The following is a 144179-nucleotide window of genomic DNA, read 5'->3' on the forward strand; positions in this document are numbered from 1 at the left end:
GAGTTTGAGGTTGCTGTGAGCTAGGCTGACGCCATGGCACTCACTCTAGCCTGGGCAACAAGTGAGACTCTTGTCTCAAAAAAATAAATAAATAAATAAAAAGATCAATGAAATGAAAAATTAGTTCTTTGAGAAGATAAACAAAATGAATATCTTACTAACTAGTTTAACCAAGAAAAATGAGAGAGGATTCAAATAAGCTCACTCAGAAATGAGATAGGAGACATGGCATCTGATACCACAGCAATATAAAAGATATTCTGACACTAGTATGAACACCTCTACACCCCCGGACTAGAAAATCTACAAGAAATGGATAAAATCCTAGAAGCACACAAACTCTGGCAGATCAATAATGAGTACCAAATTGAATCAGTAATTTTTAAACATCCAAACTAAAAAGACACAAGGACTAGATGGATTCACAGCTCAATTCTACCTGAACTTCAAAGAACTGTTATCAATCCTACTGAAATTGTTCCAAATTATCAAGAAGGAGGGAAGCCTCCTCAACTCATTATACAATGCCAGTATCATACTGAAACCAAAGCCAGGAAAGCACACAACAAAAAAAGAAAACTATAGGTCAATATCACTAATAAACATCGAAACAAAACTTCTCAACAATGTATTAGCACAATGAATTTAAAAAAACACATCAAATATTATTCATCATAATGAAATGGGTTTCATCCCAGCGATGCAAGAATGGTTCAACATTCACAAACCAACAAATGTGATTCACCACACAAAGAGATTTATAGAACAAAATCCATATGATCATCTCAATAGATGCAGAAAAAACATTTGAAAAATAGAACATCCCTTCATGATAAAACCTTCAATGAACTAGGCATAGAGGAAACGTACCTAAAATTTTTTAAAAGGCCATATGTAATGAACACACATCTAACAACATGTTGCATAAGGAAAAAAATAGAAAGCATTCCCCCTAAGAACTGGAATAAGATAAGGAGGCCCACTTTCACCACTTCTATTCAACATGGTACTGGAAGTTCTAGCCAGAGCAATCAGTCAAGAGAAACAAATAAATGACACCCAAATTGGGAAAGAGAAACTCAAATTATATGTTTTTCAATGATAAAATTTTATACCTAAAAAACCCTAAAGACTACTTCAAAAGAGTCCTTGAATAGATAAGTGAATTCAGTAAAGTCAGGCTACAACATTAATGTACACAAATTAGTAGCATTTTTATAAATTTACAGCAACCAAGTTAAGAATGAAATCAAGAACTCATTCCCATTGACAATAGCTGCAAAAAAATAAATACCTTGAAATATACTTAACCAAGGAGGTGAAAGATCTTTACTAGGTGAACTACAAAGCACTGATGAGAAAAACTGTACATGACACAAATAAACGGAAGTGCATCCCATGCTCATGAACTAGAAAAGTCGATATTGTTAAAATATCCATACTGCCCAAAGTAATCAACTGATTCAATGCCATTACTATAAAAAAAATACCTATGTCATTTTTCACAGAACTAGAAAAATTTATCTTAAATTTTAAATAACTGATTTTTAAAAAATGAGAAAATGATGTAGACAGAAATATTTTCTAGAGAAACCATTCATAATTACCATAGAAATGCAAATTGAAACCACAATGAGTTATCACCTCACACATGCCTCACACACATGTCAGGGTAAAGTTTATCAAAATTTCAAAAGAAAACAAGAATTAGCAAGAATGTAGAGAAAGGGAAACCCTCATACACTGTTAATGGCAATGTAAATTGATAAAGCCATTATGGAAAATAAACTGAAGGATAATCAAAAAATCAAAAAAGAACTAACGTGATTCAGCAATCTTACATCTGGGTACATGTCCAATAAAATCACTATCTTGAAGTGATATCTGCACTCCCAAGTTCATTGCAGCATTATTCACAATAGACAAGAAAGGAGAACAATCTAAATGTCCATCAACACATGAGTCAATTAATAAAATGTGATATATATGTATCTATATATATTTATAATACATAATATGATATATATCATACACGTTATATTATGGGAATTATGGGAATTATGAATAATTATGGGAAGTGATGGTTGTGTTACTTAACTTGATTGTGGTAATAATTTCACAACGCACACATATATCAAAACATCACATTATGCTCCTTAATATATATATATATATATATATATATATATATATATTTACTTGTCAGTCATACACAAATAAAGTCAAGAAAATATTAATTGGAACCAAAATAATATCTATCCACATGTGAATTGCATTTAAAATTCTTTTAAATGAGTTCTAGATATGTAAAATCCAAATTAATAAAAGTTTTTGCAGTCAGGAAAGTTCTAATGAGCAAGCATGGTGTAAATACTAGAATTGGATATATGGCTAAAATATCTTAATAAATAAGAGCCAATTAAAATATCTTCAGAGGTAAAAATATTGAGAGACTCAATTATAAATAGGAGATTATTAAGATTATACCTTGAGAAGAGAGAAACATTTCCTGGTATGAAGATAAAATGAAAATGAATGTGTAAGAGACTTAATATGAGAATATCAACTCTGCTTGACATTGAACTAAAGAAATTACATAGTCTTTGGATGCATCAGTTTCAAAAGTATTTAAAGATTTAAAAAGTGTAATTCCATGCATTCTATTTAAGTTAGATTTTAAAAATCTGGGCTGCTTGAACAATTTAACTGTAGGAAATAAAAACTATATTTCAGAAAATGTTTTTCTTCACTAACTTGCTCAAAATTGGTTGCACTGCCTGGTTGCATATTTTGGAAAATATCCATCATTCTTTTATCAGAGCATATCTGTACCAAAGGAGCAACAGTGGCATGGGTATTACTGACAAGAATCTGGACACTCAGGATGAAAGTGCTGTACATCTGTCTATGGTATGAAGAGGTTGAGATGATAAGGTCTACCAAGTATGTGACTACAAAGAAGCTCACCTGCAGCAGGATGGTCTGGGTGGCCCTTTTCTCTGGGGAAGCTCTTGGAGAGAGGCTGGTGGCGTGAAGGTTCTGGGATTCTCTTTGATGCCTGGACAAAAAGATCACCATGTATGTACTTGAGATGAGCATGATTCCTACAAAAAAGACATCTCTGGATAATGATAGGGCTAAAAATACTCCTCTCATAACAGCAGTCATGGGAAAGACTGAGCAGTATTTACTGGCCTTAAGTAGATTGGTCTGGGTCACATTGAAAGCAGCCACAGTGAAAAATATCATGTTACCACTGAAAGACAAATTGACGGACCAGAGAAATAAATAAACAACGATAATATTATTTCTGAATTTATGTTTAAACTTTGCCAGCCAGGAGGTGCTGGGGCTGATGGTGATGGCCTGAAACACACTCAGGTGGCAGGTGGTGCAGATAGAGAGGCCCCTCACCACTCTGTTTATGAAGAACAAAGTTTTACATTTGAAGTCATTCAGAAAAGGCAGTGATCCAAATGTATCTTGAGACGAATACCACGGTGAGAAGCATCACTACATGAATGAAGGCCAAGTGACACCTGATGAGGTCATGAGGTTTAGGCCTGTGATCCTGAAGGAATATGAAAATATGGAAGAAAAGGAAAAAGATATTGGCTGAAAATCCAATGGCAGTTTGGACAAAAAACGCATTTTCAATAATACAATGAGTGGAAAGTATGTCCATCCTAATGGTGTAGAGGAAACATATTTCTTATATCTGGAGGAAAAAAAATAATAAATCTGACATCATTAATGTTTGTTCTTCAGTGTTTGAAATGATCACCATTATTATTATTTTAATTTGACCCACTGATTTTTGGTTAATTCTAACTATTTCATGTAAATTCTGGATAGTACTGTCTCTGCAGTATTTTCTACATCAAATAACATAGATGTAGAAATTAACATATCTGCAATAATGCCTGTATAGAGTGCACACTTTCTCAACTCTTAATATGCCTGAGCCTCCCTTTTAGAAATTATATTGTTGTTATTCTGTATTTCCTCATTTTACATTCAGCACCCAGAATAACAATGAACATATGAAATTACTCAATGTAAACTTATCCTTACACCAAAAAAAAAAAAAAATTACTCAGTGATATTTGTGTAGTTGAATTAAAGGAAAGTTTTTGTGCATGTAGAAAGAATTTAAAATTCAGTTAACTCATTCTCACAAACCTTCACCTTAAGACATTCTATTCTTCATCACCCTTTCACAGTTTTGAACCGTGGTGATTCTACTGGACCGACTGTAATAATTAATGATAATGTCCATATGCTTTAATCAACAGATTACCCTCTTGACTACATAAGAAATCTTATATTTCCTTTGCATAATTTGTAATGTATTCCAATTATCTGAAAATTAATCTGTACATCTTTGGGGTGGGGGCCATTACCGTGCTTACCAAAAACCTGCTAACTGTATTATCTAAAATTTGTCCAGGCTCTCTCCAAGTTTCTTTTCCTCAGAGATCCTTTATTTATTTTTTTTACTTATTTTTATTTTTATCTTTAAATTGTATTATTCTTTCTTTTTTAATACAAATTCTTCAGTGGTACATAGATCCTTTATGATACTTTTTAAATCTAAGTACAAGACTACTAATGTCCACTTCTCAGTTATCTCGAGAAAAAGCACACTTTTAATCAATTTAATACAACAATGAGGTTGCATCAATGTGATCACATGTTTATTCCTTTCCTGAGACTTCACTTACTCCAAGGATATTCTGAAGTGTCTAGTAAAATACTGTCTTCAATAGTAAAGATAATTCCACTAAAGTTTTGTTAGAATATTTCCAAAACCAGAACATCTTGTAAAATTTCACAGAATAAATTTGCACTTATTCTGTCAGATTACTTAGCTTGGACTCAGGCATCATTATTTTATCAATTGAATTTAATCCAGGGATTAGAACAATTTTTATTATGGCATTGAAGAATAAAAAAAATTCGCACTCTGAGAAAAAAGTATGTCAACTATATATTCAAGGTTACTTATCACTCTACTGTTATATAAATATGAATATATTAGAAAATGTAGAAATGTTCACAATCAACATTCTTTGATAATAAAAAGGAATTAATGGCTGAGGTAGAAAATTGCTCTAAAAAAATTTGACCTATACACTTTTACAAAGGATACATTTTATAGTTGACTAAATGGTTCTTTCTCTTTCTCCAAAATCTTAATCTAGTAAGGGAATATATTTATCTTAGCTGAAAGAACGAAACAAGTAATTTCTACGCATATGTAGTGGCATTCTTGGCACTGTTGCATTCTGCAATCCATTGAGAACAAAGAGGCTTATTGCCATAAGGTTAAATAAATGGTTTAATGTTCCCCACATATTAATATACTCCAGTACTAGTAAAAGAATATTTGAGCATGGACTAAAATATATATGGAAAATGATTTCATTAGTAGTGTAGATAATAATTTTAGTGTTTTAGTCTCTATCAACAGATAATCAGCTCACCCCCTCTAATTCATGCCCTTCACTTTATATATGTAAATGTATATGTAAAATGTATGTATATGTAAATTTACATATTGAAAAAGACTTGATCTTCTGGATCATCAAATGGTGTATTTCTCCATGAGATTCTTGAGGACATTGCCACTGAGCCTGCACAGAAAAGAATCATGGTCCCCATGGAATAGGGTGTACAAATAATTAATTTTAGTAATCAATATGCTGTATTATATTTTTGAAATTTATCTCCACTGCCAGAATTAAATAGATAGTTACCTTGAAAATACAAATTTTAAACTGTTTGTCCTTTATATTATTTTGATAATTATGACAACTCCATTATGGCAGAACAATATGATTTGTAATACGTTGATAAATTGGGAGTAATGAAATAGAAGAAAAATCTACAAACATTATTTATATTTTGGTTAAAGTGCAACAAAGAATTAGGTTCTAACTGTTACATTAAAAAAATTGGAATGCACATCTTAGTTCTCATTATTGGAAGTGACAACCAGAGGCTGCTGGGGCTTAGAGTGAAGCTCTTGAACACTCATGGTAGAAAGATAACGCAGTTTACATTCACTGACTGACTTTCACCTTAGACTAGTCTCAATATTGTAAGTCCCAAAGTGGATACATAATTATGACTAATGGTGAGGAAAATAACATCATTAAATGCACCAAGAAAAAAACTCATCATACAGGGTATGAATCAGACACTTGAAGTAAAGATAAAATGTACAATCAAAAGAGGGAATAATTTATAAGAAACCAACAGCTATTTTAGCTAGAATGAATAAGAAATTTTAAAGACAAAGTAGTTTGGGAAAATCTAAATTCTTATCTTTATCACAATATTTAATTTTTATAGTAGTGTTATTTTATTAGTTTTATGACAAATTCATAAATTTTACTTATAAACATTATGAATTTTATTTATCAATGATGGCACTCGAAAATAATATTTGTACTCTGCCTATTTAAAATTAAAAATATGATATAGCTGTTCCTCCAAGCAAACGCCACCTACTGACAGGGACGGCATCTTGCACGGCCTTTCCACGGCACCCACTGACTCAATATACAGGGAGTGGTCCAATTTCACCCACAGGCACCTCCTAACGCCTCAGAAACTAAACAAGGTGTGTGAATACCCAAACAATAACCTAAGGAAAGAAACAACAACTGATTGACATGGGAAGAAATCAGCGAAAGAACTCAGGAAATATGAAGAACCAAACGGAAAACACACCCCCAAAGAGGAGCACCAGCCCCCTAGAAACGGACACCGACCAAAATCAGGCAACCAATATGACAGAAGAGGAATTTCGTATGTGGAACATAAGAACACTCACCCAGCTGCAACAACAACTCAATAACCAACATAAAGAAACCACAAAAAGTCTCCAGGATATGAGAAAAGAAATAGACACATTGAAGAAAAGTGTAACCGAACTCCTGGAAATGAAGAATCAATTCAAGGAACTACAAAATACAGTGGAAAGTCTCAAGAACAGGGTAGATAAAACAGAAGAAAGAATCTCAGAGCTTGAAGATAACACCCTCCAATTAAATAAATCAGTCACAGAAATAGAGCAGAAAAACAAGAGAAAAGAGCAAAGCCTACAAGAGCTGTGGGATTATGTGAAGAAACATAATGTGAGGGTCATAGGGTTGCAGGAAGGGGAAGAAGACAACACTCAAAGGTTGGACAAGCTGTTTGAAGATATAATAGAGGAAAATTTCCCAGGCCTTGCTCAAAATCTTGATATACAAGTTCAAGAAGCTCAGAGGACCCCTGGGAGATTCAACGCAAACAGGAAGACGTCACGACATGCAGTCATCAGACTAACCAAAGTATCAACTAAAGAGACCCTTCTAAGAGCTGTAAGACAAAAGAAGCAAGTAACATACAAGGGAAAGCCAATTCGAATAACATCAGACTTCTCTAATGAGACTTTACAAGCAAGGAGAGACTGGGGCCCCATTCTCACTCTTTTGAAACAAAACAATGCCCAGCCTAGAATCTTATTCCCTGCAAAACTTAGCTTCGTATATGAAGGAGAAATAAAAACATTCTCCGACAAGAAAAGGCTCAGAGAATTCACCAAGACAAGACCAGCCCTACAAGAAGTGCTTAAAAGAGCGTTATGCACGGAACATCATAATAATAACACACGGACATAAAAACAACCAAAACCCAAAGATATTAAAGGCCAGATATTACAATGGCTCAAGACAGAAATCATAGCAACAACATCCAACCCAACAGAATGATCAGTAATCTACCTTACCTATCAGTTCTCTCAATAAATGTGAATGGCTTAAACTCTCCACTCAAGAGACATAGGCTGGCTGAATGGATAAGAAAATACAGGCCAAGTCTATGCTGTCTTCAGGAAACACATCTAACCTGCAAGGATGCATATAGACTAAAAGTAAAAGGGTGGAGATCAGTATTCCAGGCAAGTGGAAGCCAAAAGAAGGCTGGTGTGGCAGTTCTAATCTCAAATGATTTAGTTTTTAAACCAACAAAGGTAGTGAAAGAAAAAGAGGGTCATTACATAATGGTGAAGGGCACACTTCAACAAGAAGAGATAACAATTTTAAATATATATGCACCCAATTTAGGTGCACCCAGTTTCATAAAGCAAACCTTATTGGATCTAAGCAAATGGATTAATAGCAACTCCATAATCACCGGAGATTTCAACACCCCACTGACGGCTCAAGACAGATCCTCCAAACAGAAAATTAATAAAGAAATAATGGACTTAAACAAAACTCTAGAACAATTGGGTCTGACTGACATCTACAAGACATTCTACCCCAAAGCCACTGAATATACGTTCTTCTCATCAGCTCATGGGACATTCTCTAAGATTGACCATATCCTAGGATACAAAGTAAACCTCAAGAAATTTAAAAAAACAGAAATCATACCATGTACCTTCTCAGATCACAGTGGAATAAAACTAGAAATCAACCCTAACAGAAACTCACATTTCTACACAAAAACGTGGAAATTAAACAACCTCCTACTAAATGATTACTTCGTAAATGAAGAAATCAAGATGGAAATAAAAAACTTCTATGAAGAAAACGACAATGGAGAGACAAGTTATCAACTCCTCTGGGACACAGCTAAAGCAGTTCTGAGAGGAAAGTTTATCTCCATAAATGCCTATAACCAAAAGACAAGAAGATCACAAATAGACAATCTAATGAAACGACTCAAAGAGCTGGAAAAAGAAGAACAGACCAACCCCAAACCCAGCAGAAGAAGTGAAATCAACAAGATCAAATCACAACTAAACAAAATTGAAAACAGGAAAGCTATTCAGGAGATTAATAAAACAAAAAGTTGGTTCTTTCAAAAAATAAACAAAATTGACACACCATTGGCTAAGCTAACGAAAAGCAGAAAAGAGAAATCTCTAATAAGCTCCATCAGGAATAAAAAAGGAGATATCACAACTGATCCCAAAGAGATACAAGATACAATTTATGAATACTACAAAAATCTTTATGCACACAAACTGGAAAATGTGGAGGAAATGGACCAATTTCTAGAAACACACAGCCTCCCTAGGCTCAACCAGGAAGAAATAGATTCCCTGAACAGACCAATCTCAACAGCTGAAATAGAAACAGCAATTAAAAATCTTCCTAAAAAGAAAAGTCCCGGTCCAGATGGCTTCACACCTGAATTTTACCATACTTACAATGAAGAACTAGTACCTATCTTGCAGAAACTATTCCACAACATCGAGAAGAACGGAAACCTCCCCGACACCTTTTATGAAGCGAATATTACTCTGATACCAAAACCAGGAAAGAATCCAACAAAAAAAGAAAACTACAGACCAATATCCCTAATGAATATAGATGAAAAAATTTTCAACAAAATCTTAGCTAACCGAATCCAGACGCTTATCAAAAAAATAATCCACCACGACCAAGTGGGCTTCATCCCAGGGATGCAGGGATGGTTCAACATACGTAAATCTATAAATGCAATTCACCACATAAACAGAAGCAAAAACAAAGACCACATGATTCTTTCAATAGATGCACAAAAAGCTTTTGACAAACTAAACACCCTTTTATGATACGAACACTTAAGAGAATAGGCATAGAAGGGACATACCTAAAAATGATACAAGCCATATATGACAGACCCATAGCCAACATCATATTGAATGGGGAAAGATTGAAATCATTCCCACTTAGAACTGGAACCAGACAAGGCTGCCCACTGTCTCCACTTCTGTTCAACATAGTGCTGGAAGTCTTGGCTACAGCAATCAGAGAGGAAAATGGAATCAAAGGTATCCAAATAGGGGCAGAAGAGATCAAACTTTCACTGTTTGCTGATGATATGATATTGTATCTAGAAAACCCCAAGGATTCAACCAAGAAACTCCTGGTACTGATCAATGAATTTAGTAAAGTCTCAGGATACAAATCAATACACAGAAATCAGAGGTATTCATATACGCCAACAACAATCTAATTGAGAACCAAATAAAGACTCAATTCCCTTCACAATAGCAACAAAGACATTAAAGTACCTAGGAATATATTTAACCTAAGAGGTAAAAGGCCTCTACAGGGAGAACTATGAAACACTGAGGAAGGAAATAGCAGAGGATGTAAACAGATGGAAATCCATACCATGCTCGTGGATCGGCAGACTCAATATCATCAAGATGTCTATACTACCCAAACTGATCTACAGATTCAATGCGATACCTATTAAAATCCCATCAGCATTCTTCACAGATATAGAAAAAATAATTTTACGCTTCGTATGGAACCAAAGAAGACCCCGAATATCAAGAGCAATTCTAGGCAACAAAAACAAAATGGGAGGCATTAATATGCCAGATATCAAACTATACTACAAAGCTGTAGTAATTAAAACAATATGGTATTGGCACAAAAACAGGAATATTGACCAGTGGAACAGATGTGAGAATCCTGATATAAAACCATCCTCATATAGCCATCTCATCTTTGACAAAGCAGACAAAAACATACACTGGGAAAAAGAATCTCTCTTCAATAAATGGTGCTGGGAAAACTGGATAGCCACCTGTAGAAGGCTAAAACAGGACCCACACCTTTCACCTCTCACAAAAACCAACTCACGCTGGATAACAGACTTAAACCTAAGATATGAAACTATTAGAACTCTAGAGAAAAAAGTTGGAAACACTCTCCTAGACATCGGCCTGGGCAAAGAGTTTATGAAGAAGTCCCCAAAGGCAATCACAGCAGCAACAAAAATAAATAAATGGGACATGATCAAACTACAAAGCTTCTGCACAGCCAAAGAAATAGTCATGAAAGTAAACAGACAACCTACAGAATGGGAGAAAATTTTTGCATCCTATGCATCCGATAAGGGACTGATAACTAGAATATACTTAGAACTCACGAAAATTAGGAAGAAAAAATCAAATAACCCCATTAAAAAGTGGGCAAAGGACTTGAACAGAAATTTTTCTATAGAAGACAGAAGAATGGCCAACAAACATATGAAGAAATGCTCAACATCTCTAATCATCAGGGAAATGCAAATCAAAACCACAATGAGATATCACTTAACCCCAGTGAGGATGGCCTTTATCAAAAAATCTCCAAACAATAAATGCTGGCGTGGTTGCGGAGAGAGAGGAACACTCCTACACTGCTGGTGGGACTGCAAACTAGTTCAACCTCTGTGGAAAGCAATATGGAGATACCTTAAAGCGATACAAGTGAATCTACCATTTGATCCAGCAATCCCATTGCTGGGCATCTACCCAAATGATCCCGTGACACTCTACAAAAAAGACACCTGCACTCGAATGTTTATAGCAGCACAATTCATAATTGCAAGGCTGTGGAAACAGCCCAAGTGCCCATCCATCCAAGAATGGATTAATAAAATGTGGTATATGTATACCAGGGAGTACTATTCAGCTCTAAGAAACAATGGTGATATAGCACATCTTATATTTTCCTGGTTAGAGCTGGAACCCATACTACTAAGTGAAGTATCCCAAGAATGGAAAAACAAGCACCAGATATATTCTCCAGCAAACTGGTATTAACTGAGTAGCACCTAAGTGGACACATAGGTACTGCAGTAATAGGGTATTGGGCAGGTGGGAGGGGGGCGGGTATATACATACATAATGAGTGAGATGTGCACCATCTGGGGGATGGTCATGATGGAGACTCAGACTTTTGGGGGGAGGGGGGAAATGGGCATTTATTGAAACCTTAAAATCTGTACCCCCATAATATGCCAAAATAAAAAAAAATATGATATATTTAATAAAAATCAGATGTTCATTACTATATTAATTCAAAGTGCCATTTTTATTATAAATTTCCCCATATTCATTGAACAGTCCTATAAAACCTATCATTGATCATTGACAGGAAAAACTGATTAAGAGGATTTTAAGTTCCAAGTCATGGGTTTTGATTGACTAGTGGCAATAGGTTGCATCATAAGAAAGATAGCAGGCAGGCCGGGCGTGGTGGCTCATGCCTGTAATCCTAGCCCTCTGGGAGGCGGAGGCGGGCGGATTGCTCCAAGTAAGGAGATTGAAATCAGCCTGAGCAAGAGTGAGACCCCATCTCTACTATAAATAGAAAGAAATTATTTGGCTAATATATATATTCTATATATATATTATATATATAGAAATATGTATATAGAAATATATATAGAAAAATATATAAATATATATATAGAAATATATATATTTCTATATATATATTTATTTTTGTTGCTGCTGTGATTGCCTTTGGGGACTTCTTCATAAACTCTTTGCCCAGGCCGATGTCTAGGAGAGTGTTTCCAACTTTTTCCTCTAGAGTTCTAATAGTTTCATATCTTAGGTTTAAGTCTGTTATCCAGCGTGAGTTGGTTTTTGTGAGAGGTGAAAGGTGTGGGTCCTGTTTTAGCCTTCTACAGGTGGCTATCCAGTTTTCCCAGCACCATTTATTGAAGAGGGATTCTTTTCCCCAGCGTATGTTTTTGTCTGCTTTGTCAAAGATGAGATGGCTATATGAGGATGGTTTTATATCAGGATTCTCACATCTGTTCCACTGGTCAATATTCCTGTTTTTGTGCCAATACCATATTGTTTTAATTACTACAGCTTTGTAGTATAGTTTGATATCTGGCATATTAATGCCTCCCATTTTGTTTTTGTTGCCTAGAATTGCTCTTGATATTCGGGGTCTTCTTTGGTTCCATACGAAGCGTAAAATTATTTTTTCTATATCTGTGAAGAATGCTGATGGGATTTTAATAGGTATTGCATTGAATCTGTAGATCAGTTTGGGTAGTATAGACATTTTGATGATATTGAGTCTGCCGATCCACGAGCATGGTATGGATTTCCATCTGTTTACATCCTCTGCTATTTCCTTCCTCAGTGTTTCATAGTTCTCCCTGTAGAGGTCTTTTACCTCTTAGGTTAAATATATTCCTAGGTACTTTAATTTCTTTGTTGCTATTGTGAAGGGAATTGAGTCTTTGATTTGGTTCTCAATTAGATTGTTGTCAGCGTATATGAATGCCTCTGATGAAACAGCCCAAGTGCCCATCAATCAAAGAATGGATTAATAAAATGTGGTATATGTACACCATGGAGTACTATTCAGCTCTAAGAAACAATGGTGATATAGCACACCTTATATTTTCCTGGTTAGAGCTGGAACCCATACTACTAAGTGAAGTATCCCAAGAATGGAAAAACAAGCACCAGATATATTCTCCAGCAAACTGGTATTAACTGAGTAGCACCTAAGTGGACACATAGGTGCTACAGTAATAGGGTATTGGGCAGGTGGGAGGGGGGAGGGGGGCGGGTATATACATACATAGTGAGTGAGATGTGCACCATCTGGGGGATGGTCATGATGGAGACTCAGACTTTTGGGGGGAGGGGGGAAATGGGCATTTATTGAAACCTTAAAATCTGTACCCCTATAATATGCCAAAATAAAAAAATAATTAAAAAAAAAATAAAAAAAAGAAATATATATATTTCTATATATATATATATAAAACTAATATATATAGAAAACTAATATATATATAGAAAAAAATTAGCCGGGCATGTGGCACATGCCTGTAGTCCCAACTACTTGGGAGGCTGAGGCAGTAGGATTGCTTGAGCCAAGGAGTTTGAAGTTGCTGTCCGCTAGGGTGATGCCATGGCACTCACTCTAGCCTGGGCAACAAAGTGAGACTTTGTCTCAAAAAAAAAAAAAAAGGAAACATAGCAGGCAAACTCAGAAAAGCAGAATACATACCCACCAAGGTTAATTCCATGAAAATATCTTATGAGATACATACATGTCAGAGGAATAAATATGATAAGCATTAGATATCATTTTATGATTGCAATACATGAATTAACAATTCTTTAGAAATTGAACTTAATTTACGGTACAGTTGGAAGCACAACTTTTGCTGACAAGTATATTGATAATTACAAAATATTTAATTATCAGCTGTCCTGTGGGAGAGATTAGGCAGGGAAAGTGTCACTGCAGAAGTCAGAGACAGAGAACCACTGGAGGGACTTGATCAAAAATTCTGTGCTACCAATTTTGGAAAACCTTAAACATGTTGGAAGTTTTCTTGGTTTCTATTTTGTTTGTTTGCTTTCTGATTATCCCACCCAAAAAGATGCCAGTGAATGTAAAACTCTTTTTTTTCTAAAGGCTTGAACGTTCTTGTACCATCATGTCCCTGTGCCTTACAGTAGAGAGATGATGAGAGTCATAATAACTGTGTCCAACACTAAATTTAGAGACATAATTTTTAGTTAGAAATTGAAATTTGCTGGATTGCATTCTTTTCTTTTCATGTACATTGATTAAAGATACTTGAGGTTATTTTCCCCTGACATTATTCTTCTTAAATGAATAAAATCAAGACATTTACAGCATTTAAAAATACTTTCATTCCTTTGTCTCATGTTCAAAGACAAAAGTATTTTGTACTGTTAAATTTTTTTGAGGCTTTGCTGCCATCATTGGTCACAAATGTGCAATCATTATTATTACTACTTTTTATTTCTGTTTCATTACCTTTACCTCATTCTCTCTGCCTTCCATTTTAAAAATCACACAATAGAATGGAAATATCCCTCCTGAAATCAGTCATTAATTTGTGTATTTCAAGAATGAGTTGAAATATCACACTTGTGAATATATGTTTTAATAAGCAAATTCCAAATTTGAAACTTTCAGAGGAGACTGTAAATATAGAAAATTTACAATTTTTTTAAAGTAAGGAATTTTTCTCTCAAATTGTACAAAGTATTATTCTTTCATTACTATAAAATTACCTATATTAATACACAAAACATTTTATAAGTTCTAGTTTAATAAAAAATATAAAATAATAAAACTGAATTCATATAAGTATTTGTAAACATGCTTAATATTACAATCTCTCATATCTGTCATGTAGTAATTAACACTACATACATTTGATAAATGGCAAAAGGAGGTATTTTTAATTTCATAACAACCAGGAATAAATCCTGTATGAGCAGTTTTTATAACAGAGTAAAACAAAATGATATTTACGATCATTTGCTAAGAGATAATTAATATAATATGTTGAAAAAATTATTTCATATGATATCTTAATTTTAAATTGTTGTAAACAGTATAAAGGCACTATAGTTTTTCTAAATTAAAAAAATTTAAAAGAACAATGAAGAATGACTAAATCCTTTTGAAGTGGTTCAGATTTCTTTTCTTATACAATGTAAAATTTTACCGATGTACATGCCATAAGTCAAACTAAAAAAAAAGTAAAATACAATCTCAATTAAAATGCAAATTATAAAATTTTAATTTTAATGGCAAGTAAAAAATTACAAAAACCTTTCAAATTTATAAATGTATAGCCTCATAAAATGTACAAAATTATCTTTGATTTTGGAAACATCTAGTATATTTAGTTATTATTCACTGAACTATAATACTGAGATTATGAGAAGACAATTCTTTTAGCAATTTGTTAAGAAAATTCTGACACCCAACCACCCAGCTGAATATTGAGCTCTCTCTGTTAGTAATGCTGACAAATAGATGCTCACCCAGCTGTGTCTTGAAGTACATCCATGTGTGAGAGATGAAGTCCTCAAAATATGATTTAAAAGAAGTCATGACATCAGCTCATCTCTCCCCAGGCCAATAATTTTTTAAGGCAGCTACAGAAGGGAGACAAGGACTAGCTTTGTGGTTGTTACAAAGGGAGCCACCAAAGGGAAAATGGAATTTACCTAATTACCAGAAAACAAAATAGGAATAGCAGGGTTCCCAACTTTTCCCCATGTGAGCTCATTTTCTAGATAACTTAGGCCCAGTGAATTGTATGATCTCAGTCCTTGTCAACAAAACAGATATGTCCCAATAATACAATCTTCAAAATGAGTTGAAGAGCTTGTCAGATTTCCCAGTGCATCCCCGCTGGTTCAAACGTTTCATCATGTCTTTCATATATGTTCCTCATTGGTCTCTAATTTTCAGGGTAAGAACCAGAGCAAAAGTACCTTTGGGGGAATCAGAAAAATAACACCTCTATTAGCTCTACATAGGCAAAGTGCTCTGTTCCCCAGAGGACACAGCTCTGAACCAGAGCACCAGATATGAATAAAAAAGTAGGCTGTTTTTCACTTTTCCTTTACACTAACTTGTCCAGGTGCACTTATTAAGAACAGGAGAATACCTCAATTCCAAGTACCATGAGTTTTGAGTTGTGAACTGTATCCTTTCAGAGACACTCTAGTGATATGTGAGGTATTAAGCTATCCTGATGATGTGTTCCACAACCTCAACCCACACTCTTACCTGGTGCTTCTACTCATAGGAATGTTTTATTGAAAACACTCAGCAGTAGAGCACCCACAATCTAGCAATAGCTATTTTTTCTTTTGTGATGCTCATATAGGAAACACTTCTGTTATTTTTAAACCTAACTTCAACTTAATCATAATTATGATTCATGATTCACTTAATCAAACATTATCTAATTTTAAACTTATGAATGTTTTTGCTATCAACCTATGGACATTATCACAGGGTAGAGCTCAGGCTGCTGGTGCTCAGCATGATGTGCTGTCATGTGCCACCTATGATCGTCTAAAAAATAAGTTTTCCATCTGGTCTCAGTCAGAACCACTAGCTTCACAGACTTGTATTGTACAAAAAGTTTAATTCTTTCTGCCATCTCCAACCCAGTCCATTATATCATCTGTTATCATCAATATGACTTCATTTCTCAATGCAGTTGGCTTTCTTAGGTCTTGATTTGTTTGCTGTCTTGTAAGATTTCAACTCCACTTTAAACTCTTTTGTCAACTCCCCACATATAAAAACTGTTGGTCTGGAAGAATGGCTCACACCTGTAATCCTAGCACTCTGGGAGGACAAGGAAGGAGGATCACTGGAGGTCAGGAGTTTGAGACCAGCAAGAGTGAGATCCTTTCTGTATTAAAAATACAAAAAAAATTAGCTGGACAACTAAAAATATCTAGAGAAAATTAGCTGGGTAAGGCAATGAATGCTTGTAGTCCCAGCTACTCAAGAGCCTGAGGCAGAAGGATTGCTTGAGCCCAGGGGTCTGAGGTCACTGTGAGGTAGGCTGACACCAGGGCTCTCTAGCCTGGGAAACAGAGTAAGATCTTGACTCAAAAAAAAAAAAAAAAAAAAAAAAAAAAAAAAAAAAAAAGGAAAATTAAAGAAAAAACTGTTGACCAAGAGTCTTATATCAAGGCAAGCTATCTATCAATAATAAAGGCAAGGCCGGGCGCTGTGGCTCACGCCTGTAATCCTAGCTCTTGGGAGGCCGAGGCGGGCAGATTGCTCAAGGTCAGGAGTTCAAAACCAGCCTGAGCAAGAGCGAGACCCCGTCTCTACTATAAACAGAAAGAAATTAATTGGCCAACTGATATATATATATAAAAAATTAGCCGGGCATAGTGGCACATGCCTGTAGTCCCAGCTACTCGGGAGGCTGAGGCAGAAGGATCACTCGAGCCCAGGAGTTTGAGGTTGCTGTGAGCTAGGCTGACGCCACGGCACTCACTCTAGCCTGGACAACAAAGTGAGACTCTGTCTCAAAAAAAAAAAATAATAATAATAATAATAAAGGCAAAATAAACATATTTTGGGCAAGCAAAACCAGAAAATTTAGTGCTAGCAGACCCACTTTGCAGACAATATTAAAGTAAAGTTTTTATAGGCTGAAAGCAATTTATCACAGATACTTATTTGAATTTACATAAAATAAGAAAGAGCAACAGGCAAAAGTAATTATGTCATTATAAAATATAGTATAAAAGCCCATTTCTTTTCATTTCCTATCTTAACTCATCTAAGAAATTATATAAAAATATGAGTATAATTTTATTGTTGAACCTATTACAAATTTAAATTTAATATATTTTTCAATAACAACACAAAAAAGGCAAATAAGAACAAAGCTTTTTTTTTTTTTTTTTTTTGAGACAGAGTCTCACTTTGTTGCCCAGGCTATAGTGAGTGCCATGGCATCAGCCTAGCTCACAGCAACCTCAGATTCCTGGGCTGAAGCAATCCTCCTGTCTCAGCCTCCTTATGTAGCTGGGACTACAGGATGCACCACCATGCCTTGCTAATTTTTTTCCTATATATATTAGTTGGCCAATTAATTTCTTTCTATTTATAGTAGAGACAAGGTCTCACTCTTGCTCAAGCTGGTTTCGAACTCCTGACCTTGAGCAATCCGCCTGCCTCGGCCTCCCAGAATGCTAGGATTACAGGCATGAGCCACCGTGCCCGGCCTCGATTTTTTTGATAGAGGCCAATCTCACTAGGTTTAAGTGATATCTCATTGTGGTTTTGATTTGCATTTCTCTAATGATTAGAGATGTTCAGCATTTTTTTATATGTTTGCTGGCCATTATTCTGTCTTCTTTGGAAAAATTTTTGTTCATTTCCATTGCCCATTACTTGATGGGGTTGTTTAATTTGTTCTTGTTAATTTTTTTGTGTTCTACATAGATTCTTGTTATTTGACCTTTATCAGAAGTGTAGAGGTAAAATAATTTCTCCTATTCTGTAGGTTGTCTAATGATAGTTTCCTTGGCTGTGCAGAAGCTTTTTCATGTGATCAGATCCCATTTGTTTATGTTTGTTGCTGTGGAGATTTCTTTGGGGGTCTTCTTCAAGAATTCTTACCCTAGGCCAATGTCTGAAAGGGTCTTCCCAGCATCTTTGTCTAGGATTCTAAAGGTTTCATGCCTTAGGTTTAAGTCTGTTATCCATCTTAAGTGGATTTTTGTGAGAGGGAAAAGGTAGTGATCCAGATTCATTTTTCTGCATGTAGATATCCAGTTTTCTCAGCATCATTTATTCAAAAGAGAATGACCAGGTGGGCTTTATTTCAGGAATGCAAGGCTGGTTCAACATATGCAAATCCATAAATGCCATTTGCTTCATAAATAAATACAAGAACAAAGACCATATGATTATCTCAATAGATACAGAAAAAGCATTTGGCAAAGTCCAACACACCTTTATGATAAAAACTCTTAACAAAATAGGCATAGGAGGCTCATATCTTAAAATTATCAAGTCCGTTTATGACAAACCCATACTGAATGTGGAAAAATTGAAACCATTCCCACTTCCAACTGGAACTAGACAAAGATGCCCACTATCTCCTCTTCTATTCAGTATAGTGTTCAAAGTCCTAGCTATAACAATCAGGCAAGAGAGGGGTTTTAAGGGCATACAAGTGGGGACAGATGAGATCAAACTATCATTCTTCACTGGTGATATCATATTATATCTAGAAAATCCCATGGATTCATCAAAGAGACTCCTAGATTTGATAAATGAATACGGTAAAGTCTCAGGTTACAAAATCAATATACACAAATCAGAGGCATTCATATATGCTTATAACAGTCAAGCCAAAATTTAAATAAAAAATGCAATACTTTTTACTATAGCCCCAAAGAAAATTAAATATCTAGGAATATATTTCATGAACGATATGAAAGATTTAATACAAGGAGAATTGCAAAATGCTAAAAAAAGAAATTGTAGAAGATGGAAACAGATGGAAAAATCTATTTTATTCATGGATGGGTAGAATCAATATCATTAAAATGTCAATGGTACCTAAAGTGATCTACAGAATAAATGCAATCCGTATCAAAGTCCCATCATCATTCTTTACAGATTTAGAAAAAAAATAATCATTCATTTGGTATGGAACCAGAAAAGACCTTGTATAGCCAAAGCACTCTTAAGAAAAAAGAACAAACTGGGAGGTGTCAGTCTTGCAGACTTCAAGCTGTACTATAAAGCAATAATAACTAAATCAGCCTGGCACTGGCACAAGAACAGAGCCATTGATCTTGGGAACAAATAGAGAATTTTCATAAGGTGGAAATTTTTAAAAATGAGCCAAAATTATTTATGAATCTTAAAAGTACAATAAGTAAAATAAAAATGACTTAAGAGAGTTATTAAATAGAAGATTTGAGCATACAGAGAAAAGAAACAGCACATTTGAATATAGTTTAATTTTAATTATTCAGTCTGACTAACAAAGAGGGAAAAAAGGAAGAAAAATGAACATATCCTAAGAGACAGGCAGTTGAACCTCAAATGTACCTACACAGGCATTATAGAATTCAAAGATGGAAAGAAGAGAGAAAAAGGGGCAAGATTATTTTTAAAGAATAATCACTTAAATCATTATGGAAAGGTATAAATTGCACAACTCCAAGAATCCTTATGAACTCCAAATAGCATAATCTAAGAAAGATTCACCCTTTATAATTCAGCTGTCAAAGGCCAAAGATAAAAAAATGTTGAAGGCAGTAAGAGAGATTTGACTTTTCATTTGCAAAGCATACTCGCTAAGTTAAAAGCTGATTTCTCATCAAGTCAGGTGACAGCAGGATTACATATGCAAGTAATGAGTATTGGTGGAATTTATCAACCTAGAATTCTATCTTCAGAAAAAAGTTCTCATAGCACCTGTTCAGCAGGTAAATGTCCACTCACTCTGAGGCACAATGGTGACTCAGTTGTCTACCAGCTGTGTCCTTAGGATATCACTGCTGTTCCTCTGACAGGTAGTGTGGTCAGAAGATGAACCTCATAGGGTTCCTGTAGGGCCTGAATAGCCTACAGCATGGCAAGCAGACCCCTACATCTGGCTCTGTGGAAAAGCTGTGGGGTATGTTGTAGTTGTTCATATTTATTATTTTTCCTCTCCTCCTTCACTGAAGAAGCTTTCTGCCTCATGCTTCAATGGCCCATATTTCTCTAGATAATAGAAAAGAACATAAAAGCAAACATGGTTTCCCATTATTAAAGAATATTTGGGTGTCCTTTTAGCTAGTCTTTACTCTTGATAGACAGAACAGTGGTCCCAGGGTACCACAAGAGTGTCTCCAGGCTTAGATAGATATTTGGGAAGGTTCTGGTTTGGGTTCATTCATTAGCCAGGTGTTTTGTACAAGTACTTTTATAGATACTTGGCATAATTTAATGAACAAAACAGATGACAGTCCCTGAGTCTCAGTTCTATTCAGAAAGCAGACACAGTAGACATCAGATGAAGTTCATGGCCTCCTCTGTGTAAGGAGGCATCTCTCTGATTCTTATCAGGATGACAAACACCAGGAACAACTAAAAAAATAATGAATTTGGGGTCTGAAAAAAGAAACTCCTGCCCCACCCAAAATATGGGAGATTCTGAGGACTGTAGCTAGAGATGACTGACAGATCCCTGGGTCTCACACATCTTATAATTCTCATGAGGGGCCTGAGGTCTAGGGTTTCCTTTACAGGAGGAAAAGAGTCTAGGGTTGTTGTGGGTGGGGTCCCATGTCACTGAAAATGAGAGGACCATCTCCATATTATACTAGCAACATCTCCATATTGCTGTTCTCCATGCCCACAGCCAGCCACTCTCTAATGGGACAGTGTCCCAGGGAGAAGATCTGGGAGGTGTAGTCATTCTGCTGCAGCTGTCATCCTCACACAAGACCCAGGATCTGACAGTGCTGTCCAAACTGTCCCCCAGAGCTTGGTGCCATCATTAGAAATGTCAATACACCTGACTGTATCTATGTGGCCCTGGAACTGTCTCGCTGGTGTCTGGTTGTGCAGATCTGTGACATTACAGCATGAGAGGCCGACCTTGGAATTCAGGCTGATGGCCAGGGGATAGCAGGTAGCAGCTAAGGATGTCAGTTCTGCTTTGATGCATGAGGTCTTACCTGCCAGGTCTCAAATGGGCAAAGTACTGGCCTCTCCCTCATACCAGAGTGCCACAATCAGGTAGCAATTATAGAAATGGATATAAATATCTTTATTTAGACAGTCAAGCTGAGAAACAGAACTCTTATTGCCAGGGGATTGATGTCCCAGATCTTGATGCAATCCTTTCTACTCATGTACACATGTCTCGTGGGGTTGTGGATGTTCATCGTGGTTGAGGATGTTGATCTGGTGAGCATTCTGAGGGATTCAAGGTTCAATGAGGGCATGAGGGTAAAGGGAACAGGTTGCATCAGAAACATTGCAGTAATGTAAAAGGAATATGTAGGTTTCCACCTAGGGATTCTTACTAAGTTTGGAGGCAGGATAGGTACTCTTATGTGAGGTAGAGGATAAAACCCCACTCATTGGGAAGCATACTTAGGCCATTCTTGCAGCCACCACACTTATCTGGGGAAACATGATGTGCAGCCTTTTGTAAGTGGCACTTGTTCTGGTCAGCTTGCTGTTCTTACTAGTTTTGGGGATCATACCAAATGTAGCAGTGTTCAGAGCTGGTCATTTCCAGGTGTGTTCTCAAACGAGCTGCCATTTGGTTAATGAGCTGGTCCCTAACTGGAGGCATGTTGAGGCCTGGACCAACTCCTGGAGTGGCATTTATGCCCAGCATTGGCACATCGCTTTGAGGTGTTGGTGTGCTGTATTCAAGAACAGGCGTGCTGGCTTTTTCATGCAAGCTCCTTTCTTTGGATTTCGAAGAAGCGGAACTTCTCAAGGTGGCCATGAGGCTGGGCTGCTACAAGCATCTTTCTTTGGCTTACAATTTTTGTTAGTTTGATTTTCCAAATTTGAATGGACAGTGATTGTTTCCTGAGAACAGTCCTCAAAAGACACATCCACACATTAGTTGTCACATTTTTTTGTCACCATCACTGGTTAAAGCTGGAGTCTTTATCATTAACCTTCATTTTCTTGAATTAATCAGAAAACTCATGTACATTTCTGCATTTATCTGTGCCTTTTAGACTGTCTGGGCCCAAGAGGGCATTATTTGCGCTCAACACTCTATCTTTGTGGTGCTCTGCATAGTGGTGCTTCTTGTAATCCTTTAATACCAAGTGAGACCGCCACTCAGAGCACTAGACGGTGCCAGAAGGTGGGGACAGCCCTAGATGGGCAGGTTTTCTGGAGGAAGAGGTCCCTAAGCCTGAGACATTAGGGGTATTGGTGGTCTGTGGTACTGTGACACACACTGACCTTGTGACTGCTGCTGCACAAGGATGACATTCAACTCTGCCATGGTCACTAGTTTGGCAGGCTTGAGGGCCGGGTCACCTGTTGTTGATGTTCCTGAGACAGAGATGGGATGATTTGTGCACATGTCACATTCAATTTCTTGGTGATTTCAGCCTGTTTGTGCATTTCAGTGTTTAATCCATATGACATTTCATAATACATCACAATTTCTGTCTTTTCACTTACCTGTTTCTCACATTCCATTTGAAGGTGGTGATGCTGCACCTGCAGGAACTGGAATGTCTCCTTAATCTGGTCCAGGTATTCCAGGATAGTGAACTTGAAGGGCTGGCCTGCAGCTTGGTTCCTGGTGTCAATGGAAAAGAAGCAAAATTCTGTCAAATAATTTAAAGAGGTTTATTCTGAGCCAAATTTGAGGACTATGACCCAAGCAATGCCCAAGAAGTCTTGAGCAAGTGTACTTGCCATGGTTGGGTTAAAGTTTTGTTTTATACTTTTCAGGGAGACAGGGATTAAAGGTAAATTATAAATCAATATGTAGAAGACATATATTTGTTTGTATGAAAAAGTAAGACATCTCAAAGTGGCAGGTGGTTACAGCTTATAGGTGTGTTTACAGACTCTTTGACTTGTAATTGGTTAAAGAAATGAAGCTTTGTCTAAATCCCTGGAATGTTTTAAGTTAAGTGAAGGAAGTCTGCTAATTAGAGAGAAGCTATCTATTTGTTGTGTAATTTGAGGACCTGCAGGTTTGTCTTACATAGCCTTAGTCCTCATAATGAGTTACAAGAGATATCTCCAAGAAGGGAGAGGACCATGACAAGATACCTCTGATTTCTCTTCTCATGGCTTGTAACTGAGGTGTAGGTTATCCTCTTGGTCAAGAGGGGTCCATTCAGTTAGCCTGTGGGGAGCACCCTTAAGATTTTATTTTAGTTGACACTCCTTATGCCCCCTTGGCTCCTCTCCTGGGCATACAAATCCAGCCAGGTTGCTCTCCTTTGCTCTTCTCCAGCTCCACTTCCTCTCGAGGTTTTTGCTGTGGCAGCCCAGCTTAATGAGATACACAAACTGGGCACTTTCGGGTACTCTCACAGGTAGTGGCTTCACCTTTCACCAAGTGCTGGTGAACTTCCTGGAGGAAGTTATGAGCAAGGTTGAGGCAGACATGGAGGCCCAGGCAGGGAGCCAGGGATGACTGGGGGTGAGGGAAATACACACTGGGAAGGAGTTTGGCAGGCCCCCTATGACCAGTGCTTAGTGTTCCCCATGGTTGCACAAACCCCTCTGACCTGACAGGGCTGCTCCACAGAGGACAGTCCCACAGGCACCCTCTGCTTCTCCGTCCCAGGATACATAGTGGCACTGTGGCCAGCGTACAGACACCCCCCACTGCAGGCCTGGCCATTCAGGACCCCTCCTCCAAGCTACATTCTTTTTCATTCTCTTTTATTTCCTTCCTCTAACTCTCAGCAAAGGGCACTCCGGCACACAGCAGAGTTCTGTCCATACTGTGGCGCCTGTGGGGTTGTGGTCACCAGTGAAAGCAGAGGTCGCTGTAAGTGCCATGGGTCCTGCCCTGCAGTGCCAGCTTGGGGCTGGCACAATGGCTTCCTGGAGGATGTGGGGCATAGGTAACCCACTGCTGGTGTGATTACTGCTCTTGCAGCCCTGCCTCCCACATGCTTCTAGTGCTAGTTGTATTAACATCCAGATGCATACTTTGTTTCCTAGTTAACTAGTGCCCTCCCTCCCCTGCCCTGCAGGGCATGAGGCTGCCAGCAGGAAGCCAGACAATAGCCTGTGTATAATTCACAATCACTCATCAATACAGTGTGGGGGTGCAATGAAAGAGTATAATATAAAATAAATTTTAAAAATCAAAATACAGTTACACTGTAACAAATATAATGGGAAATGTGCAGTCTATATAAACAAAATAATAAAGCATTCCTGAAATATATAAACAGACTTAAAGAAATGGAGAGTCATGTTTTGTTCTTAAATAGAAACAAAATCAATAATATAAAAAGGTCTTTTAACCTTAAGCTATCTTCAACATTGTATTAGATTTCATAATAAATTCTGCCAGTTTTCATAAAGCTAGCAACGATTTTGCAAATTGCACATGGAAGAACAAATGTGTAAGGATAGTCAAAATTCCTGAGGAAAACACACAATGAGGTGTTCTGCTCCAATAAGATATTAAAACACGTTAAAATGTTCTATAGTTAATGTAAGGTTTTTCGGTGGTGGCGAAAAGAAAAGACAGACACAGAGAGAGAAAGAGTGGGAGCCAAACCACGTGGCTTTTTATACACTCTTGGACAAGGTTCTGGGGCCCCAAGAGAGGGGGACCCCAGAAGTTGCCGCCCTTTGAAGGGGCTGAGGCCTTTTATATCCTTTGGGCCTGGCTAGGGACTTTTGGCGGGAAGAGCTTGGGATTTTAGGAGGGGCTGGAGGTATTTGTGGAATCCAAGAGCGGAAAAGTTCTTATCTAGGTGGACATCTGGGTGTGGTTCCTCTCAGCAGGACCTAGCAATTTTGTCCTTGCAGGGTCTGATCTCATGAGCCTTTTCTTTTTTGATCTAGGGAAGGGAGGGGGTCGGCCACCAGCCTTACAGTTATAGCAGTGTGGGGTTAATGAAAGCAGACAAACAGATCAGGACACCACAAAATTCCCAAACCTACCAGAATGTGTAAGAAAAGTTAAAATATAAAAAAATACAACTTTTACTGAATCTTACATTTTAAAATGTTTGTCATCATACAGTTTCCAATTTTGAATATGATATAAATTATTTATAAGTGGATATAATTTTTTTAGAAAAAGTCTTGCTCTGTCACCTGGGGCTAGAGTGCCCCCAGAGCTAGAGTGCCCTGGCATCAGCCTAGCTCACAGCAACCTCAAACTCCTGGACTCAAAGGATCTTCCTGCCTCAGCCTCCTGAGTAGGTGGGACTCCTGGCATGCACCACCATGCAAGGCTGATTTTTTTTTTTTAAAAATTAGAATTTCTTTCTAATTTTTTAGTAAAGATGGGGTCTCCCTCTTGCACACGGTGGTATTGAAGTCCAGAGATGAAGCAATCCCCCCACCTGGCCTCCCAGAGTACTAGGATTATAAGCATCAGCCACCATGCCCAGCTTGGATATAACCTGTATACAAGGTTAAATGCAAATTTCCTTTAGGTGGCGCCAGGTCCCAGTGCAGAGAGAAAGACCTGGTTGCCGCCATTAGTAGGTGGGATCCCATTATATGTCAGTCAGGGCTCTAAGGGGTGTGGCCTAGAGCCTGAGCCAATCAGAAATCCTTGGACTGGAACTGTCCAATCAGGCACGCATTGGGAGGGCGGGACTTCCGGGACCTGGCCGTGCCTTTGTCATATTCTGGTCCTCCTTGATGCACTTGTCTTCAGTGCTCCTTCTTCTTTGCTTTGGGAAACTTAGGTTAACTCAGGTAACCCTCAGCCTTAGTTTGCCTATGACCTGCGGGTTCTGAAACGTCGGCCAGAAGGATCCCAGGGCACCACAGAAGTCACAAAATGGTGAGTGTGCGTGGCCGTCTGTGCTAGGGAGTTTGGAACCCCATGGAACTGGGTGTGGCAGGACCCCGGCTTCCCGCCAGACCGGGAGTCTGCAGACAAAGGACCCTTTAGGCCGGCTCGGCCCTTAGTCCCCTGCGGCTTAGAGCGGGGTTGGGCTGCAGCAGGAACCACGGCGCCCCGTCTCATCCTCTGGGGCATCTGTGGCCCAGTGGGAGTCGTCTGGGTGGTTCCGTAATGCAGCTCTCCGTGTCCCCTGCATTGTGGGGCGACCAGGGCAGGGTCATGAGGGATGAATTTCGACTGGTGTGTGAGGTCCGTGCATGGGAGGAGCTGTAGCCCCTTGGGTCCCCGTCACTCCGCTCTCATATTAAAAATTAAACTAAGGAACTGCTTAAAAACATGATAGAGTTTATTAGAACAAACAGCCATTTATGGATCAGACAGCAATCATCCATGGTTTGTTCTTGGGGTCCACCAGGGGGGCTTGAAGCAAAGACTTTCATAAAGTGCAGGAGACAGCAAACCAAATCCAAGAATTGAGTGGTTATAGCTGTGTACTTTTTATGCCATCGCTTTTCTTGGACTATCCTGATGGATACTTCCCAGGTATGTGATCAGAGGTTAATTGGTGGTTTGTGGTTGGTTAAGCCAAATTTTGTTTCTCACAAAGTTAGTAATATAAAAAAAAAAGTATTTGAATCAAATTTTGGTATTTTTCGGTAGGAACCCAGGACACTACAGTCACTTCCATCTGATTGGCTTCTGATTATTTATTTATTGTTTTTGCACCACAGAGGGCCTTATTTTCCCTTGCATTATCCAAATATATGGCAAGTAGAATCTCACTCTGTCCCTTTGATCGCCTAGCGTAACCCATCTAGGGCTTGTGGTAAAAGCCTAAATTTCTAGTTCCTCCCCAAATTCCCAAATACCAACTTTTCCTCACCAATTACAACATTATCAACTATTTGTTCTTTATTTCACTTTTCCAATAGAATGTTTTAATTTGTTATCATTTTTGCACAGAGCAATGGGTGGCTTTAAAAAGTATTCATTTTGTGTTTCTGAACATTTCAGATGAGAAGAAATCAGAGAATATTCACTTGTCACTACCTTTAAAAATATATCTTGCCTCTCCTCCTTCTATCTTCCCTAGGCACAGACATCTTACCAGGGTTTCTTTGGTTTGAGGTTCTCCTTTGGAAACTTTATGGGATAATGTGTCCTGGGACATCCTCCTGTCTTCTTGTGGACCTAGGCTTCAAAATTGTCTGAGGATGACCCAAGATGCTCATGGTGACCATAACTCTTGGAACGTGTGGTGAATATCAGTCCTGCAGCATGTACTCCCAGAGAACAGCCTGAAGTGTGGTTGTGGATCATGGCTGGAGAACAGCTGGGTGCCCTGGGGTTGAGAGAATTCTCCTATCACACCATTCATGAAAAGGGATAACCCTTTGTGCCATAACACTTTTTCCTCCAATCCCAGTTTCCATTTTTTGGAGACATATTTGTGGTCAGCCAACCATTGGTTGCTGGCATTAAGGGGAAAAGACAGAAATGATTCTTTTTTTTTTTTTTTTTTTTTTTTGAGACAGAGTCTCACTCTGTTGCCCAGGCTATAGTGAGTGCCATGGCATCAGCCTAGCTCACAGCAACCTCAAACTCCTGGGCTCAAGCAATCTTCCTGCCTCAGCCTCCTGAGTAGCTGGGACTACAGGCATGCGCCACCATGCCTGGCTAATTTTTTCTATGTGTATTAGTTGGCCAATTACTTTCTTTCTATTTATAGTAGAGATGGGGTCTCACTCTTGCTCAGGCTGGTTTCAAACTCCTGACTTGGAGCAATCCGCCCACCTTGGCCTCCCATAGTGCTAGGATTACAGGTGTGAGCCACCATGCCCGGTTAGAAATGATTCCTGTTCGCTGGATTTTCTCACACTTTTGAAGGGAGAAAAACTGTCCGTAAGCCAAGAAAAGGCCACTGCAATAAGATGATGCAAGAATCTGCAAAGCAATTTGCACTTTAGGCACACAGGGGGACCGGTGAAGTGGCTCCTGGTGCGTGAGGGTGGTCTTTGAACATTTCAATAAGTAGGAGGAAGGTTTTCTGGAAGGATGTCCCAACTGATAAGATGGCCTATCTTGACACTTGAGTCAGATAAGTCTGTGTTCCTGTCAGCACTTCTACTCCCTGAGTTTGAAACTTTGAAAAGAATTTTTTATTCAACTTTAGCTTTTCATTAACTGTAAACTAAATTTTAGCAGTAGAGCTTGAAAAGATAAGAAAATACTTTTAAAGGAAAAAGTAGATTTCAAAAAAACTCTATATATTGCATTTAAAAAAACTATTGCTTACCTATTTTCTTCCCCAGAGTGAGTGTACTAGAAAAATATATACATTTCCACAAGAAAGTGTGAGAAAAAAAAGTGACTGACAAATATTCACCAAAACACCTATTCCTCCTCCTTTTTTTTTTTTTTTGGTTGTTTGTGTGTGTGTGTGTGTGTAGGATTTGTGAAAGTGGATCACTCTGTTTTGTGTCCTGTTATCTGGATTTTGGGACTTAACTATAAAGCCTATGAGATGGGATTTGACAAGTCTTAGAAGAGTTTATATGCCATTGTTTACCAAATGATTTATTATCATGAAAATAATAACGAAATAGCCTACTTATTGTCTAAAAGAGATAAATACTTTTGTTTTTCCTATAGAAATATGAAATTTAATTTCCTTACAATTTCTGTGATGTTACAATATTTTGTTTTTTATCCATGATTCCTGGCTCTCCAAAAATATTAGAGAAAATATTTTTTAAGTAAACATATTATGAAACATAATTATTATTATAACTTGATTTATAACATTTTATCCATTTATGTCTATTTATCCAGTCTTAACAATTTTGTGTATAAAATCTCATGAACCTTTAGATAAGTCTAGCAATCATCTCAAAGTTAAACTTTTTATTAACCATTTTTATATTCCTGTATGGTAGACAAGTATCATAGAAAAAATAACCTTAACATTATAATAAATACACACATGTTTTGCTGATAAATCAGAAGGCATAGTTGTTTGGGTTAAACTAAAAATATTAGTCACATTGATATAATATATAGTTATTTTCATTTATTTGGTTTTGCTTTTTAGTTTCCTTCTTTAAGTGTGCATGCATAACATTGACTTGGATCAAGTGTTTGACCACCTTGGCTTTTTCATACCACAGTATGTCATGTCTATTGCTCCATAATGGAATACAGAGACCTTTCTCTTTTACCTTCATGACTGCAGAGTGTCTTACTATGAGGATGTCATGGGACTATAAGTCTGTGCAATATTAATGGACATAGCTGTATTTTCCCATATTTTTCTAAATGGATAAATTTTTCTATGATGGATAAAGCCACAAGGGATAACCTTGAAAATATTTTTCATGTTGGTGAAACAGATTGCACAGTACATTTCTGGAATTCGGTTTCCAGAATCCAAGGTTAATGCCATTGTGCATTTCTTTGTACTTTGATTATATAACTTTGGCTTCCCAGCAGAAATGTTCACAAGTGTCTATTTCTTTACAACATCACTGAAAATTGTGGGGCCTTTGACAACTGATGGATGTAAATAGCTATCCCTCTGTAGTTTTAGTGTGCATTTCCAATTTCACTGTGTTTTTATTTATTAGCCACTTTCTTTTATTTGTCAACTTTCTGCCTATTCTGTAAAACTACTGATTGTGTTAGAATCAGTATCTGAGGATGTTTTTGCATTCTGTACAAACAGCTGCAGGTCATTTTTGTGTCTTTTGGAGTCTTAATGTTTTTCTTATATGTTTTGTATCTTTCATTTAAAATTTTTTTCTGGATATATTCCTTGGAGCTCTAGTAGTATTCTCTGTCCTCATGACATTTGGTAAATTTTTCTTGGTTTTATATATAAAAACATTTTTTAAAATATTGCATAATATTCTTTGAATTGTATGTAAATCATCTTCACCTCTAAATATGCCTTTTGTTGATCTTTTTGACTCAGGAATGTCTTTCTCTAGAACCTTTAACCCATTGCTTCAAAATGTAAATAGCAAAGATGATATAGCCCTTTCCCACAGCTTGCATTAGAGAGTAGGAACTTAACATTCACTGGGTACATGGCTCCAAGCTACAAAACTACCTCCTATCATAAAGATGTTGAAAGTTTAATTTTCCTTGGAATATAGCCAAAACACACATAATCGCTCCAATCACCAGATGAATTTAGAATGAATTTTATATAGGACAAATAATATTGTCAGATCTTTAGTACCAGACCAATGTTGGGTCCACTCACCCAGCATGGCTAAGATGAATGCTGATGCAAAGAGTTGCAGTGGGAAAAGGGCATTTTATTGCAAGATGCCATGCAAGGAGAATGGACACCTAACGCTTAAGACTGGAACTCCCCAGTGGCTCACAGGAAAAGGTTTTTAAAGATATGGGCACATTTGAGGAAAGCAGAAGTTGCAGACAAAATTGTAAATCAGTATATGGAGGTTATATATTGATATGTGATATCTTGAAGCAGGGGCTTATTGGTCATTGGTGGATTCCTAGATGACTTTGTTAGCAGAAAGTGATGTTAAGGTGAAGTTCCACTCTCTATCTAGTCCCTTTAGACAGAAATTTAGGGAAGAAAACCTGTGGTCAGAGTTCAATTCATCAGTTCCCTCCTATCTGCTTATTCCATGGGGGAGAGTTCTGAAAAATAACTCTGAAACATATGTTAAGAGGTTATCTTTTAGTTTCTGTAGGAAACTAAAACTCCCCATGACTCTGGCTTGCTTGGAGAACTGTAGTTATTATTGTCTTTTGCTCATCAAATTGCCGTACCTAGTTGCCCAGAATTTTCCTTGTAGGGACTCAAGATGTTTTATCTATTGACATGTTTGGGTGGTTCTGCAGGCCAAATAGAGGGGACCCTCCTCCATCTCAATTTGAGGACAAATGATGATTACCTTTCTTTTTTGTTTTTGTAAGCTCTTAGGAGATTGTGGTGCATATCACATTCTGATAGAATTATGTAATGAAAGAGTTTTCTTTCTGTGCTGCCACTGTGGAGAGATTGTCTGGGATTGAAAATAATTTTGTTTTTAATTGTAATTCTGAAGCATTGTTCAGAATTACCAGACATAATACAAACATATAAGGTACCAGGCTTTACTCTTTTGAGACAGAGTCTCGCACTGTCACCCAGGCTAGAGTACAATGGCATTAACTTAGCTCACAGAAACTTCAAATTCATGGGCTCAAGGAATCCACCCACCTCAGCCTCCTTAGTAGCTGGAACTACAGGCACACACCACCACACCTGGCTAATTGTTTCTATTTTTAGTAGAGATGGGATATTGCTCTTGTTCAGGCTGGTCTCCAACTCCTAACCTCCAGTGACCTCCTGCCTCAGCTTCCCAGAGTGGTAGGTTTATAAGTGCAGGCTTCACTCTTGAGCGGTCTTTTCCTCTTAGGATTCAAGAATAAATAGATAGCTTCAAATATCATTGTCCTAGAAAACCATGAAAAATTTTCTGACATTGCTTGCTATTATGTTATAAAAGAGGGCCCCAAAATGGTGTGAATAGGTTGAAATTATACAAACTCTCGGAGTCAAGTTTCTCTTGGGAAGATGTAGAAAAGCTAGAACTGAATATACTTTAAGTCAATAGAGGTGAGAAGCCTTGGGCCCTCTTCCCACCCCAACCTGCCCAGATCCACCCTCTTCTGAGCCTTGTCTAGGTCTGAACGAATGTTAGATTCTCCCTGCACAAAACTTATTAGAGAAGACAAGAGTTTTGCATGGCTTCTCGTATTGTCTCCTCAGAGCTGATGCTTACAATTCTCTCAATCCCAAAACTAGACAAATAAGGGCTAAGGGCTATTATTTGGGGGACTTAATTTCTTTATTTTTATAAAACCTATGCTCCCAGAGAAACAACCTAGCAACTTGTTTTGTTTTCCTTTACATTTAGTAGTTACTCCACAAGTTACAGGCAGAAAATATAAACACAATAAAAAATCCCTCTGAACTGCAGCCCAACTTTCCTTTCTCTATCTCTTCCATTTGTTTATATTTAGCTTTTGTTCTATAGATTTTTCTTTTAAGATTAATGATAGATAAAAGAAACAGTGTGGGCCCTTCAACTAAATCCTGGAAATTATGGGGTATTTAGTACTCAACTCCCAGGGTATTATGAGAATTAACTCCCAAACTTGGAGTTTGCCAGCACTGTAACACTAGGATCCCCAAGCTATGGTGAGTTGCAGAATTATTTTGTTATATATTACAGTGTAGTAATATAGAAATGAAATTCACAAAAAATTACAATGAGTGTGAATCATCTCCAAACCATCCCCCCACTCCCCAATCTGTAGAAAAATTGTCTTTCTTGAAAAGGGTCCCTGGTGCCTATAATAAGGTTGGGGACCACCGCTACAACATACTTGTGAACACATCGTACATGCTCAGGAAATGTAGCATTCAGGCAAGGCTAATGTTATTTTCCAAATGCAGACTTACTCAGACACTGCTGTCTTCTCTAGCCTCTGTAATCTTTTAATAGAATGCCATGTTTCAGGATGGCAATTGGTGGTCTTCACTTTGGACCAAAAGTATTTTTGCCATAAGAGTGTTGGGTGTAATGCTCTCTATGTGCTGTACCTGCTGCCTGTAGCTGAGTGCTTCTCATAGTGGGTCTAGGAGAAGCACCATCAGCATTCACAGGGGACTTTCTCAAGGAGCCAATTCATGGGCACCTTGGATGAATTCCATGGCTGTAGAATCAAATTACTTAGAGTGGGCTCCAGATTACAAAATGATTTATAGGCACATTCTAAGAGATTTTCCATCCAGGCACAGAGTCTGTCTATTGTTCTAGGTGGGATTGTTCTATTGTTCTAGGTGTGATTATAATGAAGTGCCCCATGTGATGCTAAGTTGCAGCCAGGGGAAAAGTACAAGGGCTCTGAGATATATTCATGAGATTTGAATTCAGACTTTGTTCCAAAGGAAGATCACAGGCCCTGTACCGCTTGTGTTTTTTAGGGACAGGTCAGTGTGGTCCATATCCCCACTGCTGCCACAAAAATTGCCAGTGACTGTGGCAGTTGAGGGTACCTGAGGGTAGGAAAGAAAAACACTGACATTTTGATCTTTATGTAGGACCTCATTGCTCCTGACTCTCTCCTGTGATAATGACAGGGAAGTGTGAATTTCTTTTCTGTACTTCGTGGTCCTTCTGTTGTGAGTATGGTGACAGTAGGGGACAGGGTTGTGCTGACACCTTTAGATGCATATTCCCAAGATACATGTGTGAGTTTTCCAGATAATCTTAACTGAGAAGGAGAGACAGAAAGAAATGGCTGGTTCTCAGGTGAATGTGTCCCAGGTCAGGGGCTGTGTTTACTTTTCCTCTTGGAATGTCATATGTTTAGAATTTGCAAACCATTACTTTTCTTCTTTGTTATTCCTGCCTAATGTGTTGATTTTAACTACTTTTTTTCTTTTTTTTTAATGATAATCAACAGGCTCTGAAATATTATTTTTTCCTACATACCAGAGCCTTCCCTGCATCCACGCTTCTCATACATCATGAACAATTGTCACCATAAATATTAAAAATATTCCCTTTGTGACTGTTGAGCATCTTGGAAGCAGAATCTTGGATGCCCAAGATTACTATTGGAGATGAGTTCGATCCCTAGGATATCAGTGAAGAAGAGGAACATGTACTATTTAGGTTCTGTCTAGATGCTCCATCAGCTCTGTGCAGAACAAGATTAAAATAATACACATTGATTGTTCAGAATAACTCAGAAAGTTCTGAGAAAAAGAATAATTAGAAGACACTTGCTCTCTAGGATACCAAAGAAAGACTATTGAAATACATTATTATAGATTACAGAACACGAGAGATATCTATAGCTTGAACTTTGCATAAAACTGATGTTCATGAGTAGATTCAAATTATAAATTACATTTTCCTTTGGCAAAAAATATCAAAATATCACAGCAGTGATGGTATGTCTGTGTGCATTGACACTTGAGAGTAATTTGTTGTATTACAGTTATATTAATTTTATTCACTTGGTTAATGTGTTCTCTATCATTTTTCTAATAGTTAATTATATTGAGTACTTTGTGAAGCTTTACCTAGTGATGAGCATAAACCATCTCATTTCATTTCATGTGGAAGCTCCCATTTTCGTTTTAGATTCCCTTTGCATATAACTTCCTTTAGAAAATATAGGCTCTCATCTTGATATCCTGGTCAGTTGAAATGAGATGAAGCCATACTCTGCTACTTACTGAATGTTTGAATAATATTCCCTTTTGGCCAGAAGCATTGATGTCACTGATGAGCTTGTTAGAAATTCAGAAACTCAGGATTCACCCTAGATTTTCAGAATCAAAATCTGTATTTTATTAGGATTTCTAGTTCATGTTGTACATATTGAAGACTTTGCAAAATTTAACATGCATTAATACCTTCTAACTCAACATGACTTTTCTATCTGAAAAATATATACAACTTATCCAGTATAATGTAAATATAGTACTCAAAAATATAAATATCTGTGTTGGTGACCTGAATCTTATACCTTATCATTTAGCAAAGTATAATGGCTACATGAATTTTGTGGACCTTATGTCATCCTCTCTCCTCAGAGTCAGCTAACACATTAGAGAATATTTCTGTGTTATAAATTATCTTTTTTGAATAATTCCAGTTATTCATATGAGTCTGAACCAATTCTCTTCATTTCCTTATTTCTCCAGCAGTGAAATTAAGAATTCTCCACATGACCACTTGGTAAATATGTGTTTTGTTTTGTTTTTTCAGGGACTGTTGACATTCAGGGATGTGGCCATAGTATTCTCTCTGGAGGAGTGGGAATGTCTTGATAATGCACAGCAGAATTTGTATAGGGATGTGATGTTTGAGAACTACAGAAATTTGGTGTTCCTGGGTAAAGATCATTTCAATATACAATTTTTATTCCACACTAAGTATTTTATAGTCTACCTTTGTAGAATTTCTCTGGGATTTTCTGCTTTGCATGAGAGAAGCTCTCATCTTTGTTTCCAAGGAAAAAGTGGGATTTGTTAGTATAGAAAACAAAATCTTCAATCTGTTTTATCTTGACATTAATCTTTCCCTTTATTGAGCTGAGCTGTGTCCTTCACTCCTCGTTAGCGATGATTTCAAAAATTTAGTGGCATAAGATGTTGTTGCTCATAGCTTAAAATCCAATTTCTGCCACCCGTATTTGATTCTACAGTACTAGGTAATGGAGCTAAGGACCCTGAAATTCTAATACTATCTAAATATTTTAAAGTGTCTGTCAGGAATTAGTACTTTGGGATTAATATTTTTTAGAAGCTTCTATACTGTGACCATTTGTCTACTGAGCACAGTACTGGGTTGATAATGGAAGATTCCCAAAAATGCCATGCTACTTTCCAAATAAAACAGGTCTTGCTGCCTCTAAGCCAGACCTGATCACCTGTCTGGGGCAAAGAAAAGAGCCCTGGAATGTGAAGACAAGTGAGACAGTAGCCAAACACCCAGGTAGGTGGGAGTAAGTGAAGCAGATGACACAGGTGAGAGCTCCAAAGGTCAATGAGGAAGGCAGACCTTAAAAAGTGCTTGGAAAACTCTGCTTCCATGAAAATGGATTCTGGCAATCCTGGGTTTCTTTCTCTTGATCTTTGATAGAGGCTTTCTTGTTCCTTATTCTTAAATTATCTAAGGACTTTATTTCCCATCAGTGTTGTTGATTAAAGGTTAGAGTGAGAACAAAAGCCCTGCTCAAGGTTTATCAGGGACTGCAGGTACTGACTGCTTTCCATTACATTGCAGGACATGGAAATATGTGTGTATATTTGACAAAATATATGGTAAAGCATTTGTTTTGAGACAGAGTCTCACTCTGGGTAGAGTGCAATGGCATCATGGTAGCTCATTGCAGCCTCAAACTCTTGGGCTCAAGTGATCCTCCTGCCTCAGCCTTCTGATTTAGCTGTGACTACAGGTGTATGCACATTCCCTGGCTAATTTTCCTACTTTTAGTACAGATGGGGTCTTGCTCTTGCTCAGGCTGGTCTCGAACTCCTGAGCTGAAGAAATCCTCCCTTCTTTGCCTCCCAGAGTGCGAGGATTACAGACATGAGCCACCACACCTGTCTGCCAACCATTTTTTTAATTTCTCTGCATTTATTGCATCAGGTCTGACATGTGTGAATGTAGTGGTGTAATTGGTATTTGGTTCAGAAATCCCAGGATCACCACAAGCAGATATTATAATTTTCTGCTTTATGATTTGTTATCTTGTGAAATGATAAAATGTGTTTCTAGAGAAATTCATACTCATTATCAGAACACTATTTCTCTAAATATAAGAAAATATAATGTTATTTTACTTCAAAATTCTGTTTTTACTGTGAAGTCTTACTAATAATTTAACTCTATGTGCCCAAATTTCTCAACTTTAATAGAGTTTAATGTATCTACTCCCTACGTATCTTAAGTATGTTTGGGGCACTTAGAACATTGCCGAGTGTGCATTAAAGTCCCACTTTTTCCTTTTACCAACTCTAATTCCATCATTTTCTCTTCTTTAATATGAAGCTTACTGGGGCTTTGTCATTCACAGGTTTATATGTGTGTGTGTGTGTGTGTGTGCTTGTGTGTGTCATATAAATTTTCTCCACAAATAAAAATAGTATAACTTGTACTTATTATGTACCATGTAATGATTTGTTTGATATGTTTATGTGTTTTGAAATGATTAACCCAACCAAGTTAATGAAAATACATGTCATCTCACAGTTACCTATTCTTCTTCTTATTTTTTTTTTGTAGTGAGAACACTTAAGATCTACAGTTAGAAAATTTTAGGATGCCAAACATTATCTTTAGCTATACCCACCAAGATATACATAGGTCTACAAAACTTATTGGTCTTGTAACTTAACGTTTGTACCCTTGACCAACATCTTTGCATTCTTCCTTACCTCCGGCCCTGGCAACTAGTCTTGTAATCTGTGATTCTATGATTTTAACCTTTTTAGATTCCCCATGTATGTAAGATTATGCAGTATTTATCTTTGTGTGCCTGAATTATTTCAGTTAGTATAATATCTTCCAGGTCCATCTATGTTGTAGAAATGATTGAATAATATTTTTATAACTGAGTGTTATTTTTATTTGCATATGTACCCTATTTCTTTATGCGTTCAACATTTACATATGTTTAGCTTGTTTTCATATCTTGGCAGTTATGAATAATGTTGTAATAAACACGAGGATTCAGATATTTCTCTAAGATACTGATTTTATTTCCTTTGGTTATATATATAGAAGTGGGGTTGTTGCATTGTATGGTAGTCCATTTTTTCATTGATTAAATAATTTCCATACTGCTTTTCATAATTTATCAATTTATATTTACCAACTGGGTACAGGATATCTTTTCTTTTTCTTTTTGTTCATGTCCTTTTTAAAACCTATCTCTTCCTTTTGATGTAAGCCATCCTAACAAGTATACAGTGATATCTCATCATGATTGTGATTTGTAATTCTGTGATGATTTGTGATACTGAGATATTATTGCTGATATCCATATACTTCATAGCCATTTATTTGTATGACTTCACTTGGAAGATATCAATTTCGTCTTCTGCTTAGTTTTCAAATAAGTTATGATTATCATTATTTTTCTTGTTTTTACCTTGGATTTGGATAAGTTTGTTATATAATTTAGATATTAAAATCTTATCAGATATATTATTTGCACATATTTTCTTGCATCAGGAAGTATTCTTTTTTATTGTTTTCTTTGCTCTGCAGAAGTTTCTTAATTTGTTGCTGACTTATTTTATATTTGCTTTTGTTTTTATACCTTTTGTGTCATATGTAAAATATTTATTACTAACATCAATAGCAATAAAGTTTTTAAAATATGTTTTAAGATTTTAAAAGATTCATGTCTTACACAAGACTTTTTATTTTATTCTGAATTCATTTTTGATAATGGTGTAAGAAAAATTGTCTGACTTTGTTTTTTGCTTATGAATATCCAGTTTTCCTAGCACCAATTGAAGAGATTGTACTTTTTGTATTTTGAATTCTTGTTGTGCCTGTCATAGATTAGTTGACCTTGTGTGCATGGGCTTATTACTGAACTCTCTATTTTGTTACATTGGTGGTTGTGTCATTTATAATGCACATACTAATCTGTATTTATTATTATAGTTTTGCAATACAGTTTGAAATCATGAAGCATGATGTACCCTGCTTTTTCCTTCCTCCAGCAAAAAACAAAAGATATACCTTGGAGATCCAAAGTATATTGTAGTTACATACAAAAATAGGAGTGTGTTTTTTATTTTTATGAAAAATGCCATTGGAATTTTGATAGGGAGTTTATTAAATCTATATTTCACTCTGGATTACATGACAATTTAACAGTATTCTTGTAATACTTAAACATGGTATATTTTTACATTTGTATCATTTTCAATTTTTCTCATTGATACATTTTTCAGTGTAAACCTTTTTTTAATTCCTTGGTTAAATTTATTGCTAAGAAGTCTTTATTTTGGGCTATCATAAATGAGATTGTTTGCTTCCTTATTCTATTGGATAGTTTGTTGTTAGTGTATGGAAACACTGATATTTTCATGTTCATTTAATACTCTGTAGATTTGCTGAGTGTATATTTTAGTTTAAATAGGTTTTTGGGATAGTATTTATAGTTTTCTACATATATGAAGACATGTGTTCTACAAACTGACTTTTTAAATTCTTTCTTTTCTATTTGGACCCATTTTTACAAATTCTCTTGCCTAATAGTTCTGCCTAGGATTTCCAATACTATGTTAAATGGAAGCATTGAGTATGGTCATAATATAGGTTTGCATTGATGTCTGTGTATTTAAAGGAGTAAACATGTCTTCCAATTTTATAAGCTAGTTTCAGTAGGTAAAGATTTTCCCTTCTTGGGTTCCCAGGATGGTGGGAATTTTTCTGGGTTTGCAGATAAAAGGGGTTATAACTGGGTCACAAGTCTGCTGCTGGGTATGTAGTGAGGACTGCCTTTGGTATGGGCCTATTATCAGGAGCTTGGGTAGTTGTGAATCCTGTCTTATTCATGGGCAGACTGGATTGCCTTCATGACTTTGGTCTTTAGAGCAGGCTCTTACAGTTGGGTCTGCATAGGCTGGGCCTGATGCCCAGTTTATGGATGAGTGTGGCTCCCACTGAGTATTTGGGATGCTTTCTTCAGGTCACTCTGTGGGTCCTTCAGTTTGCAGCACTGGTCGTGAACTGTGGCTAACACAGGTGGAACTGAGTGACAGAACTGCGTCATAGATCACAGTGAGTGCCGAGGTCTCTGGTCCTGTCTCTATGGCTATGAGTGGGCATAGCCCTCCAGGTCTTTGAATAGGAAGGATCATTTCCAAATCATGGCTCGGACAAGATAAAGATGTTGACATAAAGATGAGATTTGAAGGTTGTTTCTCAAAAACTTTATAACCATTTATTTTAGTTATCATTTTTTATAATAATTAATTGTGATAAAAACACATACAATTTATTATTATAAGTCTCTTTAAGTATATATATTTTAGTAGTATTAATTATATTTATGCTGTTATACACAAATGCTGTATTACCTTTATATCTTGCACAGCTAAAACTCTATACTTATTAAGTAACAACCGCCCATTTTACCCTCTCTCCAGCCCTTGTGGAACTTCATTCTTATTTATGTTCCTATGACTTTGACTGCTTAAGATACATCATATTAAGTGTAATCATACACTGTCTGTCACATTGTTACTGGCTTATTTCAGTTAACATAATAGTTTTTATCATAGAGTGTGATAGGTTTTCTTTTCTTTTTTTCTTTTCTTTTTGAGACAGGAGACAAGGTCCCAATCTGCTGTCTGAGGTAGGGTACAGTGGTATCATCATAGCTCACTGCAACCTCAAACATCTGAGCTCAAGTAGTCCTCCTGCCTCAGCCTTTTGATTAGGTTGGACTACAGATGCACACCATCACACCCAGCTAATTTTTCTATTTTTTTGTGGAAATAGGGTTGCACTCTGTTACTCAGGCTGATCTTGAATTCCAAGCCTCAAGCAATCATCCTGCTTTGGCCTCCCAAATTGATAGTTTATAGCCATGAGCCACCACATGTGGCCTAAGTTTTTTAAGGCCAAATAGTATTGAATTATGTATATATGCTACATTTTTAATCTGTTTATTGGTTCAGGGACATCTGGGTTGCATGTACCTCTTGGCTTTTGTGACTATTGCTGCAACGAACATAGGTGTGCACATATATCTTATAGCTCTTGCACTGCATACCCCAAATAGGGATATTGGAATCATACTCTAATTTTTATTTTTTATGGCCATGCATACATTTTTCATAGCATTCGCATCATTTTTCCAAATCAATGTTTGAAAAGAGTTTCAATTTCTCTACATATTAGACAAACTTTTCTTTATATTTCTTATTCTGAGTGAGAGGTGATATTTATTGTGATTTTGCTTTGTATTCTCTAAAATTTTGTAATTTTCTATGTCCTTTCAAATGTTTGTTGGACATTTGTATATCTTTGAAAAAGTGTCAGTTCAATTCTTTGTCTATTTTATAATTGAGTTATTCACTTTTTTAATATAATTTGTTCCAAATATTAACTCATATATGATTTTGAAATATTTTCACCCATTTTGTAGGTGGGGTGTTCACTAAATGTATCCTTTGATGTGCAGAAATGCTGAAATTTGATATAGTCCCACTGTTCTGTTCTTTTTTGTTGTTGCTTATGCATTTCATGTCATATCCATGGAAACAGCACCAAGGTTAACATCAGTTTATTTTTCACCTATATTCTTCCAAGACTTTTATTGGTTATATGTTTATAAATATTTTATTGTTTTAAAATATTGTTTGTATGTGATGCAGGATTGATCTGATTTCATTATTTTTAATGTATTCAATTTTTAACACCTTTTGTTGAAGAGACTCTCCTTTTCCCATTGTGTGCTCATGACCACCTTGTGAAAGACCATTTGATTATGTACATAAGAATTTATTTCTGTGCTCTGTATTCTGTTCCATGATCTAAATATCTTTCTTTGTGCCATTACCACATTGCGTTGACTTTTTCAGTTCTGTAATACATTTTGAAATCAGGAAGTGCAATGTCATTTTGTCCTGGTTTTTAAAGGGTATTTGGCTAGTCATAGTTTCTAAAAAAATTAAGGATATTTTTGCAAAACAATACCTCTGAGATTTTGACAATGATTAGATTGAATTTGTCCATCACTGTGGGTGGCATTGACATGTTAAGAATATCAAGTCATCTGATCCTTGAGGAAAAATATGTTGAAGAATGTGTTTAATTTTCACATGTTTTTGGATTTTGGATTTGTCAGTTTTTCTTCTGATTTTCATTTCTGGTTTTATTTCATTTTGGTCAAAAATGATACATTGTGTGATATCAGTCGTCTTCTCATTTTTTTTTTTTTTCATTTCCAGGAACTCACAAGGGAATCTTTTATTCTGTTTTAAATTAGAGCTCCATTTAAAAAGGACAAACTTTCCTAAATGTTGCTTTTACATCTCTGGCTCAGAATATTATACTTTTAACTTCATTTTTCCTATTATTTGGAATAGTAGATAATTTTTTCTTTGGAAATATCAAGAGAAAATACAGCATTTCAGGCTAACCTTAGAATCTTTCTTAGGTTGTATATGTGTTATCAACTAAAAGAACTTGTTCCTTATCCAAGAGGTCTCAAACTCTGTAGGGCAATTAATTCCTTTTGCCAGAGGGAGAAGAGGAACAAAATTAGACCATCAGGGGTCCAAGGCAGGGCAAGCCAGAGAGTGAGTCTGGAAGGACTGGCTCGAGAGACTTGACGTCAGAATGGACAGCCATGAGAGGGTGCCGAATCATGGGCGTAACCCATCTCCTGGGCCTCTGAGCCAGGCTTCCAGGCTAAGGGATGGGTTTGTGAAACCCCAGAAATTTACTGCCCAGGTATGAGGTATTTGGTTTCCCTAGGCACTTCTGACCCTCCAGTCCAGATTGCCTTGTTGTGAAGAGGGACAAAAGGTTTCACTGTCAGCATCCCGTAAGGCTCTTCTAGCATATAGGTAGGTTGCTGGGTGTCTGGGCAGTCAGAACTCTGCCAGGCGGGCCTGCATGGGGTCTGATTGCCCTTTTTTTCCTTTACTCTAGTGTGTGCTATCAGAACTCTGTATCTGGAAATATCTGCTTTGAATCTTGGGCATACAATTTTCTTTTCTTTTTTAAAAATATTTTTCAAACTTTTATTTCAGCATATTGTGAGTGTATAAATGTTTAGGTTATATATATACCCTTGCCCCACCCGAGTCAGAGCTCCAAGGTGTCCATCCCACAGATGGTGCACACCTCACCCCTTAGCTGTGTACATACCCATTCCCTCATCCCCCTCCCATCTCCCAGATAGCTGATGAATGTTATTGCTATATATGCACTTATGTGTTTGTTGATCAGCTAAAACCAATTTTATGGTGAGTACATGTGGTGCTTGGTTTTTCATTCTTAGATACTTTACTTAGTAGAATCAGTTTCAGCTCTAGCCAGTATAATACAGCATGTGCTATATCACCATTTATTTTTGTGGCTGAGTAGTACTCCATGGTATACATATACCATGTTTTTTTAATCCACTCATGTATCGATGGGCACTTGACTTTTTTCCACATCTTTGCAATTGGGAATTGAGCTGCTATAAACATTTGAGTGCAGATGTCTTCTTTATAGAATATTTTGTTTCCTTTAGGTAGATGTTCAGTAATGGAATTGCAGGATAAAATGGTAATTCTATTTGTATCTCTTTGAGGTATCTCCATATTGCTTTCCACAGAAGTTGTACTAGTTTGCAGTCCCACCAACAGTGTAGGAGTCTTTCTGTTTCTCTGCATGCAAGCCGGTATTTATTGTTTTGGGACTTTTTTTTTTTTTTTTTTTTTTTTTGAGACAGAGTCTCACTTTGTTGTCCAGGCTAGAGTGAGTGCCGTGGCGTCAGCCTAGCTCACAGCAACCTCACACTCCTGGGCTCGAGTGATCCTTCTGCCTCAGCCTCCCGAGTAGCTGGGACTACAGGCATGCGCCACCATGCCCGGCTAATTTTTTGTATATATATATCAGTTGGCCAATTAATTTCTTTCTATTTATAGTAGAGACGGGGTCTCGCTCTTGCTCAGGCTGGTTTTGAACTCCTGACCTTGAGCAATCCGCCCGCCTCAGCCTCCCAAGAGCTAGGATTACAGGCGTGAGCCACAGCGCCCGGCCTGTTTTGGGACTTTTTGATAAAAGCCATTCTCACTGGAGAGAAGTGATATCTCATTGTAATTTTGATTTGCATTCCCCTGATGATTAGAGATGTTTAGCATTTTTTCATATGTTTGCTGTCCACTAGTCTATCTATCTTCTATTGAAAATTTTTGTTCATGTCATTTGCCCCTTTTTGATAGGGTTGTTTGATTTTTTTTGCTTATTTTCCCTAGTTCTGTATAGATTCTTGTTATCAGCCCTTTATAGTATGTGTAACATGTGAACACTTTTTCTCATTCTGTATCTTGTCTTTTTTCTCTCGTGATAGTTTCCATGGCTGTGCAGAAGCTTTTTAATTTGATCAGGTCACATTTATTTATTTTTATTGTTGCTGTGATTGCCTTTGGGTTCTTCTTCATAAATTTTTTGCCTAGGCCAATGTCTATAAGAGTTGTTCCAACATTTTCTTCTAGAAGTCTTATAGTTTCCCACCTTACGTTTAAGTCTGTTATCCATTGTGAGTTGATTTTTGTCAGAGTTGACAGGTGTGGATCCTGTTTCAGTCTTCTACATGTGGCTATCCAGTTTTCCTGGCACTATTTATTGAATAAGTATTCTTTTCCTCAGTGTATATTTTTGTCTCATTTGTCAAACATTAGACGGCTATGTGAGAATGGTTTTATACCTGGGTTCTTGGCTCTGCTCCATTGATCTATGTCTCTGTTCTTTTGGCAGCACCATGTTGTTTTAGTTACTGTAGCCTTGTAATATAGCTTGAAGTCTGATAAATCTATGTCTCTAAATTTGTTCTTTTTGCATAAGATTGCTTTTGTTATATGGAGTCTTCTCTTTTCCCATACAAAGCATAGAATTATTTTGTCTAGATTTGTGAAAAATTATGTTGGTATTTTAATAGGGATTGAATTGAATCCATAGATCACTTTGGGCAGCATAGACATTTTAACAATGTAGAACCTGCCAACCCATGAGCATGGTATGGTTTTCCACTTATTTACATCCTCTGATATTTCCTTCCTCAGTCTTTTGTAATTCTCACTGTACAGGTCTTTCACTTCCTTCGTTAAATATATTCCTGGGTACTTTATTTTCTTTGTTGCTATCATGAAGGGTGTTGAGTCTTTGATTTGTTGTGAGTTTGACTGTTGTTGATGTCTAGGAATGCTACTCATTACTGTACATTGGTTTTGTAACCTGAGACTTTTCTGAATTTGTTCATCCATTCCAGCAGTCTCATGGCAGAATCTTTGAGGTTTTCCAGATATAAGATCATATCATCAGCAAAGAGAGATAGTTTGTCCTCTTCTGCCCTCATATGAATACCCATGATTTTTCTTGTCTGATTGTTCTAGCTAGGACTTCCAGCTAGCTAGAACATAAGTGAATATAAGTGATGATACATGGCAACCTTGTCTGGTTCCAGTTGTAAGTGGGAGTGTTTTCAGTTTTTCCTCATTCAGTATGATGTTGGCTGTGGGCTTGTCATATATGGCTTATATCATTTTTTAGGTAAGTCTGATCTATGCCTATTTTGTTAAGCCTTCTTATCATAAAATGATGCTTAATTTTGTCAAATGCTTTTTATGCGTTTATTAAGAGGATCATATCATCTTTGTTTTTGCTTCTATGTATGTGGTGGATTACAGTTCTAGATTTGCATATGTTGTACCATCCCTGCATCTCTGGAATTGAGGCCACTTTTTCATGATGGATTATTTTTTTGATAAAGAAGTGAATTCTTTTGGCTAGGATTTTGATGAGAATTTTTGCATCTATATTCATAAGGGATATTGGTCTATAGTTTTCCTTTTTTGTTGCATCTTTTTCTGGTTTCAATATCAGGGTGGTGTTGGCTTTATAAAACGTGTTGGGGAAGATTCCTTCTCAATGTTGTGGAATAATTTCTGCAGCATAGGAATCAGTTCTTTGTACGTCTGGTAAAATTTGTGTGTGAAACCATCTGGTTCAGGACTTTTCTTTCGAGGAAGGCTTTTTGTTGCTGTTTCAATTTTGGTATTTGATATCGGTCTGTTCATGATTTCTATTTCTTCCCGATTGAGCCTAGGAAGGCTGTGTGTTTCTGAGAATTTGTCTATTTCCTCTGCATTTTCCAGTGTACGATCTAGAGGTTTTTATTGTATTTATAGATGATATTTTGTATTTGTGTGGCATCAGTCATAATTTCTCTTTTTTCATTCCTGATGGAGCTTATTAGAGTCTTTCTTTTTTTTCTGCTTCTCATTAATCTATGCAGAAGTGTGTCAGCTTTGTTCTTTTTAAAGGACCATCTTTTGGTTTTATCAATCTTCTCTATAGTTCTTTTGTTATCAATTTCATTTAGTTCTGCCATGATATTATTTCTTTTCTTCTGCTGGGCTTGGGGTCAGTTTACTGAGCCCTTTCCACTTCTTTGTGATGATTCATTGAATTGTTTATTTGTGATCTTTCTGTATATTGGATGTAGACATTTATGGACATAAATTTTCCTCTCAAGACTCCTTTCAGTTTCTTTAGTGATTTTTTTTCCAAGTCTTGGATTTTTCTGTGGTTTCTTTATGTTGGTTATGCATTTTTTCTTGCATATCATTGAGTTTTCTTACAATCAGTTTAGTTGATGTCCTTTGCTAGACAGCTGGTGTTCCCCTTTGTGTGTGTGGTTTTGTTTGATTCTTCATATTCCAAAGTTCTTTCACCGATTCCTTCCCATCTGGATCAGCTGTTGCTTCTTACCTTCAGACTTTATTTAGTCTCTGAGCAAGTAGGTGGTGGTTGTGGATGAGATTCAACCACACCCCTTTATGGTGAGTCAGTAAATGCTGTGAAAGCATGTGTTCAGAGTGACCTGCCTGTCAGTTTGTGGTACTTGCAGGGAGGAGCAGGGTGCACTGTTATTTTGAGGTCCAGTAACTAGCTTTTCTTTCTCTGAAGAGGCACTCTAGTACCTAGATGTTGGGTGGGACCCTGGGACTTCCAAGTATGTCCTTACTCTCAACCTCAATGGTGGTAGGTGGGAGAGTGAGTCTGGGTGTAGCTGGGTTGATGAACCTGCCCTCATGCTCCACAGGTGCTGGTCACAGGAGTCAAAAATCTGTTCTCTGATTCTAGGCAAAGCTGCCAGGGAATGGCAGAAATGGTCCCACTCAGCCAAAAAGTCTGCGTGTGGCCGTGTGGCTGTCTGAGACCTGCAGCCTGTCACTCCTTTCCATCCTCCCCTATTCCAGTTTCTTTCAGGCCTCTGCCAGTAGGCAGGACCTCAAGCCAGTTGGTGTCCCCTGGCCATGAGGCACACCCAGATGTTCCCTGCCCAGGATCACAGCCTGGGCTGGGTGGACAGCTTTTCTATGTTCCTTAAGTACATTGATCTGCCCCTGAAGGCACACACATCTCAGTAAGCTGTTCACAAATATCCCTTCTTTGCCTGGGGTATGCAATCGTGAGGTCTGGGTGTATGTGATCTCATCTGCAGGCCTGTCTCATGGGCCCTGTAGATCAATCCGTGACACTGTCAGGGAGCAGAGTGCTGATCTGAAGTCACCTATGAGGTGTCCATGGTGGATCGATGTCTCTGTTTCTTGGGATATGCCCCACTCTCCTGGAGTCCAGGCAAGTGGTACCTGAGAGGGATGGAAGGTAGGAACTCACAGTGTGAATACCCCTCAGTCCATTGTAGGGACCCAAAAGGAAAGGTCACATCTCCTGTAGATGCCTGAGATTGATGGCTAAATTGTCCCTCTTGGCAGCTGAAAGTGGTTAAGGGGAAGGGGAGAGGGAACCAATAGGGACCCTGCCTATTGGCTCAGGTCTATGGGCTGGGAGGTTCCCCAAGTGAGCTAGGAGCCTGGTGCTCTGTCCACAAGAGGCTCATGACTCACTGGCAGTGGCTATCTCTGGGCTGATGTTGGCAGGTCTCTCCAACTGCTCAGGCGCCACCAGCAGCCCAAGATGCAAGGGAGGTGAAATTTAATTGCTCCGTCTGTCCTTGTTGTGGGTATATAAGCCTCTTGGGAAGCCTTTCTCCTTCCAGTTCTCCTCAACAATTTCTTCCCATGGAGTCTCCTGTAGTTTCAGGCAATCTTCCCTTCGTCCCTTGTCTCATCTGTTTGTGTGCTTGTTTGCTTTTGTTCACTTTCTTCCAAAATTTGTCTTTCTTGCAGAGAAACTCTGGCTGGCATGTTATCTCATTCGGCTTCTTGACCCTCTGTCATCTTAAATTTCATTAGACTTTTTACATGTCCTAACAGAAGGCACCATATGTAATTCAAAATGTATATTTTGCTGCTTTGACTTGAGAGTTCTGTATTTGTCTGGTAATTTTAATTGCTATATATAATGTTCATGTTTTCAACTTTGTTATCGATCTTTTCTCTGATTCTTGTATTGATTATTGATGGTGGGGCCTTAAACACCAACTATGTTTCTCTGTTATCTTGCTTCACTTCTGCTAGTATTTGTTTAATGTATTTGAAATCCCTGATATTATATATACATGTAATTTATATATTATACAACATGTATTTATCATATATATATCATGTTATAATTTTTTTTTTTTTTGAAACAAAGTCTTGCTTTGATGCCCAGGGTAGAGTGAGTGTCATGGCATCAGCCTTGGTCACAGCAACCTCAAACTCCTGGGCTCAAGCAATCCTTCTGCCTCAGCCTCCCGAGTAGCTGGGACTCCAGGCATGCACTACCATGCCCGACTAATTTTTTTTCTATATATATTAGTTGGCCAATTAATTTCTTTTTATTTATAGTAGAGATGGCGTCTCGCTCTTGCTCAGGCTGGTTTCAAACTCCTGACCTCAAGCAATCCACCCGCCTTGGCATCCCAGATTGCTAGGATTACAGGCCTGAGCCAATGTGCCTGGCCAAATGTTAATACACATTTTACGGACATATTTTTTGTGTTGTAGAATTTCTGATAAACGGACACAGTTTATTATTATGTAATATGAATCTTATATTCTCATGACAGTTTTGACCTAAACCATGTTTTAGCTAATGTACTATTGACTATGTATACTGTACCCAATTATAGTTACTATTTGCATGAAATATATTTTTCATATATTTATTTTCAGCCTGTTTGAATCCTTACAGCTAAAATGAATTCTTTGTAGACAAAATGTTGTAGAAACACATGTATTCTTAATCCATTGCGCCATATTATCTTCTTTGCATTAAAGAGTTTAGTCCATTTATATTAAAAGTAATTACTGATAGAAATGAAGTTGCTCTGACTTTGATTCTTCTGGCTATGTTATCACTCATTTCTTCTCTTACTGCCTTAATATATCTATCCTGTATTGATTTTGTAGTTACTTGGTTTCATTCCTTTTAAATTTTCTTTAGTTTAGCTTCTACAGATACTTTCTTTCTGAACACTTTCAGAAATGGAGAGGACAAAAACATCTTAAAGTTATAACAATAACATAAGTAAGAAGGTTCTCTAGTATCATTTCAATGCATAATCCTTAACATTTACTTATCAAAGATTTTTATGTATGATTATAATGGGTTTTATGAAATATTATTGCCCTATCTGTATGCTAATGTTTCAAAATCTGTGCTCTTCATGGATGTCCAATCATCTTTGAAAATTACAGTTATCTAGAATTCTTGTTCAGTCATATCTATGTTTATGCAGAATTTTATAGATTAATTTTTAAATTTTAATTGGTTATTTTATAGTTCCTTCAATTTTTTTCTATACCATTTTTTAACATAAACCACTTCACATCAGACAATTGTGTTTTCAGTTTTTGTCTGTATATTACTTTTTTGCATGATAATATTCTACTCTGTATACTTTTTAAACATTGTGGAGCAAAAGTAAAACATCAATCAGCCATATGTCTTTTGTGAATATAATTTTGTTTGTGTTGCTTTGCTTATATAAATATTCTTCCTATTTTCATTATAAGTAGTACATTTTTTTTTTTGAATTTCAAAAATAGTCATCTGGTTTTAATTTTATTATTATTATTTTTTTAGTTTTTTTTTATTTCAGCATATTATGGGAGTACAGATTTTAAGTTTTCAATAAATGCCCATTTTCCCCCCTCCCCCCACAAGTCTGAGTCTCCAGCATGACCATCCCCCAGATGGTGCACATCTCACTCATTATGTATGTATATACCCATCCCCCTCCCCCCTGCACAATACCCTATTACTGCAGTACCTATGTGACCACTTAGGTGCTGTTCAGTTAATACCAATTTGCTGGTGAGTATATGTGGTGCTTGTTTTTCCATTCTTGGGAAACTTCACTTAATAGTACGGGTTCCAGCTCTAACCAGGAAAATATAAGATGTGCTATATCACCATTGTTTCTTAGAGCTGAATAGTACTCCATGGTATACATATACCACATTTTATTAATCCATTCTTGGATGGATGGGCACTTGGGCTGTTTCCACAGCCTTGCAATTATGAATTGTGCTGCTATAAACATTCGAGTGCAGGTGTCTTTTTTGTAGAGTGTCATTGGATCTTTTGGGTAGATGCCCAGCAATGGGATTGCTGGATCAAATGGTAGATTCACTTGTATCGCTTTAAGGTATCTCCAAATTGCTTTCCACAGAGGTTGAACTAATTTGCAGTCCCACAAGCAGTGTAGGAGTATAGAATTTTTTTATTTCCATCTTTATTTCTTCATTTATGAAGTAATCATTTAGTAGGTGGTTGTTTAATTTCCACGTTTTTGTGTAGAAATGTGTGTTTCTGTTAGGGTTGATTTCTACTTTTATTCCACTGTTATCTGAGAAGGTACATGGTATGATTTCTATTTTTTTAAATTTCTTGAGATTTACTTTGTGTCCTAGGATATGGTCAATCTTAGAGAATGTCCCGTGAGCTAATGAGAAAAACGTATATTCAGTGGATTGTGAGTAGAATGTCCTGTAGATGTCAGTCAGACTCAGTTGTTCCAAGGTTTTGTTTAAGTCCATTATTTCTTTATTAATTTTCTGTTTGGAGGATCTGTCTTGTGCCATCAGTGGGGTGTTGAAATCTCCGGTGATTATGGAGTTGCTATTAATCCATTTGCTTAACTCCGGTAAGGTTTGCTTTTTGAAACTGGGTGCACCTAAGTTGGGTGCATATATATTTAAAATTGTTATCTCTTCTTGTTGAAGTGTGCCCTTCACCATTATATAATGACCCTCTTTGTCTTTCACTACTTTTCTTGGTTTAAAAACTAAATTGTCTGAAATTAGAACTGCCAGGCCAGGCTTATTTGGCTTCCACTTGCCTGGAATACGGATCTCCGCCCTTTTACTTGTAGTCTATATGCATCCTTGCAGGTTAGATGTGTTTCCTGAAGACAGCATATACTTGGCCTGTATTTTCTTATCCATTCAGCCCGCCTATTTCTCTTTAGTGGAGAGTTTAAGCCATTCATATTTATTGAGAGAACTGATAGGTAAGGTAGATTACTGTTCATTCTGTTGGGTTGGATGTTGTTGCCTTGATTTCTCTCTTGAGCCATTTAATCTTTGGGTTTTGTTTGCTTTTATATTCGTGGGTTATTTTATGATGTTCTGTGCGTAACGCTGTTTGAGTACTTCTTGTAGGGCTGGTATTGTCTTGGTGAATTCTCTGAGACTTTGCTTGTCTGAGAATGTCTTTATTTCTCCTTCATATATGAAGCTTAGTTTTGCAGGGAATAAGATTCTAGACTGGCCATTGTTTTGTTTCAGAAGAGTGAGAATGGGGCCCCAGTCTCTCCTTGCTTGTAAAGTCTCATTAGATAAGTCTGGTGTTATTCGAATTGGCTTTCCCTTGTATGTTACTTGCTTCTTTTGTCTTACAGCTCTTAGAAGGGCCTCTTTAGTTGATATTTTGGTCAGTCTGATGACTGCATGTCGTGATGTCTTCCTGTTTGCCTTGAATCTTCCAGGGGTCCTCTGAGCTTCTTGAACCTGTATATCGAGATTTTGAGCAAGGCCTGGGAAATTTTCCTCTATTATGTCTTCAAATAGCTTGTCCATCCCTTGGGTGTTGTCCTCTTCCCCTTCTGGTAAGCCTATGACCCTCACATTAGGTTTCTTCACATAATCCCACAGCTCTTGTAGGCTTTGCTCTTTTCTCATGTTTCACTGCTCTATCTCTGTGATGGTTTTATTTAGTTGGAGGATGTTGTCTTCAATCTCTGAGATTCTTTCTTCTGTTTGATCTACCCTGTTATTGAGGCTTTCCACTGTATTTTGTAGTTCCTTGAATTGATTCTTCATTTCCAGGAGTTCGGTTACACTTTTCTTCATTGTGTCTATTTCTTTTTCCATATCCTGGAGGCTTTTTGTGGTTTCTTTATGTTGGTTATTGAGTTGTTGTTTCAGCTCAGTGAGTGTTCTTATGATCCACCTACGAAATTCCTCTTCTGTCATATTGGTTGCCTGATTTTGGTTGGTGTCCATTTCTAGGGGGCTGGTGCTCCTCTTTGGGGGTGTGTTTTCCATTTGGTTCTTCATATTTCCTGAGTTCTTTTGCGGATTTCTTCCCATGTCGGTCAGTTGTTGTTTCTTTCCTTAAGTTATTGTTTGGGTATTCACACACCTTGTTTAATTTCTGAGGTGTTAGGTGGTGTCCGTGGGTGAAATTGGACCACTCCCTGTATATTGAGTCAGTGGGTGCTGTGGAAAGGCTGTGCAAGATGCCGTCCCTGTCAGTAGGTGGCGTTTGCTTGGAGCAACAGGGTATGCTGTTGATTTTGTGTCCTGTTATCAGCTCTTGTTCTGGGTGAGCTGGGTTGGGTAAGCCTGCCCTCAGGCCGTTAGCAGGGGTCAAAATTCTGTTCTCTGCTTCCAGGGAAAGCTGTCAGGGTGGGGCTGGAATGGTCCTGCTCAGCCAGAAAGTCTGTGTGTGGGGGTGGGGCTGTCTGAGACCCACAGTCTGGAGCGGGCCTGGCTTCTTTCCACCCTCCCCAACTCCGCAGCTACTCCTGGGCCTCTGCCAGCAGGCCATACCACAAGCCACCAGGCCTCCTGGGACTGTGATGTCGCCGGGGAGGTTCCCTGCACAGGAAAGCCACCTGGGTTGGGTGCAAGGCCTCCTCCTGGGAGGAGGGTTGCCCTCTAGGACGCCAATCCACCCCTGGAGGCACACACACCTCAGTAGGCTGTTCACGTATATCCCTTCTGTGCCCTGGGCAATGCTAGCCGTCGGTGCAGGGGATCTGGTCTGCAGGTCCGACCTCTGGGTCCCAGAGTTCAAACTGTATCCCCACCAGGGAGAGGATTTCCAGTCCCAATATACCCACAGGGAGCCCAAGCTGGGTCTATGTATCTCAGCCTCTGAGTCGGCACTGTTCTCCTGGGAACACCATGCCAGCAGCACCTGGGAGGGCGGGCAAGTAGGCAGCTCACTGTCTGAGTTCCCCTGAGTCAGGTGTAGGGTCCCAAACGGGAAGGTCCCGTTCCCTGGAGGTGCCTCCGGCTGGTGGCTGTATTGTCTCTCTGGGCAGCCGCGGGTAGGGTCGGCAGAGGGGAGGAGGAGGCAATATGGCACTTGCCGTGCGGCTCGGGTCTGTGCACACGGAGGTGCCCAGAGGAAGTTGGGAACCTGGTGCCACGTCTGCTACAGGCTCACCGTTGGCAGGCGGCGGCAGTCTCTGGGCTGGTGTCCGCAGGTCTCTCCACCCGCTGGGGAGCCCACCAGCAGTCCCAAATGCAGGGGAGGAGGAAAATCCCCCTACCCTTGCCGCTGGTCTCCGGGCTGCTCCGGTAGTCTCAGCCTCCAGTTCTCCTCCGCAGCCTCCTCCCGTGGAGTCTCCCGGGGTCTCAGGTACCCCTCCTTCCGGCCCTTGTCCGCTGTATGCTCATTTTCTTACTTCTTTCCTCTAATTTCTGCTAGAATCTGTCTTTTCTGCAGAGACACTCAGTCTGGCATTGTTATTCGTCTGCCATCTTGCTCCACCCCCTCAATTGTCTTTTAAAATATAAGTGTTAGTGAGACAGCATTCAAGATGGGCCCTACAAAAACATCACTCCTTCGCTCAATTGGGATGTGCCCCCCTGAGTAGGGGAGAAAGAGTTGAGGAAGAGGCAGCCTGGGAACTTGAGCAGTGCCCTGTGTGCTCCTGGGAGTGAGGAGTGTGTGTCTGACCTGCCAGTGGGGAAGGGACAGCCAAAATTTCAAAATTTAAATGACCTATGTAGTCACCAAGTGATTTAGAATATAACAGGGTTATTCTGTTCATATTATCACATTGGTGATATTGGCCAGAATGTTTTCTCAGCCATGAACCCCCATTTTTGTTTTCATTTTTGCTTTTTGTCGGATAGTCCTAGAGGTTTTTTATTCTATGTATGTACTTAAAAGTGGGAGAGGTTTTAGACCTCTTCAAAATCTTTTTTAGAAAATAGATATCCAAGCTGAGGTCCAATATTATGTCCATTACCTTGTGGGTTTGCCCTCCACAGCAAGCCCTTTCCTGGCAGTATCTATGGGCAGCTCTAGTAACAAGGCAGGTCCTCAGAAGCCAGGATATGTGAGTGGAGCAAGAAGAGAGTGGAGCATGAAATAAGATCCTGAGAGGTGAGAACATGGTGGAATGGATGCAGACAGGAAAATGGGTTGCCTGAGTGAGATCTACCCCAGCAGGGGAGTAGCACAGGAATGCTTTTTTCTCAGGACAGCAGAAGAACCTGGACCAGGCCAACTGCCAGAGAGTACTGAGAGAGCCCTGGACTGGATCAAGCAGTTGCAAGGCCAACATGGCGTACCAGAAGGAGAAGGTGATCTAAGATGATATTCATCAGAACTATATTGATCGCATGTCGGGAGGATGAGAGGATGGAGGAGGGGATGGGTATATACACACCTAATGGTTGCAGTGCTCACTGTCTGGGGGATGGACACACTTGAAGCTCTGACTCATGTGGGGCAAAGGCCATATACATAACCTAAACATTTTTACACTTGTAATATGCTGAGAAAATATTAAAAGATAACTAAATCTTGTGGGACAAGTACCACAAGGAGTTACTTGTGGTTTCTAACCCAGAAAATCTATACTCAGCATTACAGAAATCACCTCCCAAAGTGAGAGATGTGGTGACTGGTACAGTGGGTAAGAGTGGGAGGGCACCCCAGGAAGGAGGCGTCTGGGGCTGAGGGATGGGGTTGCAGGTGCCAGTGAAAGAGAAGACACCTTTTTGCACACCCCAACCTCTTTCATAGACTTCAAAAATAATAAATTTGGAAGTGGCCTCATTCCACATTACATTACACATATTAGCATTATTAAAATTCATCCACAATGTGATTCAATAATATTGTTGTAGGAAAAAAACAGAATGGCTTTGATACTATTTCTTTGCAAATAATTATATTTTGAAAGGTTTTTATGTTTTTGTGTGTGTGTATTTTGGTTTCTTTTTAACAACCTAGAGGTTTTACATCAGGCTTCTGATATTGTTTTAGACCCTTGAAAGTTCACAGGTAGTAACTTTTTGAGGTGCATTGCTCCTCAGATTAAAAAAAAAAAAAACAACTTACCCTCCACTCTTCACTGTGCACACTCATTGGGCAATTTTATCTAGTCCTGTCACTTCAGCTCCCCCTAAATGCTACAAGTGCTAAAATGCAGCTTCAGGTCCACATGCTAAACTACCACCCAAAGGTGGTTGCCTTCCCTGGGCAACCCATACTCACACTTAGCAGGTAGAAAGCTAGGCTCACTCTGTTCCTTCTTTCACAACCCCATGTGGTACTTCAGAACATCTTGTTTCAGGAGAAGACACCACAATCATTCATCCTCTGAATTTGTAAGCCCAAGAGTCATTATGAAACCATACCCTTCACTTGATATTCTTAACCACTTTGGTACTGTGCTTACTGGCCCTTAAACCTTGCCCTCTGCCAACACTCATACTCTGCCTGATAGTTTGTGCTGTACATTGATGACAAATCCGTTTTGCTCTTGTGTGATGAGGAAAGCTTTAAAGCACTGAAAGCTTGCTTTACATTATAGGCAGCTTTAGGAAATTAACTATAATAACTCATACTAAGGACTTGTCAAAAGGTCACAGATTGGTAGTAACTTATTTGCTGAACATACACACTGCAACTGCAGAGATAAAAGCTGTAAAAGTAATAGCTTTTGGCTGTCGCCTAAAGTCTACCTCAGCTGCACACCTTCATATCATGGCTGTTGGCTAAAGTCAATACTCAGCTGTCCGTTTTCATCTGTGGCTGTTGACTATAGTCGATGCTCCTGTAGAAGTGGTAAGTAGGCTTAAGTCTCATTGATTCCTTAATATTTCTCTTACCTGATTCATATGTTCCTACCTCAGTAAAAAATACCATTGTGCACTTATCTCACCTCTAATAGTACCTGAAACTATCTCTCTCCTTCATCAATGCCAAAGCCTCAGCAGAGCCCTAGTCACTGCCACCTTGATTGGTCTGATGGTTTCCCAACTATGCTTTCCCCCTGAAAGTTGGCCCCTGCAATCCCACCCATACACCTCTACTAGCTAGAGGGATGATAAAAGGCCAGTTTTATCACATCAATCCCTCTACAAAATTCTTCAGAGCCCCCACAGTTTCTGAGCTATCAGAATCAGTATATAAAGCTCCTTTGTATTGAACTCTAGTTCCTGATAGTTTCCTTCCATGCTCTCCTTTATCATTCCACCTGTGTTATTTTCTTAAATGTTTAAGTGTCTACTATGCACCAGCCACTGCTGAAGCATCCTACATATGTCCCATGCTCTCTCACCATTTACAAATAAATTGAATTTCTAATTACACCATGCCATTTTCTACCACTTTACCTATGCAAACATTGTTTTTTCTCTTCCTGAACTCCTTCTCCAACTCCTCCTGTGCCTAATTAATTATAGTCCATACATGCCTGAATACAGAGATAAAATGTAGTGTGTTTTCTTTACTTATAACATACCTGGTTTTCTCTAGGAGCCCCCAGTCACAAATTTCAGGAAAAAAATTAAGTCCAATTCCCATTTTACAAATGAGAAAACGGAGAGTCAGTAAGCATAAATAAAGTGCTCAAAGTTATACAGCAAGTAGAGGAGCTTGATTTGCCCAAAAGTGGTACTTATAAGTATGCTATACAGTTTCTTGAAAAATGGCTTGTTTATGGAAATTTTTGCACTACTCACCTGAGCTTTCGTCTGTGAAGCTTTGCTACATGGGACAAAAATTTGGCCCATTCAACCAATTTAATTAATCCCTTCTGGAAACTAAGACTTTATAAGGAATCACAATTGCTCACTTAATGTCCCTTAGGCAAATGATACATTGGGGTAAAATGTCAGAATACTAAAACTTGTATTGATGTTACTTTTATCCTTAAATGTAGTGATGATGCTTTGCTAATATACTGATAATAGTAAATAAAGACTCTCTATATGCATGAATTAGGTGTGCATGCCCCAAAAGCGTTTATTGGTAGGAGTTTGAGATAAACGGTATAGAGACTGTTTATCTCAAACTCCTACCTCTTCTCTACTGACCTCTGCTCATTTCCTTCTACTCTCCACCCAGCTCACCCCATTTGAGCCACAACTCACCAAGTTCACACTCAGGTTCTTCCCACATATCCTCACACAGTGACCTCACTACCTTCATCCAGGCCCCTGCTCAAATGAATCTCCCTATGGGGATATCACCCACACCCCACCCCACCATCAACTCTCCCTCCACCTATCCTGTTTTACTGCTGTCTATCAAAGTTACATTTACGTGACATTATAGATTTGTGTCAATTACCACACAGAGAATGAAAGCTCAGGGAGCCTGGGAGCCTTCTCTGTTTTGTTTCCCGCATTCTCTCCAGTGCAGTAGGAATTATGACCTCAATGGATGAATGTAGATTTTGCTCTTCTGTACACACCTGAGTATAGATAATTCTTTGGCTAAACTGTTTGGCTGCCTTGTGGGTTTGTCTTAGTATTGGCCAGTACTGTCTCTCCCTGTGTCTGGTTTCTGCTAGGCATCCGAGAGAACATTGTGAATACTGAAAATTGTTGGTATCTCTGCTGTAGGATAAGCTGTAGCCTTTAACCATGTGTTGCTATTTAGCTCTTGAAAAGTGTCTAGTGTGACTAAAACACTAAATTTTTATTGTATTTAGTACTTCAGAATGTTTACTGTAATTGTGAGAGGATTTCAATTTCTAGAACTTTAATTAAGGAAAAAAATATTTCAAAAGTACATGTTCAAATGCAACAGTGATTATGCTCTCTCCTCCAATGTGTCAAGTGTCATAATCTAGAACTCTTTTATGATTCCTTAGTAAATCCTGGTGAAATGCAAATGTAATTATTTACTGAAACTAAAAGAAGAAGGGTAGGGCAAAAATGAATTGGAAGTGCTGGAAAGTGCCTTGTGATTTAATTTAGAGTAATTATGTACAGATTGTGAATATATCTCTTTCAATCTGTCTTGAAAGTTAACAAATAAGGAACAAGCAAGGCTGAACAACCAGACATCAAAGGTTGTGTCATTCTTTAGGCCTGTTTCACAGACTCCAGGATCCCTGGCTTCTTTTAGTCCTCACCATGCTGAAATTCCTGGTCTTTTCTGGAAACACCACAGTCATCCTCCTCATTCAGCCCTACCCACCTCTCCACTGCCCTATATATTTTCTGATGAGCAAGCCATCCCTCATGTGCCAGTTCTATATGTCCATGTTTATTCCTCATATGGCCCTCAACTTTCTCTCTAGGGATTATCACATACCTCTCACTTACTGCGGCATTCATCTCTTCCTCCTCATCACCCTGTTGGTAGCAGAGTGTCAGATGCTGGCCGTCCTCACTTAGGACTGCTACCTGGCCATCTGTCCCCCATTGCGCTACCCCATCCACATTCCCCGTGTTCTTTGTGTTCTCCTGGTGCTTCCATCTTGGCTAAGCGCAGTGCTCAATGCCTTCATCCAAGTGCTCTGCCCTCTGACTGTCCATAACTTCACTTCCAGAGAAGGTCATCGTTTTGTTTCTGAGATCCCAGCTGTATTTAAACTAGTCTCTTCTGACACTTCCCTCTATATAAGGTTCTTTTTATCCATGGTGTTATTTTTCTCTTCCCTCCTATCTTAGCTATTACGGTCTCCTATGTATTTATCCTGTCTTCTTGATTGTTGATAGTCTCAAGACTGGGGCACATGGAAACCCTGGCTACTTACTTCTCTCAAATGGCCCTGGAGTCTCTATTCTATATGGCTTCCATTACCAAGTCCCTTCTACAAAAGTCTCATTTCCTTGAGCAGGAGAATTGGTCTCTGTCATCTACACCATCCTAATGCCAATGCTCAACCGTCTCATCTACAATCTGACAAACGGGGATGTGTTTGAAGCCCCCAGGAGAGTTCCCAGGAAATAGGGAATATGACATATTTAACTATCCACTGAAAATCCAAATCTAAAACAAGGAAACATATACATTGAAATGGTGGGATTTACCATATGTAGAGAGACATATTGATATGCATTTAACTATAAAGCCAGATATTTTGAGGAACAGATAATAGACAAAAAGAAATGATCGTGTCTTGAAGGTTGACATGAAAATTCGTCATTTTCTCCTTTTATTCATTTCTGTATTTTTACTTCAATAAATATATTAGAAAAGTGGCTTATTTGTGTACTATATCAAATATCGTTTCTTATTCCCATGCAATCATCTTATTTGGTCATTGTTATTTATTTTCCTATGTTTTTGTTTTTAATTGACAAATAATTGTGTATGTATATGTCGGACACAGTGTGATGATTTTATCTAGGCATACTTTGGGAAAGATATGATTAAACTAATTGACATTTTTCAAAAGAGAGAAATGAATGTTCAACAGATATATGTCAAAATGCTCAACCTATCTAATCATCATGGAAATGAAAGATAAGCCACAGTGAGCTATTACCTCACACCTGTGAGAATGTCTATTCTCAATAAGATGAATGCTAAGTGCTGGTGAGGGTGTGGAGAAGAGGAAACACTTGCATATTGTTGCTGTGAATATAAATTAGGACAGCCAAATTTATTTGTATATCAATGAATTTAGGGAGTACCAGGCATGTTTTTTCTTTGTATGTTCTTTGATTGTATGAATTATATAGTGTTAAATTCAGGACATTTATTGTATCATTCATTCAATGAATATAGGTTTCACACAGTAGATAATATTTGATACCTCAATCCCAATCACCCTCCTCCCTTCTGAGTCATAAAAACCTATTTTCTCAACACAGCCATTGTAGGAAATAGTATAGAGATTCTACAAAAATGAAAATTGAATTACCATATGATCCATCACTACCATTTCTAGAAGCATATTCAGCTGAAGCAAAACCAGTATGTAGAAGATATATCTGTCCTTCCATATTCATTAGAACAATATTCATTGTAGTCTAGGTATAGAAGCAGCTTAAGTGTCCACCAGCACATGAGTGGATAAATAAAATGAGGTGCATTTACACAATGAGCTGTCAAACAAAATGAAATTCTGTCATTTGTGACAACATGGTTTTTTTTTTTTTTTTTTTTTTTTGAGACAGAGTCTCGCTTTGTTGCCCAGGCTAGAGTGAGTGCCGTGGCGTCAGCCTAGCTCACAGCAACCTCAAACTCCTGGGCTCCAGTGATCCTTCTGCCTCAGCCTCCCGGGTAGCTGGGACTACAGGCATGCGCCACCATGCCCGGCTAATTTTTTTTTTTTTTATATATATATAAGTTGGCCAATTAATTTCTTTCTATTTATAGTAGAGACGGGGTCTCGCTCTTGCTCAGGCTGGTTTTGAACTCCTGACCTTGAGCAATCCGCCCGCCTCGGCCTCCCAAGAGCTAGGATTACAGGCGTGAGCCACAGCGCCCGGCCTTGTGACAACATGTTTTGAACTGAAGGACATGATGCTAAGTAAAGTAAGCCAGGCACAGAAAGACAAACACTGTATGATCTCACTTATCTGTGGAATCTAAAGAAAGCTGATTTCATAGTGGGAAGTGTGGTCACCACAAAGAGTGGGGGATGGGGAAAGAGAAAAATCAAAGGGTACAAAGTGTCAGTTTGTTCATTTTTTAAAATTCATAGACCTCTAAATGGAAGAACCCTGGTATCCTTACCTAATTATATCTATTAAATTGTAGTATTCTTCTAATGCTGCCATTATGGACAATATAATAATTTATATTTTTAATGTATAATTTTTCCTAAATTTGAAATTTTCCCTAAAGTCACCCAAACTCTAACTTCCTGGCATGAGATAACTAAATCAAAATTTATTGATATATTTATAATTTTTAAATAATCTTGACATTTTTGCATAATTCACTTTGCAATCATTACATGATTGACCTTTATATTTGCTTCGTGATTCAATATTTGTTATTTTTATAAAGTTTAGGAAAGATGTATGGTTTTAATAATTTTTTTTATTTCAAGAAAATATGAGAATACAAAAAGTAATAGTGACATTTTATATCTTTGCCTCTCCCTAGCGAGTGTTAGAGGTATTCCCTTACCCTCAATGATGATCAAGGCATCCCTCAAATGTGGGTCTTCCCTCAATGCCCTGAATCCCTGGTGAATACCACCACCATTTGAGTACCATAGTGTTAATCAGTCAGTACCAATTTGATGGCAAGTACATGTGGAGCCCATTTTTCTGATCTTATGTCACTTCACTTTGGATAATGGGCTCACTCAATCCAGGAAAATATAAGCAGTGCTAGCTCACTGTCATTTCTTAAAATTGAGTAATATTTCATTGTAAACACATACCAAATATTAATAATCCACTCATAAGTTGACGAGCTCTTGAGTGGTTTTTATTTTGTACTTTAAAATTGTAACATGGTCATTAATTTTATTTCATCAGAATTTGTATCTTCAGAGGTGTAGGTTTTATCAATTAATCAACAGGTGTCGGGAAAATTTCATCAAACTATAGGAGCTCCCTCCAAGAAAGCCCATGAGGAGGGTGAACTGCAATGCAGATTAAAGTGAATGACATACTAATTACACCTAGGATACCCTAGATCACTTTGTAAATCTTTATTATGGCTTGGCAGGGGAAATGCTAGATTGATAAACCATTCCCTCCTTCTTCAGGTGTAGAAGTGGCTCAGGGTAGAATGAAAGGTTGAGCAGCACCAAAATGGAATGGCAGCCTTTTCCATCTCCCTGCTGCAGCAATTGCTGGAAACAGCACCAAAACAGGGCACCATTTTCCTGAGAAGAGACAGAGATCCTAACTATCTGCCTAAGATTTGTAACACATTTGAAAGATTTTTAAAAAGATTTTGTTTTCAGAAATGCTTTTCTGAAACTGAGAAACATATCTTTGAAATGTAATATCAACAAAGATATTTCCCTATCCCACAATTTCCATATGAAGATGAGATCCTAATATCAGTGAGCACCTAGCTTTAAGTTGCAAAATTATCTCCTCCTGCATTGACTTGAGACACTTGTTTTTTATTTGAATTTAACCAATTACCAAAAACAAGTCTCATTAATTACCAAGTAAGTTTATGGTGCACTCTTTATGACAAATAGGGCTGTCTAGTCTTCGTTCTTCTTTCTTCAAAGCTAATTATTATTTATCTTGACAACATGTATGTAAAAGTTAGGATTTGCTTAGTTATGTTCAGTACCGACTTTATGTGTGCCTTTGAAATGTCTCAGTGGATTGGCACTGTGCACATCACGTTCTGCTTTAATTGAGTAATAAAAGTGTTTACTTTTAATTCTCTTTTAACTTTGTGGACAGGTATTCTTAGTTGGAGAGTCTTCATTTTTAATATTTCCTGAACACTTTCCAGAATTAAAAATGCAACACAAACATAAAATGTGCCCACCACTTCTAAATTAGAAGGGCTTTGAACACTAGATTCCATCTTGAGCTTCCAGTCTATAACCTGCAACTCCAAAGCACAGAGCTTCACCGTCCCCACATCTGCACACAGTTAAGTTCTCTAGGCCTCTTTGGTGTCTACCGGAGTATACTTAGACAAGATTCCTGTGAATACACTCTCACTGGATAATAATCAATAGTTCTATCCTTTCTCTAAATGAATCTCACATCTTTAGAACTGAAATGGAGTCAGAGACTGTAGGGCTCACACACAAATGGGAACAAGATAATGCACACTGGGTGCAACACATAAACTCATTTTCTGCCTTCTCTTCTTGCCAAATGTGAGGAAATGTACAGTGAGTGCTAATGAGTCTATGCCTCTCAAGGGACCGAAATCTGCAGATCTGAATTCTGAATCCAAGAATCTAAGGTCTGTAAAATGATGAATCTGAATCCAAGGCCTTTAAAAGCAAAGAATACACAAGTTCGTTCCAAACTAGACCTGGACTCAACCTGGAATTCTCAAGACAGAGGACATACTTTGGACCAAGTATGTACCAAAAACTCAGGGGAGACACATGCTGTGGTGTAAGAGATCAACATGGACTTTTGAGTTGACTTTGAAAGGACATTTTTGGGTGAGGGAAAACAATTTTCTAGATCTTGTGTAGTATTGTATTATAGTTGTGTGTGAAGAATAGAAAGGCTGGCACTGCATCTGAATTTTTCTGTAAATTAATGGAGGTTTACTAGTCACCTTTTGTGGAATAACAAGGATTACATCACACGATGTGAAGGTTTCTTCACAGTGCAACAAACCATACTTCTGAGCACATAGCACATGCTCAGTAGACATTGCATTATGCTGCTCTTCACTTTGAAAATTAACTGTATGTTGTGATGAGTGTTGGGCAAAAGGCAGTATATATGGTGTGCTTACTTACTGTCTCTACCTGAGTGCTACTAATAATGGATCTAGGTTGAGAGACATCAGCACTAAAAGGGGACCTGACAAAGAACCCAATTAATGTACCCCTTCCATACCAGCAGACCACATTTCTTGGAGTGAGGCCCACAGTACCACATAATTTATATTCACAGTGATGTTTCAGAGACAATTTTAAGGTAATTACCTCTGAGCCCAGGTTTTCAATTAGGATAACCTGGCTAGATTGAAGGAACACCATCACCTGCCTGCTGGGCTGGGTGGGAACATCCATGTGGTTTTAATTGTGCTCCAAATAATTCTAATTTGATACCAGGGTCAAGCATTAGGACTCCTGCATACATTCATGAGAATTGAGTTTAACCTTTGTTCCTGAGGGAAGTCACAGGTTCTGCTCTTTAAGGTTTGGTAGAGGCAGATCAGTGTGGTCCAGATTCCTATTCCTGTAGCAGAAACTCCTGGAACCTGTAGCAGGAGAAATTCACATTTTGTTCTCCCTGAATAAGATGATCATAGCTGATTCTTTCCTGTGACCAAGAATAAGTGAGTGTAGTCCTTCTGCATTTTATGTTCCTCCTACTTGTGAGTGTTGTGGAAACAAGGAAAGAAATTGTGCTGACTCCATTAAGGGAAGTCTCAAGATTTAATTCTAATTGTTCTACACAATCTCACCTGAAAAGAAATTTCAGAGTAGGAGAAGAAGAAGAAGAAATGGCTGGTTATCAGGTAAGTGTGTCCCAGATTTGGCATTGTGTTCACTATTTCTTCCAGATAGTCATATAGAATGTAAATTTTTTGAACTTGTAAACCTTTACTTCTTTAATTCTGATGTGTATGCCTAATAAGTTTTGTAACTACATTTTTTTATTTCTTCTTATGGTAGTCAATGTTCTCTGGGAAATCCTTCCTCCCTATATAACAGAGCCTGCTGTAAATTCTCTCCCACAAGCTTGTTACTACAATAACCATGTTTTCTAAGAAATATATGGCATATAATATTAAAAATGTTCCCATCGTGAGAGGTCAAGTTAGAATAGTGTGAATGTTTGAGTTTCCCATTGGGGATAGGATAGAGTTTTTGGATTTGAGTGAGGAAAGGAAACAAGTACTCTCAAAGTTTGAACTGGATGCTTCATCATCTCTACGTAATATATTATTAGGAAAGTTCAGAAAGAAGAAGCATTGATGGCCTAAGATAACCAGAAAATTATGGAAAAACTATAAAATAAAAGACTTGCTCTGTATGATGCTAAAGTATTTACATACATTATTAAAGATAACAAAACATGGGAAGTATCTGTATCTGAAATTTGCATAAATCTGATGATTCTTCATGGTTACATATTGTTGGCCACTACCATCCCAGCAGTGATTTTGTATCTTCCTCTTTGCAAGAATGCCTAACACCAATTCATTTTGCTAAAGTTATGCTAATTTCATTCACTTGCTTAAGGTGCTTTCTGACAGATTCACCCAATATAAAGTTAATTGTTTTTTTGTTTATCATTAAGGGTCTTGTGGAGATTTACTGACTGATGTGCATGAGCCATTACATTTAATCTAGAAGCTCTAATTTCTTCGTATAGCTTGCTTTGAAAAATGAGGGCTATTATCTGTGTTCTGTTCAGATGAACTGAGATAAATTCAAAGTCTACCACTTACCGGATATTGACAAAATACTCTCCTTAGGCAAGAAGCATTGTTATGAGTAGTTATATTATGTGACATGCAGAGATTCAGACCCCACCCCAGATCGCCTGTATCAGAAGCTGTATTTTAACAAAATCTCCAGTTCTTTACTGTACTTGTAAAAATTACGTGATACCTTCTAACTCTCTATGATCCTGTATGTGAGAAATATGCACAATTTATTGATGTGATATAAATATAACACCCATAAATTTATATTACCATTGTAAGGCCCTTAATTTTGTATTAAATACTTTATTATTCATAGCAGAATAGTATGCACACAATTTCATAGATCTTTTGTGATTCTCATTCCAGCATATAAGAAAATGTGTTCAATAATATCCATGTGCTAAAAATTATCTTATTGGATAATTCCAGTCACTCATAAGCCAGAAACAGTTCTCATAACTCATTTTCCTTGTAGTCAAATTAAAAACTCTCTGTATGGCCACTTGGGAAATATGTGTCTTTTTACAGGAGATGGTGACATTCCAGAATGTGGCAGTAGAATTCTCTCCAGAGGAGTGGGCATGCCTTGACTATGCTCAGCGGAATTTTTATAGGGATGTGATGTTAGAGAACTACAGAAACCTGGTCTCCCTTGGTGAGGATCACTTATATACAGAATTCCTATTCCACATTAAGGCCATTAGTATATTTTTGTAGATAATTCCTTAAAAGTATCTACTTTACATGAATGAATTTTATATCCATGCTTTTACAGAAAATTTGAAGAATGTTGTTGTGTAAAATAAAATCATTAGATGTCTCATGTTATGTTGAACCTTTCCCTTTCTTGGGCTGATATCTATATTTCACACTATATTAGTGGTTACTTTAGAAATCAGGGTATATAATTGTTGCCTGCACCTTAGAATAGAATTTCCACCTCTTATTTATTTAGTGCTAGTGGGAATTGGTGCTCTAGTGATAAAGTAGAAATAATTTTTTATCATTCTACAGGGTCTGTTAGAAAACAATTAGTTGCAAAGGAATTTTATAGAATCTTCTGTAATGTTGTGTCTACTAAGGATAGCACTGCATTAGTAATTGGAAAGACTTCAGTAAGAGTCATGTGAAATTTTTCTAATGAAACAGGTCTTGCTGTCTCAAAGCCAGAGCTGATTGCATGTCTGGAGCAAAGGATAGAGCCCTGGATTATGAAGAAAGAGGAAACAACAGTTAAATACCCAGGTAGGTGAGATTCAGTGAAGCACATAACAAATGTTAGACAGGTATATCTCAAAGAGGAAGGCAAATATTAAAAAGTGGCTTGGAATATTCTGTTCAGTTGGAAAGGATTTTTAGAAGCCTGTGTATGTTGCTCTTTATCTTCCAGAAGGACATCTTTTGTCCCAGACTCTTTAACTCTCAAAGAATTCTACCCATGAAGTGATCATCCTTAGAAGTCAGTGAGAGCCGTACTTCTTCTGATGGCTTATAAGGGACTACATTATCTATCAGCATTTTTATTGTTTAGGAGTTATGGGACTATCTGTTAAATTAAATCATCTTTTGACAGGGTTTTGCTCTCCTGCCATTTCTTGAGTAAAATGGCTGATCTTAGCTCACTGAAAACTCAAACATCTGGGCTCCAGGGATCCTAAAACCTCTGTCTTCCAAGTAGCTAGAACTATGGGCATGAGCTACCATGGCCAGCCATTATTTTTCATTATTATTATTATCTGGTAAAAATGGAATCTCTTTATGTTGCTAGGGCTGGTATAAGATCCTGGCCTCAAGTGATCCTTCTTGCTTGGCCTCCAAGTGCTGGGATTATAGGTGTGATCCTCCATGCCCAGCTCCATGTTTTAAGTTCCATTTGATGGGTCATTTCTGAAATGTGTAAAGGGGAACAGTGGAGATATTTGGATTTGTTTCTGTAATACCAGAAACCCTAGGGACAGATAGTCATATTTTATGCATCATAATTTCCAATTCTAAGTTTTCAGAGGCAAGTCTACAGAAAGTGAGGCTCACTAACTTTGTACAAATGCATAGCCTCTGCCTAAATGTAAGAAAATCTAATGTTATTTCACTTCTAAATAATCTTTTTCTAGTATAAATAAGAGTAAATTGTCAACTTTATTATAGCCAAATACCAAAACTATAATATAGTTTATTTTGCACGCTTACCTTATAGAATTACTAAATATACTGTCTCATTCAGTGTTTCACATCCATGAATATATTTATACTCCCAATAGATTCACAATATTTTGATAACTTATATTCCATAATTTCCCCCTGTTTAGTAGCATCATAATTGTATCATTCATATGTGTGTATGTGTGCATATATTTCTGTGTGGAGGATGTTTAATGGGTGGAAGTTTCCGCAAATAATAATTAAATAACTGTATGTATTTGTTGTACACACTGTAGTGATCTGATGTGTGTATAAATAGTAAAATAATATAATTAAGGTAATAAACTGTTCCATCATCTCACATATTTAGCATTTAATTATAGTGAGAACATTTATTAATAGCGAGGTCTATGGTCTTAACTAATTTTAAGCATATACATTATTAATAACTCTAATCATGTTGCCATACAATAGATCTCCAAAGATCTATTCATCTTATAACTAAAAGATTTTACCATTACACATCTCCTAATTTTTCCTGACTCTACACCCTGGAAACCACTGTTGTACTCTTTATATTTATAAATTCAACTTTTTAAAAATAATTATCCATAGCAGTATTTATCTTTCTGGGAATGGCTGATTTTACTTAGCATAATGCCTGCTATGTACATCCATGTTGTTGAAATGGCAGGATATTTATCATTTTCATGGCTTAGTATTAGTATATGGTATGTTTTTGTACAGGCATTTTTTAATCTATTCATCAAAGCATGCATTTAGTTTGTTTTTATTTTCTTGGCAAATGTGCATAATGCTACGATATATATGGGGGTGCAGAATCTTCTTGAGATACTACTGATTTTACATGATTATACTCATAGGTAGAATTGGTGAATGATAAGGCAGTTATGTTATTTACATGTTTTAACAAATCTCTATGATGACACTATCCATTTACAATCAATAACAGTCTACAGGGATTAATTTCCTGCACACTCTTGTCCTCACTTGTTATGTGTCTTGTTTTGGACATTAGCCATTTTAGCAGTTGTGAGGTGATACCTTATCATAGTTTTCATTTGTCTTTACATGATGTTTTGGCGATGCTGAGTTACTCTTTGTATTTCCTGTTGTAAACTGGTATGTTTTCTTTGAAAATAATCTACATAAACTTTTGCTTATATTTATGTGGGTGATGACATTGTTTTGCATTTGAAAAATATGAATTTCCCAATTATTTTGGGTATTTACATATTATACAATATATACTTTGAAAATACTTTCTCCCATCCTATATGTTTTCTTATTTTTTTCCCTTGCTGTACAGAGGATTTTAAGTTTGATGCAGCCCAAATTTTTCCAATTTTGTTCCAGTGCACTTTGTTTCATATCCAAAAAAAAAAGAAAATTGCAAGTCTTATGTCAAGGTTTTCCCATATTTCTTATTTTCTTTATACTATTTTTTAAGAAATATTAGAGTTTTATGTATTCCATTTAAATCTTTATTACATCTGGAGTTAGTTTTTGGTATCATAGAAGAAAAGAATAGTCTGCTTTTTTTCATTTGTTTTTGGGTATCCAGTTTTCTAGCACCAAGCACTGAAGAGCCATACTTTCTGCATTGTGCATTGCTAGTGCCTAGATAAATGTTACTTGACCGTATATGTTTCGGTTTATTTCTGAGGTCTCCATTCTCTTCCATTGTTATTTTTGTTGGATTCATGTGAACATTTTGCTGTTTTCATTACTCCCACCTTAAAATTTAGTTTGAAATCAGAAAGTGCGATGCTGGAACCTTTTTTATTCTTTCTGATTATTGTATAGGGCTCATCAATTGTGTTTGTGAGATCATACAAATATTAGAAGTTTTTGGTTAATACTGTCAAGTAATGCCCCTGGAATTTTGATAGGGAGTGCATTGAATGTATACATTGTTTTGGATAATATCATTCTATTCACTGATGCCATCTTCAATTTCTTTTATTAATATCATATAGTAGTCAGGGTAAAGGGTTTTTTTAACCACTTTAGTTAAATTTATTTCTTAGAGATCTGTTTTTTTGATGGTATTGTAAATGAGTGTTTTCCTTTTTCATTGTCTACTTTATTGGTGTATAGAAAAACAACTGCTATCTGTATGTAAATTTTACATCATGTGACTTAACTGAGAGGCTTTATTACTTTTAAAGCTTTCTTCCTTTCTTCTTTATGGTTTTTGATCTATAAGATAATGTCATCTGTAAACAGTGTTATTTTTACTTTTTCTTTTCCAATTTGAGTGGATCTTGTCATGTTCTTGCCAAACATTTCTGCTTAGGTGTTGTAGTCATATGATAAAATAGTAGCATTAACAGTGGTTGCACATTATACTTATGGTGGTATGTGTGCATATGAATGATTAAATACCTTTCCCAGTTTTTATAAACTGGATTTGAAAGATAAAGATTTTTTTCTTTTGAGTACTTACACTAAAGGTATCTCCACTGGGTTTTCAATGAAGAGTTGCTGTAGCTAGGACACAAGACTGTCCCTTGCTCTGCAGTGGAGTCTGCATCTGGTGGGCCAGTTCCAAAGGGCTTGGGTGGTTTTCAATCCTCTCTTGTTTCTGGGTAAACTGGTTGCCTTCAGGATTTGGATCTGTATGACACATACTAGGGCATGGTTGTTCATTTCAGTCTGCATATTTTAGGGCTAATACCATAAGCATGGGTGGGCGTGGCTCCCAATGAGTACCTTGGAAGTGTCCCTGCAGGTCACTGTGTGGATCTATGCACTGAAAGAACTGGACATGGACTATAGTTGAGACAGCTGTAGCAGAGTCACAGTCTGTTTTACAGATGATAGCAAGACCAAGTTATTCAGGTCTGCCTCCATGGCTGCAGATAACTGTGTCTCTCCCAAAGTCTCTGGATGAGCAGCACCACTCCCACTTTGTCACAGGGAACCATGGGAGACTCTGTGTATCCAAGATGGTCGACCCATGTTGCAGTCTGTATTCAGGACAATGGGTCCTTAAGTTTGTCAGCTGGATGAGAGCCTGAATATTCTAAATGACCCTCCCAGATCTATGGTTCCACTAGAGTTTAACGACCTCCCATTTAAGTCCCCAAATTCAGATAATTGTGATTTTCCGTGGATGGCTGCCAAATTTTTGTTGTTCTTTGGGAAAAAGTAAAATAAAACAAGTGGATCCTTCCCCTCCCACCATATAGCTGCTTTGCTCTCTTTATATATTTTAAATTTTTGATCTGTTCAATTTTTATGATTTTTAGAATCAAAGGTTCAGAATGACATAGCAGCATTTCAATTTCTCTACATTCTCACCATATGTATGTATCTGCGTATGCTTTTATTTATTTAAAAGTTCCCAATGTAATGGATGTGATGTGATATACTATTGTGATTTTGTTTTGCATTTCTCTAAAGATTAACAATTTTAAAATGCTTTCAAATTATGTTTGGCCATTAGTATATCTTATTTGCAGAAATGCCAGATCAATCTATTGTCCATTTGTTAGTCAAGTTATTCATCTTTGTTTTTGAATTTTAATCATTGTTCATTTATTCACAATGTTAACTTCTATCAAATATGTGATTTGCATCTATTTTTACCCATTTTGCAGGAGGCATTTTAGCCCACTAAGTTTTTCCTTTGTGGAGAAAATTTGAAGTGTGCTACAATCCCATTTTTCTTCTCTTCCTTTTTCTTGATTATCTATTTGATGTTACATCTACTAAAACAGTGCCAGGACCAATATCAGGATGTTTCTCTTATATTTTCTCTAAGACTTTTATACATGTATTTCTTATATTTTAATATTTAATTTATTTAAGATATATTCTCTATAGTGCAAGGGAAGGTACCAACATCATCTTTTTCCTCTCATAAATATTCAGTTTTCTACCAAATTTATTGAAGTGACTCTTCTTTTTCATTGCATGGTCATTGCAATCTTGAGGAACCTATGTTTGGTCATGCACACAAGGTTTATTTCTGGGTTCTGTGTTCTTTTGTTTCATCTCATTATTTGTCTTTGTGCCAATAGCACATTTTTTTATTCCTGCTGATTTGTTTTCGAATCAAGAAGTGCTATGCCTCCTGTTTGTATATCTAAAACAGTCTGGCTATTTATTGTTCCAAGACACTTTAGAATTTATTTTTATGTATCTTCAAAACAAGTATGATAGGACTATTATAGACATTGAATTAAATTTGTATGTCACTGTAGATAGTTTTGACATCTTAACAATTTTAAAACATCTGACCATTGAGCATGAATGCATTTAAGAGTGTTTAATTTTGACATATTTTTGTATTAGCCAGTTTCTGTATTGCTTTTGAGTTCTAGTTCCACTTCATTTTTGTTAAAAGGTATGTTTTTGTCAAAAGTTGTATGTTTTTAGGTTTCTTCAACTTGGTAAGACTTAAGTGTCCTAACACCATTTATCATGTATGATGAAACCATAGTGTATTCTGCTGCTTTTGACAGAAGAGCTCTGTAAATGTCTTTTACATCTTACTGGTCTATAATGTTTTTCCCATTATCTGTTTTCTTATTATCTTCTGTCAAATTTTTCTATTCATCATTGAAAGTGACGTCTTGCAGTCTCCTGTAACTAGTGTGTTGCTAGGTGTTTCTTGCCACACTTCTGTCCATACTTTGGTTCATATATTCTTAATATATTTAGAAGCACTGATATACAATATATATTTAAAAATATCTATGGTACAGTATGTACATTACATGTATATCATCTGTCTGTGTATTTTGTGCCATAGACTTCTCCTAAATGACCCATTTTCTCATTATAAAAATCTTTGTCTCTTCTGATGGTTTTTGACTTAAAGTGTATTTTCTTTAATTATTGCCACAATATCCTCCTCTTATTTTTTATGTAGATAATTTATGTAGATCCCCCTCTTATTATTTATGTAGACATTTATGTAGATTTATGTAAATTTTTACTTTCAACCAATTTGACTTTTTAGAGCTAAAAGAAGGCTTTTGTAGGTGGCATATTATAGGGTTCTGTTTGTTTTTATTCATACATACATCTTATTTTTTCATTAGAAAGGCTAAACCATTTATATTTAATGAAACTTCGGAAGGAAGAGTTTGCTGTTTTTTATTATTCAAAAACTGAAATTGAGAATTTGAAAGGAATTGCATTTAATCTGTAGATCAATTTGGACATCTACACAACATTAGGTCTTCTTCCCTTGAAGTAGAACGTATGCAAGAGTGTGTTGTTTATTTTCGTACATTTGTTAATTTCTCTGTGTTTCTTCTATTATTTATTTTCAGTTTCATTCCATTCTAGTTAAAAATTAAAGTGTGTAAAATAACAACTTTCTAGTATTGGTTAAGACTTGTGGTAGAACAGGTAGTTTTTTAGGAAGAACGTTTTATGAGCTATCAAAAAGATTGTATATTCTACTATCATTCTGTACAGTGTTTCCAATACACCTGTTAGGTCCAATTACTCTATAGTGTTGTCAAACCTTTTGTTTTCTTATTAATAATTTGACTGGTTTTCTTATTATTGAAAATGGAATATCAAAGTATCCTATTATTTTCCTGTCCAATTCTTGCTTAAATTCTGTCAATGCTATTTAAAATATACTTGAAAACCTTGATGTGAGATAAAGATAGATATCATATATATGTATTATTTTCATAAGCCCTCCGTGAATGACCACTTTTTATATTTAATGTCCTTGTTTCTCTTTTGTGACAGTTTTGACTTAAACTATATTTTAAAAATTATAATGTTTTTCACTTCAAAAGTAATGTGCCTAACAGAATTTTAAACTCCACTGCTCTTAGATGCTAAATGTTTTCCTGATATATCTTGCTAGATATATCATGCAGATATATCCTGCCAGTTTTAGTCTGTTGTTCTCACCAGGTATGAAGTCAAGTCACTTTAGATAGAATATAGTTGGATTTTTTAAATCCCTTTATTTAACTGTGTCTTCTGACTCTAAACACTAGGACATAAATATTTACATAATTCTCTCAAAGGAAGGACTTACAATTTCTCTAATGTTAATTGTTTTATTTGACTTTGTCACTATGTTTTCTTTCTTTCCTTCTGTTCTGCATTGTGCCTCACTGATTTTTAGTGACATATTTTGTTTCTTTGCCTGGCTTTCTTTTTTTATCTCTATAAACATTTCTTCTGATGTTCACTGTGAGAACTATGTAAAATCTTTTGAACTTGCAACTTATGTTAAATGGATAACTACTTAACTTTGGTTGCATACAAAAATTCTTAATCTTTACCTCTGCCCTCACCTTTATGGTATTGATGTCAATAATTATATCTCTTTATATTGTATACAAATTAGCACATGGAAATGATCATTTTTTTAATTTTGCCTTTCAAATTTTATAACATAATTAAATATTTTGCACCATCATGATGATAATGCAGAATATTATTCTTGATATGTGCATATTTTTTCCCAGAGAGTTATGTAGTTGTCATGGAAGATAGAAACCAGCCTTTGTAAAGGCTATAAAAAGACAGATGTGTGGACATGTGCCTATAGCTTCATTCTCTTTTGATAGGAAATTCAGGACATGGGATTTTTCTACTAAAGTGATAACTCACTATCAGCATGGAGGAAGGGCTGTGGTGGGTAAATGCAACAAAGTTTCCTTCCCCTTTCATGTGGTTTTTGGTGTTATTCTAATTTGGTTTTCTATGAATAATTACCAGTTATGATTTCTAAAAGAATTATGGTTGTCAGTATATTTTTAATTTCATACATCTATGATGGAAGTAATACCGTGGTATTCTATTGTGCTTCATTGCTAATGTGCTTTCTATAGTTTTATATATTCAAATTATGAAGTATATTCACCTGAGTCTAGTTAGTGAGATACTTTGTTATTTTCATTTCTTTCAGAATTGTCTTCAAGTTGCACCAAAGACCTATTGCTAGAGCAGGGCATAAAAGATCCATTTCAGAAATCAATAATGAGACTATGTGGAAGCTCTGGCCTTGAAAATATACACTTAAATAGAGATTGGGAGTGTGTGGTTCAGTGTAAGAAGCATAAAGTATGTTCTGATAGTCTTACCCAATGTTTGTCAACTTGCCATAGAAAAATCTTTAAATGCCATAAATGTATAAAAGTCTTTAGCAAATCATCAAACCTAAATAGACACAAGACAAGACATACTGGAGATAAAACTTTCAAACTTACTGAATGTGGCAAAATTTTTAATCACAGCTCTAATGTACCTGGACATAGGAAATGTCATACCAGAGAGAAACCCTACAAATGTGAAGAATGTGGCAAAGCCTTTACCCATTGCACACACCTTACACGACATAAAATAATTCATACTGGTGAGAAACCCTACAGATGTGAAGAATGTGGCAAAGCCTTTACCTGGTGTACAAACCTTACTCTACATAAAAGAATTCACATGGGAGAGAAACCATACCAATGTGAAGAATGTGGAAAAGCCTTTACCCAGTGCATACACCTTACTCAACATAAAATAATTCATACAGGAGAGAAACCCTACAAATGTGAAGAATGTGGCAAAACCTTTACTAGGTGCACACACCTTACTCATCATAAAAGAATTCATAGTGGAGAGAAACCCTACAAATGTGAAGAATGTGGCAAAGCCTTTACCAGGTGCACACAGCTTACTGAACATAAAAGAATCCATACTGGTCAGAAACCCTACAAATGTGAAGAATGTGGCAAAGCCTTTGCCTGGTGTACAAACCTTACTCTACATAAAAGAATTCATACTGGAGATAAACCCTACAAATGTGAAGAATGTGGCAAAGCCTTTACCCGGTGCACACACCTTACTCAACATAAAAGAATTCATACTGGAGAGAAACCCTACAAATGTGAAGAATGTGGCAAAGCCTTTACCCGGTGCACACACCTTACTCAACATAAAAGAATTCATACTGGAGAGAAACCCTACAAATGTGAGGAATGTGGCAAAGCCTTTACCCAGTGCTCAACACTTACTACACATAAAAGAATTCATACTGGAAAGAAACACTAAAAATGTGTAGAATGTGGCAAAGCCTTTACCGGCTAAGAGACTTCACTCTACATAAATGAATCCATACAGGAGAGAAACCATACAAATGTGAGGAATGTGGCAAAGCATTTTCCCAGTGCTCACACCTTAATCTATATAAACAAATTCATATCAGAGAAAATTTCTACGAATGTTAAAATGGTGGCAAAGTCTTTAATAAGTGCTCACATCTTGTTCCACATCAAAGAAATCATACTAGATAAAAGCGAGATAAATATAATGAGTATGTAAGTGCTTTACCAAAGTATTAGCCTTAAAATGCACAACAGTATTTAAAGTAAAAAATAATAATGTAGACTGGTGACAATATCTTTAGTTATAACAGAAATCTAATTGGACATGGGAGAACTTACACCGAAAGAAATGCTCCAATATTTTCTCCAACATTTCTCAACATCACAAAAATTTTAAGTGATGGAAACCTTACAAATATAATGAATGTGAAAAAATATTTATGCAAAAAATATACCTTAGAGATCAACAAACGTTGATACTTAAAACTACCTTAATAAATTTCAGAATGCAATTCATCAAGAATCAAGTCTAAACATATATCAGAAGACTCACAGTGAAATACACTAATGCACTAACACACTCACACATTTCTTTAAACCAGATTGTTGATTATAGAGAACAACACATTTAAAATAGTTAGTTGATTTTTTTTTATGTCAGCTTTAAAAAAGAGAGAGATTTTGTGAGAGTTATAATTACATGTAAAATATACTCTCTTATCAGGTTTTGGTGAAAATATAATAAAGTATAATTTTTTTGCTATTTTTGACAAGCAAATACTGATATTATTCAACTTTAAATACAGTAGATGGGATACTTTCATTCTTAGCATGTATGTGAATGTGTGTGGTTAATCATAGCTACATCACATTTATTAGAAGTCTTTCTGTATTAGTAGGCATTATTCATGTACTTTTCCATGGAAAATTAAAAACGCTGAAATGTAAGATTTATGAAATGGAGAGGTACTATGGAGTTTTATTATAACAAAGAGTATTTTAAGTGATGTATAATGTAGGTATACAGACTAATGTTCTTCTCATTATAATCAGAATGAAAAAATTACAATATTAAAAATAACTTGTTTTAGCATTGTACCTTATGATAATAAAATAGAATGAAATTTGGAATATTTTTAGACTACATGTAAACTGAATTTGTTTCATTAAATTAAAAATATTTTAATGTGTCAAACATGTTGTAGATTGAATGAAGTGTTATTTTGCACCAACATTAACCTATCCCATGTTACTCAAAGTTGAAGGTAATGGATTGTAAAAATGTACTATTGGGTTACACAGTACAAAGACATCATTTGTGATCCTTTTTATCAGTGGCTCTACTTTGAAGAATAATGTTTCCAAAGCTTTTATTCATTACATTAATAATTACATAGTTACTGTAATGCTTATAATAAAGATCTTGCACTTAGTGAAAAGCCATGCATTTCTGAACACAGAATGACTAGTTGTTACATTCTATCCTACATTTATCTTTTAACATGCAACCTGCCTGGCCAGTGAAACAGAATAAGCATATTTTTTACTTATATTGAATCAAATATACTAGTACATCATGGTTAAGTTGAACTATAGTTGTAGTATATTTACAAAGTAAGTAATTATGTTTGTGTTAATGTGGATTTATACTTATTTTGAACAGAAAAGAAGAAACATTAGACAAAATAGGTAATTTCAAAAGTGTTGAGAATTTACTAGCAAACTAGAAACTTCAAAGATTCTGAAAGGAAATATTTTGTTCACTTTATGTTGAATTAATTGTTTAAAACCCTGAATTTTCTGAATTGGAACCTGCCCATGTCAATCCCCTGTTCTTACATGCTTATTGCTGATGCTAGGCCTACTGTTATTTTATTATTTCAAAGTTCATTAAGTATTGTTTATATGACCTGATCTGCACTTACAACAAGGATTGTTATAAAACTTAAGGGTGCTCATAAAATTACCTGAAGATGTAATTCCACAGTGTAGTAATTTCATTTTACTTATACATTCTATATTTTTATTCTAATTTGGGAAGCATACTGAAAGCTCTTTTTGGTTACTGTTTCTTTTAAAACTTTTGGTCATCGAACTAATCGATTTATTCACTTTAGCAGGCTACTTTGTTCAGGTAAACACTAAGAAGGATATATAAATTATGGAGTTGTTTTTATATTTAAATAGAAGAAATAAGTACAAGACAGTGTTAGACATGTAATACACGCTTTATAATTATCAATCAATATTTATGTGGGAGTGAGCTTGTGGCTCCAGAGAAGAGATTGAATATGTCCAGGGTAAAAAAAAGTCACTGATTTTGTATGAGGACTGAAGGGGCCTGCAGAACAACCAACTCTCGGGATTTAAAAGTGGAAATTCTGCTTTCATTTTCATAATTATCTCCAGTTTTTTGCCATTATTTTTATCTGCATTCCCTGCTACAACTGTATCTACGCCATTCTTCTTTCTACCTGTGCTTGGGCTACAATATTCTCACTGGTGTTGTCACCCCTGGCCAGGTCACACAGTACTTTAAAATTTCTGATGAGAAGTTTAGAATTTTTTTAATTTCGTGAAATAAATTTAACTAGAAAGTTGAGGCCATGTCAGCCTTGTTGATCATGACACGGGGACAGCTGAAGAGGACCTATGAAGAAGAATACAGAATGCTGAAGTCAATGTCTGTACCTGTAACATCTGTAAAACTCTTTCTTGCCATGATCTGCATAGTGAGCATGGTGGTAAGAATGTCTGATAACCAGACTTATCATTACTCAGACTATATTCCCATTATACCTTTAAATAAAATTGTCAATTGGGCTGTCATTTCTAAGTATTTGGTAATTATTCTAATTGGCTTCCAGTTCCTTATGATTATTGTGGTCCAATGAAACTCAATGAGGAGGACACTATAATTAATAAATATGAAGTCGAAACAGAAGGCCCTCCCATATGTATTGGTAAAGGTATTCATTGTTTAAAACCTGCTACTCAAATCTGGCTAGTCACCTGCAACTCTACCAGTGATAAAACTAAAGCCTGGTTATTTCTTTTAACTGTCTCCTTTTTTTATGCTTCTGGACATACTAAATTTGCACCTATAGATGTACCCATCTGTAAGGAGGTAGTAATTTCTGACCCTAAAACCTGGGTACAATGGAAAAATTGTAAAAGTCACATGGGACACATTCTTACTGGGTCACCTTCTTGTGGTTATGCATTATACTGGAGTCCCAATGGGTATCCTGCCTCATCTTACAAAGTTAAAATCTTCATTGGATCAAACCTGCCACCTCAATGTCTGTAAAACACACTAACTTTGAAAGTCATATTACATGGCTCAATTATGGTATGAGCACTCCAGCTCCTCATAGTTTAGATGGCCTTATTCATTAGCAACTGTGGAAATTATCAGCTGCTTTATACCCCTTGCAGGCCTGGATTACCACATGCACATTAGATATAGACAGAAGCTGAGAGTGGAATTTGTACCTAAACTCTACTCATTATATTCAACCTTGTGTTAAATTGCCTTACTTATTCATGATTGGACATGCTATCTATGATGAACCTTCCATCTTAGTGACTTGTAACAACTGTTCTTATTTTTCCTGTATTGATTATTCCATAAAATTCAATCCTCATAAAGAAACACTTTATAGTGTTCTGAAAGGCAGAACAGGGCTGTGGTTACCTGTTGAAATGCATAGAATTTGGCAGGAAAGCCCAGTAATGTTTGTTTTCAATAAACTACTTACCCACAGTCTTAAATGTACAAAAAGATTTATTGGTCTATTAATAGCAGGTACTTTGGGAATTATTGCTGTCACTGCATCTGCCACCACGGTCTGTGTTGAATTACAGCAATCAGCTCAAACTACTGAATTTGTTCAAAATTCGCATCCCAAATCAAATCAAGTATGGTCCACTCAGAATCAAATTGATAGCAAATTGGCTACTTATGTGACTGACTTACAACAAGCAGTCACCTTACTGGGAGACCAGGTCATAAGTCTGCAAAAGCAACTTAGGCTCTGTTGTGATAGGAATATTACTCAATATGTATTTTTCTCTCTCTCTCTCTCTCTCTATATATATATATTATATATATAGAGAGAGATTATATATAGAGAGAGATTATATATATATATATATATATATATATATATCTGTATATAATCTCTCTCGTATGTGTGTGTGTGTATATATATATAATCAAACTCTATTTCCTTGGGAAATATATTAAATACTTCCAGTCACAAACTAAATTTTCCCTCCAAGGTTGATATTATTAGTCAGATGATCCACTTTCTCAACTTAAAATCTATAAAAATTCCACCATAATAACTTTTAACATTATTTTACTCATTTACTTGTGCTTATTTATAAACTGAAAAAACTCCAAAAAAAAAAAAAAACAGCAGTCAGAGGATCGACACATCACCATCATTGACATACAACTGAATCAACTCATTTCTAATAAAAATAAAAAGGGGGAATATGTTGGAAAAAATATGATTGAGGAATTAATGAGATGTATCTAATAAGACCATTATTTTATTGTATCACCCTATGTTACTATATTAAAGACAGAAACAGGGGTTAGCAGGGTTTAGCCCTGAAGGAATGTGTGAACTCAATAGTTCACTTATCAGAAGCTGCTATAAAGGGAGGGCTCTCATGGCTCCGGTAGGGATTTTTTCCAGAAAGGATTCCTGGTATCTCAATACCTGTGAGCTTCCCTGTTTCCTTAAAATACAAGGCAGTGTATTCCTTAAAATACAGTGTATTTCCTTAAAATACAAGGCAGGAGGGGACCCAGAGACAATGAGTGCCCTTTGGCCAGAGACATGCCTCTGTGTTCTAAGCAACCTGTTTATAGAGATCTGTTCCCTGTTCTCCCCTGACTGTCTACCTTTAAGTCCACAACAACTAGATCAAAAAAATATAGGGTCACTATACCTCTTTTGTTATACCTTTGTTAATTGATGACTACCTCTTAGAACTTAGAAGTTAGCCCTTGAAAGACTTTGTACTTATTTGTTCACCCAGACAGAATTGAAACCCTTTGAGAAGAATTTTGACCCCAACCCACTGCATGTCTCCCATATAACTGCATTCCTTGATATTTAACATGTTACCATGAAAACTGATATTTGATATCTTTGATTATAAAAACCTATGTAAATCTAACCATATTGCTAGACATTCATGGGTATATGTCTAGTCTCTTGAGTAAGCTCACTGTTTCATGTGATGTTTTTATATAAAACTATAAACTGGACCTTAGTCTCTGAATATCCTTTTATTCTATTTCCTATCAATTTTCTTATTCTCTGTAGCGACCCCTATCTAAGGGAACAGGCTTGATGGAGAAAAGCAACTGATCTCCTCAGAGCTCTGCCTCAACTCTCCCCCATACTCTGTTCCACTGGGAATGTGAATCATCCCTTTGTCCAGCCTGTCCACATTGTATATGCCACATTTTTTATTATTTTTATATCACATTGGCTATCATGGTACCAAAGTGTGTGTTTTCAAGTAACACTTATTTTACTTAATAATGAACACAGATCATGAGAGTAATAATGATAGTATATTGTTTTAATTGCTCTATTTTAACGTTAATTACTGTTAATCTCTTACTGTGTATGACTTATAAATTAACATTTATAGGCCAGGTGCAGTGGCTCACGCCTGTAATCCTAGCACTCTGGAAGGCGGAGGCGGGAGGATTGCTCAAAGTCAGGAGTTCAAAACCACCCTGAGCAAGATCGAGACCCTGTGTCTACTATAAATAGAAATAAATTAATTGGCCAACTAATATATATAGAAAAAATTATCTGGGCATTGTGGCACATGCCTGTAGTCCCAGCTACTTGGGAGACTGAGGCAGAAGAATTGCTTGAGCCCAGGAGTTTGAGGTTGCTGTGAGCTAGGCTGACACCAGGGCACTCACTCTCGCCTGAGCAACAAAGCGAGACTCTGCCTCAAAAAAAAATTATAAAAACTACATATAGAAAAAATTCAAAGTATACACTGGGTTTTGTATATATCTGTGACTTCAATCATGCACTGAGAGTCTTAAAATATATCTCCCAAGGAGAAAGGGGGACTCCTGTATTGTTTAATAGGTGAACTAATGAGGCCATTTGAACCCAGAGTGCTATACTCTAGAAAATGTTTTTACTGTCAAATTTGATTTTTAAACAGCATAGAAGGCTATGCAGCTTTTCTATTTCTTGTTTCATGATTTCTAAAAATTTATATCTTTATGGAATTTATCCATTGTCTTAAGCTGTCAAATCTATTGATGAGATTGTTAGGACTATTTCCTTATAATAAATTTAAATCTCTATGATTTTTAATGATGTTCCACCTTTATTCATTATATTGGTCATTTGTGTTTTCTCTTTTTTTCTTTTATCCCCTAGATTAATCTAACTAGAAGTTTATCCAAGTTGTTGATATTTTCAATAAACCAGCCTTGACTTGATTGGTCTGTGTAGTCCTTGCTAGACAAAGAAACTCAGGTATGAGTTTCTGATATAGCTCAGCCAGCATGTAATGAAATCTTTTTGTGTTTCTGAGTGATCCAATGGTGTATGTAATGATATAAGCAGAAGAATAAAAGTGCAGTGCTGACTTGTCATACACACAGTCAGCCAGCAAACATTTACTCAACACACACGTCTCCATACTGTGTCAGGCATTAGAAATGCAGAGATCGATCAGATAGATTTGTTGATTTTAAGTAACTTACATATAAAAATACATTTGGTAAAGTACCTATATATTTCAGGTAGAGGATAGCACAAATAAACATAAAACTGTGGGCCATAGAGTCTGGAAAAAATTGCAAAAGATTTCATATAGCTCATTATAAATATTGGGTATATGTTCTCCAGGCAGATGATAAAAACAGGAGGGAGGAAGCCTTAAGGTCAAAGAGCAGGAGGTAATAAGAGAGGAATTATGGAATAGCTTGCTGGACTCTTAAAACTGCAGAAATGTCCACAGAGCTCGTATGTTCAACACTGTGATTTTCAGTCCTAAACACATTGTGGAACACATTGCTTCCTGAATTAATAAATGAATGAATAAAAATACACTGAGGAAAATCACAAGCCTTAAAGTCATTATTTAGGTACTTACTAAAACCAGGGGTTCCTTCTTTCTCTCTGCTGGAGATACTTTTGTTATTGTCTGTTTAAAAAATAAACTATGTTATACAAAGTATCTAGAAGAATCAAATTCATAGAAACAAAAAGTAAAATGGTGATGCCAAGGATGGGAAGAATGGAGAAATGGAGCTATGTTTAATGGGTGTAAAAAAGTTCTGGAAATTCTTTCCCATAGTGTGAATATACTTAACACTACTGTACTGCATATCTAACAATGTGTAAGGAGGCAAATATTATATTGGGTGTATTTTACCAGAATTTCAAATTTTAAATTACCTATGTAGTCACCAAGTGATTTAGAATAGGACAGGGTTATTCTGTCTATGTTATAACATTGGTGATATTGGCCACATTGGCCAGAATGTTTTCTCAGTCATGAAACCCCCATTTTTGTTTTCATTTTTGCTTTTTGTCAGATAGGGCTAGAGGGTTTTGATTCTATGTAAAGTGCTTAAAAGTGGGAGAGATTTTAGACCTTTTCCAAATCTATTTTAGAAAATACATATCCAAGCTGAGGTCCAATATTATGTCCATTACCTTGTGGGTTTGCCCTACACAGCAAGCCCTTTCCTGGCAGTATTCACGGGCAGTTCTAGTAACAAGGCAGGTCCTCAGAAGCCAGGGCATGTGAGTGGAGCAAAAAGAGGGTGGGGCATGAAAGAAGATCCTGAGAGATGAGAACATGGTGGAACGGATGCAGACAGGAAAATGGGTGACCTGAATGAGCTCCACCCGAGCAGGGTAGTAGCACAGGAATGCTTTTGTCTTGGGACAGCAAAAGACACTGGACCAGGCCAATTGTCAGAGAGTATGGAGAGAGCCCTGGACAGGATCAAGCAGTGGCGAGGCCACCATGGCAACCAGAGGAGGAAGGAGATCTAAGATGATATTCATCAGAACTAAATTGATCCCGTGTCATTGGGATGAGAGTGTGTAAGAGGGGATGGGTATAATATGCATACCTAATTGTTGCAGTGCTCACCATCTGGGGGATGGACACACTAGAAGCTCTGATCCTGTGGGGCAAAGGCCATATACATAACCTAAACATTTTTACCCCTGTAATATGCTGAAATTTAAAAAAAAATTAAAAAAGAACTAAATCTTGTGGGAAAAGTACCACAAAGATCTACTAACCCGGAAGGCTATACTCAACATTACAGAAATCCCCTCCAAAAGTGAGAGATGTGGTGATTGGTACAATGGGCAAGAGTGGATAGGGCAGCCCAGGAAGGAGGCATTAGGGGCTGAGGGATGGGGGTTGCAGGTGCCAGCGAAAGAGAAGATGCCTTTTTGCACACCCCAACCTCTTTCATAGACTTCAAAAATAATAAATTTGGAAGGGGTCTCATTCCACATTACATTACACATATTAGCTATATGAAAATTCATCTGCAATGTGATTCAATAATGTTGTAGGAAAAAAAGCATAATGGGTTTTGATAATATTTCTTTGCAAATAATTATATTTTGCAAGGTTTTTATGTTTTCTTTTTGTTTGTGTTTTAGTTTGATTTTAACAAGGTAGAGGTTTTACGTCAAGCTTCTGATATTGTTTTAGACCTTTGAAAGTTCACAGGTAGTAGGTTCTAGGCCTGTGTTGCTCCCCTGATAAAACCACCTTACCCTCCACTCTTCACTGCGCACACTTCTTGGGCAGTTTTATCTAGTCCTGTCACATCAGCTGCCCCTAAATGATACAAGTGCTAAAATGCAGCTTCAGGTCCACACGACAAACCACCACCCAGAGGTGGTTGTCTTCCCTGGGCAACCCATACTCACACTTAGCAGGTGGAAAGCTAGGCTCACTCTGGACCTTCTTTCACACCCTGTGTGGTACTTCAGATCATCTTGTATTAGCAGAAGACACCCAATCATTCATCCTCTGAATTTGAAAGCCCAAGGATCATTATCAAGGCCTATCCTTCACTCCATTCTCTTAACCACTTTGGCACTGTGCTTACTGTCCGTTAAACATTGCCCTCTGCTGGCACTAATAGTCGGCCTGATAGTTTGAGCCATACATTGATAACGAATCCGTTTTGCTCTTGTGTGATGAGGAAAGGTTTAAAGCACTGAAAGCTTGCTTTACATTATAGGCAGCTTTAGGAAAATAACTATAATAACTCATAGTAAGGACTTGTTAAAAGGTCACAGATTTCTAGTAACTTATTTGCTGAACATACACACTGCAACTACAGAGATAAAAGCTGTAAAAGTAAAAGCTTTTGCTTGTCGCCTAAAGTCTACCTCAGCTGTGCACCTTCATTATCAGGGCTGTTGGCTAAAGTCCATCCTCAGCTGTCCGTTTTCATCTGTGGCTGTCAACTATAGTCGATGCTCCTATAGAAATGGTAAGTAGGCTTAAGTCCCATCGATTCCTTAATATTTCTGTTACCTGACTCATATGTTCCTACCTCAGTAAAAAAAATACCATTGTGCACTTCATCTCACCTCTAATATTACCTGAATCTACCTCTCTCCTTCCTCATGCCAAAGCCTCAGCAGGGCCCCAGTCACTGCCACATTGATTGGTCTGATTGGGTTCCCAACACTATGCTTTTCTCCTGAAAGTTGGCCCCTGCAACCCATCCCCTACACTTCTATTAGCTAGAGGGATGCTAAATGCCAGTTTTATCACAGCAATCCCCTCACAAAATTCTTCAGTGGCTCCCACGGTTTCTGAGCTCTCAGAATCAGTATAGAAAGTTCCTTAGGATCGAACTCTAATTCCTAATAGTTTCCTTCCATAATCTCTTTCATCATTCTGCCTGTGTTATTTTCATAAATGGTTAAGTATCCACTATGCACCAACCACTGCTGAAGGATCCTACACATGTCTCATGCTCTCTCACCATTTACAAATAAATGGAATTCGTAATTACACCATGCCATTTTCTACTACTTTACCTATGCAAACATTGGTTTTTTTTTCTTCCTAAACTTTGTCCCCATCTCCTGTGCCTAATTAACTACAGTCCATAAAAGACTGACTACAGAGATAAAATATAGTGTGTTTTCTTTACTTATAACATACCTGGTTTTCTTTAGGAGCCCCCAGTCACAAATTTCAGGAAAAAATTAAGTCCAATTCCCATTTTACAAATGAGAAACCTGAGAGTCAGTCAGCATAAAGAACTTGTTCAAATTTATACAGCAAGTAGAAGAGCTTGATTTGTCCAAAAGTGGTACTTATAAGTATGCTTTACCACTTTTTTCCAAATGGCTTTTTTATGGAAGTGTTTGCACTGCTTATAGGAGCTTTCGGCTGTGAAGAATATTGCTATATCCTGAGTGGCAAAAATTTGGTCCATTCAAGCAATTTTAATTAATCCCTTCTGGCAACTTTAGGACAATATAGGGAAGAACAATTGCTCACTTCTTGTCCCTCAGGGAAATGATACATTGTGGTAATGTGAGAGAATATTAGAAATTGTATTGATGTTTACTTGTATCCTTAAATGTAGTGATGATGCTTTGCTAATATACTGATACTAGTAAATAAAGACTCTCTATATGCATGAATTAGGGGTGCATGCCCCAAAGATTTTACTGGTAGGAGTTTGAGATAAACAGTATAAGGACCCTGTTCTCTACTGACCTCTGCTCATTTCCTTCTACTCTCCATGATGCTCACTCCAGTTGAGCCACAACTCACCAACCTCACTCTCAGTTTCTACCCACCTATCCTCACACAGTGCACTCACTACCTTTATCCAGGCCCCTGCTCAAATGGATCTCCCTAGGGAGATATCACCCACACCCCACCCCACCATGAACTCTCCCTCCACTTATCCTGCTTTACTCCTCTCCCTCACAGTTACATTTATCTGACAGTATATATTTGTGTGAATCACCACAAACAGAATGAAAGCTCAGGGAGTCTAGGAGCCTTCTCTGTTTTGTTTCCAGCCTTTTCTCCAGTGCAGTAGGAATTATGACCTGAATGGATGAATGTAGATTTTGCTCTTCTGTTACCATGTACACTCCTGAGTGTAGATCTTTTTTGACTAAACTTGTTTGGCTGTCTTGTGGGTTTGTCTTATGTATAGGCCAGTACTGCCTTTTCCCATGGCTGGTTTCTGTTTGGCATCCAAGAGAACATTCTTCAATACTCAAAATGTTTGGTATCCATGCTGTAGTATAAGGTGTAGTCATTAACCACATATTGCTATTTAGCTCTTGAAAAATGTCGAGTGTAACTGAAACAGTGAAATTTTTATTGCATTTATTTCTTCAGAATGTTTAGTATAATTGTGAGTGGATTTCAATTCCTAGAACTTTAGTTAAGGAAAAAATATTTCAAAACTACAGGTTCAAAGGCAACAGTGGTTGTACCCTCTCTTCCAATGTGTCAAGTGTCATATTCTAGAACTCTTTTATGATTCCTTAGTAAATCCTGGTGAAATGCAAATGTAATTATTTACTGAAACTAAAAGAAGAAGGGCAAGGCAAAAATGAATTTGAATTGCTGGAAAGTGCCTTAAGTGACTTAATTTGGTGTAATTATGTACAGATTGTGAACATGATGCTCTTTCAAACTGTCTTCAAAGTTAACAAAAAAGGAACAAGCACAGCAGAAGAACCTGACATCAAGGGTTGTGTCATCCTATAGGCCTGTTTCGCAGAACCCAGGATTCCTCGATTCTTTTTGTCCTCACCATGCTGGAACTCCCGGTCCTTTCTGGAAACACCACATTCATCCTCCTAATTTGGCCCTACCCACCTCTCCACTGCCCTATATATTTTTGGATCAGCAAGCCATCTCTCATGTAACAATTGTATATGTTCATGTTTGTTCCTCAAATGGCCCTCAACTTCCTCTCTAGGGATCATCACATCTCTCTCACTGACTTTGGCATTCATTTCTTCCTTCTCATCACCTTGTCAGCAGCAGAGTGTCAAATGCTGGCCGTCCTGGCTTAGGACTGCTATGTGGCCATCTGTCACCCATTGTGCTACCCCATCCACATTCCCCATGTTCTCTGTGTTCTCCTGGTGCTTTCATCTTGGCTGAGGACAGTGCTAAATGCCTTGATCCATGTGCTCTGCCCTCTGACTTTCCATTACTTCACTTCCAAGGAAGGTCTTCATTTTGTTTCTCAGATCCCAGCTGTATTTGAACTAGTCTCTTCTGACACTTTCCTCTATATAAGGGTCTTTTTATCCATGGTGTTATTTTTCTCTTCCCTCCTATCTTAGCTATTATGGCCTCTTATTTATTTACACTGTCCACTCGACTGGTGACAGTCTCAAGCCTGGGGCACATAGAAACCCGGGATACTTACTTCTCTCACATGCCCCTGGAGTCCCTATTCTATGTGGCTGCCATTACCAAGTACCTTCTGGAACAGTCTCATTCCCCTGGGCAGTAGAAGTGGTCACTGCATCTACACCATCCTAATGCCAATACTAAACCCTCTCATCTACAATCTGACAAACGTGGATGTCTTTTGAGCCCCCAGGAGAGCTCTCAGAAAATAGGGAATATGACATATTTAAATTTCCACTGAAAATCCAAATCTAAAACAATGAAACATATACATTAAAATGGTAGGTTTACCATATGTAGAGAGACATTCATATGCATTTAACTATAAAGCCAGATATTTTGAAGAACAGATAATAGACACACAGAAATGATCCTGTCTTGAAAGTCGATATGTAAATTGGTCATTTTCTTCCTTTTATTCATTTTTGTATTTGTACTCCAATATAATATATTTGGAATGTGGCTTATTTGTGTACTATATCAAATATCCATTTCTTATTCCTGTGCAATCATCTTATTTGGTCATTGTTATTTATTTTGCTATATTTTTGCTTTTATTTGAGAAATAATTGTATATGTAAATGTTGGACACAGTGTAATCATTTTATCTAGGCATACTTTGGGAAAGATGTGATAAAACTAATTGACATTTCTCAAAAATCAGAAATGAATGTTCCACAGCTATATGTCAAAAAGCTCAACCAATCTAATCGTCATGGAAATGAAAGTTAAAGTCACAGTGAGCTATTACCCCACACCTGTGAGAATGCCTATTCTCAATATGATGAATGCTAAGTTCTGGTGAGGATGTGGAGAAAAGGAAACACTTGTATGTTGTTTTGCTGTGAAAATAAATCAGGACAGCCAAATTTATTTGTATTTCAGTAAATTAAGAGGGTACCAGTCGTGTTTTTTTCTTTGATGTCTACCCCCCAGCCCTGAATCCCTGGTGAGCACCACCACCATTTGAGCACTGTAGTGTTAATCAGTCAGTACCAATTTGATGGCAAGTATATGTGAAGCCCCATTCTTCTGATCTTGTGTCACTTAGATTCGGATATTGGGCTCACTCAATTGAGTAAAATATAAGTAGTGCCAGCTAACTGTCATTTCTTAAATTGAGTAATATTTCATTGTAAACATATGCCCAATATTAACAATCCACTCATGAATTGATGGGCTCTTGGGTGGTTTTTATTTTTTTACTTTAAAATTGTAAATCATTAATTTTGTTTCATCAGAATTTGTATCTTCGGAGGTGTAGGTGCTTATCAAATAATCAACAGGTGTCTTGAAAGTTTCATCAAACTATAGGAGCTCCCTCTAAGAAAGCCCACAGGGGAGGGGGAACTGCAATGCAGATTAAGGGTAATGACATGTTCATTACCCTTAGGATAACCTAGGTCACTTTGCAAATCTTATTACGTCTTGGCTGGGGAAACGCTATATTGATAAAACTTTCCCTCCTTCCTCAGGTGTAAAAGTGGCTCAGGGTAGAATTAAGGGTGGAGCAGCACCAAATTGGAATGGCAGCCTTATCCATCTCCACAGCTGGAGCAATTGATGGAAACAGCACCAAAACAGGGCACCATTGTCCCAAGAAGGACTAGAGATACTAACTATCTTCTTAAGATTTGTAAATCCTTTTGAAAGATTTTTAAAAGGTTTTTTTTAAAGAAATGCTTTTTCTGAAACCAAGAAACATCACTTTCAAATGAAATATCAAGGACATAGCTCCCTATCCCACAATTTCCATGTGAAGATGGGATCCAAACTTCAGTGAGCACCTAGCTTTAAGTTGCAAAATTATCTCCTCCTGCATTAACTTCAGAAGCTTGTTTTTTATTTGAATTTAACCAATTATCAAAAACAGAGTCTCACTAATTACCCAGTAAGTTTATGGTGCACTGATTAGGACAAATAGGGCTGTCTAGACTTCTTTCTTCAAAGCTAATTATTATTTATCTAGATAACATGTATGTAAAAGTTAGAATATGCTTAGTTATATACAGGAACGACTTTATGTGTCCTTTTGCAATCTCTCAGTGGATTGGCACTGTGCACATCACATTCTGCTTTAATTGAGTAATAAAAGGGTTTTTTTTTAATTCCCTTTTAACTTTGTGGAGAGGTTTTCTTATTTGGAGACTCTTGACTTTTAATATTTCCTGAACACTTAACAGAATTAAAAAATGCAACATAAACATAAAATGTGCCCACCACTTCTAAATTAGAAGGGCTTTGAACACTAGATTCCTGCTTGAGCTTCCAGTCTATAACCTGCAACTCTGCAGCACAGAGCTTCACTGTCCCAACACCTGCACACAGTAAGTTCTCTAGGCCTCTTTGGTGTCTATTGCCCCCCAGAGCATACTTAGAAGAGATTCCTATGAATATACTCTCATAGGATAATAATCACTAGTTCTATCCTTTCTCTAAATGAATCTCACATCTTTAGCACTGAAATGGATTTAGAGACCATGGGGCTCAGACACAAACAGGAACAAGATAATGAGCTCTGGGTTGGACACACAAACTCCCTTTCTGCCTTTTGTTCTTGCCCCAGTGCAAGGAAATGTGCAGTGAGTCCTTCTGAATTCATGCCTCTCTAGAGACCTAAATCTGCAGCTCTGAATTCTGAATCCATGTTTCCTCGGGATGCATTAGAGCAGCTTCTGAAGAGTAATTTCTCTTCCTGTTTTCATTCCCTCTCTGTAAAAGCAAAGTATACAAAAGTTCAATCCAAACTAGACCTGGCCTGAACCTGAAATTCACAAGACAGTGACATACTATGGACTGAGGAAGGACCAAAATCTCAGGGGAGACAAATGCTTCAGTGTAAGAGATCAACATGGACTTGTAAGTTGATTTTGAAAGGACCTATTTGGAGTGAGTGTAAAGAATTTTCTAGATCTTGTGTAGTGTCATAATTATGTGAGAATAGAAAGAATGGCACCACATCTAAATTTTTCTGTAAATTATTGCACACTTACTACTTATCTTTCTGGTATAACAAGGATTAAATCACACTATATAAATGCTCTTCACAGTGCAAAAAATCATACTTCTGAGCACATAGCACATGCTCAGTGTACATTGCATTATGCTGCTCTTCACTTTGTAAATTAAGTGTATGTTGTGATGAGTGTTGGGCAAAAGGCAGTATGTATGCTGTGCTTGTTTTCTCTACCTGAGTGCTACTAATAATGGATCTAGGTTGAGAGACATCAGCACTAAAAGGGGACCTGACAAAGAACCCAATGAATGTACCCCTTCCACACCAGCTGACCACGTTTCTCAGAGTGAGGCCCACAGTACTACATGATTTATATTCACAGTGATGTTTCAGAGACAATTTTAAGGTAATTACCTCTCAGCCCAGGCTTTCAATTAGGATATCTTGGCTAGATTGAAGGAACACCATCACCTGCCTGTTGGGCTGGGTGGGAACATCCATGTGGTTTTAATTGTGCCCCAAGTAATTCTAATTTGTTACTGTTGTCAAGCAATAGGACTCCTGCATACATTCATGATAATTGAGTTTAGCCTTTGTACCAGAGATAAGTCACAGTTTCTTCTCTGTTGAGTTTGGTAGAGGCAGATCAGTGTGGTCCAGATTCCCATTCCTGTGGCAGAAACTCCTGGCACCTGTGGCAGAGGCAGGTATCCAGAAGAAAAGACAGGAAAACCTCTCATTTTGGTCTCCATGAAGGAGCTGATCATAGCTGAATCTTTCCTGTGACGAAAAACAAGTGATTGTAGCCTTTCTGCATTTTATGTTCCTCCTGCTTGTGAATATTGTGTAAACAAGTGAATAAATTGTGCTGACTCCTTTCAGGTCAGTCTAAAGATTTAATTGTAATTGTTCTACACAATCTCACCTGAAAAGAAATTTCAGAGTAGGAGAAGAAGAAGAAGAAATGGCTAGTTATCAGGTAAGTGTGTCCCAGATTTGGCATTGTGTCCACTATTTCTTCCAGATAGTCATATAGAATGTAAATTTTTTGAACTTGTAAACCTTTACTTCTTTAATTCTGATGTGTATGCCTAATAAGTTTTGTAACTACATTTTTTTATTTCTTCTTATGGTAGTCAAGGTTCTCTGGGAAATCCTTCCTTCCTATATAACAGAGCCTGCTGTACATTCTCTCCCACAAGCTTGTTACTACAATAACCATGTTTTCTAAGAAATATATGGCATATAATATTAAAAATGTTCCCATCGTGAGAGGTAAAGATAGAATAATGTGAATGTTTGAGATTCCCACTGGGGATAGGATAGAGTCTTTGGATTTGAGTGAGGAAGGGAAACAGGTACTCTCAAAGTTTGATCTAGATGCTTCATCATCTCTACGTAATATATTATTAGGAAAGTTCAGAAAGAAGATAGGATTGATTGCCTAAGATAACCAGAAAATTATGGAAAAACTATAAAATAAAAGACTTGCTCCGTATGATGCTAAAGTATTTACATACATTATTAAAGATAAAACATGGGAAGTATCTGTATCTGAAATTTGCATAAATCTGATGATTCTTCATGGTTACATATTGTTGGCCACTACCATCCCAGCAGTGATTTTGTATCCTCCTCTTTGCAACAATGCCTAACACCAATTTATTCTGCTAAAGTTATGCTAATTTCATTCACTTGCTTAAGGTGCTTTCTGACAGAGTCATCCAATATAAAGTTAATTGTTTTTTTTCTTTATCATTAAGTGTCTTGTGGAGATTTACTGACTGATGTGCATGAGCCATTACATTTAATCTAGAAGCTCTAATTTCTTCTTATAGCTTGCTTTGAAAAATGAGGGCTATTATCTGTGTTCTGTTCAGATGAACTGAGATAAATTCAAAGTCTACCACTTTCCGGATATTGACAAAATACTCTCCTTAGGCAAGAAGCATTGTTGTCAGTAGTTATATTATGTGAAATACAGAGATTGAGACCCCACCCCAGATCATCTGAATCAGAAGCTGTATTTTAACAAAATCTCCAGTTACTTATTGTACTTGTAAAAATTAGGTGATACCTTCTGTCTATGATCCTGCATGTGAGAAATATACACAATTTATTGAGGTGATATAAATATAACACCCATAAATTTATATTACCATTGTAAGGCCCTTAATTTTGTATTAAATACTTTATCATCCATAGCAGAATCATATGCACAAAATTTCATAGATCTTTTGTGATCCTCATTCCAGTGGATAAGAGAATATATTCAAGAATATCAATGTGCTAGAAAATATCTTTTTGGATAATTCCAGTCACTCATATGTCAGAAACAGTTCTCATAACTCATTTTCCTTGTAGTCAAGTGAATAACTCTCTCTATGGCCACTTGGGAAATATGTGTCTTTTTACAGGAGATGGTGACATTCAGGGATGTGGCTGTAGAATTCTCTCCAGAGGAGTGGGCATGCCTTGACAATGCTCAGCGGAATTTGTATAGGGATGTGATGTTGGAGAACTACTGAAACCTGGTCTCCCTTGGTAAGGATCACATATATACCAAATTCCTATTCCACATTAAGGACATTATTTTATTTTTGTAGATACTTTCTTAAAGGTTTCTACTTTACATGAATGAATTTTATATCCATGCTTTTACAGAAACTTTGAATATTGTTGTTCTGTAAAATAAAATTATTAGATGTCTCGTTATCTTAAACCTTTCCCTTTCTTGGGCCAATATGTATATTTCACACTAGATTAGTGGTTACTCTAGAAATCAGGGTATATAATAGTTGCCTGCACCTTAGAATAGAATTTCCACCTCTTATTTATTTGGTGCTAGTGGGAATTGGTGCTCTCGTCATAAATTAGAAATAATTTTTTGTCATTCTACAGGGTCTATGAGAAAACAATATGTTGCAAAGGTATTTTATCGAATCTTCTGTAATGTTGTGTCTACTAAGGATAGCACTGCATTAGTAATTGGAAAGTCTTCAGTAAGAGTCATGTGAAATTTTTCTAATGAAACAGGTCTTGCTGTCTCAAAGCCAGAGCTGATTGCATGTCTGGAGCAAAGGATAGAGCCCTGGATTATGAAGAAAGAGGAAACAACAGTTAAATACCCAGGTAGGTGAGATTCAGTGAAGCACATAACAAATGTTAGAGAGGTATATCTCAAAGAGGAAGGCAGATATTAAAAAGTGGCTTGGAATATTCTGTTCAGTTGGAAAGGATTTTTAGAAGCCTGTGTAAGATGCTCTTTATCTTCCAGAAGGACATCTTTTGTCCCAGACTCTTTAACTCTCTAAGAATTCTACCCATGAGGTGATCATCCTTAGAAGTCAGTGAGAGCCATACTTCTTGTGATGGCTTATAAGGGACTACATTATCTATTAGCATTTGTATTGTTTAGGAGTTATGGGACTATCTGTGCATATTTTGAAGACCACGACATTAAACCATCCTTTGACAGGGTTTTGCTCTCCTGCCATTTCTTGAGTACAGTGGCTGATCATAGCTCACTGAAAACTCAAACATCTGGGCTCCAGGGATCCTAAAACCTCTGTCTTCCAAGTAGCTAGAACTATGGGTGTGAGCTACCATGGCCAGCCATTATTTTTCATTATTATTATTATCTGGTAAAAATGGAATCTCTTTATGTTACTAGGGCTGGTGTAAGTTCCTGGCCTCAAGTAATCCTTCTTGCTTGGTCTCCAAAAGTGCTGCGATTATAGGTGTGATCCTCCATGCCCAGCTCCATGTTTTAAGTTCCTTTTGATGGGTCATTTCTGAAATGTGTAAAGGGGAACAGTGGAGATATTTGGATTTGTTTCTGTAATACCAGACACCCTAGGGACAGATAGTCATATTTTATGCATCATAATTTCCAATTCTAAGTTTTCAGAGGCAAGTCTACAGAAAGTCAGGCTACTAACTTTGTACAAATGCATCGCCTCTGCCTAAATATAAGAAAATCTAATGTTATTTCACTTCTAAATAATCTTTTCTAGTATAAATAAGAGTAAATTTTCAACTTTATTATAGCCAAATACCAAAATGATAATATAGTTTATTTTGCACACTCACCTTATAGAATTCCTAAATAATCTGTCTCATTCAGTGCTTCACATATGTGAATATATTTATACTCCCAATAGATTCACAATATTTTGATAACTTATATTCCATAATTTCCTCCTGCTTAGTAGCATCAGAATTGTGTCATTCATATGTGTGTATGTGTGCATATATTTCTGTGTGGGGGGTGTTTAATGGGTGGAAGTTTCCACAAATAAGAATTGTATAACTGTATATATTTATTGTACACACTGTAGTGATCAGATGTGTGTATAAATGGTAAAACAATATAATAAAGGGCATAAACTATTCCATCATCTCACATATTTACCATTTAATTATACTGAGAAAATTTATTAATAGAGAAGTCTATGGTCTTAACAAATTTTAAGCATATAAAACATTATTAATAACCCTAATCATGTTGCCATACAATAGATCTCCAAGATCTATTCATCTTATAACTAAAAGATTTTACTCTTAAACATCTCCTCATTTTTCCTGACTCTACACCCTGGAAACCACCGTTGTACTCTTTATTTTTGTAAATTCAACTTTTTAAAAATCATTATCCATAGCAATATTTATCTTTCTGGGAATGGCTGATTTTACTTAGCATAATGCCTGCTATGTACATCCATGTTGTTGAAATGGCAGGATATTTATCATTTTCATGGCTTAGTAATAGTATATGCTATGTGTTTGTACAATCATTTTTTATTCTATTCATCATAAGCAGGCATTTAGTTTGTTTCCATTTTCTTGGCAAATGTGCATAATGCTGCGATATATATGGAGGTGCAGAATCTTCTTAAGATACTGATTTCTCATGGTTATACTCATAGGTAGAAATGGTGAATGACAAGGCAGTTGTATTACTTACATTTTTTAACAAATCTCTATGGTGACACTGTCCATTTACAATCAATAACAGTGTACAGGGATTGCTTTCTTGCACACTCTTGTCCTCACTTATTATGTCTCTTCTTGTGGACATTAGTCATTTTAACAGTTGTGAGGTGATACCTTATCATAGTTTTCATTTGTGTTTACATGATGTTTTGGTGATGCTGAGTTACTCTTCGTGTTTCCTGTTGTAAACTGGTATGTTTTCTTTGAAAAAAATCTACATCAACTTTTGCTTATTTTGAAGTGGGTGATGACATTGTTTTGCATTTGAAAAATATGAGTTTCCTATGTATTTTGGGTGTTAACATATTATGCAATATAAAATTTGAAAATATTTTCTTTTGTCCTATATGTTTTCTTATTTTGTTTTTTTCCTTGCTGTGCAGAGGATTTTAAGTTTGATGCAGCCAAAATTGTTCAGATTTTGTTCTAGTGCTTATTTTATCATATACAAAAAAAAATTGCAAGTCTTATGTCAGGTTTTCCCATATTTCTTCTTTTCCTTTATACTTTTTTTTTTTTTTACAAACATTACAGTTTTATGTATTCCATTTAAAATCTTTATTATATCTGGAGTTAGTTTGGGGTATCATATAAGAAAAAATAGTTTGCTTTTATTCATTTGTTTTTGAGTATCCAGTTTTCCAGCACCAAGCATTGAAGAGCCATACTTTCTGCATCGTGCATTCCTAAAGCCTAGATAAATGTTAGTTGACCTTATGTGTTTCAATTTATTTCTGAGCTCTCCATTCTCTTCCATTGTTATTTGTGTCGGTTTTTATGTGCATATTTTGCTGTTTTTATTGCTCTCACCTTAAAATTTACTTTGAAATCATAAAGTGTGATGCTGGAACCTTTTTTCTCCTTTTGCCTTATTGTTTAGGGGTCATCAATGGTATTTGTGATAGCATACAAATATTAGGATTTTTTGGTTAATACTGTCAAGTAATGCCCCTGGAATTTTGGTAGGGAGTACATTGAATGTATACATTGCTTTGGATAATATCTTCCTATTTTCTCATGCCATCTTCAATTTCTTTTATTAATATCTTATAGTACTCAGTGTGAAGGGTTTTTATTAAACAACTTTGGTTAAATATATTTCTTAGGAATCTATTATTTTGATGGTATTTTACATGAGAGTGTTTGTTTTCCTTTTTTATTTTCTACTTTATTAGTGTGTATTACATACAGTGTGATATCTGTATGTAAATTTTACATTCTGTGACTTAACTGAGTAGTTTTATTACTTTTAAAGCTTTCTTCCTATCCTCTTTATGGTTTTTGATATATAAGATAATATCATCTGCAAATAGTGTAATTTTTACTTTTTTCTTTCTAACATGAGTGGATTCTTGCCATGTTCTTGCTTAATTTTTGTACTTATGTCTTGTAGTGTTATGATAGTATAGAAGCATTAAGAGAAGTTGCACATTATTTTTATATTGGTATCTGTGCATGTGAAGAATTAAATACATTTTCCAGATTTTATAAACTGGTTTTGGAGGGTAAAGATTTTTTCTTTTGAGTACTAAGGCTAAAGGTCTCTCAACTAGGTTTTCAATGAAGAGTTGCTGTAGCTAGGTCACAAGACTGCCGCTTGCTCTTCAGTGGAGTCTGCATCTGGTGGGCCCGTTCCAAAGGGCTTGGGTGATTTTCTATCCTCTCTTGTTGCTGGGTATACTGGTTGCCTTCAGGATTTTGATGTGTATGACACATACTAGGGCATGGTTGTGCATTTCAGTCTGCATATTTTGGGGCTAAACCCATATATGTGGGTGGGCGTGGCTCCCAAGGAGTACCTTGGAAGAGTCTCTGCAGGTCACTGTGTGGATCTATGCACTGAAAGAACTGGACATGGACTATAGTTGAGACTGCTGTAGTAGAGTCACAGTTCTACTTTACAGATGATAGCAAGACCAAGTTATTGAGGTCTGCTTCAATGGCTGCATATACGCCTGTCTCTCCCATAGTCTCTGGATGAGCAGCACCACTCCCACTTTGTCACAGGGAAACATTGGAGACTCTGTGTATCCAAGATGGTTGACCCATGTTGCAGTCTGTATTGAGGACAATGGGTCCTTAAGTTTGTCAGCTGGATGAGAGCCTGAATACTCAAAATGACCCTCCCAGATCTATGGTTCCACTAGAGTTTAATGACCTTCCATTTGAGTCCTCAAATTCAGATAATTGTAATTGTCCTTCAATGGCTGCCAAATTTTTGTTGTTCTTTGGGGAAAAAAAAAAAAAACAAGTGGATCCTTCCCCTCCCACGATATAGCTGATTTGCTCTCCTAATGTATTTTAAATTTGTGATCTATTATATTTCAATTTTTATAATATTTAGAATCAAAGATTCAGAATAACATAGTAGCATTTCAATTTTTCTACATTCTCACCATATGTATGTATCTGCATATGCTTTTATTTACTTAAAAGTTCTCAATCTAATGGGTGTGGAGTGATATCTCATTGTGATTTTGTTTTGCATTTCTCTAAAGATTAACAATTTCTAGAATGCTTTCAAATTATGTTTGGCAATAAGTATATCTTCTTTGCAGAAATGCGAGATCAATCTATTGTCCATTTGTTAGTAACGTTATTCACCTTTGTTTTTGAATTTTGATCATTGTTTACTGATTCACAATGTTAACTTCTATCAAATATGTGATTTGCATCTATTTAACCCATTTTGTAGGAGGCATTCTGACTCCACTGAGTTTTTCCTTTGTGCAGAAAATTTGAAGAATGATAGAATGACATTTTTCTTCTCTTCCTTTTTCTTGATTATGCATTTGATGTTACATCTGCTAAAACACTGCCAGGACCAATATCATGTTGTTTCCTTTATATTTTCTCTAAGAGTTTTATACATGTATTTCTTATGTTTTAGTATTTAATTTATTTAAGATATATTCTATATAGTGGAAGGGAAGGTACCAACATCATTTTTTTCTCTCATAAATATTCAGTTTTCTACAACATTCGTGGAAGTGACTCTTCTTTTTCATTTCATGGTCATTGCAATCTTGAGGAACCTAAATTTTGTCATGGACACAAAGGTTTATTTCTGGGTTCTCCATTCTGTTGTTTCATCTCATTATTTGTCTTTGTGCCAGTAGCTCATTATTTTATTCCTGTAGATTTGTTTTTAAATCAAGAAGTGCTATTCCTCCTTGTTTGTATTTCTAAAACAGTCTGACTATTTTTTGTTCCAATACACTTTTGAATTTATTTTTATATATCTTCAAAACAAGTATGATAGGACTATTATAGACATTGATTAAATTTGTATGTCACTGTGGATAGTATTGACATCTTAACTTTTAAAAATCATCTGACCATTGATCATGAATGCATTAAAGAGTGTGTTTAATTTTGACATATTTTCGTATTAGCCAGTTTCAGTTGTGCTTTGGATTTCTAGTTCCACTTCATTTATGTCAAAAAATATATGTGGTATGTTTTTAGGTTTCTTCAACTTCATGAGACTTAAGTGTCCTAACAGCATTTGCCATGTATGATTGAAACTACAGTGTATTCTGCTGCTTTTGACTGAAGAGCTCTGTAAATATCTTTTACATCTAACTGGTCTATAATTTTTTTCCAATATCTGTTTTCTTATTTATCTTCTGTCAAATTTTTATATTCATCATTGAAAGTGAGGTCTTGCAGTCTCTATAACTAGTGTGTTGCTAGGTGTTTGTTGCCACACTTCTGTCCATACTTTTGTTCATATTTTCTTAATATATTTAGAAGCCCTGATATAGAATATATTTTTTAAAACCTCTATGCTAAAATATGTACATTCCATGTATAATATCTGTCTAATTGTATTCTGTGCCATAGATTTCTCCTAAATGACCCATTTTTTCCTTATAAGAGTCTTTGTCACTTTCGAAGGTTTTTGACTTAAAGTGTATTGTCTTTAATTATGGCCAAAATATCCTCGTTTTATTTTTTATGTAGATTTTTTTTACAATTACTTTCAACCAGTTTGACTTTTTAGAGGTAAAGGAAGGCTTTTGTAGGTGGCATATTGTAGGGTTCTGTTTGTATTTTTTGATACATTCATCTTATTTTTCATTAGAGAGTCTAAACAATTTATATTTAATGAAACTTCTGAAGGAATAGTTTGGTGTTTATTTTATTATTCAAAAATTGAAATTGAGAATTTGAAAGGAATTGCTCAATTTGGACATCTTCACAACATTAGGTCTACTTCCCTTGAAGAAGAACATATTCAAGAGTGTGTTGTTTATTTTCCTATATTTGTGAATTTTTCTATTTTTCTTCTATTAGTCATTTTCAGTTTCATTCCATTCTAGTCAAAAATTAAAGTGTGTAAAATTTCAACTCTCTAAAATTGGGTAAGACTTGTGGCTGAACAGGTAGCTTTTTAGGAAGAACGTTTTAGGAGCTGTCAAGAAGATTGTATATTCTACTATTGTTGTGTAGAGTGTTTCCAATACATCTGTTAGGTCTAATTGCTCTGTAGTGTTTTCAAATCTTTTGTTTTCTTATTAATAATTTGACTGGTTTATTATTGGAATTGGAGTATCAAAATATCCTATTATTTGGTGTCTATGTGTTGCTTCAATTATTTCAATGCTATTTAAAATATACTTGAAAACCTTGATGTGAGATAAATATAGATATCATATATATGTATTATTTTCATAAGCCCTCAGTGAATGACCACTTTTAATATTTAATGCCCTTGTTTGTCTCTTGTCACAGTTTTGACTTAAACTATATTTTAAGAATTATAACATTTTTCACTTCAAAATAATATGCCTAATATAATTTTTAACTCCACTGCTCTTAGATGCTAAATGTTTTCCTGATATATCTTGCTATATTCTGCCAGGTTTAGTCTATTGTTCTCACCAGGTATGAAGTCAGGTCGCTTTAGATAGAATGTAGTTGGATTTTTTAAATCCCTTTATTTAACTGTGTCTTCTGACTAGAAACACTAGCACATAAATATTTACATAATTTTCTCAAAGGAAGGATTTACAATTTATATAATTTTAATTGTTTTATATGACTTTTATCATTATCTTTTCTTTCTTTCCTTCTGTCCTGCATTGTACCTCACTGATTTTTAGTGACATATTTTGTTTCTTTGCCTAGCTTTCTTTTTTTTCTCTATGAATATATTTTTTTTTTTTTTTTTTTGAGACAGAGTCTCACTTTGTTGCCCAGGCTGGAGTGAGTGCTGTGGCGTCAGCCTGGCTCACAGCAACCTCAATCTCCGGGGCTCAGCGATCCTACTGCCTCAGCCTCCCGAGTAGCTGGGACTACAGGCATGCGCCACCATGCCCGGCTAATTTTTTCTATATATATTTTTAGTTGGTCAATTAATTTATTTCTATTTTTGGTAGAGACGGGGTCTCACTCAGGCTGGTTTCGAACTCCTGACCTTGAGCAATCCGCCCGCCTCGGCCTCCCAAAGTGCTAGGATTACAGGCGTGAGCCACCACGCCCGGCTTCTATGAATATTTTTTATGATGTTCACTATGAGAACTATGTAAAATCTTTTGAACTTGCAAACTATGTTAAATGGATAACTACTTAACTTCGGTTGCATACAAAAATTCTTTTTTTTATTTTTTTTTATTTTTATTTTTTTTTTATTTTTTTTATTTTTTTTTTTTTTTTGAGACAGAGTCTCGCTTTGTTGCCCAGGCTAGAGTGAGTGCCGTGGCGTCAGCCTAGCTCACAGCAACCTCAAACTCCTGGGCTTGAGCGATCCTTCTGCCTCAGCCTCCCGGGTAGCTGGGACTACAGGCATGCGCCACCATGCCCGGCTAATTTTTTATATATATATCAGTTGGCCAATTAATTTCTTTCTATTTATAGTAGAGACGGGGTCTCGCTCTTGCTCAGGCTGGTTTCGAACTCCTGACCTTGAGCAATCCGCCCGCCTCGGCCTCCCAAGAGCTAGGATTACAGGCGTGAGCCACAGCGCCCGGCCTCAAAAATTCTTAATCTTTATCTCTGCCCTCACCTTTATGATGTTGATGTTAATAATTATGTCTTTCTATAATGTATATAAATTATCACATGGAAATGATCATTTTTTTATTTTGCCTTTCAAATTTTATAGCATAATTAAGTATTTTGCACCATCATTATGATAATGCAGAATTTTTTTCTTGATATGGGCATATTTTTTCCCAGAGAGTTCTATAGTTGTCCTGGGAGATAGAAACCAGCCATTGGTAAGGCTATAAAAAAACAGATGTGTGGACATGTGCCCATAGTTTCATTCTCTTTTGATAGGAAGTCCAGGACATAGGATTTTTCTACTAAAGTGATAACTCAGTATCAGCATGGAGGAAGGGCTATGGTGGGTAAATGCAACAAAGTTTCAATCCCCTTCCATGTGGTTCTTGGTGTTATTCTAAGTTCGGTTGCTATGAACAATTAGCAGTTATAATTTCTAAAAGAATCATGATTGTAAGTATATTTTTAAGGTCATACATCTATGATGGAAGTAATACCGTGGTATTCTAGTGTGCTTTATTGCTAATGTGCTTTCTATACTTTTGTATATTCAAATTGAGATGTATATTCACCTGAGTCTAGTTATTGAGATACTTTTTTACTTTCATTTCTTTCAGAACTGTCTTCCCATTCCACCAAAGACCTGTTGCCAGAGCAGGGCATAAAAGACTCATTTCAGAAATCAATAATGAGACTATATGGAAGCTATGGCCTTGAAAATGTACACTTAAAAAGAGATTGGGATTGTGTCGTTGAGTGTAAGAAGCAGAAAGTATGTTCTAATGGTCTTACGCAAGGTTTGTCAAGTTGCCATAGAAAAATCTTCAAATGTAAGTGTCTAAAAGTTTTCAGCAAATCATCAAATCTAAATATACACAAGACAGGACATACTGGAGAGAAAAGTTTCAAACTTAATGAATGTGACAAAATTTTTAATCACAGCTCCAATGTATCTGGACATAGGAAATTTCATACGACAGAGAAATCCTACAAGTGTGAAGAATGTGGAAAATCCTTTAACTGTTGCTTAAAACTTATTATACATAGGAGAATTCACACTGGAGAGAAACCCTACAAATGTGACAAATGTGGCAAAGCCTTTAACCAGTCCTCAATCCTTACACAACATAAAAGGATCCATAGTGGAGAGAAACCCTACAAATGTGAAGAATGTGGCAAAGCCTTTACCTATTGCACACACCTTACTCAACATAAAAGGATCCATACTGGAGAGAAACCCTACAAATGTGAAGAATGTGGCAAAGCATTTACCTGGTGTACAAACCTTACTTTACATAAAAGGATCCATACTGGAGAGAAACCCTACAAATGCGAAGAATGTGGAAAAGCCTTTACCCAGTTCACACACCTTACTCGACATAAAAGAATCCATACTGGAGAGAAACCCTACAAATGTGAAGAATGTGGCAAAGCCTTTACCTATTGCACACACCTTACTCAACATAAAAGGATCCATACTGGAGAGAAACCCTACAAATGTGAAGAATGTGGCAAAGCATTTACCTGGTGTACAAACCTTACTCTACATAAAAGAATTCATATGGGAGAGAAACCCTACAAATGAGAAGAATGTGGAAAAGCCTTTACCCAGTTCACACACCTTACTCAACATAAAATAATTCACACTGGAGAGAAACCCTACAAATGTGAAGAATGTGGCAAAGCTTTTAGGCTGTCCTCAATCCTTAGACAACATAAAAGGATCCATAGTGGAGACAAACTCTACAAATGTGAAGAATGTGGCAAAGCCTTTACCCAGTGCACACACCTTACTAGACATAAAAGAATTCATAGAGAAGAGAAATTCTACAAATGTGAGGAATGTGGCAAAGCCTTTACCCAGTCCTCAAACCTTACTCAACATAAAAGAATCCATACTGGAGAGAAACCTTACAAATGTGAAGAATGTGGCAAATCCTTTACCTGGTGTACAAACCTTACTGTACATAAAAGAATTCATATAGGAGAGAAACCATACGAATGTGAAGAATGTGGAAAAGCCTTTACCCAGTTCACACACCTTATTCAACATAAAATAATTCATAATGGAGAGAAACCCTACAAATGTGAAGAATGTGGCAAAGCTTTTAAGCAGTTTTCAATCCTTACTCAACATAAAAGAATCCATACTGGAGAGAATCCCTACAAATGTGAAGAATGTGGCAAAGCCTTTACCTATTGTACACACCTTATTCAACATAAAAGAATTCATACAGGAGAGAAACCCTACAAATGTGCAGAATGTGGAAAAGCCTTTACCAAGTCCTCAACCCTTACTACACATAAAATAATTCATACTGGAGAGAAACCCTAAAAATATGTAGCATGCAGCAAAGCCTTTATCTGGCTAAGAGACCTCACTCGACATAAATGAATCCATACAGGAGAGAAACCATACAAATGTGAGGAATGTGGCAAAGCATTTACCCAGTGCACACACCTTACTCAATAAAAGAATCCATACTGGAGAGAAACCCTACAAATGTGAAGAATGTGGCAAAGCCTTTACCCACATTTCAACCCTTACTCAACATAAAAGAATTCATGCTGGAGAGAAACCTTGAAAATGTGTAGAATGTGACAAAGCCTTTACCTGGGTAAGAGACCTCACTCTACATAAATGAATCCATACAGGAGAGAAACCATACAAATGTGGGAATGTGGCAAAACATTGTCCCAGTGCTCACACCTTAATATACATAAAATAATTCATATAAGAGAAAAATTCTACGAATGTGAAAATTGTGGCAAAGTCTTTAATAACTGTTCAAATCTTATTAAACATTAAAGAAATCATACTAGATAAAAGTTAGATAAATGTAATGAGTATGGAAGTGCTTATGCAAAGTATTAGCCTTAAAATGCACAACAGTACTTAGAGTAAAGTATAATAATGTAGAGTGCTGACAATACCTTTAGTTATAACAGACATCTTATTGGACATGGGGGAACTTACACTGAAAGAAATGCTCCAATATTTTCTCAAACATTGTTCAACATCACAGAAAGTTTAAAGAATAGAAACCTTACAAATATAATGAATGTGAAAAATATTTATACAAACGATACACCTTAGAGAACAAAGAATTGATAATTAAAGCTACTCTACAGATATAATAAGTTTCGGAACGCATTTAATGAAGAGTCAAGTCTAAACAGATAGAGTTCTCACAGGGCAATGCACTGAGTCACTAACACATTCTCACATTTCTTTAAACCAGGTTTTTGATTATAGAGAACAACCCAGTTAAAATAGTTAGTTGATTTATTTGTTGTCAGCTTTAAAAAGAGAGAGATTTTTTAGAGTTATAATTACATGTAAAATACACTTTTTGTTCGGGTAGGGTGAAAATGTAATAAAGTATAATTTTTTGCTATTTTTGACATGCAAATACTGATGTTATTCAACTTTATATACAGTAGATGGTATTCTTTCATTCTTAGTGTGTATGTGAATATGTGTGTGGTTAATGATAGCTACATCATATTTATTAGAAGCCTTTCTGTATTAAGCAGGCATTATACATATTCTTTTCCATGGAAAATTAAAAACACTGAAATGTAAGATTTATGAGATGGAGAGGTACTATGGAGTTTTCTTATAAAAAAGAGTATTTTAAGTGATGTATGATGTAGGTATACAGACTAATATTCTTCTCATTATAATCGGAATGAAAAAATTACAATATTAAAAATAACTTGTGTTAGTATTGCACATTATGGTAATAAAATAGAATGAAATTGGGAATATTTTTAGACTACATGTAAACTTAATTTGTTTCATTAAATTAAAAATAATTTTAATGTGTCAAAAATGTTGTAGATTGAATGAACTGTTATTTTGCACCAACTTTAACCTATCCCATGTTACTCAAAGTTGGAGGAAATCAATTGTAAAAATGTACTGTTGGGTTACACAGTGAAATGACATCATTTGCGATCCTTTTTATCAGTGTCTCTACTTTGAAGAATAATGTTCCCAGTGCTTTTTTAAATTACATTTATAATTACATTGTTACTGTAATGCTTATAATAAAGATTTTGAACTTAATGAAAAGCTATACATTTCTGAACACAGAATGACTAGTGATTACATTCTATCCTACATTTTTCTTTCAACATGCAACCTGCCTGGCCAGTGAAACAGAAATAAGCATCTTTTTTATTTCTATTGAATCAAATATACAAATACATCACAGTTAAGTTGAACTATAGTTGTAGTATATTTACAGACTAAGGAATTATGTTTGTGTGAATGTGGATGTATACTTATTTTGAACAATAAAGAAGAAATGTTAGACAAAATAGGAAACTTAAAAGTGTTGAGAATTTACTAGCAAACTAGAAACTTCAAAGATTCTGAACAGAAATAGTTTATTCACTTTACGTTGAATTAATTGTTTAAAAACCTAAAGCTTCTGAAGTGGAACCTGCCCATGCCAATCCTCTGTTCTTACATGCTTATTACTCTTGCTAGGTCTACTATGTTATTTTATTATTTCAAAATTCATTAAGTATCATTTATATGACCTGATCTGCAATTACAACAAGGATTATTATAAAACTTAATGGTGCCCATAAAATTATCTGAAGGTATGAGTAATTCCACATTGCAGTAATTTCACTTTACTTAGTACATTGTATATTTTCATACTAATTTGGGAAGCATATTGAAAGCACTTTTTGGTTACTGTTTCTTTTACTTTTGGTGATCAAACCAATTGATTTCTTGACATTATCAGGCTACTTTGTTCAGGTAAATACTAAGAAGGATTTATAAATTATGGAGTTTTTATATTTAAATAGAAGAAATAAGTACAGGACAGTGTTAGATATGTAATAAATGCTTTATAATTAGCAATCAATATTTCTGTGGGAGTGAGCTTGTGGCTCCAGATAAGAGATTGAAAATATTCAGTGTAAAAAAAGTCACTGATTTTGTATGTGGAGTGAAGGGACCTGCAGAACAACCAACTCTGGGAATTTATAAGTGGAAAGTCTGCTTCTTTCATTGCATAATTACCTCTAGTTCTTTGCCATTTTTTATCTTCATTCCCTTCTACAACTGTATCTAAGCCTTTCTTCTTTCCACCTGTGCTTGGGCTACAATATTTTCACTGTTGTACTCACCTCCAACCAGTTCACATAGTACTTTAAATGTTCTGATGAGAAGTGTAGAATTTTTTTCATTTGGTGAAAAAAATTTTTAACTAGAGAGCTTGAGGCCATTCATAGGCTATACTTACCAGCATTCTGATTACTTAATTAAGATTAGAGAGTCAGTGTCCTCAAGTTAAATTAAGAACCTTAAAGGCCAAAGAAAGATAAACAATTCTGAGTGCCAAAGGATTAAATCAAGAACACAGTGTTGTTTGCTTTGTATAAGCAAAATGTTATTAGATCCTAACATATAATGTCATAAATATGAAAATAAGTAAATAAGTAAAGCATTAATAAGTGTGTGATGCATATGGTAAGTACTATATAAAGAAACATGAGAATCTGCCGGGCGCGGTGGCTCACGCCTGTAATCCTAGCTCTCTGGGAGGCTGAGGCGGGCGGATTGCTCAAGGTCAGGAGTTCAAAACCAGCCTGAGCAAGAGCGAGACCCCGTCTCTACTATAAATAGAAAGAAATTAATTGGCCAATGATATATATATAAAAAATTAGCCGGGCATGGTGGCGCATGCCTGTAGTCCCAGCTACTCGGGAGGCTGAGGCAGTAGGATCGAATAAGCCCAGGAGTTTGAGGTTGCTGTGAGCTAGGCTGACGCCATGGCACTCACTCTAGCCTGGACAACAAATTGAGACTCTGTCTCAAAAAAAAAAAAAAAAAAAGAAACATGAGAATCTGGCAATCTCTCAATAGGGAGTTCAGGTACATAAAGAGGATTGAATTTAATTTTCTATTAATTACTTACAGTATAACATATGCATCCATCTAGAATCTACTTATGAGTGTGTATTTTCAGTGTTAGAATATAATAGAATGATTTCTCTGTATTGAAAATATTTGGAATAATCTTTCTTTATCTGATATTTCAATCTTAGAGAATTTATTTTACATAACTTTATCTTCCTTAATTTCAGTAGGTGCAGGGCGCAGTACACAGTTCTCATTTTTAGTCATCTAACTGTGGGCAACACTTTGTTCATTCTCCCTAATGGAATCTCAGGGATCATGGCCACTTCTTATTGAAAATTGCGTTAGTGATTTTGGATGCAGTCCTGTTTTTTATGCTCTCAGTAGCCAGAGTTGAGACAGTGAGCACCACATACCTCTTTAGTCTCTTCCATAACATAATCATCAACACCAGGAAGTCCAGGTGTCTTTAGCTTCAAATAAAATCGTTAAAGCCCCTTTCATGTTCTGTGCTGGATTATGAACCTGCTGGTTAATATCAGAGTTCCCTTGCTTACGACTGACAAATGGAATGACAAAAGCAGCACTCTCACTCTGTTGCCTTGGTTATAGTGCCATGGCCTCAGCCTAGCTCACAGCAACCTCAAACTCTTGGGCTCAAGCAATCTTTCTGCCTCAGCCTCCTGAGTAGCTGGGACTACAGGTATATGCCACAATACCCTGCTGATTTTTCTATATATTTTTATTTGGTCGATTAATTTCTTTCTAATTTTAGTAGAGAGGCAGTCTCATTCTTGCTCAGGCTGGTTTCAAACTCCTTGAGTGATCCTCCTGCTTTGGCCTCCCAGAGTGCCAGGATTATAGGTATGAGCCACTGCTCCCAGCCAACACAAACTGTCATTACACAAAGAGCTCAATTAAAGAATTGGCTCAATTAGAAATGTTAATCCCTTGCGATTGGAAATCTTTTGTGCAAACAGTTATATCTTCGCCTAAAGTCTTATAGTTCACCACTTGGTGCAGGGAAAAGATGCATCAGCAACCCTAGCTAAATGGGTCTATGGACCCAGGAATAAAAATTTCTGACTCAAATTATGGGCCATGAATATTGTTTTGAAATTAATGTGTAATTAAAATATGATCAGGCTATTTCTCAAAATCAACAGTGCTGTATTAAAGCAGGGAAAGGATAGCTTTTCTTAGGGTGTATCTTTCTATATAAATGTTAAACAAAATGTTAATGAAACTTATATAGATTTAATTGCTAAATTGCAAGAAATATCAGGTTCAAGAAATGGTAAGTCCTCCTAATTTAAGAAATATCACTTTACGTATATTGGCTTTTAATAATGTTAATTGTAAATGCCAGCAGCTTTATGCTCAGAAAAATTAAACAGCATGGTGCCACCGCTGGCATGGCTGCTGAGCCACCCAGGCTGTGGCCATGCTCAGCCAGGCAGCCCAGCACCAGTTCCCCACCACCGCATCCCAATGGCACCTTATGGCCCAAAGGGAGCACCTGGCTGCTGAAAAAACTTTTAAGAAATTGCCAAAATGTCTGGTTAGATGTTTAAAATGCAACTTTGGCTGAGACTCTTAGCCCAAAAGGTAATTTCAGAGAACAAAGATCATCTTGTGACAACGGACTCTTAACAACATCTACTGAGATATATATAACTATAGATATATGTGGCCTGATCCTACAAGCACAGTAATATTAGTTAATAATTTGGTCATATTTCTGTTACATTAAAAAGAGTAATAATACATTTAGGTATAATTGATTCAGCTTATTCGAATGAAATTTCAGTTATGATAAGTTTCACTTCCCATTATGTTATTCAGGCTAGAGACTGTATTGCACAACTTCTGCTATTAATATGTAAATTAAAAAATCTAATGTTTTAAGACGAGGTTTTGGAAGTACTGGAACAAAAGTATATTGGCAAACTTTATTAATGACCAAAACCCTCAATTAGAAATTCAGCTAAATGACAAATCTTTTGTTGGATTTATAAATACTGGAACTGATATTAAAATTTATCTAAAGGTTTTTGGCTAAGGATTGGCATATTATAATAATAGATTTAAAAGACTGTTTTTACTATCCTTTTGCAAATATCTGATAGAAAAAAATTTGCCTTCACCATACCTTCTTTATTTTTTTTTTTTTTTTTTTTTTGAGACAGAGTCTCACTTTGTTGCCCAGGCTGGAGTGAGTGCCGTGGCATTAGCCTGGCTCACAGCAACCTCAATCTCCGGGGCTCAGCGATCCTACTGCCTCAGCCTCCCGAGTAGCTGGGACTACAGGCATGCGCCACCATGCCCGGCTAATTTTTTGTATATATATTTTTAGTTGGTCAATTAATTTCTTTCTATTTTTGGTAGAGACGGGGTCTCGCTCAGGCTGGTTTCGAACTCCTGACCTTGAGCAATCCGCCCGCCTCGGCCTCCCAAAGTGCTAGGATTACAGGCGTGAGCCACCGCGCCCGGCCACCATACCTTCTTTAAACAATCAACAGCCAACTAAACAGTATCAATGGAATGAAAGGGAAACAATTCTATACAAAAATTTTTAATAAAAATGATTTAAAACAAAAGTGTTAGTTTTATTAAAAGATAATTTTGTTTAATTTATTGATTTTTTTAAAACCACTTGGTTTATGTAATGATAAAAGCAGAAGAATAAAAGTACAGTGCTGACTTGTCACACACACAGTCAGCCAGCACACACTTACCCAACACACACATCTCCATACTGTGTCAGGCATTAGTGATGCAGAGATCGATCAAATATATTTGTTGATTTTAAGTAACTTACATATAAAAATACATTTAGTAAAGTACCTATAGATTTCAGATAGAGCATAGCACAAATAAACATAAAAATGTGGGCCATAAAGTATGGAAAAAATTGTTGTACGTTCTCCAGACAAATGTTAAAAATAGGAGGGAGGAAGCCTTCAGGTAAAACAGCAGGAGGTAATAAGGGAGGAATTATGGAATAGATTGTTGGACTCTTAAAACTGCATAAATATCTACAGAGCTCATATGTTCAACACTGTGTTTTTCAGTCCTAAACACATTGTAGATCACATTGCTTCCTGAATTAATAAATGAATGAATAAAAATACAGTGAGGAAAATCACAGGCCTTAAAGTCAGTATTTAGGTACTTACTAAAACCAGGGGTTCCTTCTTTCTTTCTGCTGGAGATATTTTGTTATTGTCTGTTTAAAAAATAAACTATCCAAAATCAATTATTGTTGATTACTATAATAAAGAATGTCAAGAGTAAAAAAAAAAAAAACAAAAAACAAAAAAAACTATCCTATACAAAGTATTTAGAAGAATCAAATTCGTAGAAGCAAAAATTAAAATGATTGTGCCAGGGACTGGAAGAATGGAGAAATTCAGTTATGTTTAATTGGTGTGCTGGAGAAAAAGTTCTTGAAATTTCTTTCACATAGTGTGAATATGCTTAACACTACTGTACTGCATACCTAACAAGTGTAAGATGGTAAATATTATATTGGGTGTATTTTACCACAATTAACAATTTGAAATTACCTATATAGTCAGCAAATGATTTAGAATAGAACAGGATTGTTCTGTCTATATTATCACATTGGTGATATTGGGCACATTGGCCAGAATGTTTTCTCAGTCATGAAATCCCCATTTTTGTTTCATTTTTGGTTTTTATCAGATAGTCCTAGAAGGTTTTGATTCTAGGTATCTGCTTAAAAGTGGGAGAGGTTTTAGACCTCTCCCAAAATCTTTTTTAGAAAATAAATACCCAAGCTGAGGTCCAATATTATGTCCATTACCTTGTGGGTTTGTGCTACACAGCAAGCTCTTTCCTGGCAGTATTCATGGGAAGTTCTAGTAACAAGGCAGGTCCTCAGAAGCCAGGGCATGTGAGTGGAGCTAGAAGAGGGTGGGACATGAAATAAGATCCTGGGAGGTGAGAACATGGTGGAAAGGATGCTGACAGTGAAGTGAGTGACCTCTTTGAGGTCTACCCCAGCAGGGGAGTAGCACAGGAATGCTTTTTTCTGGAGATAGCAGAAGACCCTGGAGCAGGTCAGCTGCTAGAGAGTACTGAGAGAGTCCTAGACTGGATCAACCAGAGTTGAGGCCACCATGGCACACCAGAAGGAGAAGGTGATCTAAGATAATGTTCATCACAACTAAATTCATTGGGTGTTGGGCTAATGGGAGGGTGGAGGAGGGGACAGGTATATACACACCTAATGGCTGCAGTGCTCACCATCTTGGGGATGGACACACTTGAAGCTCTGACTCAGGTGAGACAAAGGCCATGTACATAACCTAAACATTTTTACCATTGTAATATGCTGAAATAAAAAAAAAAAATTAAAAAAGAGCTAAATCTATTGGGAAAAGTACCACAAGAACTACTAACCCAGAAAGTCTACACTCAGTATTACAGGAATTTCCTTGAAAAATGAGGGATGTGCTGAAGTGTAGAATGGGCAAGAGTGGGGAGAACACCCCAGGAAAGAGGAGTCAGAGGCTGAGGGATGGGTATTGCAGGTGCTAGTGACAGTGAAAATGCATTTTCACACAGCCCAACCTCTTTCATAGACTTCAAGAATAATAAATTTGGAAGGGGTCTCATCTCACATTACATTGGACATATTAGCTATATTCAAATTCATCCACATCATGATTCAATAATTTTGTTGTAGGAAAAGGGAAGAATGGCTTTTAAGAACATATCTTTGGAAATAATTATATTTTACAAGATTTTATGGGGTTTTTTCTCCTTTTTTGTTTGTTTTTAACCACTTCAGTACCGTGCTCCCCGGCCACAAAACTTTGCCTAGCCAGCACGCATAGTCCATGTGATAGTTTGTGCTTTGCATTGACAACAAATCCATTTTGCCCTTGTGTGATGAGGAAAGCTTGAAAGCACTGAAAGCTTGTTTTACTTTACAAGCAGCTTTACTTGTAATGTAAATCAGACTAGGTAACATATACATATATGCTTTCATTATGTTATTTTTAAATGTTCACAATTTTATTTTGATAAACGAAAAATTAGAAAAGTCATATCACAACTGCCAGCTAAAGTCAATGCTTGGCTGTGCGGCTTCCTATCACGGCTGTCAGTTAAAGTCACTGTGTGTATTTATCTGTGGCTATCGACTATAGTCGATGCTCAGCCGTGCGCCTTCATTTGTGGCTATCAACTATAGTGGATGCTCATACCAAAGTGGTTAATAAGCTAGAGATTTTATATCAGCCTTCTAATAATGTCTTAGATCTTTGAAAGTGCAGAGATAGTAGCCTCTAGTGCTGTGTTGCTCCCCTGATGAAACCACCTTACCCTCCACTGTTCACTTGCACACGCCTTAAACTGTTTTATTTCATCCTGTCACATCAGCACCCCTAAATGCTACAAGTGCTAAAATGCACCTTCAGGTCCACACACCAAACCACCTCTCAGCTGCCTTCCCTGGGCAACTCAAAGGAAACTCACACTTACCAGGTAGAAAGCTAGGCTCACTCTGCAGCTTCTTTCACAGCCCCCTGTGGTACTTCAGAACATATTGTCCCAGCAGAAGACACCACAATCATTCACCCTCTCAATTTGGAAGCCTAAGTGCCATTGTCAAGGCCTATCCTTCACACCATATTCTTAAGTAGGCATAAGTCCCATGGATTCCTTAACATTGCTCTTACCTGACCCATCTGTTCCTACATCAGAAAAAGACACCATTTTGCACATGATCTCACCTCTAATATTACCTGAATCTACCTCTTTCCTTCCTCAATACCAAACCCTCAGCAGGGTCCTAGTCTCTGCCATGTATATTGGTCTGATGGGTTCCCAACTGTTCTTTTTCCCTGAAAGTTGGCCCCTCCAACTCATCCCCTAAAAGTCTACTAGCTAGAGGATTTCCAAAATGCCAGGCAATTTTATCACCTCAATTCCTCCATAAACTTCTTCAGAGGACCTGGCAGTTTCTGGGCTATCAGAATCAGTGTATAAAGCTCATTTGGATCGGGCTCTGATTCCTGCATAGTATCCTCCCATGCTCCCCCCATCACTCCACCTGTGTTATTTTCATAAATGTTATCTATGATGCACCAGCCACTGCTGAAGGATCCTACACATGTCCCATTCTCTTTCACCATTTACAAATAAATGGATTTCCTATATGCACCATGCCATTTTCTACTACTTTACATATACAAACATTGGCTTTTTTTCTTTCTGAAATCTTTCCCCAGCTCCTGTGCCTAATAAACCACAGTCCATAGAAGCCTGTCCACAGAGATAAAGTGTATGGTGTTTTCTTTACTTATAACTTACCTGGTTTTATTTAGGAGCCCCCAGTCATTAAATTAAGGAAAAAATTAAGTCCAATTCCCATTTAACAAATGAGAAATGTGAGAATCAGTAAGCATAACGAACTTGTTCAAAGTTGACCGGCAAGTAAAGGAGCTAGATTTACCCAAATGTGGTACTTATAACCATGCTATACAGCTTATTTCCAAATGGATCGGTTATGGATGTTTTTGAACTGCTTACAAGGGCTTTCTGCTGTGAAGAAGCTTTGCTATATGCTGAATAGCAAAAATTTGGTCCATGGAACCAATTTAATTAATCCCTTCTGGCAACTTTAAGACTTTATAAGGAAGCACAATTGCTCACTTAATGTCCCTTTGGCAAATAATACATTGGGTTAAAGTGAGAGAATAGTAGAACTTGTATTGATGTTTACTTTTATCCTTAAATGTAGTGATGATGTTTTGCTAATATACTGATACTAGTAAATAAAGACTCTCTATATGCATGAATTAGGGGTGCATGTCCCAAAAGTGTTTACTGGTAGGACTTTGACAGAAACAGTATAGGGACCCCTGTTCTCTACTGACTTCTGCTCCTTTCTTTCTACTCTCCACACAGATCACTCCACTTGAGCCTTAACTCACCAAGCTCACACTCAGGTTCTTCCCACATATCCTCACTCAGTGCACTCACTACCTTCATCCAGGCCCCTGCTCAAATGGATCTCCCTAGGGGGACAACACCCACACCGCACCCCATCATCAACTCATTCTCCACTTATCCTCCTTTACTACTCTCCATCATAGTTACATTGACCTGACATTATATATTTGTGTCCATCACCACAAACAGAATGAAAGTTCAGGTAGCCTGGGAGCCTTCTCTGTTTGGGTTTCAGCCTTTTCCCCAGTGCAGTAGGAATTATGACCTGAATGGATGATTGTAGATTTTGCTCTTGTGTTACCATGTACACTCCTGAGTGTAGATCATCCTTTGGCTAACCTTGTTTGGCTTCCTTATGGGTTTGTCTTATGTATAGGCCAGTACTGCCTCTACCCGTGGCTGGTTTCTGCTTGGCATCCAAGAGATCACTCTTCAATACTGAAAATATTTGATATCCGTGCTATAGTATAAGCTGTAGCCTTTAACCGCATGTTGCTATATAGCTCTTGAAAAGTGTCTAGTGTAACTAAAATACTGAATTTTTATTGTATTTAGTTCTTCAGAATGTTTACTGTAATTGTGAGAGGATTTCAATTTCTAGAACTCTAATTAAGGAGAAAATATTTCAAAAGTACATGTTCAAATGCAACACTGATTATGCTCTCTCTTCCAATGTGGCAAGTGACATATTCTAGAACTCTTTTATGATACCTTAGTAAATCCTTGTGAAATGCAAATGTAATTATTTACTAAAATTAAAAGAAGAAGGGCAGGGGAAAAATGAATTTCAAGTGCTGGAAAGTGCCTTGTGTTTTATTTTTGTGTAATTATATGCAGATTTTGAACATAATGCTCTTTCAAACTGTCTTAAAAGTTAACAAATAAGGAACAAACACAGCAGAACAACCAAACATCAAGGGTGATGTCATCCTTTAGGCCTGTTTCACAGCCCCCAGGATCCCTAGCTTCTTTTTGTCCTCACCATGCTGAAACTGCTGATCCTTTCTGGAAGCACCACAGTCATCCTCTTCATTTGGCCCTACCCACTTCTCCACTGCCCTATATGTTTTCTGCTCAGCAAGCCATCCCTCATGTAACAATTGTATATGTTCATGTTTATTCCTCAAATGGCCCTCAACTTTCCCTCTAGGGTTCATCACATCTTTCTCACTGACTGAGGCATTCATCTCTTCCTCCTTAATCACCCTGTTGGCAGCAGAGTGTCGCATGCTGACAATCCTGGCTGAGAATAGCTACGTGGCCATCTGTCACCAATTGCCCTACCCTATCCACATTCCCCATGTGCTCTGTGTTCTCCCAGTGCTTGGATCTTGGCTGAGCTCAGTGCTGAATGCCTTGATCCATGTGCTCTGCTCTCTGACTTTCCATTACTTCACCTGCAGGGAAGGTCGTCATACTGTGCCTGAGATCCCAGCTGTATTTAAACTAGTCTCTGCTGAAACTTCCCTCTATATATCCATGCTGTTATTTTATCCATGCTGTTATTTTTTCTTCCCTCCTATTTTAGCTATGGCCTCCTATGTATTTATACTGTCCACTATACTGCTGACAGTCTCAAGTCTGGGGCACATGGAAACCCTGGCTACTTACTTCTCTCACATGCCTCTGGAGTCCCTATTCTATGTGGCTGCCATTACAAAGTATCTTCTACAAAAGTCTCATTCCCCTGAGCAGGAGAAGTGGCCTCTGTCATCTACACCATCCTAACGCCAATGCTCAACCCTCTCATCTACAATCTGACAAACAGGGATGTCTTTGGAGCCCCGAGGAGTGTTCTCAGAAAATAGGGAACATAAAAAAATTAAAATTCCACTGAAAATCCAAATCTAAAGCAATGAAACATAAACATTGAAATGGTGGAATTTACCATATGTAGAGAGACATATTCATATGTATTTAACTATAAGGCAAGATATTTTGAGGAACAGACAATAGACAAAAAGAAATGATCCTGTCTTGAAAGTTAATATGTAAGTTGGTCATTTTCTTTTTTTATTTATTTCTGTATTTGTACTCCAACATGATATATTTGGAATGTGGCTTATTTGTGTACTATATCAAATATCCATTTCTTATTCCTGTGCAATCATCTTATTTGGTCATTGTTATTTTTTTGTTTTATTTATGTTTTTAATTGACAAATAATTGTATATGTATATCTTGTACGCAGTGTGATGATTTTATTAGGTATACTTTGGCAAAGATAAGATAAAACTAATTGACATTTCTCAAAAGACAGAAATGAATGTTCAACAGATATATGTCTAAATGCTGAACCTATCTAATCATCATGGAAATGAAAGTTAAAGCCACAATGAGCTATTACCTCACACCTGTGAGAATGCCTGTTCTTAATGATGAATGCTAAGTGCTTATGAGGATATGGAGAAAAGGAAACACATATTATTGCTGTGAATATAAGTTAGGACAGCCAAATTTATTAGTATTTCAATAAATTTAGGGGGTGCCAGTCGTGTATTTTTCTTTGATGTATATATGAACTATATAGTGTTAAATTCAGGACATTTAGTGTATCATTAATTCAATGAATATAGGTTTTACCCAGTAGGTAAGATTTGATCCCTCACTGCCAATCACCCTTCTCCCTTCTGAGTCTTAAAAATCTATTTTCTCAATACAGCCATTGTAGAAAATAGTATAGAGATTCCTCAACAATGAAAATTGAATTACCATAAGATTCATCACTCCCGTTTCTTCATGCATATTCAATTGAAGCAAAACCAGTATTTAGAAGATATAGCTGTCCTTCCATATTCATTACAACAATATTCATTCTAGCCCAGGTATAGAAGTAGCTTAAGTGTCCACCAGCACATGGATGGATGAAGAAAATGAGGGGCATTTACACAATGAGCCTTCAAACAGAATGAAATTCTGTCATTTGTGACAACATGTGTTTAATTGGAGGACATGATGCTAAGTAAAGTAAGCCAGGCACAGAAAGACAAATACAGTATGATCTCACTTATATGTGGAATCTAAAGAAAGCTGATTTCATAGTGGGAAGTGTGGTTACCACAGAGAGTGGGATGGGGAAAGAGAAAATCAAAGGGTACAAAGTATCAGTTTGTGCATTTTTTAAAATTCATAGACCTCTAAATAGAGGAACCATGGTATCCTTAGCTAAATATCTCTATTAAAATGTAGTATTCTTCTAATGCTACTATTATAGAAAATATAATAATTTATGTTTTTAATGTATAATTTTTCCTAAATTTTAAATTTTTCCTAAAGTAACCAGAACCCTAACTTATGGCATAAGATTACTAAATCAAAATTTATTGATACATTTATAATTTTTAAATAAACTTGACTTTTTTGCTTAAGTTACTTTGAAATCATTACTTTATTGACCTTTATATTTGCTTTGTGCCTCAATATTTGCTATTTTTATAAAGTTTAGGAAAGATGTATGGTTTTAATTTTTATTTTTTTATTTCACGAAAATATGAGAGTACAAACATTTTAGTCACATTTTATATCTTTGCCTCTCCCTAGCAAGCGTTAGAGTTATGACCTTCCCCTCCATGGTGATCAAGGCATCCCTCAGATGTGGGTCTACCCCCAAATCCCTGAATCCCTGGTGAACACCACCACCATTAGAACACCGTACTGTTAATCAGTCAGTACCAATTGGATGGCGAGTATATGTGGAGCCCATTCTTCTGATCTTGTGTCAGTTTACTTCAGATAATGGACTCACTCAATCAAGAAGAATATAAGCAGTGCTATCTTAGTGTCATTTCTTAAAATTGAGTAATATTTCATTATAAACATATACCAAATATTAATAATCTATTCAGGAATTGACCGGCTCTTGGTGGTTTTTATTTTTTTACTTTAAAATTGTAACATGCTCATTAGTTTTATTTCATTAGAATTTGTATCTTTGGAGGTGTAGGTTATTATCAAATAATGAACAGGTGTCCTGAAAATTTCAGCACACTATAGGAGCTCCCTCTACCAAAGCCCATTGGGAAGGTGAACTGCAATGCAGATTAAGGCTAATGACATATTAATTACCCTTAGGATACCTAGGTCACTTTGTAAATCTTATGCCTTGTCTGGGAAACACTAGATTGATAAAGCATTCCCTCCTTCCTCAGGTGTAGAAGCGGTTCAGGGTAGAATTAAGGGTGGAGCAGCACCAAAATGGAATGGCAGCCTTATCCATCTCCCCAGGTGGAGCAACTGCTGGAAAGAGCCCCCAAAACAGGGGCACCATTGTCCTGAGAAGAGCCAGGGTTCCTAACTATCTGCCTAAGATTTGTAAATCCTTTTGAAATATTTTTTAAAAGGTTTTTTTTTAAGAAATGCTTTTTCTGAAATTGAGAAACATCTATTTAAATGAAATATCAAAGAAAATAGTTAACTATCCCACAGTTTCCATATGAAGATGGGATCCTAACTTCAGAGAGCATCTACCTTTGAGTTGCAAAATTATCTCCTTCTGCATTGACTTGAAAGGCTTGTTTTTTATTGGAATTTCAACAATTACCAAAAAAGAGACTCTTGCTAATTACCAAGTAAGTTTACGGTGCACTGTTTATGACAAATAGGGCTGTCTAGTGTTCTTTCTTCTTTCTTAAAAGGTAATTATTATTTATGTAAATAACATGTATGTAAAAGTTAGGATTTGCTTAGTTATGTAGAGTAATGACTTTGTGTGTGCCTTTGAAATCTCTCAGTGGATTGGCACTGTGCACATCACATTCTGCTTTGAGTAATAAAAGGGTTTTCTTTTAATTCTCTTTTAACTTTGTAGAGAGGTTTTCTGATTTGGATACCCTTTAATTTTAATATTTCCTAAACACTTTCCAGAATTAAAAATGCAACATAAACATGAAATGTGCCTACCACTTCTAAATTACAAGGGCTTTGAACACTAGATTCCTTCTTGAGCTTCCAGTCTGTAACCTGCAAGTCTGCAGCACAGAGCTTCACTGTCCCCACATCTACACACAGTAAGTTCTCTAGGCCTCGGTGGTGTCTATTTTCCCTCTGGAGCATACTTAGACCAGATTCCTGTGAATACACTCCCATAGGATAATAATCACTAGTTCTATCCTTTCTCTAAACAAATGTCACATCTTTAGAAGTGAAATGGTGTCAGAGACTGTAGGGCTCAGACACAAATGGGAACAAGATAATGCACACTGGGTGCAACACATAAACTCCCTTTCTGCCTTCTCTTCTTGCCCAAATGCGAGGAAATGTACAGTGAGTGCTACGGAGTCTATGCCTCTCAAGGGACCTAAATCTGCAGCTCTGAATTCTGAATCCAAGGTCTGAGGTTCCTCAGGATGCATTAGTTCAGGTTCCAAAGAGGCATTTCTCTTCCTGTTTTCCTTCTCTGTCTGTAAATGCAAAGAATACAGAAGTTCAATCCAAACTAGACCTGGCTTCAACCTGGAATTCACAAGACAGGGACATACTTTGGACTGAGGATGTACCAAAATCTCAGGGGAGACATATGCTGCAGTGTAAGAGAGCAACATGGACTTGTAAGTTGACTTTGCAAGGACCCTTTTGGGGTGAGTGTAGACAATTTTCTAGATCTTGTGTAGTGTCATATTATAGTTGCATGAGAAGAATGGAAAGGCTGGCACTACATCTAAAATTTTCTGTAAATTATTGCACACTTACTACTCACCTTTTCTGGTTTAGCAAGGATTAAATGACATAATGTAAAGGCTTCTTCACAGTGCAACAAACCATACTTGTGAGTACAGAGCGCATGCTCAGTAGACATTGCATTATGCTGCTCTTCACTTTGAAATTAAGTATATGTTGTGATGAGTGTTGGGCAAAAGGCAGCATGTATGCTGTGCTTGCTGTCTCTGCCTGAGTGCTACTAATAGTGGATCTACGTTGAGCAACATCAGCACTAAAATGGACTTGACAAGCCAATTAATGTTTTTGTTTTACACCAGCTGGTCTGATTTCTTAGAGTGAGGACCACAACACCACATGATTTATATTCACATTGATGTTTCAGAGACAATTTCAAGGTAATTACCTTTCAGCCCAGGCTTTCAATTAGGATTACCTGGCTAGCTTGAAGAAACACCATCACCTGCCTTTTGGGCTGGGTGGGAACATCCATGTGGTTTTAATTTTGCCCCACAAAATTCTATTTTGATACCAGGGTCAAGCATTAGGACTTCTGCATATATTCATGTGAATTGAGTTTAGCCTTTGTTTTAGAGGGAAGTCACAGGTTCTGCTCTCTTGTGTTTGGTAGAGGCAGATCAGTGTGGTCCAGATTCCCATTCCTGTAGCAGAACCTCCTGGCACCTGTAGCAGGGGGAGGTAACCGGAAGAAAAGATAGAAGAACCTCACATTTTGGTCTACATGAATGAGCTGATCATAGCTGAATCTTTCCTATGACTAAGAACAAATGAGTGTAGCCTTTCTGCATTTTATGTTCCTCCTGCTTGTGAATATTGTGGAAACAAGGGAACAAATTGTGCTGACTCCTTTAAGCGTAGTCTGAAGATTTGATTATAATCATTCTACACAATCTCACCTGAAAAGGAATTTCAGAGTAGGAGAAGAGGGAGAAGAAATGGCTGGTTTTCAGGTAAGTGTGTCCCAATTTAGGGGTTGTGTCCACTCTTTCTCCTAGAAAGTCATGTAGAACTTTAATTTTTTGAACTTGTAAACCTTTACTTCTTTACTTCTGATGTATATGCCTAAAAAGTTTTGTAACTACGTTTTTTTTTCTTTTTTCTTATGATAGTCAAGGAGCTCTGGAAAATCCTTCCTCCCTATATAACAGAACCTGCTCTATATTCTCTCCTGCAAGCTTCTTACTACAATAACCAAGTTTCATAAGAGCTGTATGACATGTAATATTGAAAATGTTCCCATTGTGACAGGTCAAGATGAAATAGTGCGAATGTCTGAGATTTGTCCTGGGGATGGGATAGAGTCTTTAGATTTGAGTGAGGAAGAGAAACATGTACCCTCAATGTTTGATCTGGATGCTTCATTTGCTCTACATAAAATATCATTAGGAAAATTTAGAAAGAGGATAGCATTGATTGAAAAGAATAACCAAAAATTATGGAGAAAAGAGAAAATAGAAGACTTGCTCTCTATGATGCTAAAGTATTTACATACATTATTAAAGATAACAAAATATAGGAGGTTTCTGTATCTGAAATTTGCATAAATTGATGATTCTTCATGGTTACCTATTGTTGGCAACTACCATCCCAGCAGTGATTTGTATCCTCCTCTTTGCAGTGGTGCCTAACACCAATTTGTCCAGCTAAAGTTACGTTAATTTCATTCATTTGATTAAGATGCTCTCTGACAGATTCATCCAATATAAAGTTGATTTTTTTCTTTATTGTTAAGTGCCCTGTGGAGATTTATTGACTGATGTGCATGGGCCATCACATTAAATCCAGAAGCTGTAATTTATTCTTATACATTGCTTTGAAAAATGAGGGCTATTATCTGTGTTCTGTTCAGATAAACTGAGATAAATTCAGTCTACCACTTACTGGATATTGACAAAATACTCTCCTTAGGCAAGAAGCATTGTTATCAGTAGTTATATTATGTGAAATGCAGAGATTCAGACCCCACCCCAGATCACTGAATCAGAAGCTGTATTTTAACAAAATCTCCAGTTCTTTATTGTACTTGTAAAAATGAGGTGATACCTTCTAACTCTCTATGATCCTGTATGTGAGAAGTATGCACAATTTATTGATGTGATATAAATATAACACCCATAAATTTATATTACTGTAGTAGGGCTCTTAATTTTGTATTAAATACTTTATCATCCATAGCAGAATAATATGCACACAGATTCATACATCTATTTGATACTCATTCCAGCGATTAGAGAATATGTTCAAGAATATCAATGTGCTAGAATATATCTTATTGGATAATTCCAGTCCTTCATGTGTCAGAAACAGTTCTCATAACTCATTTTCCTTGTAGTCAAATGAATAACTCTCTCTATGGCCACTTGGGAAATATGTGTCTTTTTACAGGAGATGGTGACATTTCAGGATGTGGCTGTAGAATTCTCTCCAGAGGAGTGGGCATGCCTTGACGATGCTCAGCGGAATTTGTATAGGGATGTGATGTTAGAGAACTACAGAAACCTGGTCTCCCTTGGTGAGGATCACTTATATACAGAATTCCTATTCTACATTAAGGCCATTAGTATATTTTTGTAGATAGTTCCTTAAAAGTATCTACTTTACATGAATGAATTTTATATCCATGCTTTTACAGAAAATTTGAAGATTGTTGTTGTGTAAAATAAAATCATTAGATGTCTCATGTTATGATGAACCTTTCCCTTTCTTTGGCTGATATTTCACACTAGATTAGTGGTTACTCTAGAAATCAGGGTATATAATTGTTGCTTGTACCATAGAATAGAATTTCCACCTTTTATTTATTTAGTGCTAGTGGGAATTGGTGCTCTAGTCATAAATTAGAAATAATTTTTTGTCATTTTACAGGGTCTGTGAGAAAACAATGTGTTGCACAGGAATTTTATAGAATCTTCTGTAATGTTGTGTCTACTAAGGATAGCACTGCATTAGTAATTGGAAAGTCTTCAGCAAGAGTAATGTGAAATTTTTCTAATGAAACAGGTCTTGCTGTCTCAAAGCCAGAGCTGATCACGTCTGGAGCAAAGGATAGAGCCCTGGATTATGAAGAACGAGAAACCAACAGCTAAATATCCAGGTAGGTGAGATTCAGTGAAGCACATAACAAATTTTAGAGAGGTAAATCTCAAAGAGGAAGGCAGATATTAAAAAGTGGCTTGGAATATTCTGTTCAGTTGGAAATGATTTTTAGAAGCCTGTGTATGTTGTTCTTTATCTTCCAGAAGGACATCTTTTGTCCCAGGCTCTTAAACTCTCAAAGAATTCTACCCATGAGGTGATCATCCTTAGAAGTCAGTGAGATCCATACTTCTTTTGATGGCTTATAAGGGACTACATTATCTATCAGCATTTGTATTGTTTAGGAGTTATGGGACTATCTGTGCATATTTTGAGGACCACTACATTAAACCATCTTTTGACAGGGTTTTCTCTCCTGTCATTTCTTGAGTACAGTGGCTGATCATAGCTCACTGCAAACTCAAACATCTGGTCTCCAAGGATCCTAAAGTCTCTGTCTTCCAAGTATCTAGAACTATGGGCATGAGCTACCATGGCCAGCCATTGTTTTTTATTATTATTATTATCTGGTAAAAATGGAATCTCCTTATGTTGCTAGGGCTGGTATAAAATCCTGGCCTCAAGTGATCCTTCTTGCTTAGCCTCCAAAAGTGCTGGGATTATACGTGTGATCCTCCATGCCCAGCTCCATGTTTTAAGTTCCTTTTGATGCGTCATTTCTGAAATGTGTAAAGGGGAATAGTGGAGATATTTGGATTTGTTTCTGTAATACCAGAAACACTAGGGACAGATAGTCATATTTTCTGCATCATGATTTCCAATTCTAAGTTTTCAGAGGCAATTCTACAGAAAGTGAGGCTCACTAACTTTGTACAAATGCATAGCCTCTGCCTAAATGTAAGAAAATCTAATGTTATTTCACTTCTAAATAATCTTTTTCTAGTATAAATAAGAGTAAATTTTCAACTGTATTATAGCCAATACCAAAAGTATACTATAGTTTATCTTGCATGCTCACCTTATAGAATTCCTAAATAATCTGTCCCATTCAGTGCTTCACATACATGAATATATTTATACTCTCAATAGATTCACAATATTTTGATAATTTAAATTGCATAATTTCCCCCTGTTTAGTAGCATCAGGAATGTGTCATTCATATGTGTGTATGTGTGCATATATTTCTGTTAGGGGGGTGTTTAATGGGTGGAAGTTTCCACAAAAAATAATTGTATAACTGTGTATATTTATTGTACACACTGTAGTGATCGGATGTGTGTATAAATAGTAAAACAATATAATTAAGGTAATGAAGTGTTCCATCATCTCACATATTTATCATTTAATTATAGTGAGGACATTTATTAATAGTGAAGTCTATGGTCTTAACAAATTTTAAGCATATACATTATTAATATCTAATCATGTTGCCATACAATAGATCTCCAAGATCTATTCATCTTATAACTAAAAGATTTTACCCTTAAACATCTCATTTTTCTGACTCTATACCCTGGAAACCACTGTTGTACTCTTTATTTTTGTAAATTCAACTCTTTAAAAATAATTATCCATAGCAGTATTTATCTTTCTGGGAATGGCTGATTTTACTTAGCATAATGCCTACTACGTCCATCCATGTTGTTGAAATGGCAGGATATTTATCATTTTCATGGCTTAGTAATAGTATATGGTATGTGTTTGTACAGTCATGTTTTAGTCTATTCATCATAAGCAGGCATTTAGTTTGTTTCCATTTTCTTGGCAAATGTGCATAATGCTGCAATATATATGGAGGTGCAGAATCTTCTTAAGATACTGATTTTTCATGGTTATACTCATAGGTAGAAATGGTGAATGACAAGGCAGTTGTATTATTTACATTTTTTAACAAATCTCTATGGTGACACTGTCCATTTACAATCAATAACAGTCTACAGGGATTGCTTTCCTGCACACTCTTGTCCTCACTTGTTATGTCTCTTCTTTTGGACATTAGCCATTATAACAGTTGTGAGGTGATACCTTATCATAGTTTTCATTTGTGTTTACATGATGTTTTGGTGATGCTGAGTTACTCTTCGTGTTTCCTGTTGTAAACTGGTATGTTCTCTTTGAAAATAATCTACATCAACTTTTGCTTATTTTGAAGTGGGTGATGACATTGTTTTGCATTTGAAAAATATGAGTTTCCTATATATTTATTCCTATATATTTTGGATATTAACATATTATGCAATATAAAATTTGAAAATATTTTCTTCTGTCCTATATGTTTTCTTATTTTGTTTTTTTCCTTGCTGTGCAGAGGATTTTAAGTTTGATGCAGCCAAAATTGTTCAGATTTTGTTCCAGTGCTTATTTTATCATATACAAAAAAAAAACTGCAAGTCTTATGTCAAGGTTTTCCCATATTTCTTCTTTTCCTTTATACTTTTTTTTTTTTTTTACAAACATTACAGTTTTATGTATTCCATTTAAAATCTTTATTATATCTGGAGTTAGTTTGGGGTATCATAAAAAAAATAGTTTGCTTTTATTCATTTGTTTTTGAGTATCCAGTTTTCCAGCACCAAGCATTGAAGAGCCATACTTTCTGCATCGTGCATTCCTAAAGCCTAGATAAATGTTAGTTGACCTTATATGTTTCGGTTTATTTCTGAGCTCTCCATTCTCTTCCATTGTTATTTGTGTCCGTTTTTATGTGCATATTTTGCTGTTTTTATTACTTTCACCTTAAAATTTACTTTGAAATCAGAAAGTATGATGCTGGAACCTTTCTTCTTCTTTTACACTATTGTTCAGGGCTCATCAATGGTATTTGTGATATCATATAAATATTAGGATTTTTTGTTAATACTGTCAAGTAATGCCCTTGGAAAATTGAATGTATACATAGCTTTGGATAATATCTTCCTATTTTCTCATGCCATCTTCAATTTCTTTTATTAATATCTTATAGTACTCAGTGTGAAGGGTTTTTTTAAACAACTTTGGTTAAATATATTTCTTAGGAATCTATTATCTTGATGGTATTCTACATGAGAATGTTTTCCTCTTTTATTTTCTACTATATTAGTGTGTAGAAAAGCAACTGATATCTGTACGTAAATTTTACATCCTGTAACTTAACTGAGAAGTTTTATTACTTTTAAATCTTTCTTCCTATCTTCTTTATGGTTTTTGATATATAAGATAATGTCATCTGTAAATAGTGTAATTTTTACTTTTTTCTTTCTAACATGAGTGGATTCTTGTCATGTTCTTGCCTAATTTTTGGACTTACATCTTGTAGTTATGATAGTATAAAAGCATTAAGAGAAGTTGCACATTATTTTTATATTGGTATCTGTGCATGTGAAGAATTAAATACATTTCCCAGATTTTATAAACTTGTTTTGGAGGGTAAAGATTTTTTCTTTTGAGTACTAGGGCTAAAGGTCTCTCCACTAGGTTTTCAATGAAGAGTTGCTGTACCTAGGTCACAAGACTGCTGCTTGGTCTGCAGTGGAGTCTGCATCTGGTGGGCCATTTCCAAAGAGCTTGGGTGGTTTTCAATCCTCTCTTGTTTCTGGGTAAATTGGTTGCCTTCAGGATTTGGATGTGTATGACACATACTAGGATATGGTTGTGGATTTCAGTCTGCATATTTTAGAGCTAATTCCATATGTGTGGCTGGGTGTGGCTCCCAACAAGTACCTTGGAAGAGTCCCTGCAGGTCACTGTGTGGATCTATTCACTGAAAGAACTGGATATGAACTATAGTTCAGACTGCTGTAGCCGAGTTACAGTTCTGCTTTACAGATGATAGCAAGACCAAGGTATTCAGGTCTGCCTCCATGGCTGCAGATAGCTGTGTCTCTCCCAAAGTCTCTAGATGAGCAGCACCACTCCAACTTTGTCACAGGGAACCATCAGAGACTCTGTGTATCCAAGATGATGACCCATGTTGCAGTCTGTATTGAGGACAATGGGTCCTTAAGTTTGTCAGCTGGATGAGAGCCTGAATATTCTAAATGACCCTCCCAGATCTATGGTTCCACTAGAGTTTAACGACCTTCCATTTAAGTCCTCAAATTCAGATAATTTTAATTTTCTGTGGATGGCTGCCAAATTTTTGTTGTTCTTTGGGGAAAAATAAAATGAAACAAGTGAATCGTACCCCTCCCACCATATAGCTGTTTTGGTCTCCTTATAAATTTTAAATTTGTGATCTCTTGTATTTCAATTTTTATAATTTTTAAAATCAAAGATTCAGAATGACATAGCAGCATTTCAGTTTCTCTACATTCTCACAATATGTATGTATCTGCTTATATTTTTATTTATTTAAAAGTTCTCAATGTAATGGATGTGAGGTGATATCTCATTGTGATTTTGTTTGCATTTCTCTAAAGATTAACAATTCTTAGGATGCTTTCTAGTTATGTTTGGCTATTAGTATATCTCCTTTGCAGAAATCTCAGATCAATCTATTGTCCATTTGTTAGTCAAGCTATTCACCTTTGTTTTTCAATTTTAATCAGTGTTTTTTCATTAAAGATGTTAACTTCTATCAAATATGTGATTTGCATCTATTTTAACCCATTTTGTAGGAGGCATTTTTACTCCACTAAGTTTTCATTTCTGCAAAACATTTGAAGTGTGCTACAATCCCATTTTTCTTCTCTTCCTTTTTCTTGATTATGCATTTGATGTTACATCTACTAAAACAGTACCAGGACCAATATCATGATGTTTTCGTTATATTTTCTCTAAGAGTTTTATACATGTATTTCTTATATTTAAGTGTTTAATTTATTTAAGATATATTCTATATAGTGCAAGGGAAGGTACCAACATCATGTTTTTCTCTCATAAATATTCAATTTCTACAACATTTTTTTAAGGGATTCTTCTCTTTCATCTTGAGGAACATAATTTTGGTCATGGACATAAAGGTTTATTTCTGGGTTCTCCATTCTGTTGTTTCATCTCATTATTTCTCTTTGTGCCAGTAGCATGTTTTTTTTATTCCTGTAGATTTGGTTTTAAATCAAGAAGTGCTATTCCTCCTTGTTTGTATTTCTAAAACAGTCTGGGTTTATTTGGTTCCAATACACTTTAGAATTTATTTTTATATATCTCCAAAACAAGTATAATTGGACTATTATAGACACTGAATTTGTATATCACTGTGGATAGTATTGACATCTTAAAAATTTTAAATCATCTGACCATTGATCATGAATGCATTAAAGAGTGTGTTTAATTTTGACATATTTTTTGTATTAGCGAGTTTGTGTTGTGCTTTTGATTTCTAGTTTTGATTTCTAGTTTCACTTCATTTTTGTCAAAAAGTATATGTTGTATGTTTTTAGGTTTCTTTGACTTGATAAGACTTAAGTGTCCTAACAGCCTTTGCAATGTATGATTGAAACCATAGTGTATTCTGCTGCTTTTGACTGAATAGCTCTGTAAATATCTTTTACATCTAACTGGTCTGTAATGTCTTTCCCATTATCTGTTTTGTTATATATCTTCTGTCAAATTTTTATATTCATCATTGAAATCTTCATATATCAGGCAAAGCCCTGATATATAATATACATTTTTAAATATCTATGCTAAAATATGTAAATTACATGTATATCATCTATGTGTATTCTGCTCCTTAGATTTCTCCTAAATGACCCATTTTGTCATTATAAAAGTCTTCTTCTCTTCTGATGGTTTTTGACTTAAAGTGTGTTTTCTTTAATTATGGCCACAATATCCTCCTCTTATTATTTATGTAGATTTTTTTTTTTTACAATTACTTTCAACCAGTTTGACTTTTTAGAAGTAAATGAAGACTTTTGTAGGTGGCATATTGTAGGGTTCTGTTTGTTTTTATTCATACATTCATCTCATTTTCCATTATAGAATCTAAACTATTTATATTTAATGAAACTTCTGAAGGAAGAGTTTGCTGGTTTTTATTATTCAAGTATGAAATTGAGAATTAGAAAGGAATTGCCTTTAATCTGTGGATCAATTTGGACATCTTCACAACATTAGGTATTCTTCCCTTGAAGAAGAACATATTCAAGACTGTGTTGTTTATTTTCCTATATTTGTTAATTTTCTGTGTTTCTTCTACTATTTATTTTATTTATAAATTTAAATTTATTTATTTATTTATTTATTTCTGTTTCATTCCATTCTAGTCAAAATTTAAAGTGTGTAAAATTTCAACCTTCTAAAATTGGGTAAGACTTGTGGCTGAACAGGTAGTTGTTTAGGAAGAACATTTTAGGAGCTGTCAAGAAGATTGTATATTCCACTATTATTCTGTAGAGTGTTTCCAATATATCTGTTAGGTCTAATTGCTCTATAGTGTTTTCAAAACTTTTGTTTTCTTATTCATAATTTGACTCATTTTATTATTATTGAAAGTGGAATATCAAAGTATCCTATTATTTTGATATCCATTTCTTGTTTCCATTCTGTCAATGCTATTTAAAATATATTTGAAAACCTTGATGTGAGATAAAGATAGATATCATGTATATATGTATTATTTTCATAGGCCCTCGTGAATGACAACTTTTTATATTTAATGCCCTTGTTTATCTCTTGTGATAGTTTTGACTTAAAGTATATTTTAAAAATTATAACATTTTTCACTTCAAAAGTAATATGCTAATAGAATTTTGAACTCCACTGCTCTTAGATGCTAAATGTTTTCCTGACATATCTTGCTATATTCTGCCAGTTTCAGTCTATTATTCTCACCAGGTATGAAGTCAAGTCACTTTAGATAGAATATTGTTGGATTTTTTAAATCCCTTTATTTAACTGTGTCTTCTGACTGGAAACACTAGTACATAAATATTTACATAATTTTCTCAAAGGAAGGATTTACAATTCTTCTAATGTTAATTGTTTTATATAACATTTTTCACTATCTTTTCTTTCTTTCTTCTCCTTCTTTCCTGCATTGTGCCTCATATTTTGTTTGTTTCTTTGCCTAGCTTTCTTTTTTATATCTATAAACATTTTTTTCTGATGTTCACTGTGAGAACTATGTAAAATCTTTTGAAGTTGCAACTTATGTTAAATGAATAACTACTTAACTTTAGTTGCATATAAAAATTCTTAATCTTTACATCTGCCCTCACCTTTATGATATTGATGTGAATAAGTATGTCTTTTTATAATGTATACAAATTAAAACATGGGAATGATAATTTTTTTATTTTGTCTTTTAAATTTTATAGCATAATTAAATAATTATCATCATTATGCTAATGCAGAATTTTATTCTTGATATGTGCATATTTTTCCCAGATAGTTATGTAGTTGTCAAGGGAGGTGGAAACCAGCCTTTGGAAAGGCCACAAAAACAGATATGTGGACATGTGCCCATAGTTTCATTCTCTGTTGAAAGGGAATCCAGGAGATGGGATTTTACTACTAAAGTGATAATTCAGTGTCAGCGTGGAGGAAGGGCTATGGTGCGTAAATGCAACAAAGTTTCCTTCACCTTCCATGTGATTCTTGGTGTTTTTCTCAATTGGGGTGCTATGAACAATTAGCAGTTATGATTTATAAACAAATCATAGTTGTAAGTATATTTTTCAGGTCATACAGCTATGACAGAAGTAACACCATGGTATTCTATTGTGCTTTCTTGGTAATGTGCTTTCTATAGATTTATCTATAGAAATTGTGAAGTATATTCACCTGAGTCTGGTTAGTGAGACACTTTGTTATTTTCATTTCTTTCAGAACTCTCTTCCCATTGCAACAAAGACCTATTGCCAGAGCAGGGCATAAAAGACCCCTTTCAGAAATCAATAATGAGACTATATGGAAGCTGTGGCCTTGAAAATGTACACTTAAGAGGAGACTGGGAGTGTATGGAAGAGCGTAAACACCAGAAAGTATGTTCTGATGGTCTTACCCAATGTTTGTCAACTTGCCACAGAAAAATCATCAAATGCTACAAATGTATTAAAGTCTTTAGCAAATCATCAAATCTAAATAGACACAAGACAAGATATCTTGCAAAGAAAAGTTTCAAACTTAATGAATGTGGCAAAACGTTTAACCACAGCTCTAATGTTTCTGTACATAGGAAAATTTATACCAGAGAGAAATACTACATGTGTGAGGAATGTGGAAAACCCTTTAACTGTTGCTCAAAACTTATTATACATAGGAGAATTCACACTGGAGAGAAACCTTACAAATGTGAAGAATGTGGCAAAGCCTTTTCCCAGTGCTCAACCCTTATGCAACATAAAATAATTCATACTGGAGAGAAACCCTACAAATGTGAAGAATGTGGCAAAGCCTTTATCCTGTGCACAAAACTTACTTTACATAAAAGAATTCATACTGGAGAGAAACCCTACAAATGTGAAGATTGTGGCAAAGCCTTTAAGCAGTCCTCAATCCTTTCTAGACATAAAAGAATTCATACTGGAAAGAAACACTAAAAATGTGTTGAACGTGGCACAGCCTTTACCCGGATAAGAGACCTCACTCTACATAAATGAATCCATACAGAAGAGAAACCATTCAAATGTGAGGAATGTGGCAAAGCATTTTCCCAGTGCTCACACCTTAATCTACATAAAAGAATTCATATAAGAGAAAAATTCTATGAATGTTAAAATTGTGGCAAAGTCTTTAATAACTGCTCATATCTTATGAAACATCAAAGAAATCATACTAGATAAAAGTTAGATAAATGTAATGAGTATGGAAGTGCTTTCCCAAAGTGTGAGACTTAAAATTCATAACAGTACTTAAAGTAAACTATAGTAATGTAGAGTGCTGACAATAACTTTAGTTATAACAGAGATCTTATTGGACATGGGAGAACTTACGCTGAAATAAATGTTCCAATATTTTCTCCAACATAGCTCAACATCACAAAAACTTTAAGAGATAGAAACCTTACAAATATAATGAATGAAAAAAAATATTTATGCAAAGGATATACCTTAGAGAACCACAGAGAATTGATACTTAAAACTACAAAACAGATATGATAAATTTCAGAATGCATTTAATCAAGAAGCAAGTGTAAACAGATATCAGAGGACTCACAGGGCAATGCACTGAGTCACTAACACATTCTCACATTTCGTTAAACCAGGTTTTTGATTGTAGAGAACAACCCAGTTAAAATAGTTATTTGTATGTCAACTTTAAAAAAGAGATTTTTTTGAGAGTATAATTACATGTAAAATACACTTTCTGGTCAGGGTGCGGTTAAAATGTAATAAAGCATAATTTTTTGCTATTTTTGACATCCAAATACTGATGTTATTCAACTTTAAATACAGTAGATGGTATGCTTTCATTCTTTGCATGTATGTGAATGTGTGTGGTTAATGATAGCTACATCACATTTATTCTATCTTAAGAATACAGTCTTTCTATATTAAGGAGGCATTATTCATGTACTGTTCCATGGAAAATTGAAAACACTGAAATGTAAGATTTATGAAATGGAGAGGTACTATGGAGTTTTCTTATAACAAACAGTATTTCAAGTGATGTATGATGTAGGTACACAGACTCATATTCTTCTCATTATGAGCAGAATGAGAAAATGACAATATTAGAAATAAATTGTTTTACAATTGCACATTACGTTAGTAAAATAGAATGAATTTTGGAATGTTTTTAGATAACAATGTAAACTTAATGTGTTTCATTAAATTAAAATTATTTTAATGTGTCAAAGATGTTGTAGATAGAATGAAGTGTTATTTTGCACCAACTTTAACCTATCCCATGTTACTCAAAGTTGGAGGTAATGGATTGTAAAAATGTACCGTTGGGTTACACAGTACAAAGACATCATTTGTGATCCTTTTTATCAGTGTCTCTATTTTGAAGAATAATGTTCCTAAAGCTTTTTTTCATTATATTTATAATTATATTGTTGCTGTAATGCTTATAATAAAGATTTTGCACTTAATGAAAAGCCATGCATTTCTGAACACAGAATGACTAGTTGTTACATTCTATCCTACATTTTTCTTTCAACATGCAACTTACTTGGCCAGTAAAACAGAAATAAGCATATTTTTTTATTTATATTGAATCAAGTATACAAATACATCATATTTAAATTGACCTATAGTTGTAGTATACTTACAGAGTAATTAATTATGTTTGTGTGAATGTGGATATAATATATACTTATTTTGAACAGAAAAGAAGAAATATTAGACAAAATGGGTAATTTCCAAAGTGTTGAGAATTTACTAGCAAACTAGAAACTCAAAGATTCTGAAAGGAAATATTTTGTTTGCTTTATATTGAATTAATTGTTTAAAACCCTTAAGCCTCTGAATGGGAACCTGCCCATGCCAATCCCCTGTTCTTACATGCTTATTACTCATGCTAGGCCTACTATGTTTTTTTATCATTTCAAAGTTCATTAAGTATTGGTTATATGATGTGATCTGCAATTATAGCAAAGATTGTTATAAAACTTACTGGTGCTCATAAAATTACCTGATGGTATGAATAATTCCACAGAGTAGTAATATCATTTTACTTAGTACATTCTATCTTTTCATTCTAATTTGGGAAGCATATGGAAAGCACATTTTGGTTACTGTTTCTTTTACTTTTGGTCCTCGAACTAATTGATTTCTTGACTTTATCAGGCTACTTTGTTCAGGTAAACACTAAAAAGGATTTATAAATTATGGAGTTGATTTTATATTTAAATAGGAGAAAAAAGTACAGGACATTGTTAGATATGTAATAGATGCTTCATAATTAGTAGTCAATATGTCTGTGGGAGTGAGCTTGTGGCTCCAGAGAAGAGATTGAAAATGTCCAGGGTAAAAAAAGTCACTGATTTTGCATGTGGAGTGAAGGGACAAACAGAACAATCAACTCTCAGAATTTTTAAGTGGAAATTCTGCTTCTTTCATTTCATAATTATCTCCAGTTTTTTTGCCATTTTTTATCTTAATTCCCTTTACAACTGTTTCTAGCCATTGTTCTTTCTGTCTGTGCTTGGTCTATGATATTCTCACTATTGTACTCACCCCCAGTCAGTTCACAAAGTTTTTAAGAAGTTTTGATGAGAATTGTAGAGTATTTATAATTTGGAGGAAAATAACATTTTAACTAGAAAGCTTGAGACCACTTACAGGCTATACATATAGCATTCTGATTATTTAATTAAGATTAGAAAAATTGATTGTCCTAAGGTTAAAGTAAGAGTCTTAAAGTCCAAAGAAAGATAATCAATTCTGAAGGCCAGAGGAGTAAATCAAGATCTCAGCATTGTTTGCTTAGTAAAAGCAAACCGTTACTAGATCCTACATATAATGTCATAAATATGAATATAATTACAATAAGTGAAGCATTAATAAGTGTGTGATGCATATGGTAAGTACTATATAAAGAAATATGAGAATTTGGCAATCTCTTAATAGGAAGTTTAGGTAAATAAAGAGCATTCAATTTAATTTTCTATGAATTACTTGTAGTATAACATATGCATCCATCTAGAATCTACTTATGAGTGTGTATTTTCAGTGTTAGAATATAATAGAATGATTTCTCTGGATTGAAAATATTTGGAATAATCTTTATCTGATATTTCAATCTTAGAGAATTTAATTTACATGACTTTATCTTCCTTTATTTTAGTAGGTGCAGGACATAGTACACAGTTCTCATTTTTAGTCATCTAACTGTGGCCAACAATTTGATTATTCTCTCTAGAGGAATCTCAGGGATCATGGCCACTTTTTGATTGAAAATTTCATTAGTGATTTTGGATCCAATCCTCTTTTGTATGCTCACAGTGGCCAGAGGTGAGACAGTGAGCACCACATACCTCTTCGGTGTCTTCCATAACATAATGATCAGCACCAGGAAGTCCAGGTGTCTTTAGCTTCAAATAAAAGCATTAAAACCCCTTTCATGGCCGGGCGCTGTGGCTCACGCCTGTAATCCTAGCTCTTGGGAGGCCGAGGCGGGCGGATTGCTCAAGGTCAGGAGTTCAAAACCAGCCTGAGCAAGAGCGAGACCCCGTCTCTACTATAAATAGAAAGAAATTAATTGGCCAACTGATATATATATAAAAAATTAGCCGGGCATGGTGGCGCATGCCTGTAGTCCCAGCTACCCGGGAGGCTGAGGCAGAAGGATCACTGGAGCCCAGGAGTTTGAGGTTGCTGTGAGCTAGGCTGACGCCACGGCACTCACTCTAGCCTGGGCAACAAAGCGAGACTCTGTCTCAAAAAAAAAAAAATAATAAAATAAAACAAAAAACAAAACAAAAAAAAAACCCCTTTCATGCTCTGTGCTGGATTATGAATTTGTTGGTCATTATCAGAGTTCCCTTGTTTATGACTGACAAATGGAATGACAAAAGCAGCACTCTCACTCTGATGCCCAGGCTAGAGTGCCATGGCATCAACCTAGCTCACAGCAACTTTAAATTTCTGGGCTCAAGCAATCCTTCTGCCTCAGCCTCTCTAGTAGCTGGGACTACAAGCATATGCCACAATGCCCTGCTGATTTCTCTATATATTTTTATTTGGCCAATTAATTACTTTCTATTTTGTAGTAGAGATATGGTCGTCTTCTTGTTCAGGCTGGTTTCAAACTCCTGACCTTGAGTGAACCTCCTTCCTTTGCCTTCCAGAGTACTAGGGTTACAGGGGTGAGCCACTGGGCACAGCCAGCACAAACTCTCTTGACACCAAGAGCTCACTTAAAAAATTGGCTCAATTAGAAATGTTAATTCCTTGGGATTGGAAATCTCCTTTGTGAACAGTTATATCTCTGACTACATTTTTACAATTCACCACTTGGTGCAGGGATAAGATGTGTCAGATACCCTAGCTAAATTAGCTGACAGACCCACCAGTAAAAATTTCTGGCTGAAATTATGGGTGAAGAAAATTGGTTTGATATTAATGTTCAACTAAAATGTGATGATCAGGCTATTTCTCAAATTCAACAGTGCTGTATTAAAGTATGGAAAAAGATACCTTCTCTTAGACTGTAGCTTCCTATATAAATGTTAAACAAAATGTTAATGAAACTCATGTAGATTTTATTGCTAGATTGCAAGAAAGATATGGTGCAAGAAATGGTTAGTCCTCCTAATTTAAGGAATAGTATTTTACATATATTGGCTTTTAATAATGTTAAATCTAAATGCCAACAGCATTATGCCCAGCAGAATTAAGCAGCATGGTGCCACCGCTGCCATGGCTGCTGAGCCACCAAGGCGGTGGCTGTGCTCAGCCAGGCAGCCCAGCACCAGCTCCCCACCACCGCAACCCAATGGCACCTTATGTAGCAAGTGGAGCACCTGGCTGCTGAAAAAACGTTTAAGAAATTCCCAAAAGATTTGCTCAGACATTTAAAATGCAACTTTTGGCTGAGACTGTTGGCACAAAAGGTAATTTTAGAGAACAAAAACCATCTTGTGACAATGGCTTGTTAATACCATCTACTGATATATATATATATATCCACTAATATATATATATATATATCAGTTATATGTATATAAGTTATATATATCAGTTATATATAATCAGTTATATATATCAGATATATATATTAGTAGATGATATAGCTTGCTGGACTCTGAAAATTGCAGAAATGTCTACAGAACTCATATGTTCAACACTATGTTTTTCAGTCCTAGACACATTGTAGAATATATTCCTTCCTCAATGAAAGAATGAGTGAATGAATAAAATATACAGTGGAGAACATCACAGACCTTAACCTCAGTGTTTAGGTACTTACTAAAACCAGGGGTGTCTTTATTCTCTGCTGGAGATACTTTTGTTTTAGTATTTAAAAAATACCTATATTATACAAAGTATCTAGAAAAATCAAATTCATAGAAACAAAAATTAAAATAGTGGTACCAGGGACTGAACAAATGGAAAAATGGAGCTATGTTTACTGGGTGTAAAAAAGTTCTGCAAATTTCTTTCACATAGTGTGATTATACTTAACACTACTGTACTGTATACCTAACAATGTGTAAGATGGCAAATATTATATTGGGTGCATTTTACCACAATTTCAAATTGCAAATTACCTATATAGTCACCAAGTGGTTTAGAATAGGACAGGGTTATTCTTTGTATATTATCACATTGGTGATATTGGCCACATTGGCCAGAATGTTTTCTCATTCATGAACCCTCATTTTTGTTTTCATTTTTGCTTTTATTCAGATAACCCATAGAGGTTTTTGATTCTATGTATGTGCTTAAAATTGGGAGAGGTTTTAGACCTCTTTCAAAATATTTTTTTTAGAAAATAGATATCCAAGCTGAGTTCCAATATTATGTCCATTACCTTGTGGGTTTGCCCTCCACAGCAAGCCCTTTCCTGGCAGTATCCAGGGGCAGTTCTAGTAACAAGGCAGGTCCTCAGAAGCCAGAGCATGTGAGTGAAGCAAGAAGAGGGTGGGGCATGAAATAAGATCCTGAGAGTTGAGAACATGGTTGAAGGGGTGTAGACAGGAAAATGGGTGACCTGAGTGATCTCTATTCCAGCAGAGGAGAAGCACAGGAATGCTTTTGTCTCAGGACAGCAGAAGACCCTGGACCAGGCCAACTGCCAGAGAGTACTGAGAGAGCCCTGGACTGGACCAAGCAGTTGCAAGGCCACCATGGCACACCAGAGAGAGAAGGTGATCTAAGATGATATTCATCAGAACTAAATTGATCTTGTGTCAGGTGGCTTAGAGGGTGGAGGATGGGATGGGTATATACACACCTAATGCTTGCAGTGCTCACCGTCTGGGGGATCAACATAATGGAAGCTCTGACTCATGTGGGGCAAAGGCCATATACATAATCTAAACATTTTTACCCCTGTAATATGCTGAAATAAAAAAATTAAAAAAACCTCAATCTTTTGGGAAAGGTACTACAAGGAGCTACTAACCCAAAATGTCCTATACTCATCATGACAGAAATGCCCTCCAAAAGTGAGAGACATGGTGATTGGTCCCATGGGCAAGAGTGGGGAGGGCACCTCAGGAAGGAGGAGTCAGGGGTGAGGATGGGGGTTGCAGGTGATAGTGAAAGAGAAGATGCCTTTTTGCACACCCCAACCTCTTTCATAGACTTCAAAAATAATAAATTTGGAAGGGGTGTCTCATTCAATATCACAGTGGTAAGTAGGCTTAAATCCCATCAATTCCTTAATATTTCTCTTACCTGACTCCTATGTTCTTACCTCAGTAAAAAATACCATTCTGCACTTCATCTCACTTCTAATATTACCTGAATCTACCTCTCTCCTTCCTCAATGCCAAAGCCTCAACAGGGCCCTAGTCACTGCCACCCTGACTCGTCTGATGGGTTTCCAACTATACTTTTCCCCTGAAAGTTGGCTCCTCCAACCCATCCCCTACACTGCTACTAGCTAGAGGGATGCTAAACAGCCAGTTTTAACACATCAATCCCTCCATAAAATTCTTCAGAGCCCTCTACAGTCTCTGAGCTTTCATAATCAGTATATAAAGCTCCTTTGGATTGGATTCTAATTCCTGATAGTTTCCTTCCATACTCTCCATCATTCCACCTGTGTTATTTTCATAAATTTTTAAGTATCTACTATGCAGCAGCCACTGCTGAAGGATCCTACACACGACTCATGCTCTCTCACCATTTACAAATAAATGGAATTCCTAATTACACCATGCTATTTTCTACTACTTTACCTACACAAACATTGTGGGGTTTTTGTTTTTTTTTATTCCTGAACTCCTTCTCCAACTCCTGTGCCTAATTAACTACAGTCCACAGAAACCTGACTACAGAGATAAAATATAGTGTGTTTTCTTTACTTATAACTTGCCTGGTTTTCTTTAGGAGCCTCCACTCACAGATTTCAGGAAAAAAAAATAAGTCCAATTCCCATTTTACAAATGAGAAAACTGAGAGTCAGTAAGCATAAAGAACTCGTTCAAAGTTATATACCAAGTAGAGGAGCTTCATTTGCCCAAAAGTGGTACTTATAAGTATGCCATATGCCTTCTTTCCAAATGGCTTGTTTATGGAAATTTTTGCATTACTTACAGGAGATTTTGGCTGTGAAGAAGTTTTGCTATGTGCTGAGTGGCAAAAATTTGGCCCATTCAACCAATTTAATTAATCCCTTCTGGCAACTTTAAGACTTTATAAGGAAGCACATTCACTCAATTAATGTCCCTTAGGCAAATGATACACTGGGGTAAAGTGAGAGAATATTAGAACCTGTATAGATGTTTACTTTTATCCTTAAATGTAGTGATGATGCTTTGCTAATATACTGGTACTAGTAAATAAAGAGTATATGTATGAATTTTAGGGGTGCATGCCCCAAAGTATTTTACTCTAGGAGTTTGAGAGAAATAGTACAAGGACCCTGTTCTCTACTGACATCTGCACCTTTCTTTCTATTCTCCACACAAATCGCACCACTTGAGCCAAAACTCACCAAGCTCACACTCAGGTTCTTCCCACATATCCTCACACAGTGCACTCACTACCTTCATCCAGGTGCCTGCTCAAATGGATCTCCCTAGGGGCACAACACCCACACCCCACCCCACCATCAACTCTCCTTCCACTATTCCTGCTTTACTCCTCTCCATCACACTTACATTTACCTGACATTATATATTTGTGCCCATCACTACAAACAGAATGAAAGCTTACAAAGCCTGGGAGTCTTCTCTGTTTTGTTTCCAGCCTTTTCTCCAGTGCAGTAGGAATTATGACCTCAATGGGTGAATGTAGATTTTGCTCTTCTGTTACCATGTACACTCCTGAGTGTAGATCATTCTTTGGCTATACTTGTTTGGCTTCCCTGTGGGTTTGTCTTATGTATAGGCCAGTACAGTGTGATCCCATGGCTGGTGTCTGCTTGGCATCCAACAGAACATTCTTCAATACTGAAAATGTTTGGTATCCATGCAGTGGTATAAGCTGTAGCCTTTAAACACATGTTGTTATTTAGTTCTAACTAGCTCTTAGTCTAGTGTAACTAAATTATTGTATTTGGTTCTTCAGAATGTTTACTGTAATTGTGAGAGGATTTCAATTTATAGAACTTTAATTAAGGTAAAAATATTTCAAATATACATGTTCAAATACAACAGTGATTATGCTCTCTCCTCCAATGTGGCAAGTGTCATATTCTAGAACTCCTTTATGATTCCTTAGTAAATCCTGGTGAAATGCAAATGTAATTATTTACTGAAACTAAAAGAAGAAGGGTAGGGCAAAAATGAATTTGAAGTGTTGGAAAGTGCCTTGTGATTTAATTTAGAGTAATTATGTACAGATTGTCAATATATCTCTTTCAATCTGTCTTGAAAGTTAACAAGTAAGGAACAACCACGGCAGAACAACCAGACATCAAGGGTGATGTCATCCTTTCTGCCTGTTTCACAGCTCCCAGGATCCTGGCTTGTTTTTGTCCTCCCCAGGCTGGAACTCCTGGTCCTTTCTGGAAACACCACAGTCATCCTTCTCATTCAGCCCTACCCACCTCTCCACTGCCGTATATATTTTCTGATGACCAAGCCATCTATCATGTAGCAGTTCTATATGTCCATGTTTGTTCCTCAAATGGCACTCAACTTTTTCTCTAGGGATCATGACATCTCTCTCACTAAATGTGGCATTCATCTCTTTCTTCTCATCACCCTGTTAGCAGCAGAATGTCAGATGCTGGCTGTCCTGGCTTAGGACTGCTACGTGGCCATCTGTCACCCATTGCAGTACCCCATCCACATTCCCCATGTTCTCTGTGTTCTCCTGGTGCTTCCATCTTGGCTGAGGAGCGTGCTCAATGCCTTGATCCATGTGCTCGGCCCTCTGACTTTCCATAACTTCCCTTACAGGGAAGGTCATCATTTTGTTTCTGTGATCCCAGCTGTATTTAACTAGTCTCTGCTGACACGTCCCTCTATATAAGGGTCTTTTTATCCATGGTGTTAGTTTTCTCTTCCCTCCTATCTTATCTATTATGGCCTCCTATGTATTTATACTGTCCACTCAACTGGTGACAGTCTCAGGCCAGGGACACATGGAAACCCTGGTTACTTCTCTCACGTGCCCCTGGAGTCTCTATTCTATGTGGCTGCCCTTAGCAAGTACCTTCTACAAAAGTCTCATTCCCCTGAGGAGAAGTGGTCTCTGTCATCTACACCATACTAATGACAATGATCAACCCTCTCATCTATAATCTGACAAACGGGGGTGTCTTTGGAGCCCCCAGGAGAGTTCTAAGAAAATAGGAATATGACATATTTAACTTTCCACTAAAATCCAAATCTAAAACAATGAAACACATACATTGAAATGGTGGGATTTACCATATGTAGAGAGACATATTCATATGCATTTAACTATAAAGCCAGATATTTTGAGGAACAGATAACAGACACAAAGAAATGATCTTCTCTTGAAAGTTGATATGTAAATAGGTCATTTTCTTCCTGTTACTCATTTCTGTATTTGTACTCCAATATAATATATTTGGAATGTGGCTTATTCGTGTACTATATCGAATATCCCTTTCTTATATCTATGCAATCATCTTATTGGTCATTGCTATTTATTTTTATATATTTGTTTTTAATTGACAAATAATTTTTTATGTATAAGTCAGACACAGTGTGATGGTTTTATCTAGGCATACTTTGGGAAAGATATGATAAAAATAATTGACATTTCTCAAAAGAGATTAGTTAATGTTCAACAGATATAAGTCAAAATGCTCAACCTATCTAATTATCATGGAAATGAAAGTTAAAGCCACAGTGAGCTATTATCTCACACCTATGAGAATCCCTATTCTCAATATGATGAATACTAAGTGCTGGTGAGGACGAGGAGAAAAGGAAACACTTCCATATTGTTGCTGTGAATATAAATTAGGACAAGCAAATTTATTTCTATTTCAATAAATTTATGGGGTATCAGTCGTGTTCTGTTTTTTTTTTCTTTGATTAATGTATGAATTATACAGTGTTAAATTCTGGACATTTAGTGTATCATTCATTCAACAAATATAGGTTTCACTCAGTACATGAGATTTGATCCCTCAATCCCAATCACCATCCTCCCTTCTGAGTCTTAAAAATCAATTTTCTCATTAGCGCCAATGTAGAGAATAGTATAGAGATTTCTCAACAATGAGAATTGAATTACCATATGATCCATCACTACCAATTCTTCATGCGTATTCAATTGAAGCAAAACCAGTATGTGGAAGATATATCTGTCCTTCCATGTTCATTACAACAATATTCACTCTAGCCCAGGTATAGAAGTAGCTTAACTTTCCACCAGCACATGAGTGGATGAAGAAAATGAGGTGAATTTACACAATGAGCCTTCAAACAGAATGAAATTCTGTCATTTGTGACAACATGTTTTTAACTGGAGGACATGATGCTAAGTAAAGTAAGCCAGGCACAGAAAGACAAACACTGTATGATCTCACTTATCTGTGGAATCTAAAGAAAGCTGATTTCTTAGTGGGAAGTGTGGTCACCACAGAGAATAGGATGGGGAAAGAGAAAATCAAAGGGTACAAAATATCTGTTTGTGCATTTTAAAATATTCATAGACCTCTAAAAAGAAGTACCATGATATCCTTACATAATTATATCCATTAAAATGTAGTTATCTTCTAATGCTATCATTATAGACAATATACTAAATTATATATTTTAACGTATAATTTTTCTTAAATTTAAAATTTTCCCTGAAGTCACCCTAACCCTAAGTACCTGGCTTGAGATTACTATATCAAAATTTATTGATGCATTTATAATTTTTAAATAAACTTGTCTTTTTGCTTAAGTTACTTTGAAATCATTACTTGTTTGACCTTTATATTTGCTTTGTGACTCAATATTTGGAATTTTTATAAAATTTAGGAAAGATGTATGGTTTTTATTTTTATATTTTTTATTTGAAAAAAATATGAGAGTACAAATATTTTAGTCGCATTTTATATATTTGTCTCTCCCTAGCAAGGGTTGGAGGTATGCCCTTCTTTTCTATTATGATCAAGGCATCTCTCAGATGTGGGTCTCCCCCCAAACTCCTGAATCCCTGCTGAACACCACCAACATTTGAGCACTGTACTGTTAATCAGTTAGTACCAATTTAATGGCAAGTACATGTGGAGCCCAGTCTTCTAATCTTGTGTCACTTCACTTTAGATAATGGGCTCACTCAATCCAGGAAAATGTAAGCAGTGGTAGCTCACTGTCATTTCATAAATTGAATAATAATTCATTGTAAACATATATCAAATATTAATAATCCATTCATGAATTGACTGGCTCTTGGGTGACTTTTATTTTTTTACTTTAAATTTGTAACATGCTCATTAATTTCATTTCATTGTTATTTGTGTCTTTGGAGGTGTAGGTTCTCATCAAATACTCAAGAGGTGTCCTGAATATTTTCTCAAACTATAGGAACTCCCTGTAAGAAACCCCATGGGGGAGGGT

General features: G+C 36.4%; 2 protein-coding genes across 2 annotated transcripts; both read left to right on the plus strand.

Annotated features, from left to right (window-relative positions):
* Nucleotides 1-26431: 26431 nt before the first annotated feature.
* LOC105885183 (uncharacterized) lies at nt 26432-75605 on the plus strand. The gene is made up of 5 exons (XM_076005406.1): nt 26432-26610; nt 54639-54742; nt 65943-66069; nt 66564-66659; nt 74473-75605. Exons 2-5 carry the CDS (start codon nt 54722-54724, stop codon nt 75603-75605), a joined length of 1377 nt encoding a protein of 458 aa, XP_075861521.1. The 5' UTR covers nt 26432-26610; nt 54639-54721.
* Nucleotides 75606-93575: 17970 nt separating this feature from the next.
* On the plus strand, nt 93576-103662 carry LOC105858394 (uncharacterized). The gene is made up of 3 exons (XM_076005407.1): nt 93576-93617; nt 94110-94205; nt 102695-103662. Exons 2-3 carry the CDS (start codon nt 94172-94174, stop codon nt 103660-103662), a joined length of 1002 nt encoding a protein of 333 aa, XP_075861522.1. The 5' UTR covers nt 93576-93617; nt 94110-94171.
* Nucleotides 103663-144179: the final 40517 nt, after the last annotated feature.

Source organism: Microcebus murinus, chromosome 8 (genome assembly GCF_040939455.1).
Source record: "Microcebus murinus isolate Inina chromosome 8, M.murinus_Inina_mat1.0, whole genome shotgun sequence".
Lineage (NCBI taxonomy): Eukaryota > Metazoa > Chordata > Mammalia > Primates > Cheirogaleidae > Microcebus > Microcebus murinus.

Coding starts and splice junctions, on each gene's coding strand:
- LOC105885183 (XM_076005406.1), top strand. CDS start 54,722: ATGGCGTACCAGAAGGAGAAG. Junction 54,743..65,942: donor TGGCGTACCAGAAGGAGAAG/GTGATCTAAGAT, acceptor GTCTTTTTACAG/GAGATGGTGACATTCCAGAA. Junction 66,070..66,563: donor CAGAAACCTGGTCTCCCTTG/GTGAGGATCACT, acceptor CTAATGAAACAG/GTCTTGCTGTCTCAAAGCCA.
- LOC105858394 (XM_076005407.1), top strand. CDS start 94,172: ATGAAGAAAGAGGAAACAACAGTTAAATACCCAG. Junction 94,206..102,694: donor AACAACAGTTAAATACCCAG/GTAGGTGAGATT, acceptor CATTTCTTTCAG/AACTGTCTTCCCATTCCACC.